This window comes from Melanotaenia boesemani, chromosome 10 (assembly GCF_017639745.1).
Source record: "Melanotaenia boesemani isolate fMelBoe1 chromosome 10, fMelBoe1.pri, whole genome shotgun sequence".
Taxonomy (NCBI): domain Eukaryota; kingdom Metazoa; phylum Chordata; class Actinopteri; order Atheriniformes; family Melanotaeniidae; genus Melanotaenia; species Melanotaenia boesemani.
In genome coordinates, this window is record NC_055691.1 from 36566935 (window position 1) to 36694215 (window position 127281).

General features: G+C 41.4%; 6 protein-coding genes across 6 annotated transcripts; 2 read left to right on the plus strand and 4 right to left on the minus strand.

Annotated features, from left to right (window-relative positions):
- The first annotated feature begins 5028 nt into the window (after positions 1–5028).
- Positions 5029–26202, plus strand: ccnd2a (cyclin D2, a). Its single transcript, XM_041997826.1, has 5 exons — positions 5029–5442; positions 6817–7032; positions 9558–9717; positions 16925–17073; positions 22050–26202. The coding sequence occupies exons 1-5, from the start codon at positions 5251–5253 to the stop codon at positions 22221–22223; spliced, it is 891 nt and encodes a 296-aa protein (XP_041853760.1). The 5' UTR covers positions 5029–5250; the 3' UTR covers positions 22224–26202.
- A 2104-nt stretch (positions 26203–28306) lies between these two features.
- tigara (TP53 induced glycolysis regulatory phosphatase a) lies at positions 28307–36602 on the plus strand. The gene is made up of 6 exons (XM_041997827.1): positions 28307–28559; positions 29393–29430; positions 29548–29669; positions 29914–29991; positions 30078–30188; positions 35701–36602. Exons 1-6 carry the CDS (start codon positions 28489–28491, stop codon positions 36088–36090), a joined length of 810 nt encoding a protein of 269 aa, XP_041853761.1. The 5' UTR covers positions 28307–28488; the 3' UTR covers positions 36091–36602.
- A 1248-nt stretch (positions 36603–37850) lies between these two features.
- LOC121647971 lies at positions 37851–40042 on the minus strand. The gene is made up of 3 exons (XM_041997829.1): positions 39468–40042; positions 39086–39177; positions 37851–39008 (listed from the first exon to the last, which is right to left on the minus strand). The coding sequence occupies exons 1-3, from the start codon at positions 39670–39672 to the stop codon at positions 38592–38594; spliced, it is 714 nt and encodes a 237-aa protein (XP_041853763.1). The 5' UTR covers positions 39673–40042; the 3' UTR covers positions 37851–38591.
- A 1786-nt stretch (positions 40043–41828) lies between these two features.
- Positions 41829–54368, minus strand: fgf6a (fibroblast growth factor 6a). Its single transcript, XM_041996806.1, has 3 exons — positions 52854–54368; positions 52181–52284; positions 41829–45512 (listed from the first exon to the last, which is right to left on the minus strand). The coding sequence occupies exons 1-3, from the start codon at positions 53197–53199 to the stop codon at positions 45336–45338; spliced, it is 627 nt and encodes a 208-aa protein (XP_041852740.1). The 5' UTR covers positions 53200–54368; the 3' UTR covers positions 41829–45335.
- Positions 54369–55131: 763 nt separating this feature from the next.
- On the minus strand, positions 55132–99188 carry slc45a3 (solute carrier family 45 member 3). The gene is made up of 6 exons (XM_041996803.1): positions 99111–99188; positions 75707–76063; positions 68926–69116; positions 66920–67583; positions 58038–58303; positions 55132–57948 (listed from the first exon to the last, which is right to left on the minus strand). The coding sequence occupies exons 2-6, from the start codon at positions 75852–75854 to the stop codon at positions 57502–57504; spliced, it is 1716 nt and encodes a 571-aa protein (XP_041852737.1). The 5' UTR covers positions 75855–76063; positions 99111–99188; the 3' UTR covers positions 55132–57501.
- A 3191-nt stretch (positions 99189–102379) lies between these two features.
- On the minus strand, positions 102380–121251 carry c10h12orf4 (chromosome 10 C12orf4 homolog). The gene is made up of 14 exons (XM_041996804.1): positions 121178–121251; positions 120583–120771; positions 119965–120110; positions 115505–115686; positions 115146–115245; positions 114925–115049; positions 113237–113343; positions 112919–113116; positions 111288–111416; positions 110648–110716; positions 110327–110529; positions 106327–106384; positions 105980–106047; positions 102380–103513 (listed from the first exon to the last, which is right to left on the minus strand). Exons 2-14 carry the CDS (start codon positions 120761–120763, stop codon positions 103421–103423), a joined length of 1659 nt encoding a protein of 552 aa, XP_041852738.1. The 5' UTR covers positions 120764–120771; positions 121178–121251; the 3' UTR covers positions 102380–103420.
- Positions 121252–127281: the final 6030 nt, after the last annotated feature.

Consider the following 127281-nt stretch of genomic DNA (forward strand, 5'->3'; position numbering starts at 1 on the left):
GGGAGTCTGCAGGGCTAGTAGTCATGGCCAAAGCTGCAGTATTGTAACATCATATGGAGGGAAAATCACTAAAAGGATGGAGCGTGGTATTAAACAGCATCAACATGGGGAATTAAATAGCTTTTAAGTGTTTTTGTTCATCGTGGAGGGCCATTACGCACAGCTGAAAAGTTTCTGTTTTGATCGGGATCGTGTGACTGTCTCTTTTGGTTGTTTCTGTTAATTTGTATTTTTTATCATTTAGATTTAGATTCAGAATATTCCTCAACCTTGCTATGTAACTATTTAAATTTCAAGCTACTAGAAACACCAACAGATCAGTTAGATGCAGCAGAAAGCAGTAAATTTTTATCAAAATATCTTAATATGTGATGTTTTAGACAGTCAGTTGGAGAAACGTTTTTCCAGTAAAGTTTTGCATGAAGTCTGGTGTTTTTTTATCGTGGATGAGTAATTCTTCTCTGTATTGTTGTTGTTTGGCTCACACATCTGCAGTTATTCAAGCACAGAAAAATAGATGAAAAAATGGGGAAATGTGGATAAACAAATGATTTGAAATGGTCTGTGAGTGATGTTTTATGAGAACTGAAATGTGATTCATCAGTACCGCTTTTAATTTCCTCCTGGGTGTATTTAGATGTTTCTTACATATATCTTGAATATTATTGGTTCCATGTTCTGACTTTATTTTTTACAGCTGCTGTGATTTGATCTGAAAATAAATTAGACTTGGCTGCTGCAGAGAGCAGGCTGCAAGAGGTGCAAGTCACAACTGTTGAAGGTGTCTCACCTGAGTTTTGATTGTTCAGATATATGAATATTTTTTGTTTATCTTTTTCTTTTACACCTTCAATACTTCTGTTTATAATTTGTATTTATATGTAAATATTTCAGCAATTTTCACATAAAAATTTGTTTTATCTCCTCTGATTTCCACCTTTTTTAAAGTTTATTTGCTTTTGATCTATTTTATTTCCATAGTTAACAGATTTTATAGGTTTATATAATCTAAATTAAACAGAAATCAAACAAATTTGTTCATGAAAAATTAAGAAATGATAAATTCTTAATTATAAGACTAAATTGATGCATTTGATTAATGTTTTAGTTTTGCAAACAATTAATTTTCTGAGCTAATTCCAGTTAATAAACTAGCTTTTCAACTATTTAACAATAATTTCTCATAGTTAGGATGTTAATGCATTTTTTTAAATATTTTTAAAAGCTCATCTCAGAGATTAGTTTTGGTAAAAATCATGATAATTCATATTAACAGTTTAAGCTCTGATATATACACAATTACAGCATAAGTCAGAGAGACAAAGGGTGGAATTCTGTAGATAATTTCTTTGAAAAAAACATTTTTTTCTGTTGATTTTAATTCTTTAAAGAAACATAATGACTAAGAGTGTGCCCATGTCTCATTTTAGAGCCAAACAAGTAATATTTTAATCTAATTTAATTTAACTTTATTTTATTCCTTCACTGCAGCGGCAGCTGCCAACCTGTTGATGCAGGTTTGTTGCTTTTGAATTAGCATTCTTTCACACACCTGAAGAGATCTTATCTGGTTAAACAAGTTTATCTATTGTTTTGCAGAGCCTGGCTTAAAAAGAAAGGAATAGATCATTTTAGTTGGCTTGAGATTCACTTTAAGGTCAGTGGGAATAAAAAAAAGAAAGAAAGTCAGCAAAACGAGTTGCATCTGGGTTGTTTTCGTCACATTAAAAAAATGGTTTTTTGTTGCAAAAAATGAACAAAAAAAAAGGTTTTCTTGTTCTTTAATGATGACTGAAAATAGATCAAAAGAATCCACACTTGTTTCTCATGACTTGTGCTGTGGAAGGTGTCAGAAAATGAGCTTAACAAGCATCATTTAAAACGTGGAGCTGCTAATTCTGTTTTCACTGTAAACGGTCAGACATGAGATGCAGTCATTTCACGACTGTTTCTGCCTCGGCAGCAGTCTGACAAATTCCCCTCCGACACTTCTTCTTGTCTTGTGGGACAGTTTTCTCGGCGGCGCATTCCATGTTGATGTCGGTAAAAAGATGCAGATAAAGCAGCTGTCTTTGCTGACTGGTCGCATCAGGCTGCTGGTCGCTTCAGCTGGAAAGGTGCGGTGATGATGAGTCACTGGTCGATCCTCGCTGCAAAAAGTGACCTGTTACTCTTTATAGATGCGACTTAAAGTTTCTCTTTTTCCCTGAAATACTCTGCGTGTAGGAGTTCGCCGTTCTCGAGTTGTCTTTTTTTTTTTTTTTTTTTTTTTTTCCAACTAGAATTTTGTAGAATTTTTTTCTTTCCTTTTTTTATCTTGCCGGAGGAAAAAGTTTAATAAATGTAGATTTCCTCCTGGATTCCAGATGTTAGTTTTATTTCTTAACCAGCAAACTGGAAACTTGTCCCGTGTTTTCGGGTTTTTTGTTTTGGGGTTTTTTTCTGTTGAGAAAACTGTTTTGAGAAAACACGTTTTTAAACCAAATATTTGGTCCCGACAGATATTTCTTGTAGTGTGCAGCACATGATTTGCACCAAACTATTCAGCCATTGTTTTTATTGACACTCTCTCTCAAAGCGCGTGCTTGGACCTGAGTCTTTGTGGTGCTTTTTATTTATTTATTTATTTTTATGTTTGTTTGTTTGTTTTTGTTTTGTTTTGTTTTGTTTTTTAAGAAAGGGTGAAGAAGACAGATTATATTTGGCTGTGCAAATTGAATGCTTCCGGGGAGAAAAATGCGCTGCTGCTGCTTCTGATCTCATCTGAGCGGCTGTCGTCACTGCTCTGTTGAAGGAGCGCCAGAAAAAAATAGAGAATAAAGACGGATGTTTTCAAACAGAACTTTTATGTTTGTTGTTATACTGTCCTGTCAGTGTGTGATGTGACTTGTTCAGTTAGGTATATTTGTCTTGGCAATGTCATCAGCCTTATTTAATTATATTATTCATTTAAAGAAACCTGTGAAAGTGCTGCTTGTATTCAGAATTCCTTTATCCTCTTAAAGCCAGCATTAAGTCTGGAAAGCTCTTGCGTGGATTTTAAAGCACATGTTTTGTTTCTTTCCATATATTGCTTCTTTATCTGTGACAAAAGAAAAGCAGTTGGTACCTGTGTATCAACCTGTGGCGCGTGCTGCAGATGACTGCTCGTGCGTAATGGCGCGTAATGGAGAGCTGCTGTAGGATGAGGATCTGGAATACCTGCCTCTGTTCCAGAACACACGTTTAGTTTACCCTTTCTTAAACTCAGTTAAGTCATTTTTAGTTAGAAAGTAAAATATTATTTTTTTCTATATTTTCATATCTTATTCTTCTCTATTTAGATGGAATATGGTCACTGAAAGTGAAAGACTTTTGAACTACCCCTGCAATATACCAGCTTAGCAAAATACTGGGGTGTAGAATATATATATATATATGTATATATATATATATATATATATATATATATATAAGGTTTTATTGATTTATTTTGTTTTATTATTTGTATGTATCGTAAATAAAGTTTTTTCCCCTTGATTTCCTCCCACAGTAAACTGACGGTCTTAATGACTAAATTGAAGAATCATTTTGTTGATCTTAGTGGAGTCATCTCATTCTTCCTCCTTCCTGCGACAAAGCTTGCACTGAACTAAAAAATTAGTCGAAGTAGACCCAGAATGAATAAAACTTGAACCTTTCATGGTTCCACTCCTGACGCACAAAGTGCGCGTCAAGTATAAATTGTTCACCAAATGGACGTAGACTTAGAAAATGACCACGAGTGTCTATGTAGGAGAGAGACAGAGAGGAAGGTAAAGATGAAGTCTGCCCAGTAACAGTCGCTGAGGAGCTATTGGCTATGCAAATAGACTCTCAGGGAGGAGGAAAGAACTTAGAGTGGGGAAAAAAACTTTAAAGAGACATTTCCCCCACTTTTCTCACATGCATCGCTATATTGACACCGAGCTTCGGATGGAAATTAACAGCTCTAAAGCTCGGAGGACTTTACAGTCCCCAGTCTTCCCCTTCATGCGCTGATGTCTCGTTTCATTCAAGACTCAGTCTTTGAAGTTGACTAAGAATGGGACGGGGATTAACATATTTACCCATGCAGATTCTCTTTGTGACTGTATGTGCAGCTAAATCATTTGGCAGTTATTTTTTAATTATCTGCCCAGTGACTGACATTCAGCTTCGTTTCCACCTGCTTGTTTTTCCATATAAATGCTACTTAAAAAGAAGAAGAAGAAGATAGTCATTTAAAGCTTGAATTAGTTGATATTATTTGATGGGACAGAAGCCAGCGTGTCTCAGCTTTATCTTATCTTTGACAGAAGATAATAAAAAAAATTCAACCCTACCTAAATTTCCTAGAAAGCTATCTCATAAACCACGAACAGCTTGCGGCTGCTATAAAAGAACAAAAAAAAAAAAAAAATGGTGTGTCCGTGCGTGTGTGTCAGTGTGGGTGGGTGGGTGGATGGGTTGTGTCCTATCCGCATGCATCTCGTTAACATGCACACAGCTTTTACATGCGCCAAGTTCCAGAAGCAGTTTAAAAAGTGTCAACAGATGCAAATTAAACAAGCTTTTGTTTTATTTTTATACAAACTAACGTAGAAAACATATTTTTAAAAGGTGGTAACTCGTCTACTTTAGCAGACTTCTCTGGTTTTTTATGTTATTAATTTTATGAGTTGTCTTCTATCTTTAGCAATAATCGAAAGTCAGTTAAGCACCAACGTCAATAAAAATTGCCCTCCTCTACATTATTAAGCAGTTATACTTTAATGACAGCAACAGAAAACATAATTATCCTAATATAATGGAAAAAAAGTCGGTAAATAAATAAAAGACGGTTAGATGCATTTTTCTGCACAGGTCTCTACATTTTTTCTGCATCTCTTTTAAAGCCTTTTAAAACACAACTCTGTGAGACCTGTGTGAAGACAAAAAAAAGGGATAGGGGGGTTCGGTGTTGCGTCTGGCCTATACAGAGGTAATGAAGTGAATTGCGTCAGTGGCTCTTGCGGGGCAGGCTAGAAATGCGCCAGGCAGATGAAAGTAAAGGCGCACTTTGGGGAGAGAGGAAAAAAAGTTCTCAGCAAGGAGAGGCAGGACTACTCACGCGGAGCTCCTGCAGTCTCACTTTTTTATGCCTCTAAAACATTTTCTCTGTCATCTTTTTTTGCATTTTTGCTCTGCGACACCGCTTTTACGTTTCCGAGGGACAAATCTTACTTTTTGACTTAAGCGAAAGCCGCAGCCATGGAGCTGCTCTGCTTCGAAATGGACACCAACATACGAGCTCGTCCCGACCCGAACCTCCTGGATGACAGAGTCCTGCAGAGATTGTTGACTATAGAGGAGAGGTTTCTACCTCAATATTCATATTTCAAAGGTGTCCAGAAAGATATTCAGCCGTTTATGAGGAGGATGGTAGCGACCTGGATGTTAGAGGTAAAAAAAAAACAAAACAGCGAATGACAAGTTATTTCCGTGCTCGACTTAAAGCCACCCGTTCTGTTGCTTCAACCTATTGATCATTCTTGTTAAGTTTTCAACAGTTTTCATGTTGTATTGATGTTTTTGTGGTTGCTAATTCCAAATATTTGCCAAATGTGTCGTTAACTGCGTTTTCTTTTCGTTTTTAAGTCCGATGAAAAGACTCCGTTTATGAATCTGAGAGCTGTTATATCAGTGACGCCGGATGATTTCTTTTGTGTTCCTCATACAGTGTGTGTACGAGTTGCCTGTTGACTTTTTTAATGTTATTATTTTAGATAGCCTGAATTTTTCCTTGCACACGTATGCACGCCCCAATGCGGTGCGGCGTCGCGCTGGAATCGCCATGTTGGCTTATACAGGAGCAGTTGTGCTTATAAGAGCAGATTTATTGTGTTATAAACGCAATAACAGCAGTTAAGACCTATCGGCATTGATAGAAGAGGGTCTCGGGTGTCCAACGAAAGTAAATTTGATCACAAGAAAGATTTCAAATGTTCTAGGTTTCTATTTGAAACGTCGGAAGGGAGAGGGCCTTAGCTGTGCTTATGTCTTCCTCCCGTCGCAGTGCCTCACTCCGGAATTATGTTCAGTTTTTGACACCTCGTAGGATATTTGTGCTCATCGTATGTCTGCAAACAAACCTGAGCCTCTCAGCTTTATTTTGATGTAAATATTGTCAGGGTCAGACACACTGGAGATTTTTTATTAATTTTTGAAATAATTATATCTCATCGGCGGTGGCGCACCTCAGACCAGCCGCTCTCCACTTGCCTCCAATTTTGGCATTTTATTCATATTTATTCTTTATAGTTTTGGACCAGAATTGTCGGATATCATGTGGAAGACACAAATAAACATTATGATCTAAAAAGAACCAGTGTAGGTAATTTATTCATATTTTTAATTATTTTATGAAAATATGACGAATGAAGAAAAAGCGTGTTTCCGTGTGCTGCGCTGTCGGGGTGTTTTTTTTTTTTGTTTTTTTTTTAGGCTCGGCTGATTGTGCTTGAATTCATTTCTTAGTGATTGAACTGGAGAAATGGGACTCTGTTGACACTATGCATATGAGACTTATTTAATTTTTGTCAAATAATCGATTATAAATGTTTGATGTCGCTAACGAATTTAGTTTTGCGCAAATTCTTGGCCGGGCCCCAAGTATGTGTGTCATTGAATTTATATGTGCTCTTTACGTAATTAGTCTTTTGTTTCGTTACATCATGAACGTTTAATATGTATTAAAAGTTCAGAAAATGAGTCATGTGACTGCAGCGCCCAGCAAATGACCATCGCTGTTGCTTTGTCTGCTGTCTCTTTATTCAGGTTTGTGAGGAGCAGAAGTGCGAGGAAGAAGTTTTTCCCCTGGCCATGAACTACTTAGACAGATTTTTAGCAGTGGTACCCACCAAAAAGTGTAACCTACAGCTGCTGGGAGCAGTCTGCATGTTTCTTGCATCCAAATTGAAAGAGACTCGTCCATTAACTGCAGAGAAGCTTTGCATCTACACAGATAACTCCATTAGACCGCAAGAGCTGCTGGTAAGCAACAGTTGGTTCAACTTGTTAGACATAATATGCTGTAGCACCTCTAAGGACTCATGCTTAAAGACAAATGAATCTTTTTATTTATTTTGTTTTTGTTTTGTTTGTTGTGTTTTTCTGCTTCTTGTGTGCTGTATAACATGTTAGGAAATCATTGGTCTTATCACATGTTTAAGTTTTGTATTTAAAAAAAAAATCAAAACATGACAAGTTAAACATGGAAGTTATTCTTATTTCACAAAATCTCTGCTTTGAAATGTATCGTCATTAAAGGTGCATAAAATCAAAATCCCTGCAGTGGATTGTTCCTCAAGGGCTCTCTCCACTGTACAAGACCCTCAAACTTTACAGTATCCTCCGAGGCTGTGTAATGGTCTCCATCGCCATCTAGTGGCAAATATTTGCACAGAGCAATGAGGTCAGCTGAACTCAAGCCATAGCTCTGGCTGTGTTCCTGTCAGCCAGACAGGGAGACAGAGAAATTCAAGTTTGCCTTTTACAGTTTAGCTTTCATCCTAAAATAACCCGATGCTCACATTTATGATAAGTGCTTCACTATTTCTGACTCTCACACATATCTGTAGAGCATGGTTGCAGATTATAAAAAAATACCCATATAGGTGTCAATGCTAGGATGACTTCGTCAGTTTGGAGTGAAAAATGTCGTTTTTTTGTGTTCAGCTTATTTGATAAGGTCTGTTTGGCCTGATAATACAACAGGGCAAACCAATTAATTAGTTCAGTTTCACATCAGAAAAGTATTTCCACATTGCTCTGTGGTGCTACATAAACATTCCTCAGTAAACAACAGCCAATCCCACCCATGTTGTGAAAGAGGCCACATATTATGATTCAGACATGGCTTATAGACCCGCTGTGCTGCCTGAGTGGCGGCTCTACCCACCCAGTTGGTTGCCACGGTATATTGGTTTTTGTTGGTTTCTGATCATTTTCTGGAATGTTTTTCTCTCCGTGAATATGTTGACAGTTTTAATTACCTTTTCTTCAAAGAAGATCATTGGTGAGATGCTCTGAAGAAGTTCTTTTTAAATACAATGTGCATGTCGAGGGTGTGAGAATGCAGGAGAGGCTGCAGACTCACACTAAACTGAGTCTGTTGGACCTTTACAGTATGTTCAGAGTGAAGACAAAGCCCTCAGTCCTTGAACCAGTTTTGTTGAGGCCTCTTCTCAGTGTTTCTGTATAAGGCAGGATTTTGGCCGAGATGCAGATACAGGAAACAGAGATCAGCTGCTCAAGACATGTGATCTTTTTTTCTTTTTTTTGTCCTCATCTTTGGTAACAATTTCTTGTAAAGAGAACCGCAATCTCTTGCAAAGAAGGTGTGACCAAAAGGAAGGCGGAAGCAGAAGGAAGTGGGTGCCTGCCTTCTTGCCACTCTGTCAGCACAGTGTCTGTGTTGCAAGGTTTGTCACAGCCTTTGGCTTCATCATAGATTCAGACCAGGAGTTAGCCAAGGTGCAAAGGAATAGTTAAGTCATCAACAACTCACTGCGGGGCATTAAGATTTGCATATGTCCTACATAACAGCTTTAATATTTAATTAAATATTTCCCCACTGGTTTAATGTTTCTGGTGACAAAAATTCCAACACTTTGACCAGAAAATTATAGGCTGCTGGGAGAGTCGGAGGCAGCCATGTTGAATTGTCTCATGACTTGAGTCCATGTGGTCTTTCTCTCTAAAAGGGAAAATGAGGAGCATCTGTAGTCTCAGTCACAAGGCTGCAGTGCGGAACCAACTCAATTTTTTTCTTTTTTTCCCAAATTAGTCACAAACTCTTCCATTAATCATCTCCTCCATTAGGAAGTGAAAGTAACAATATGTTCTAGGACGCCGCTCTTTATACACCTACACTATCCCACCCTCATTTTACAGTCCTTCATGAAGACTAGACTGAGTCAAACATGGCATGGATTAAGATGATTTGTGAAGTTGGGGGGAGCTTGATTCTGGTCGACATGTCGAGCAGCTGCGTGAGGTTTCTGTCTCTCTACATTAAGGAGAATAATCTGCCACAGTATGTGATGTTTAAAATGAGAGATTGGTCTTAGGGATTCAATACGTTTTAAGTTTTTTAGAGATTTACTGCTAATCCTCCTGCATGAAAGCAGGTTTTCACTCTACGCTCACACAGTGGAACCTCTGGTCAGTCGCTTTAGGAAAATCCCCAGACGCCAGACGGACAGACAGGAGGGAGACAGTGTTGTGAAGTCACCTGGGTTGGTGGCGCTGCTGGTGTTTGAGCTCTAGGCACATTTGCGCAGAGACTAACCTAACAGCAATAAAGCTTAACCTCCACATGTTCATCAGCGTGCAATGTCAGGGCCTTATCCACACATTTTAAGACAAAGTGCAAAAGTAAAGTGCAGTGTTGCAGCATTTTGTAATCGTCATTGTAAAAATGTAGTTGTGCTTTGCATTAGTGACTCTTTTTTGTTTTGTTTTGTTTTGTTTTGTTTTTTTTTTATTCACTTGCTGTCTTTTCTCTCCTTCTTCAGGAATGGGAACTTGTGGTTTTGGGAAAGTTGAAGTGGAACTTGGCAGCAGTAACACCGAACGATTTCATCGAACACATTGTTAGGAGGCTGCCGCTGCCCGAGGATAAGCTGGCACTTATACGGAAACACGTCCAGACCTTCATCGCCCTCTGTGCCACAGGTAGGACACAATGAGTTATATAGAGAAGTGCTGTAAAAGATGTCCATACAGGATGCAATGGACATTTTATTTATTTATTTTTTTTTCTTCATTTTTGATGTTGTGACACTGATCATGAATAAGCTGCCAAGTCAAACCATGTGATAATGGCTTGCATCAACATACTTTCTCGTGTTTCAGAATATCTTTATCTGCACATTCTTCTCTCTCAGCACCATATCAAAGCCCTCTCCTTTCAGAAACATGCGTCAACAACTCTGTGCAGAGGTGCGCTGCGGGCCAGTCATGGCTAGCCGTGATTTTAGTGAAATCCATTACTTCTGATGGGAAACTTTTCTTCGTTATAAAAACATGCATCATGAAAAACATTCTAGCATTAGACTCTTAGGCTCAATATCCATCATCTTGTCTTCTTTCAGGCTGGCATGTGGTCATACTTTAGAGACATATCAGTGGCTTTCAGAGCATCCAGTAACACTTCAAAGCAGATTTAGCCTCATTGAAGGGCATTCCCATGTTGCACACCGTCGACAAGAGGAATGGACAGGGGTGGAGGCAGACAGACCATTGTCTTTGTCTTATTGTCTTTCTGCTTTTGAGGTGAGCTGTTCTCTCAAGATCAAACATGCAGCTAGTAATGGGAGGGACTGGGAGCCTTTAACGTGAAATAAAGAGATTGTGAGGTGGAGAGGATGCAGGAGGGACCAAGGGAGTTTGGGAAAGCCAGAAGAGCATATTGTTTTTGAACTGCCAATTCTAAGGCATGTCATGTTTTCATATCTCTTTCCCCTGCCGCCCTTCTTCTCTCACCTCTCCCCTCCTAACTTCACACGCCTCCCCGCCCTACAGCTGGAAGACATGATAGCTTTCCCATGTTGAGATTCCTGGTAGGGCACATTGGCGTCACCTCCAGCTCCACGTTCAAAGTGGACAGGCGTGATAAGCAGGGAGTACCTGCACCAGTTTTACAAATCCGTTAGGATTTCATTTGACAGTTCTGTGTCTGAAGCAACATTTAATGCTTCCTCCTTTGCCTGTTCTCCACCTTTCCTGCAAGTTTCATAAAATTCACTCTTGTAATTTTTGCATTATCTCGCACAAAGATGAACAAAAAGGGCAGCTTTATTTTCTGAAGGGCAGGACTGCTGACTGACCCCCTTGGAAACAACTCTTCGTGCAGTCATCGTTTAGAAGAGTTTGCATAGTTACATGAAAAGATACGAGGGAGTTGACAAGTATTTCCACCATTAAGATGCTGATTGTGCAATGGATATGATAGTGAGAAAAGCTTGCAGTAGATGTTGGTGTTTGCAAAGTTAGAAAAGATGATATGCTTTTTTTTTTGCTCTTTGCTCTTTGTGTCTCAATTTCCTCTATTTTTCTCTTTCCGTCTCACCCCGAATCTCTCACCCCTTATTTTGTGCCAGCGGATTCATGTGTGGAATGACAGCATGTCAGTGATCAGACCTATTCCCAAAGCAACATTGTGAAAGACTCTGCTTGCACTTTGTCCTTAATTGCTTCAATGAGACGGTGGAAGTAAATTTACGAGCCTATCAGGAGAAGGAAACTCTGGAGATAGCTCTGGATCAGCAACATGTTGTTTATCTGTGTAGACTTGTATCCTGGCAAACAGAAAGTGAAGGCAAAATAGAGAAAGAGAGTGCATGAGTGAGTCAACAATTTGGTGCATCTGAAGATCTCTGGGAATTCAAAACTCCATCTGTGGGATGTTCCCAGCCATAAATCTCTGGGTTATCTTGGTGAGAATACTCCTTGAGGCATCCTCTAAGGTAAAGACAGAGCACTAAGAGATGTCTCAGGAGTATTTATTTTTCTGAGACAATTGATGACATCATCGCCTATGGCATCCCTATTTCATATATTCCCATTCAGCTCACCAGTTAAACCCACTGCTGCCATCTATTCCCTCAAAGAAAACATGCATATAAACCATCAGCTTTCTGTTTTCAAGGGAACCAGCAAGAGAAGTGGAGAATAAGGCCTCTCCTTCCTAATGGGTCCTCTCTTTTGATGAAATAGTTCCGTTCAGGACACTCGGTGGGATTTTGTCAGGTGGCGCTGGTTGGCTCTGTATTAATTAATAACATTGGTTGGCCCATTCAGGACTATGCAAATTGGCTCAGCTAGAGACTGGGAGAAAGGAGACAAAAGGCCTGGCCCTTACATTTCATATGCAGAACCATGTGAGGGTCAGCGCTGCAGGGCCACTTGATAGGAAACACCAGCATTTCCCCCAGGCATGCCGCCAGATAATAGGCCAGAAACAAGCTCATTAAGGGAGATTATGGACCTCCATTCCTGCACACAGACACCAAGCACTCAGAGCTTCCTCTTCTATTCTTATTCAATTGATTTAAAGTGGGAGAATGGATGGGGTGCATGGGGCAGACAGATGCACCCCAACCTGTCTGGTTGGGTTATTGAGCTCAGTCTTCTTGCCATATTGGCAGGGATTATAGTGTATTAAACTCAGGATCCAACAGCCCCCCAGTAATGGTATGCATGGAATGGTGACAATGGTCATAGAAGTTGATCAAAAGGAAACTCTGGATCATGGCCAACAGCGCTGACCAAAAAAAAAGAGTCAGTTGTGTTGAAGGACATAATGAAGATTTTGCTACAAGTTGGGATCTAAATAATGAGTAATTTCACAAACTGATTACTTATTCTTTTTTTTTCTCCAAATAGTATTTGATCACTCATTTCTGGTATGTGGACATGTCTTTGAACTACATGACAAATAACTTGATCATTAACTTGTTAGTTTCCCTTTGAGAAACTAATGATTCACCAGCTAACAAACATAAGAGAAGCCAATGCTTCATGGAAAGGCTCACTTCTTCCCTCTTGTCTTGAAATTTTGTCATTTTTTTCTGTAAATAAAATACTTCAAAATTGTAGCCAAGCTTTAAATGTATGGGGTCTATGAAGAATTAGCTATTGCAGTTTTCTGTTTAGCTTTTTATATGACTTTTAACCCATAAAAAAATATCCATGGCACCAAATCTATCCAGATTTAGACTGATTTTTTTTATTGTCCCACACAGGTCCTCAAGCTGTATGGCTCAAATTCTGGGGGTGAATACATCCATGTGTAGCTACATAACAGTGACCCCCCCAGATATTATCCTTCTTTAGTGTTTTTGATTCAGAGGCAGGAATGCACCTTGTAGCTTCCTCTCCAAGTGGCTGCTACATGGAGAATCCCCTCCAGGTTCAGCTCAGAATTCAAGAGAAGGATGATTCATCTCATATGTGGTCAATGAAAAAAAGGTCTTTACTGGTGTTTGTTTACATAAAACCCTCTTCATGTTTGATGAGTCAGAACCCCAACCAATTAGTCACCACCTCCAACAAATTATCATTTCTCCACACGCTTCACCGATTCGTGTCCGGCCTGGCTGCAGTGGCAGCAGATAAAGCCCAAAAATGTGGCGTGTAGGGTGAATCATCTAATGGCATGTCCTGTCCCCCTCCCCCTTCACCTCACTGGTAGATTCAGCACCACATTATAAATATTTTTGCCAACTGAGTCACACCAGGAATACAGATTTTTACAGTTAAACCAACCAAGAGCTTTAGAAATCGTGCTCTTTTTATGCACGTATGTTTACATTGGAGGTCAATTTAACCACAAAGACTAACATTTGTGATTTTAAGTAAATGTTAGTGTTTACTAGCTTGACCCGAACAATCGTTTCCTCAGTCTTTGTCTTTTTAAATGAAGTTGATTATGAGGAAATCTCACTGAGATTGGGAGGACTTTTCCAATAGAGTAGATTATAAAAGATTAATCAGATAATAGTGCCTCAAACCATTTTTTGCCATGTTTTATATGTGTTTAGTGATGCACTGTAAGTACAAGAGTTGTGTGAAAGTTTGAACTAAAATAAATATGAATATTGTCTGTCAGGAAGTCTATCAAGCAACATGTAATTAGTGATGAAGCGTAAAGCACTCCACTAAACAAGATTAATGAGGAAGTGGCATAACAGTACCTCAGCAATTAACTTAAGGCCTTAAATTAGACTGTATAAAAGATGTATGGATTTAAAAGGACAAATAGCCTTTAATTCTGCAGATAGACTGACGGGCATGTGGATGTTTAGCCGCTGCTTTCATCCAAAGCTGAACCATGACTGTGTCTCAGTCAGGCAAAAATGCAGTAACCAGTTTGGGTTTGTCTTCCAAACTGGAGTCAGAGTGTGAACTATTCTCCCTCCCACCCTCCAAATCTGTATGCTCCTCAATGACATTACCACCACCTCAAGGCTGCAGCTGTAGCTGAGATGATGGTGAATGGCAGACGAAAGCTGTTGCAGGACACTACAATTAAGTAGGAATTCTGCTTTCTGCAAAAGAGCTGAAATAACTGACTCTGACTTTGTTTTCTCCTTTGTGGAGCAAGAAGCAGTAGAATATAACATGTTTGCATTCTCAAGTTATTTTTTCTTAAATGAGTTAATCTTCCCTTCCCACATGTGGAAGACAAGGCCAGCCTCCCAAATCCAGTTGGGAGGTTGTTGTTGTTTGTTTGACTGAAGGAGCTTACAGCAGGCAGGTCGTCTGGACTGGAGCTCTCCACAGGACTTGTTTTGACTACCAGTCTGTGTTGCATTAGTGGTGAAGCATGCTGTCATGCCAATCCCAAAATTATGTTTGTTTTTAACCTTAATCAGTCAACGGCTCCTGGTTCCTCGTAATGCTACCCCTTTAATAAACAAGGTCAATACGTGCAGTATAGAATACAAGACCCTGATTTACAGCATTGGAAAGAGAAGGTGAAAAGGAGAGTATGGACTTCTTTTTCTTTCCTCTTTTGGCTGTTGTTCAACTTTCCAAGTTTAATTAATTTACAATTTTAATGTGTGCACTGTGCATCGTAGCCACCCAGAAGGAGTGGACCTTGCATGGCAGCAGACTGTATGACCAGAGCCCTGGGGATGAAGTTTCATGGGTAGAAACATGGAGAAATGGAGACAAGGGGGCAAAGGGAGGAGAAAGGACCATTGAAGGTGGTGTGAGGCGCTCGGGCCAGGCCAGCCAGTCAGTCGCTGCTCACAGGAGCTTTCCATCGCAGGCGTCCCCACTCAGCTACCTACACTGTTTATCCTCAGCATGAATATCAATGAGGGGCTCCTAAAATACAGCCATTCTTCCCCCCGCATGCAGCAGCCACCAGGCCGAAGTGTCAGCCCGCATCGGCTGCACGCGCATGTCCTTGTTCTGCCACAGACCTGTCTTGTCTTGACTGTGAAAAATCAGCTTGCTGCCCACTGCCCACCACTCAGCTTTCACACAAAACTGCATCTGTGCTCTGTGTGTGTGTGTGTGTAAACATGTGTGTGTGCTGGTTTTTTTCCATCTTAAAGCATGCAGACATTGTTGTATTGTTTCATGGGAGCATCTCTAAAGTGTCTAAAGTGGCCTTACCTATCAGCCTGAGCTCACTACGCACTTACAGTAAACCTGCGTATGCCTTTGTACTCTTACTCCTCCATAGAAAGTTGAGGTCTTAAAGCAGTGATGTAATGCAGGGGGATTTGTGTGCCCTTTCCTCTTGGCTCGAGGTAGCCTTTAATAAATCGCCACTTGGCAGAAGCCCAGCAGCTAACACAGGGGTGTATAATAAGTTCATTTATTTGTCAACACTGAGCTCACAAGATGCGAAAGCGCCTGGCTGTGCATGTTAAGAAGGCAGTGAGGGGCTGCCTTTGCAGTTATCAAAGGGCCTACCTCTTTGATTCCATAAATAAAAAAAAAAGCAGGAAGAAAAATCTCCAGAGCCATTGCACACGGTTTGCTTTGCAATTGAATATGGGAATATGTTAATGTGCAGGCTGTTTCAATGGCCCTGCTGCCCACTTCTCTAGCCCATAGGTGGCCCATGAACAGAGAAATGCTCGCAGGAAGAAGAGAGGGGGGTTTGATGGGAGGCAGGAGGTGAGGGTCACTGAAGGGCGACTCTTTTCTTCTTCCAAAACTTCACAAGGGTTTGGACATAGACTTGAGAGTGATGTGCAGCAGAGATGTCTACCCCGCACCCCCTCTCAGTACACCCACCACCTTTCCCTCCTTTTCCCCTGTTGCCTTGTCATCACACCGTCCATCCCTCATTCTTCATCTTCCTTCCCCCTGTTGACCCCCCGCACTCCGTGTCCAGCCGCTGTCTTTGTCCAACCTGTCTTGCTGAATTGGTATCAGCAGAGAGGGGATGGATGCTGTGTCTCTCAATTGGGTGAAATGAGGTGATGACTCTGGACAATGGAGTCACACTCTTCTGCCTTTCCTCTCGCGGGCCGGCCACTCTATTAATATGCTAAGAGATAGGGGGGCCGCCAATGCAAACCGCTGCCTGTTGTAGCAACAAAGACCGGGACATGTGTGCCATTCACTGGCCCTTCTAAACAGGCCATGTGTTATCCAAAAAGAAAGGTAGAAGTTGAGCAAGACATAAAGAGAGAATAGAGAAAGTAGTGTTTATGTGTGTGTGTTTGCAGCGAGAAAAAACCCTCCCTCCCTCGCTCTGTCTGTCTGTCTGTCTCACTGTATGCCAGTTGCCTTGCCTTTTCGGGCTTCTGGCCCGTTCACAAGCTGTCTCATTTGCATTATGAATGACAGTGAGGGGAGCTAACAAGGTTATTGGTCTTTGAGACGCACGCCTGTGACCACACGTGGAAAAAGGACCTACAGCAGTGCACATTGGCAAAGGCACTGAGCCTCTTTATTCCTCCTTTTCCAAGCGCTATGGGGCTTTTTTCAGCGAGCACACGATTTACTCAGGAGATGGAAGAAAAGAGGCCGGGCTGGGGAATGGGGGACTGGATTGGGGAGCGGGTGAGGGTGGTTGCTTTTCAGCTCCTTTACAAGCCAAGTGAACCCTCATTATCCAGGCCCCTGGTCATTAGTGAGCGCTGCGTTCAGACCCAGTGCAATAGAAGGGGTATTTATTAGCTGACTGCTAGATTACCAAATCATATTGTTTTGGTGCAAGAAGCACTATATATGCACTCTTTTTGTGAATTAAGTCAATTTTATAAACTGCACCAGGTGAATAAAGAATGCAGCAGTAAGTGGTTAACCATTTTATCTCCTCCTGGAAAGTAAGCACTTCTTAAGATTATTTAAAAACTAAAAACACGCAAGTTCTGTTTAACACAACTGATATTTAGTCTCTTATCAGATTTCAGATTTGCCATGTACCCTCCCTCCATGATTGCCACAGGAAGTGTGGGGGCAGCGATCTGCGGCCTACAGCTGAATTCAGCCGATCAGTCACAGTGGGGTGACAGTTTGACAGACCTGCTGGCCAAAATCACCAACACAGAAGTGGTGAGTTTCTGCTACACTTTTTTGTCACATTTAAAACACTTACACGCTTACAACATTTCTTCTTCTTCTTCTTCTGCAACGATAAGTCCATTAAGATTTTAAAAGCTGAATCAGAGTGTGGTCCTGTTTGTCAAGCAACAACAGGTTTAACAAAAAGGGAGGTACTTGTCATTTGGAATTGTAAGGAGGATTTCTGAGTAATATTTGGATTTAATGAGTAAATGTATCTCTGCAGACAACAGACAACATTTATTTATGAACAACTGTTGCAGTAAATATGGTATCAACCCGAATAAGCTACTGCTTTACAAACAGTTTAGATCGCCACTGAAATGCCACATAAATGCGATCTTATTACCACTGGAAATCATCAGCATGCTATTTACATTGGTTTCCATGCACTGGACTTAAAGGTACCAGAACAAGTTTCTTTTCACCATCAATCTTCTTTGGTTTTTGAGGGTCCAGTCATGTAAAGGATCTTATAAATCAAGCCAGGTTGAGAACAAATGCTGTATGCTTTGTCGCTGACAGGCTGTTGTGTGGCTGTCTGGGTAGAGTGAATGCTGCAGAGGTGGGTGAGTTGAGTCCAAACACGGGCAGGGCCCCTGCTGACTCTGAGATGCCTGGCTTTCATCATGCAGATGGTAAAGGGCTTCAGCTTGCTGTAGCACACTGCAAGGGGTGGGCAGTGCCGTTGAAGGCACAGAGAATGACACTGTGAGATGAGAAGTGAAGTTATTCTTTATTAGTCTTTGCTGGGAATTAGCTGTCTGAATTTGGCCCATGTAAACTCAGGAGCAGCGTGCAGCCACAGAGCAACACTCAGGGACCAGCTCCAGTTCTGAAGCCACTGGCTTGGCAGGAGTACTTGTAATACCAAACATGATGAAAAAGGCTTTTGGTTAGTAACAGCAGACTTAATACAAACATTTGAGTTAATGTGTACACAGTGCATAGGGAGCAGAACAGCAGGCACAACACTGATCCCAAGCATCCGCCCTGGTATGTTAAATACTGTCCCAAAAGGAGGCGAAGCGAGAGGAGGAGGTGGTGGAAGAAAGTTGTTGAAGTGTGAAAAGGACACTGAGGGGGTGTCATGCCTCCCTTGTGACAATCAACCCTCTCTCATCTCCTCCTATGGTCCATAATGCATCACTGCTGGAAAGCATGGCTCCCTCTGGTGCGAGCTGTGTGAAGTCTCGCTCAGCAGTTGAGGAAAAACAAATAGCCAGCCTCAGCTGCACAGGGCCTCAGTGTGTTTAGGTTGCAGGGTCTAAGACTTGGGGGGAATTGCGTTGCTCTGTGTCTGTGATCAACTTCCTTGCATTCCTGGATTCAGACAAGCCATAGCTTGCAGTAAACACTGCAGGCAAAGTGTAGGGCATCCTTCCTAATTCAACATATATGAATAACTTTACTGCTTAGAAGCCAAACAAAACTTAACACAGAGGCTTAAAAAGCACAGGCTGACAACAGATACTCAGTTAGCGGTGTCTTCTACACTTTTCTTACTATTTAGGCTTCTGTACAAACAAAAAAATGAAATAATAATACTGTGACACTTTTAACACTTAACCTGCCTTGTTTTCCAAAGCTCCACCACTTGATGAGTACATTTGATGCACTGTCGACCTCAGGATTGACTGCATTCGTTGCTGTGGGGGCATGAGTCCCAGTCTAAATGTGTACACCACATACTGTATTTGATTCTTGGCCTGCAGTGTAGAGAGTCGGCAAGATGGCAGAACAGCATCTCAGCCAAAGAGTCGGGCAAAATATGAAGGCATAGCAAGTCTCACCAACCTCTGCAGCTGCTGCTGCCAACAGCATCATGGCCAACGCCACCCCCCTGGCATCTGTGCTATCCAGAAGCTGTGGTTTTCCAGTGGAAATGTGATAGGGCCAAGTCACCATCTTGGGTCACTGGAAGAATGTGTTGCCTCACACACACACACACACACACACACACACACACACACACACACACACACACACACACACCTGGTGTGGCCATGAGGGGCACTGTGCTGGGGAGAACAGACAGGGCTTCATGTTACAATGTGCAGAGAAAACATGAAATATGTGTGAATGTGTTTACTTTAGTGATTAGTGATATTTGCAACTCTCACAGTTTATGACTAAAAGAGCTTGTTGACTGAAGTGTGATGTTTCTGTTTGTTCTCACTTGATTAAAACAGGATATAGAGGTTAAAGAAGAGCAAGGGTTTAAGACCGCCACTTCCTAGATTTTATTGCTTTGACACTTGTTTTCTTTCAGCCTCTTATTCATCTTTTTCTCCAGACAGGGGGTCAGACACTAAGACACCGGAAACACATGTACCCATTTTTCCCTTTGTTCCTTTTTCCCTCTCCTTCTCTCACCATGGCTCTTATTTAACAGTAATTAATTTCAGCCAAACAACAAAGATGAATTTATGTAGAAAGATGGTGGCTTAGCACGGCTTGTGGCATCCCCGCTTGTAGTGTTTCGGCAAGCAGGCCAAAGAAAGAGAAAGGTTGCATTTTCTCTTCTGACTTGTGGAAATTCTAGTTATGTGGTGACTTTTTATTTCCAGTGTCAGCCTTCTGATATTTAGTTTTAAGATTCCCTGTGCTCTATAGTTTGTGTCTGCCTGTGTGTTTGTTTCAGCTGTCTGACCACCAAGTCCTCCCAGAGTTCCTAACACTGTCTTGTGTGGTACAGTCAGCAGTTAGAACACATTCCATGGCTTCACACATTTCTTCCTTTTGGTTTTGTCTGTCTGCACAACTTCCCCCTGCTGCGAGTGTCGCAAAGGCCGCTCAGGGATAATGTGCATGCCTTGATTTGTCAGAAAGGCACGCTGGTGCAGTATGATGCATGTTTGAGCACTCAGATGGGCCTCTAATGATGAAGTAGGATTTGAGGTGGTCACGTGTGTTCTGGATGCAAACTGGGATGTATTAGCATGCCTCCCATCAGTGCTGTTGGCCCTCATATTGTCCTTACACCCTTCTGAAAACAGAACTGGTGTTTCCAGTAGTCACACATTGAAGTCATTAAAGGTTCTTGAATAAAACCCACGGGGCTTGGCATGGGATCCGAACGGAGACTGGGGGAGAATGTCTTTTAAGAAGTGAAGGCATGCATTCTTGTGGTGAGACACAGGCAGTTCCTTTACATGTTCTGTGCTTTACTTAACTTTCTCATAGGATTTGAGATTTTATGACCAATGGGGCTCATGTTGGTGGGAAGATTTCGTTTGTGTGTGTTAGAGTGCACCTCCTCGTGTTAGCAGCTAACTTCTTTAGACAATAACAGAGAGATGCTGGTCAGGTTTCCTCCACGCTGGGGAAAATGTTTTCCTTAAGTCATGGAGCCCAGATCTGTCCAACCTCTTCTACATGAGTTTTGTCCTTGTGAGCTTAAAAACAAAGCTGAGCTACTTCTAGAGTCAGGAAGGACAGATTTATTTTTACTCTAGCCATGTAATGTCATGGATTTCCTAACTTTTGTTGTTTCTCTCAGTAACTAAGTCCCAAGGCTGCCCATATGTGCAGAATCTCAACAATTAATTACTGTTTAAAGCTGGATTTAACTTAGCTTCTTTTTAACAGTACATGTCTCATCCTGTAATGTATCATGCCTGTTGCCCTTTAACACTGACCTCTGTCACTCTTCCCCGTTCATCTCCCAGAAGCTTTTCTTATGTGCATGAAGGGCTCAGTGCTCAGTTCATCGAGGCCCAGCAGCACCAGAGGCTATAACGCAGGCTCAAACTGTGGCCCATCAGGTTTAGATTAGCTGTAAATTTCTAAAGAATGTTTCTCTGCTCCACAAGTGCTACACTTTCACCCATCTCTCAAAGCCATGATCCCCACAGATGCTTGGTGCTTTAAGGCAGGGGTCATGCATGTGCATGCATGTCTAGAGCTGAGAGAAGGGCACCGAGCTTCACTTGTATTATTTTTTAGCATTTCACCACCAGAGAGCAGCATTTAGCCGAGTCCTGACAGGATCTTTCACATGTCTGCTCTGTTGCAGGGTCCTCTTACCACTGAAGCTCATTAATGACTATCATCACTGTTCCTCTCTTTAAAAAAGTTTGACCTTTCTCTGACACTCATGCTAACAAGCTTTTCAGGCCTCTTCTACCTTAACCCCCCCACCCACACACACACACTCTAGAGAGCCGTCTTCTTCTCCTGCTCTACCCTTCATCAGAGTACGGATATGAGGCCTCAGTGCTGTCGAGGGCCTCGTGTCCCAGGTGGATTCTCGGATTGCTACAGTGGCCTTTGATGGTGAAAGCCGAGGCGGCCAGGTCTCAGATGGATCCCCTGCAGGCAGGCAGGCACACAGACTGGCTCTCGTTAAAAAAGCACCACCTTTGTGTTCCCACAGGAGGTGGATGTAATTAACATAGCTTTAATACTACCTGTGTTTTCAGCTGCCGTTGTCAAGGGTACTTCTGTTTGGGTTTTGTGTGTGTTTGGGAATGGCTGAGCTGGAGAGATGGGGGAGGCAGAATCATGCATGCCCCGGGTGTGTGCACATGGGGACTATGGGGGTGGTATTCAGTGCACAACCCCGGTGGGCTGATGTAATGCTAAGGTCTGGCTCGTGTCTGTGCTCGGTTTTTGGTGTAAGTGGTCATCGTTGGCCGACGCTGCCAAGGGACCCCTCTCGTTCACTGAGAACCATCTTCAGACGTATTTGTTCTATTATTTTGCTGAGCAGATTTGTGGTTTATTAAAGGATGATATTCTCATAAATATTCACTTAGGCATTGTCCTTTGAAAGTGCAACCAAATTTCTCAACTGATATGAACATTTTAATGGAGGGAAAATCTTTCAAAACTTCTTTATATTCATTGTTTATCATACAGCAACTCATTTAGAATAAAAATACAAAATGTTTGTTCATGTTTTGAGGGAAAATGAGAGGTTAAATGGCTCTCCTAAACAAGTTGCTTCTCCTTTTGCATTACAGGATGTTCTCAAAGAGTGCCAGGAGCAGATCGAGCGCGTGTTGGAGAGCAGCCTACGCGAAGGACGGCAGCAGCAACAGCAACAGCAGCAGACTCAGAGAGGTCCCAGCGGAAAAGGCCTGGACGAGCTGGATCAGTCCTCCACCCCAACAGACGTCCGCGATGTTAACTTGTGAACCACCGGAGGGCATTTGCCCCGGATTTACAGAGAAAAAGAAAGAAAAGAAAAAACATCATGAAAAAACTTCAATCTTCTTAAAAGCAGAAAAAAAGAACAAAAGAACAAAAATGTTAAAAACACAAGAAACGTACAATGCTTGCTAGGTTTTGTAGATGATCTGATCTTAAAGTAAAAAAACAAAGAAAAAACAAAAGCACCTGCACATAAAATATATTTTCTATAATGTTCTGGTCTAAAAGCAACAAATTTAATAAGTTGAAGCTCTGTGGTGCCTTGGATAAACAGAAGGGAAGCCAATCACATTTGCATTCTGCCTTTGATTGTATAGTATGGTCTTTAAGTTATATTTTAACCAGAGCTTGATTATGTGGCTGTTATGGTTGAAGTTGTGGAAACCATTCAGAGACTGCATACACAGGGGCTTACATTTCTTCTTCTCTGTTTAGTTTTCTATGAGTATTATCACCTTACATTTGTTACTGGTGTAAGAAAGCGCATGTTCCAGCTCCCCGGCTGTCAGACATCCACATGTGTAATGAGGATGAGGCAGAGGAAGCCCACAGAACTTAGTGCTAAAGTTTTGTGGGTCCCATTTCCAGGCAACAGCTGGGATGATAATAATTATTAGTAGTAGGAGTAATTGCTATTATTATCATTGGACATATTTTGGAACTGAGTGGTAGATCAATAAGCTCCTTTTTGTCAGGCTGCTTGTATGTGTCAGTTTGTGGATGCAGCGTGCAAGCATGTATGTTTTGTGCATGGTTGCATTCATGTGCGTGTCTGTAGGAGGTGTGTGATAAATAGTCTGTGTGTGTGGTGTGAATGTTACATGTGGTCCTGTAGCTACATTAGCAGCGTGCATTCTGTGGTGTGAGGCACTTGAGTGAAGTCGTAGACTTATAATTCTATGTTAAATGACAGCAGGTTAAGTTGAGGCTGTGTTTGTCCATCCGTGTAACAGGGCATCTATGCTGTGTCACTGCCTTCATGCATTAATGGTGAATCGTGGTTCACTGCTGGCCAACAGTAAACAGTGTGGACTGTGAATGAGATGGAAGATATGGGCAAAGGGACTTTGCTTTAGAGCCTCATAAGGCTGTTTCATGTTAGAACCAGAGATGATATGAGGTATCTTACTGCCACTGTGATGATGAAATATCACAGATGGCTTTGTTCTACCTACATTCTTCATCTTGTAATGATGTGATCTTTCCTCATCTGTGAAAGGCTGCTTTGAGTCTGTGCAGAGGAATAAAGACTTCTCACATGTGCAGCAGGCATGGTGCATGTGAAAACATGCCAGGACAGTGTTTTGCAGAAAGTTTTTTGTTGTTATCTATGTTTCCAAGTTGGAACTCCACTGCGTTTTTTAGCAGGGAGGGAGGAGAGTGAGATGTGGAGAGATTTAGAAAGATGTCACTGTGGCAGGATGGAGAGGATTTCAGTGTTGCAGGAGCATGCTGCTGTTCAGGAGATGTGGATGATGTTCAGCCGTTGGCTGGAAAATGCTGAACAAAAAGACACCCAAAAGCCTCACAGTGAAACTTTGATGTCTGCATGTTGGGGTGGAATCATCTTTAATTTCTTCTGACGGATGTCTACTTTTGAAGAAATGTTCTGCGTTTCCATTTACATAGAAATGATATGAGGAACTAAGACTGTACGCTGCCAGATCGTGCAAGGATCAACTTATTGTGTTTGGGGTGGGGGTGGGTACATGGTTAGAGGATGAAAATATTACTGTCAATGCATCTGGAGTCCCACATAGGGTTGTTTTCAGCTTCCCTATATGATTTCAATGGCAAAGCACTTTGAGAACATGCTCCCCAGGAGATGAGTAAAATGAAATGCGTAGGGTGGGGATTGGAGGTGAATGGATATTTTATTCCTTTTTTTCCTCATTAGCCTTTTTCTTTGGTTTACTTTGTAGGGCTGGTTTCCCAAACATCAGACATACCATGGCCAAGCACAACTCAAGTTTAAAAGGCTTTCCACAACTTACAATAAAAGGACATTCCTATTAAAAATACATTCCTGCTCAAGCAAATTACAAGTCAGTGGAGGAGAATTTGAACAAATGACATAAAATCACTATGAATCAGAAAACGCCATGACAGAGTTTGGTCCACGTTTTCTTTTCCACCGCCAAGAAATGAAATATTTTTTACTTGAATTTTTTTTCCTCTTTTTATTTATCTGCATCACAGCCACAGAGAGCCACACGGCAGCAATGAGCTACGAGACAGGTGGTTGGAACATCCAGTATTTGCACATGTTCTTCAAAGGGCAATGATGTTAACAACGTTGAGACGACCGCACAGCCGTTATTAAAAACAGCGAATGGTCAGTTTGTCTGTGGTGCTGGCTCGCGTAGGTCTGATTCAGGCCGACTTGTCTGTCAGTGAACACATCTGTCCCCTGTGAGCATTGCTGCTTTAAATAAATGGCAAAGGGGCGCATCAGAAAAGGCAGACATGAGCACAAAAGGCAGGTTTTTTTCGTTTGTGTTATCTTTTGATCGGACACGTGGCTTTGCAACATCAAGGTGTCTTTGAATTAATGTTTCATGATAATATGTGACTTTGCTGATCGTGTGTTTATCAGTCTGAGGGGGGAATGTGGGGATCGGGTGTCTTTCAGTGAAACTGAAAAATTCAATGACGCATTTGCCAAAACATCCCCAGTCAGAATATCTGGAGTGACCCCGTCATTTTGCCTGTTTGCCTGACGTAAGCTCTCTCCCAAACTAAACGGTTGTGATTTTTCTTTCCTGCAATTTGTTGCATGTGTTTTATATTGACACACTTCAGTTTGTGTATGATATATGTTTTTTGGGGTGACCAGATCCGCAAAAGGGTTTTTCTAAGATTTAGAGATACTGTATTCCAAAGTGAAGAGAGGGCAGAGGAGGAGGTGTGAAGACATCAACAAAAAAGTGTCAATATTTTATTGTCTTTTTGCGCTGCTAAAAGCTATGAATTTGTTTCATTTATACAAAAAAATAACATTACCTAGTCGTGATGTGTCACTTGTGTGCTGCTATTTTATAAACATTTGTATTATAATATAATTATTTTACTGCTTAAGAGATACTTCCAGAAAACAAAGTAGATGGTGATAGAAGAACATGAAATGAGTATTCGACTGGAAATGTTCTTTGTACAGTTAGATAGCATGTTTCATTTCCTCTTTTTATGTTTTTTTTTTGTTTGTTTGTTTGTTTTTGTTTTTTTTTTATTTTGTTTTTTTTCTGTTGGTTTTTTTGTTTGTTTGTTTGTTTGTTTGTTTTTTTGCTGTCCTCCTTCTGTCACATTCTGCATCAGTGGTATTTCCCATACCTCAGGATTTACTGGACTTAAATAAAACACAGATTCATTGCCTTATACCTCTGCAGTGAGGAAACCTGGAACAGAGGAGGAAAAAGAGGGGAAACAACGACAGATTAGCATTTTTCTGGATGATTCCCACTGATTTACTTGCTCAGTGACATTGGAAAGAGGAACAATGCAAGGCTTCCACTTGGACCTCAGCTATAATGAAGGAGGAGGGAGGGCAGAATTAATTGTGTAATTGCAATGTTTTTCTTTGAGCAGATAGTTAAAGTATGTTCGTTTCTGTTTGTGCTGGTGCTACACCTGACTTGCTAAGTGTTCGAGAGGGAAAAACAACATTCCTGCGATGGCCAAAGGACAGTTCTTGCTTGTTACAGCCATGATCATGCTGAATGTCAGTAAATATGGATTCTGTATGTGAGAAAGATGTGTTTTAATCTAAAGCATTGTGTTTGTGCACCACTGGAACTGCCACACCTGTCACATCCAGTCATAAATATTCTGATATCTGGACGTTTGAATGGTGCAGATTTCCCTTTGGCTCCCTCCCTCCTTCCACTGTAACTCATATTGTGTACCTCAGATGTCTGTTGCACAACCTCTGTTCAATAAACTTCTGCTTTAAAGGGTGTGACACCACATCAGCCCAGTCTTTCCCACGACTTTCTTCCTTTTCAGCTGCCTGATCGTCTCATGATCAATAGATCAGATTGGATGCATGAAGTTAATTCAACTGTTCAGCCTGAATTTCTAACTCTTCCAAGCAGATGTGTACACACCAGAAAAAGTGGTATTAGGTACTGATTATTTTCTTCTTATGTTTATCTTTTTTAATCTAGAATATCTGCAACTTGTCCTCTGAGACATTAACTAAACTGTCCGCTTTAATGAGGACTTTCTCAAATTCCGTGTCTGTTAAAGGTTTTTTACAACTCAAAGACCAAATCTTGCATAGATCTTCCCGTGTTGTCCGTGTCTCCTTAGATATTGTGGATCCACAAAGCCTTCAGCTATCAGAAGATGGTGGAAAAGCCTTTTAGTTGTTTATAATTCTGCACTTTCCATCACCTTTAAACTTTACAGAAGTCTGGTTGCAAAAGTTTGAATACCCTTTTAAACCTGACGATGCATTCAGATGAAGGCAGTCAGAGCAGCGTCCTGCAGATTATTAGTTATTTGCTCCTGTTGTCGCTTCAAATGACTGGCTGACTCCTAACTGATCAACAGTTCCTGTGGGATTATTTCTTCAGCTACAAAAGCATCACCATGAGTTTTCAAATCTTAAGAATTCTCATGTTTGAAAGGAATTGTTCAGAGAATTGGTACAAATGAATAAGCAAGGTGTTGCAGTACAGCGAGGATCATTAACAGCAGGTGGAGAAAATATGATGCAGCAGTGATGCTACCAAGGGCTGGCCATTACTCCATGAGCGTGAAGAAAGGAAGCTGTCACCGAGGCTGCCAAGAGGCCATGACAACAGAAAAAGATAAGATGAAGAGTTCTCCTGTCAGTGTTGATTTCTGGCAAAATGCAACAATAACCCACTATATTCACTATGTCTGAACAGTGAGCTGTGGTAGCAGGACCAAACATTTTCCCACATATAAAACCATCTGATCTTGACTTAATTTAGCTCATTAGATACATCAAGTCTCCACAAATTAACAGAGCTTTGACTTTTAGGTCATAAATCCAAACATTTTGCTACCAAACATAGTTCCTTCCCAACCTTTCATCAACTAAGGGTGAGTATTTAGTTACACTAGAGAAAAAAAGCTTCAAACACCAGCTAACTGGTGTAAAACCCCCAGGGCTCTGCAAGGTGGACGACTCAATGCTAAAAAAAAAAAAAAAAAAAAAAATGACATGAACAAATAAAAAACCATTAGAAATGGACCAGGCCTCCGTTTTTTATTTTCACTCTTCTTCCCTTATATATATATATATATATATATATATATGTATATATACATATATATATATATATATATATATATATATATATGTATATATACATATATATATATATTGTAATTTCATGGTGGTGCACGTTAGTATGACAGCATGCTGGAGATGAACAAGAGTGAAAACTAGCCTGCTAGAAGAAGACATCAAATACCATCTTTTTGAAAATATTTATTTGCGGCGCTCTTTGGCTTTTCTGCGTGTTGGTTGGTTCTGGTGTAATTCAGAGTTTATTGGTATTTGTTGCCTTTTTCCCGTTTTTGTTTACGTTGGTATTTCCATCATCCCTGTTGTACTTGGATGCTTCCAGTTAAGTCTGGTTTAACTGTTGGAGTTTGGGTTTTGTGTCTGGATTTCTGTTTGTTTCTGCAGTTTTCTGCTCATGCTCTAGATGTCCTCAGTTACCCTGGTCTTGTATCCACCCCCAGCTCACCTGCGTCCAGCCTTCTTTCACATCCAAATAGTTCTATTTTTACTGTGTTTTCCAGCGCTTTGGTTGTCTGTAATAACGCCTTATCCGTCTGTCTCGTGCCTGCTTAACGCTTTAAAGACCTCATCTTCGTTTAAATGAGACTGTCACAAAAGAGAAAGAAAGAAAGAAAGAAAGAAAGAAAGAAAGAAAGAAAGAAAGAAAGAAAGAAAGAAAGAAAGCTCTGTATTTCTATATCTAGCTTCTTTAAATGTTAATATTTGGACTGACGTGGTCTAGGTTATGTAAAGTGGTCTCAGACGTCAGAGCACGTGCAAAAGACACGTGTTGGATATTTTCATTCAGATGTGGTGAAGCAAGCGGACGAGTGACGTCATTACAGCTGTGCGCTTCAGGCTTAATAGTATTCATATCGTTTTAATTCACAGGTCTGTACGTCACGTGCTCTCGTAACCGACTCATCTATGATACTGGACCTAAGTCAACACACCCGCCTCGTGCGGCTGTTTCAGCCACCCACCGGTTATTAATGCGGCTTTTCCCGGTCCTGAAGTACCGCACCATGAACACACTGGCGTTTGGGCTGACCCTCGTCAGGCAGTAAGTGGATTTGACCATCTGGTTTTTGTCCTTTTTTTTTAAATTCTCCGGTGTTTGGTTTCGCCCCGCGAGCCCAAGTCTTAGTATAAAGATTAAAACTACAAAGAAATAAATTCGCATGTAGAGAAATTGTTCAAAAATATGTGTTTAAATGAGTGAAATGTATAATGTTGGCTAACTTTAACCATCTCGAGACAACGCAACAGGTGTTCTAATGGCAGGTAAAAGACACAACGTTTATTTTAACTTGGTCGGACTAAGAACAACCCTCACACCGGGAGCTTCTGACTGTAAAGCAGAGCAGCTGACAACTAACACACCAGTAAATGTTTGTTTATAACCAATCCTGTTCCACTATTTGGTTTATAGAACTTAATCTACTTAAAGTGTGCTCATACTGCAGTATCTCATAATGACCGCAAGAGGGCAGCGTCTGTATTTATGAAAACAGAGTTTATCATTTCTAAAGCAGAAAACCCGAAAATCCTAGAATAAAAGCTAAACACTCAGAAAACATGAACATAAAACACAACAATGAAAAACCCAATAAAAACATTAAGTTAAAAACAGCAAGAAGTATATTATATCACATTTTAAATGTTCTTTTTGTCTTGTTGTAATAATTACTAATAAACGCAGTCGTTTTTTATCTGATGCAGCTGTAGTAAAGGGAAGAAAACATCACACACGTCTCAAGTGAAACAATCATAAGAGTAGATAATAAATACATAAACACAAATACAGCTAGTTGTTTTTTAAAATAATAATAATAATAATAATAATAAATAATGTGTTCTCCTGTACTTTGATCCTAACATATTTCTTTCCTTCAGTGGGGAGACCCAGTACAACAAAGAAGGACTTTTACAAGGTAGAGCATAATCCAAATTTCCTGGACAAGCAAACAAATATTTTGAGATAATATCCTCGTAATTTGAGCCGTTCATTCTGGTGTCTCTGCTGTCTTGTGGCCATCTCCTTCGCCCAGGCCAGGCCATAGATTCCTCCTTGTCTGAGACGGGGCTGCAGCAGGCAGACGCTGCAGGACGTTACCTGAAAGACGTTAAGTTCAGCAGCGTGTTTGTCAGCGACATGCTGCGGGCTCGACAGGTGAGATGCTTCAGCTGATTTGAGGGGGAAAACTTTGTGAAAGTATATTGAATAGGAACACGCTGCACTTTTCTGTTCCTACTAAAACCAAGCTTTGTTTTTCTCGTTTAAGCCTGACGTCACTTTTTGTCTGTTTGCAGCAACAACACACACAAATATTTGTTGGAGGATAATTTGGGATGATGAAGTAGAAATATTTATTTTAATAAAGGGAAAAAAATCCAGTTTTTTGTTTTCCCTCCAGACAGCTGAGAAGATAATGGAACATAATAGCAGCTGTTTGGGTCTACGGATGCTGTGTGACCCGTTACTGAAAGAGAAGGTGAGTTTTTCTTCACAGTGAAAACATTTTCTGTTGAAGTTGCACGTAAATCTGACGCCTGCAGTCTCTGACATGTTGTTTCTCAGAGCTTTGGGATCGCTGAGGGAGGACGGGTTCAGGATTTTAAAGACATGGCCAAGGCAGCGGGTGAGTCATTTCCAGACTTCACCCCTCCAGACGGGGAGACTCAAGAGCAGGTGAGGTTGGGTTGTTGCATTTTGGGTATTAGTACATTGTCTTTCAGACAGCTGAATGTAAAGTTTGTATTGTTATTATTATTATTGGATACTTATTTAGTTTCATTAATGTTAATATTACACATTGTGCATGTAACTATGATCTATAACCAATGCTTACGCTACATATTCATGCCGAGGAGCTGCCAGATATTTATATTTATATATTACAGAGCCAGGGTGAATATATTGTCACATTTCCAAGCCATTTGGTGTTAATCAGGCAGTGATTGATCATCACATCAGATCATTTTTAACCTAATTTGTAATAACTAATGAGGTCCTTTTAATGTAAAGACGTGACGGTGATTCTGGTGAACTGGAAAAAAACATCCTGAGATGTAATTAGCCCAAACATCAGCGACATGTTTGTGGCATTTTATGGCTTCATCTTTTACTTCTGTGACCCAAACACTACTCAAACAAGTAATAAATATAAAAAAATCAATAACTCACATTAAACATGTGGGGAGAGAGCAGCAGGGAAGCTGTGTCTGGTCCTCCCAGAGCTCAGAATCCGACACGTTATTAACCCAGACCTGGAAACTTCAGCGGTACAGATGACAGAGAGAGTAAAATTAAACTAAGATGCAAAAATACCATGTCCAGGACACACTTCACAGAGATCCAGGTCAAAAATAGGAAAGAGCTGCAAAAGAAAAAAAAATAAATTATAAAAAGTAGCTACAGTGGCGCACAGAGAAAAAGGAGTAAGAGAGAAAACCCTGTGCTCTCATCCTGGGAAACTGCCATTTGATAAGACTACATTTCACGTTTGTCCTAAATATCATGTATTTATAAAGTTTTAAGATGTGAGGTTTGGTTTTTTTTTGGGGGGTTGTGATATTTTTTGGGGGGGTGCACAGCCCTCCCCCACAGTTTCAAAAACTCCTGGTGGAAACCCTGAACTAAATGCTCAGATTAATAAGAGGCAGCAAAGTGGCTCAGAAGTCAGTCTGTCTGCTCTAATCTGAGAGTAAAACTGTGTTGTGGTGGTTTCTGTAACAGCAGTGCAGTCGTTTCCACTACATGCTGACCAAACACCGCAGGCTGCTCTCATGCCTGCAGGCATACGAGCTGCACACTTCTGCACCAGCTCCATTTCTTTACAGTGGCTGTTTCCAGATCCACGTGCACAGCTCTGAAAGCAATTCAAGGACCTGTTTGGTCTCTTTCCTCCGCTGACCCAAGGTGAGGGTTTTTAACACTTTTATTAAGCTTAAAGGGATGTTGGAAAGACGTTTCAGGTGTATCCAAACTGTACACATGTGGATTCGTGTCCCAACTCTCAAAAGCAGTTTCACGCATCCAGGTTAGGGAGGCACCTACAAGACAAAGTACATAAAAGTAGTACCAGGTACTAAATGTGAGAACAGTGGACTCCACCTTCCCTTTATTTACATAACACTTTATTTACATAGCACTTTTTTTTTATATAGCAGTTTTTTTACATAGCAATTTATTTACATAGCACTTTATTTACATAGCACTATATTTACATAGCACTGTCTTTATATAGCACTTCATTTACATAGCACTATATTTACATAGCAGTTTTTTTACATAGCAATTTATTTACATAGCACTTTATTTACATAGCACCTTTTTACATAGCACTTTATTTACATAGCACCTTTTTACACAGCACTTTATTTACATAGCACTTTATTTACATAGCACCTTTTTACATAGCACTTTATTTACATAGCACCTTTTTACACAGCACTTTATTTACATAGCACTTTATTTACATAGCACCTTTTTACATAGCACTTTATTTACATAGCACTATATTTATATAGCACTTTATTTACATAGCACCTTTTTACATAGCACTTTATTTACATAGCAATTTTTTACATAGCACTTTATTTACATAGCACTTTCTTTATATAGCACTTTATTTACATAGCACTATATTTACATAGCACTTTATTTACATAGCACTTTTTACATAGTACTTTATTTACATAGCACTTTATTTACATAGCACTTTTTACATAGCACTTTATTTACATAGCAATTTTTTACATAGCACTTTTTACATAGCACTTTATTTACATAGCACTTTTTACATAGCACTTTATTTACATAGCAATTTTTTACATAGCACTTTTTACATAGCACTTTATTTACATAGCACTTTTTACATAGCACTTTATTTACATAGCACTTTATTTACATAGCAATTTTTTACATAGCACTTTATTTACATAGCACTTTTTACATAGCACTTTATTTACATAGCAATTTATTTACATAGCACTTTATTTACATAGCACTATATTTACATAGCACTTTATTTACATAGCACTTTATTTACATAGCACTTTATTTACATAGCACTTTATTTATATAGCACTTTATTTACATAGCACTTTATTTACATAGCACTTTATTTATTTAGCACTTTTTTTACACAGCACTTTATTTACATAGCACTTTATTTACATAGCACTTTATTTACATAGCACTATATTTATATAGCAATTTTTTACATAGCACTTTTTACATAGCACTTTATTTACATAGCACTTTTTACATAGCACTTTATTTACATAGCAATTGTTTACATAGCACTTTTTACATAGCACTTTATTTACATAGCACTTTTTACATAGCACTTTATTTACATAGCAATTTTTTACATAGCACTTTTTACATAGCACTTTATTTACATAGCACTTTTTACATAGCACTTTATTTACATAGCACTTTATTTACATAGCAATTTTTTACATAGCACTTTATTTACATAGCACTTTTTACATAGCACTTTATTTACATAGCAATTTATTTACATAGCACTTTATTTACATAGCACTATATTTACATAGCACTTTATTTACATAGCACTTTATTTACATAGCACTTTATTTACATAGCACTTTATTTATATAGCACTTTATTTACATAGCACTTTATTTACATAGCACTTTATTTATTTAGCACTTTTTTTACACAGCACTTTATTTACATAGCACTTTATTTACATAGCACTTTATTTACATAGCACTTTATTTACATAGCACTATATTTATATAGCACTTTATTTATATAGCACTGTTTTTACATAGCACTTTATTTATATAGCACTTTTTTTACATAGCACTTTATTTACATAGCACTTTATTTACATAGCACTATATTTATATAGCACTTTATTTACATAGTACTTTATTTATATAGCACTTTATTTACATAGCACTTTATTTACATAGCACTTTATTTATATAGCACTATATTTATATAGCACTTTATTTACATAGCACTTTATTTACATAGCACTATATTTATATAGCACTTCATTTACATAGCACTTTATTTATATAGCACTATATTTACATAGCACTTTATTTAAATAGCACTTTATTTACATATCACTTTATTTATATAGCACTGTTTTTACATAGCACTTTATTTACATAGCACTTTATTTACATAGTACTTTATTTATATAGCACATTATTTACATAGCACTTTATTTACATATCACTTTATTTATATAGCACTTTTTTTACATAGCACTTTATTTACATAGCACTTTATTTACATAGCACTATATTTATATAGCACTTTATTTACATAGCACTTTATTTATATAGCACTTTATTTACATAGCACTTTATTTACATAGTACTTTATTTATATAGCACTATATTTATATAGCACTTTATTTACATAGCACTTTATTTACATAGCAATTTATTTATATAGCACTTTATTTATATAGCACTTTATTTACATAGCACTATATTTACAATAAAACAATATATTAAAATCAAATAAGATCAAATCACAATAAAAGCCAACATCTTAGACTGAATTAAAAGCCAAATAGGTCTAGATTTTATGAAATATTGAACTGATTATTACAGCTAAAGTGATCGTCCGATGTAAAAAGTGAATAAAACTAGTAAAACAAAGAGCTAATGAGCCATTTTTATCAACAAGTGTTTACTTTGGGTGATGCTGCTGTAGAAACTACTATCACAAGACTCACACTTAAACGATACAAAGAAAAATGTGTTGTTTGCCAGATCATTAGTTTTATCGCTTTCTTCTTCGACGTGAAGGAGTGTTGGGTTGAAGGAGGGCTGGTGCTGTGGGGGGAGACTGTAGAGTAACTTAAAAACAAATAAAAGATTTTTTAAAACCAACTCTAAAACAAATGAGGAGCCAGTGAAGTGAAACCAAGACCAGAGTCGTGCTCTGTTTTATTTGTGCCTGTTAAAAGTCGAGCAGCAGTGTTTTGGACCTGCTGTAGAGGTTCGAGGTGAGGGAGGTCCAGCCGAGCCCAGCATGAAGTGCACTGCTGTAATCTAAACCAGCTGATATAAAAGCATGAATTAAAATCTCAAGATGATGATGAAAAGCTTCACTTGGGTCAAGTCAGATAACAGCTGTGTAGACGTAAACAGGTCATGCGACGTGTTGCTGAGACATGAGGAAGCTGTAAAGGTTGTGGAACACTGTGGTAACGTGAGAAGTGGCTCTTTGCTTCTCCTGGGCTTTAGTCACCTTTTTCCTCTGTAACCGCTGCTCATATATGTCTGTCAAACTAGCTGCTTGCTAGTTTCCGTTCAAGCTGGTGTCTCCAGGACGTATTGTGCTGTGATGCAGACCGACTTAGAAAAGGAAACAACATGAGCCGTTCTGTTCCAGCTGGGGGAATCTTTAAAAAACAGCATAGACTGCATAACCTTTGGACTTAAAACCGGCTCTGGAAGACTTTCCCTGTTTCCACAAAGTGTTTCACACTGATTTAACCCAAGTTACTGAATGAAGATCTTCTAACCCTGATGATATTTGCAGGATGGCTATGCAGGATATTGATTCTCTTCATGACTTAAAACTAGCAGATTAACAGATTGTGGCAATTTAAGGCATTTTAAATAACCACAGGAGGTTTATTTTATTTATTTATTGAGTGATCGTATTTTGTGTAGTGTTTTTATTTTTTAGTGGTTTTATTTGTGGTATTTATAATTAGTGAAGGAGCATTTTGGGTATGTTTTCTTTTATTTAATTTTAGTAGTTTTTATTTTCTTAGTGGATTCTACTGGTGAGTTTATCGAATCGTTATGTTTGGTGCATGTGAGTGGAGTTATTGTTTGATGTTGTAATGTCTTGCGGACCTGTCTGTAGACAAAGTTTTGTTTAAGATTCTGCTATAGGGAGACTTTTTTCAGTCAGCAAAAGTCAACTTTGCGCTCCAGTTTTCACAAATGAAAACACCTCAGTGCGTAATGACAGAGTAATGTAATGCATACTTACTGCCACAAGGTGGCACACACACACTCTGGATGTTAACGGGTCTGACCAGCACATGACGTGATGTGAGGTCTGTGTCACAGTGCCGTGTGTTTTGGCTTTACTGTGTTTTTAAGCAGCATTTGACTTTTATTCTCACCGTATGAGATTAGTGGAACCGAACTGGGAGCATTTTCTAACAGGTTTGTGCTCTCTTCAGGTGAAGGAACGAGTCAAAAAGTTTGTGGAGAAAATGCTTCAGCACGTCGGGTCCGAACACTGGCACGACAGATGGCAGGATGACGCCACCATATCTGCGCCACCAGAAGCATCTCCTGTGGAGGGGAAGGCAGATGATGGGGTCAGGGGCATCCCGGTCCATGCTTTGGTGGTTACCCACGGAGCTTACATGTGTGTGGCAGTGCGCTACTTTGTGGAAGAGTTATATTGCTGCTTACCTCAGGGTTGTGACAAGGCATATATGTTCTCTTTAAGTCCTAACACGGGCTTGTGCCGGTTTATACTCCGCATGAAAAAAGAAGGGAACAAGTTCATGTTGTCAGGAATGAGCTGCGTGTTCATCCACAGGGGGGATCATGTTAAACAGTAAGACGAGGGGGTTGATGTGGCAGAGGACGATGGCGTTCTGCATTAGATCAGGGCTCTTTACCGTAGGTGCCCGGGGGGCCGCTGTCCTGCAGGTTTTAGCTGTTTCCTGCTTGCTTCCTTTGAATCAGGTGTGTTGAAGCAGGAAAGTGACTAAAACCAGCAGGGCAGAGCCCCCCAGGGGCCAGAGTTGAAGAGCCCTGACTTAAATGGTTGTTCCAGTAGTTACATGTATAATGTAGAGACAATGGGAAAGTTAGCCATGTTATTTTGCATGTTAAAGCATGTTGTGGTGTCCACTCTCTGACATGGTGCCTTCTGTTTTGTTTGGCTAAGAAGTTTTCCCAATTGGTGAAATCTGATGGAGAAGGGAAGCGATGGGGAGAGAAAAGAGGTCTTACCAAGAGAAAGTGAATCACAATCCCAAGAAGCAAGATTTAAAAAAAAAAAAAAACTAGATTATTGACCATGTTGCGCTGCTTGGAGGCCTTTGTTTGTTTCTATATTTATCCTCTGTGAGTTCACAGAAGAACTTGGGCTGCAAGTGTGTTTCCTCTTTGGAAAACAGTTTGTTTGTCCTGAGTCGACGGCAAACAAGAACCACAAGCTCGTTTGCTGCACCGAAGAATCCACAAACTGTCTTGTACTGAAATACACTCCTCTTTCTGTATAAAACGAAGTACAGTCGTGTGTCATGTACAGTCTGTGGTTCCACAGGTAAATGCACGGGGGGGGGGGGCAGTGAATCCTGTCAATGCTTTGAAGTACCTGTTGATACTTATAAAACTCTTAAACCACAATATTCTTATTTGTTCATTTTTGTAGGACATTTACTTTGATTTTACTTTTAGATTCAATCATCCTGTTTTCCTTCCAGGAAACATTTCTTTGATGCACATTGCATCATTTAGCTGTAATTTGAACTGGTCTAATATTTGCCTGTTACATAACAAAGATGAGACAAGATCAACTTTACTGTCACAGGTGACAGAAATTTCTCTTTGACAGACTCCAGAAAAAAACACAACATACTGTTACATACTTTTACTATTATTTTCTCACAAGTGCCCTTAAATGTGTTGATTCTATTTTCCTTCTTCCAGTATTTCATCGTGTTGTGCTGTGTATTTTGTGTACTATTCTGGAATGCTATGACAACTTGAGTTCCCCTTGGGGAGTAAAGTTACCTAAAAATAATTAATACAAAACCTTATTTTAAATGGTTCAGATAGCTGATGGTAGTGGAAATGAAAGATTTTTCTAATATTCCATGATGGCGGGACTTTTTAGTGTTGACCTGGGCCCGGCTGTTCAAAAGATTAAAAGCTATCTGGATTTGGGAATCCCATTTTTCCCGATGGAGGGTCACGTAATCCATCTCACTCTGCACCCACAGCACAGCTCCTTGGTTTTTTTGGAGCACAATGGAGCTTCCCTGATGCTAACTAGTGTGTTGACTGCAGTCGGACTGCTTGTGTGTGTGTGTGTGTGTGTGTGTGTGTGTGTGTGTGTGTGTGTGTGTGTGTGTGTGTGTGTGTGTGTGTGTGTGTGTGTATGAAACCATGTGACCTGTTTTACAAAATGAATGACTGAAGTAGCATCTTTAGTATTTTTTCTGCTTAGTAGGTTGTCAAGTTAGGATAAATGTGAGGATCATTAACAGGTTCATGCTAATCTTAATAAAATAAAAGCTTTATGATGCATGAGGTAATCACCATATTTTGTCTAATGTGAACATGATCAGACGAAAGTGGACAAGACAAATATTTTTAGGCACATTTTTATCTTTTTTTTCTTGCAGAATACAGATTAGATTAAAAATAGATGCTCCACAGAAGAGGTGCCTTTTTTACATCAGAAATAACAGCATGAAGCAAAATATATAAATAATATACTTCAGGCTAGAAAGAACCTCATTTAACACGTTTCAATAAATAAATACTTTTCATTGCTGCGACTGCTGGTGTCCTGCACCTGAACTTTGTTTTGGTTTTGTTTTTTGTATATCAGATGATTTTTTTACTCTTTTTCTTGCATAAACATTTCTGTGTAAATATTCAGACTTACATAAACACATTTTTACATATGCAAAATAAACATTGTCTTATCTGGTTTAAGGATTAAAATTTAACAGGCGAAAGAGGTTAAAGGACAGTAGGACACAGGGCCAAACTTATGTCAGACGCTGCCAAACGCATCATCTGCTGTTCAAACACAGAACCTGCACAGGTCACTGTGATGTAACCGGTTCGCTGGTGCCTATGAAGGTGGAATAATTTTCTATTCTGCTTTTAATCTGGGCTATTTTAGGTAAATGTTTTATCTATTTTCATAGAAGTCATGTCACCAGAAGAAGAATAAACCACCTGCTTGTTTTATTTTGACACTCTTCACATCTGTCCAGCTCCTGCTGAGACTACAGGCTAACTAGGATCATCTACTCCTTCCCCTTAGTCAGTTTTAATTGCAAACAAAGATTTTCAACCACGTTCCAAGTCCAGAGTCTTATTTGTGTTTTGACCTGTCTGCAATGTTAGTCTTGACAGGACTGCCGTGGCCGTTGGGCCGTAAGACCCACAGAGGGTCATCAACTGATGTGATAGTTTCTTTGGACACAGACCCTATTTGCTCTTGTTCGGGCTGGACACCGTCTGCATCCTTTGCAGAATGAGAGGGATTTGATTCAGATCTCAAAGGATCAGAGGGGTTTACTTCTCCACTCCTCCTCTGTCTCCTTACTAAAGGGAACCTCTCCAGCAGGGCTGAGGAGACCTCTGAAGGCTGCTGATGAACCACCTGCAGATCTCTTCCTCCCACTCTAAGCAGCCTGTTACCGCTTGTAGAAAGAAGCACATCATGGTGGTTCGCCATATCTGACCAAATGCGGTGGAAGACCAGGTCCAATCCAAAGTCTTTTTGCCTCTAAATAAAGAAAAAACTTTTAGAAACTTATTTGGATTCATACATTTTTTAAAGTGAAGTGGATGTAAGATACTCACAGACTTGTGGAGCAACTGCTTTCTTCTCCAATCAAATGTGGGCACAAAGTTGTTTGTAGCAGTTCTTACTGGTAAACTTGCTGTTAAAAAAGCTAATAACAAAGAAACAAGATATTAAAAGTGTAAAAATGTTTTACTTTAGTATATTTAGAACAGTTTTAGAAAAATATTTGGTAAATTTCTTCATGTCTTCCAGAATACTTGACATGACATCATATATTTACTATCTAATCCAGAAAGCTGTGCAGTGTTTCTCCAAGCATCCGTTATGTGCAAACATATTTTAAGGACTTTCATGTGTAGTGAAAATGATGCATTTTCAAATATTTAAAATAGTTATCTAATTTGTGAAAGAAAAATGTGTGAATACAAGCAGACTTGCCCAGAAAGCCTCTGTGCATGCCGTTTCTCACTGATCTGCTCGGCTCAGAGTGAAAACGTCCTGGACCAGCAGATAGATCTGCAGGTATTCCGCTGTTATCCGTCGGATGTTGCTGAAGCTGTTGCTGCTGCAGCCTCGACCTACAATCCACTGTAACAGAAACATGTGCAGTAATCAGGATGAGCGAGAAGACAGTCGGCTGCATGATCAGTGGGGATGAAGCGCTTTCCAAAAAGCTGAAACACTCCAGATGGTACGTGGCCAGCTACTAGCGGAGGAGAAAGTCCAACAGGGCTTTATAAACAGAGGGTCGATAAACTGGCTAACTCATTTACCAAAAAGCTCACCTGCTTCTCTGTGGTTAAGCGTTGCCTAAATGCAATTTGGGAAGTGTTTAACTTCAAAGATACACCTGACCCCTCTCATGTGCCGTCTTACAAAAACGTACGTTTTTCAGCTAGAAAGGGAAAGATTATAGATTATATTGTTCTATGTTAAAGTTTAAAGATTAAACTTGTAAATCCAGAGAGTGGTGACGTAGCAGAGGAAGAGAAAAGGTGATGGTGATTCACATTTACTCACCAGTATCTTTAAAGTTAGTTATTAATTACAGATTTTTCTTATGTGATCCTTACGTCAGCTGATTTAAACCTTTTCAGGGTTTTTTATTGTTGGTGTAGCAGCGTAGGGGCTCGGACTCATGCCGATGCCGGGGGTGTGCATGGAATCCTTTCAGTGTAATACTCAATTCTTTTCTTTTGAACTTTGATAAATATTAGAAATGGTATTTAATTAAGGTTTAATACCATGTGCCACAGTTTACCGAGTCACATTCACAAAGAATGATTTATGCATTGCTTATTAATTAACTGTACACACTTCCGCTCCTCTCCCTGTTTTTCACAAGAGTGCACACCAAGTATTTTCTTCTTTCAGACAGCTTGACCTTATTCAGAATTAGCCGTGTAATCATTTATCATCATGAAACAAGATAAACTTTAAGTTGTTCCATTAACTTTCAGAACAATTTGATTGTTTAGTGTTTGCTTCCAGATTATGACAGATTTCAGCATTTTAGACATTGAATTATCTTAAATTAGTTGTAAACCTCATATTAAAAAAGTCTCAGCATTTCAGTTCTAAACGGAGCAAAACAGGTTTGAGATCTTAGAGCTTCCACATTCTGCGCTGTTCTCTTATTCTTCCACGTCTCCCCTGCTGTTTAAAAGCCGTCTCCTGAGCTCTATTTATTTTTTTAATGTGTGTGACACCGGTCGGGAGTTGGGGTGACATTTCCCGTTGAGTCTGACACTCCAGGATTTGACTGGTGGTGTATGTTTGTATATGTGTGACATGTATGTATAATACTTATAGTAGTGGCGTGGTAGTGACGTTATATTAATACATGTTGTTATATTTATGCTTTTGGTTATGGAGCAGGAAGCAGCCTGGGCACGTTGGAAGGTAAATAGTGTCAATGTGGAAGGGGGGTGGGAATAAATAAGTTTAGACTCATTCCTTTTCCAACATGAAATGTCATGTTGTGGCTGTTTGTGTTTGCATGTGTTGGACTGTCCACCTGCTTCATTTCTGATGTGATGCATTTGTATTCACTCCAATTAATAAGTAAAAAAAAAATTAAACCAACAAATAATTTGACAGTTTAGCTTCTGAAACCTGAAACCACTTATAATGAACTATCGTCCTCATATCTTCTATTTCTAACACCTGTCACAGGTGGTTTACATGACTGTTTGCTTGCAAAGTTGTGGAAGACGTGGCTCGGTTTAGAAATCAATCCCAATCCGGATGTTTTTACTCCGTTTGGCAGAGGTGTGCTCACTGTTATCCCCTTTCTAAAGTATTTTCCGTTGTTTTATAAGATGAAATGCTCTACTTGTCAACCTAGAAATCGTGCAGTTGCTCAGAAGTGATGCAGTTTTGAATCATTTAGTATTCAAGTGATATTTCAGGGGTTGTACTCCTTTTGAACACTGTACAGGTTTTACTTGTTTAGCTTTTCAGTGAAGTAAATCAATTTAGACTGAATGAATTTGACTTTAAGTCCAATCCAACAATAGAAAAGACAAAAAAATAATGACACTGAAAAGGATCACATTTCAGGGATTAGGACATGGTGAAGAAGAACTAAAGATATGAGTTAAAATAAACTAAACGTTTCAGTCTGTTTTCACCTGTTAGAATGTCCCTTTTCTGCCTCCTCACCAGCAGGGGGCGCTCCATACCGACTTATAAGAACTTCGATGTCACAGACTGGACAGCGCTTCCCATAATAATTATCATTCAGGGTCAGAAAGAAAGAAGCTGATCTTAAAGGAATTCAGTCACAAAAGATTTTACAAAACATCTTTTATTGTCGTCTCAGAATTACAGTTGACTGCTGTGCACAGCACATACGTACAAAAATAAAAGGAAAACCATTTGCAATATAGTATTTTACTTACTCGTCATATTTTTTCAGAAACAAATGATTGGAGAAGTCTGTTGTTTCAAACTAATTTACAATCATTTCAATAATCGGAACTAAGGCAGAAGGTGAGGTATATGTTAAAAAAGAGGAGGGGGACTCGGAGGAAGCATTCTCCCCTCAGTGCAGGAATAGAAAACTGAGAGGGAAACACGGAGGCTGGCGGCACACAGGGACACACACACACGCACACACAAATCTGATCCCAGATCCACCCACAGACCTCCCATTCCCTGTTAACCAACACGTTTTAAAACCAGCACAATGGCAAAATCCAGACACTGGATCCTCAATCAAAGGGATAAGACATACCAAGTCCACTCAGAACCCTACATGCATAATGAGGAACTAAGGTAGTGAGGTTGAAAAGTGATATTTTCTCACCATTTACTACCTTTTTTCTTAGTTACTGCTATATTTTACAACCTTTCTGCTTCACAGCAGCATCATGCAAACGTTGTAGAATTGGCATCAGTAACATCCGACATCATGTGACCTTGCTTTTGGTATGAACACTGTCAACTTCATTCCACAATATCACCTTATCAACTGTCCCTTAGAGCTAACGTGACGTTACGGTTCCCCACTCTGCTACTGAACCCGCTGTTGTGCTGACGGTGTCCTCTGAAGCAAACCATGATAAGCCAGTAATAACATACAGTATTAACACAATGACACAAGCCGATTTGATCTTGCAAGTCAACTAGTTTTAAAGAAATCAAGAACAAACAGCATTTTCTCCATGAAAATAAAAAAATTTGCACCTTTAAATAGTTTGATAAATTAGAAATAAAATAAATTCCTCTGCCATGAAATCAGCCTGTTTTCTAATCAGAGTGATATGAGACAGGCTGATCAGTCACAATGAAAAGATGCTCAAGGCAAAATCCCCCCAAAGACATCATAATCAGTCTTGTCAACATTCAGTAACGTACATGACATCCTGGGAGTCACAAGTTGCTCTTTTGAATCACAGTTTTCAGTCCATCAGATAGTTAACTCAAGTGTCTCTTTCCTGGAAGCATTTGATTTATTTCATGTGGTATTTTGCTACAAAAACTACCAGCTGAAACCACATTTGGTGCTTTGATTCGACACATTTCCATTAGTGGATGTTGCGCTGGCTTTCTCCATCCCTCTCATCTCTGGCTAGCACAGTCAGACAATGCCCCGTTATTCCTGACTCAAGGTAAACTCATCAGATACCATCTATGTCTTCTGCTTTGGCAGAAACAGAACATTGTATGAGCGGACAAATGCACACATGCTTACACACACGTGCTCAACCTGACTAGTTACGGCACATTCGTTTTCTGCTACCACACATAAGCTTAAAGGGCATGTAAACCATCAGTTCATAAAAGAAAGGTCAGAGAGGGCATGAGAGAAGAAAACACACCTACAGGAGGAGTCTCGCTACTTTCTTAGAATCATATTTCACCCAGCTGATCTTGGCCTCGTCGGTTGCTAGTTCCAGTAAACCGCAGATCATGTTAAAAAATAAATAAATGACGCTGATTAATGCACCTCATCACAACAGTTTAAATTGCGCATATCTATGCTGAAGTCCAAGAAACAAAGTGGAACAGGTATGGAGCTTTGTAAAGCAAATGAACATGGAAAACGTAGAGGAGGCAGCCCCCATGACTGACCTTGGTACAAAAAATGGCTCAGATGCACAAGATTCCCTGCGCTGACCATCCGGTCTGACATCAGCCATGGAGGAGCCTGCAGGTCTCACTCTCAGGTATTTAACCCAGGCATTATACGCATCCTTGCCAAGTTAAACAAACAATCAGTGTCACATACAGAGCCCCACGTAAGTCCTCTGTCCATCTTTACTGTCTTCTGTTGGCTTTGACCTATGCCTCCGTTTGTTTCCACAATGGAAAATTACAGTATCAGAGAGGAGTGTGAGCCTTTATATGAATTCAAGTATGAAATGCTGCATACAGAAAGCCTGAACCCTTTGGTTGACTGTTGTTTTTCACAAGAAGCCCAACTATATACCTCAGTGACAAGTCTGAATAATCCATAAATAGCTTAAATATCTGGCATAAATAATCAACTTTATCAAAATGTCACTTTTGATAAACTGTTCCAATTCTCTCTGGGCCAAACTGGAACATTGGGTTTATATCAAATTTACGTAGAAGACCGTCATATTTACAGTAACCAGGGACGTACTCTGTAAACACGCTACTTTAAGTGCCAAATATCATCAGACCCATGTGAAAGGCAAACGGCTCCCACCGTCACGCTGAAGCTTCAGAAACAAGTTCAATGAACCGGCATGAGTCGTCAACAGCCAAGAGTTTAGTCCCGACACAGCTCAGAGGTCGGGTCTGTGATATTCTGCTACACAGGCTCAAATGATCACATCAATTTAAATAAAGCATCTCTAAAACAATTCTACATGCATACGTGAAAAAAATGCACCCTCATACATACAGCGAACAGTCACACACTTAGTCTGGCTTGAGGATCCGGCTACAAAACTAGTGAAAATCAAACCAGGGATTGTCAAAGCTCCCATGGACATGATGTGGGGTGGGGGATAGAGTTCTGAATCTAAATCTAGTTTTACACGTTAACTCAAGGCTCCACTGGTTCCTGTGCAGCATAGTTTCAATTACTTAATTGATCTAATTGTGGAAAGAGAATAAAGAGGAGAAACCTCAGACCCTCAAGGAATTAGGCTAAAGTCCCCCATGGTGTCTGAGGGAGTGATGACTTGCGTAATCATTCCTATTTCTGACTTGAGCAGCACATTTCTCGCATGCAAGGGTAAGGGGGCCGCAAGAAGGAATTCAAGGCACAGCCACCTCATGACGAAACAAGGAAAGACACTGACTTATTGGCGAGTGCTCGGGTTGCCCAGACAGTGACGGAGACAGTCAAACATAAACAAGAAATGTTGAGATTATTGATGGATGAAAATTAAAAACTTTGAAAGTAAACAGACATTCCTTTGTGTGTCAATTTCATGCACACATCTCTTTCTAATTCTCCTCAGGATATGCTTCTTTGAGGTAATATCTCCATTTCATTTCATTAAAGATGAGCTGTCATCCACTGGGAGGGCAAAAAATTCCAGCAAGCACCCATGAAAACTGGAGGGCCAAATGACGCCTCTCCATCCCCACAAACTAACAAAACTCATAACAGCAGCACAGAATGGCATTTCTATCATTTCTAATACAAAGTAAGCTACCCAAATATACATATAAAGTTTGAATAAATACTATCAGATATAAGTGTGTATCTTTCTTTTGCAGTTTCCGTTGTCTTCTGTGTTTGTACGTAGGTATGTGGTACTTGTGTTACCTGTGAAAAAATCCACATGTGCAAATTAGTTTGTTATTGCCAGTTTTTTCTCATTATATCCGGGGTAAGAAGTGCGTAACAGTCATGGCAGTTGTGGCCTTGTTGCCCCTCTTCACACGGCCATGCTTGCTCAGTGCTATGTAGGATCCTCTGTAAATCAGGGACTCGTAGGCGTTGTAGTTGTTTGGGAGCAAGCTCTCCTTGAACTTGCACTCGTTATGGAAGACTTTCTGGGGGAACAAAGACAGAGAGAACATGCGTTTCAATCAACGGCTCAAGAAACAAACTGTAAAGTGCTCTTTAAGAAGACTGCCACGTTCCAAACTGGGGTCCCCCAAAGAGCACAGGGGGTCCCAGAGGCTTGGACTCAGAGCCAGTGTGATTTAAATTGAGGCCATGTCCATATAGACGAGTTGCGGTGTGTTCATTTAAATGTTTTATCATCTCTGTGTCTCATTCACATGAAACCAGTGTTTTGGGAGCCTGAAAAGACTTTGCACTGTTTAATTAATGAAACGTGTCTGAGAAACAAAAGTGCAGATGATCCGTCCTTATTTTAAGAAGAAGAAAAAAAGTAAGGCTATAAGTTGGTGATTACCTTAACTTTGGTTTTATGAAAGAAAAGGAGTCAGCCAGAATGCATCATTTATAGTGAGAAGCAGGTAATGAAGCATAAAAAAGTATAATTTCATTTCATTTCACATGCGACTCCAACATGGTGGAGGAATGAGAAGGAAAACATGATTACTGATATATTACATATGTTTCTGTAGCTACATCTTAAATTCAAAGGAATATTTGAACATTTTCAGAAATATTCTTCATCCCCAAGAGCTCTTTTCTGAAATGAGTCAAACCCAATGTGTAGCATGTCAGTCAGAGGTGGTCGTGGATAGACACTAAATCCTTTTTCAGCTTATCCAACATTGGACAAAGATGTAAACAAGGGAAAATACTAAAGTGTTTAACCACTATTTTGCCCTAAAGATTGTGAAAATGTCAAATTAAGCTGTAAATATAACTGTAAATAAATGTGGTGGAGTGTCCAGATCACATGAGCTAACATGGGTGTCTCAGGGCTCGGTGCTTGGCCCTCTTCTCTTTTCACTATACACCTCCTCACTCGGTGCATCATTAGCTCTCATGGTTTCTCCTACCACTGCTATGCAGATGACACTCAGCTTTTCCTTTCTTTCCCACCTGATGACAAAACCGTCTCAATGTGAATATCAGCATGTTGCTGATATCTCTGCATGGATGAAGGATCGCCACCTTCAGCTAAATCTGTCCAAGACTGAGTTTATTGTCTTTCCAGCCAATCCTTCCTTACCGCCACAGATAAGCGTGCAGCTTGACTCCATCACGCTTGTACCTACGTCTTCTACCAGGAATCTTGGTGTCATGGTAGACAACCAGCTGACCTTTAAGGACCATGTTGCCTCGGTTGCTCGGTCTTGCCGATTTGCTCTCTACAGCATCAGGAGGATCAGACCCTACCTGACTGAACACACGACCCAGCTCCTGGTCCAGGCTCTGGTCATTTCCCGCATTGACTACTGCAACTCCTTACTGGCTGGCCTGCCTGCATGCTCAGTTAAACCTCTGCAGATGATCCAGAACGCAGCAGCACGTCTGGTCTTCAACCAGCCCAAAAGAGCTCATGTCACTCCGCTGCTAATCGCTCTCCACTGGATTCCAGTTGCAGCGCATCAGATTCAAAGCTCTGCTTCTGGTTTACAAAACAATAACCCAAACGGCTCCGGTCTACCTTCACTCCTTAATCCAGAGCTACACTCCCTCTCCACAGTTACGCTCTGCCAGTGAAAAACGCCTAGTGCTCCCACCACAAGGTGGCGCCACATCAGTAGCTAGACTCTTCTCCTCTGTTGTTCCCCGGTGGTGGAACGATCTACCAAACTCCGTCCGATCTGCAGAGTCCTTATCCACTTTTAAAAGCAAGCTAAAGACTCAGTTGTTTAAGGAGCATTTCCACACTTAGCTTAACTCTTCTACTCAGAATGAGGTAGAAAGATTTGTCCAGCTCTTTGGCTCAACCAGGTACTGAAGAAGCTGCTGCACTTATGCCCAAGATGATATTGTGTGATGAAATTGTGAGCTTGTATTTAAACAAAAGACTATTATAGAAAGGGAATAAAAAAGAAAAAAGCCCTGCCTCTAGCACTACACGTCAGCGCCTGGGTCCAACAGGCAATCTGACTACCACCTAATGATGACGTCCCTCCTGGTTGAATTCTTGCTTGTGTTTTACTCTCAGATGTAAGTCGCTTTGGAGAAAAGCATCTGCTAAATGACTGTAGAACAAATAAAGTTATGATTGAGTGATTTGCAGATGATTTCCACATGCATTTAATTAATGGTAGTATGAAAAAAATCTAATAATTTTTAATCTTGATTTCATGCAGGCAAAAGATTTTCCACAGGGGCAACAAAAGACATTTTACAACTAAATGAGTTATCTGGCAAACAAATCAGCACTCGCCAACACAGACTCCATCGTTGCCTTTAAACACTAAAATACAAAGGAAAAACCCTACAAACCACATCCAGGAACATTACCAGCTTCTCTGGGTCCAAGCTCATTTAGGATGGACTGAGATGAAGAGAAATACTGTTTTTGTTTTTTTGGTTTTGTTTTGCTTTTTTGGTCTGACTAATTAAAATCTAACATTTTATTTTTGGAACCGTGGAAGAGATGGTCCAACCGGCTTGTCATACGACATGCTAAGCCAACATACAGTATGTGATGGGACAGAGGTGCATCAGTTAATCCTGCACATCTGTGAAGGTCCCAACTCTAAGCTACACTTCAAGATGATGTAATTTTGAGGCATTAGTAAGATATTTCTACATGTACATTTTATACAGCATCCCAATTATAGTTTAAACAGCTTTCCAATTTAAAATATGTCAGGTTTAGGCTACAAAACACTTGGACGGTAGCTCTCATGTCTCTGTCACTCTTGCTCTCTAAGTATCTGTTACAATCACAGAACAATATGCCTCCGCTATGCTGAGCTGGCAGTGTTCAACACCAAAGCAAGTACTGCCCATGAGAGACCATGTGGCCTAATTCAATCTCTTATCAGATCAGCCTACTCACAAGCTAACGCTTCATCACTCATGACCAGATAACCGCCTCACATTCTGTCTGTCAAATATGTGTCACACACCAAGCAAACGAGCAGCCGTGTGTCAGCAGAGCTCTGCTTAACACGACGACCTCCAGCACCACCAGGGACACCCGCATTTCAATGACTGCCTTTGTTCTGCGTGGAAGCCCAGTCCCACCACTTATAATTAAAAATATGATCAAAGTATCTCATAATTATAAGATAAAAAGTCATAATTTTATCTCATACTTTAAAATCTCAAGACTTTATATCCTATAAAAATTGTGTTCTCATAATAATACCTTTAAATCTAATAATTATGAGATACTTTGTCAATATATTTTAATTCACAACTGGTGGGAATGTGTTTCCATCGTTCTAATAACACCCAAACCAGTCCTTTTTCTGGAAAGCATTTCTATTTCTACAAATACTTTAAATGTGTGTGATGAGGATAAAAACCTGGTGGCATTGCACAGCCAATACAAATTAATGAATTTCTTTTTAATGTGTCCAAGATGACCCTAAAGAAAAAATGGACTCGTCAACATTTTAGTTGACAAACTTTCAGTGGAGACACATTATAAATGACCTGAAACTGAATTTACATTTCTATGCTGCAAATAATTGTTACAAGCTTGTATACTAATATATCTGCACAAATCTGACAAAGGCTGATACTCACATAGTATTTAGAATTAGATTTTCTATTTTAACTGAAAATGTACAGCGTTCACTAACCAACCATCATAATGAAATAGCAAATAACCAACGTGAAGATATGTACAAAGCTCATAAAAAGCTAAACTCACACATTCAGTCCCTTATGCTCTTAAACTTTAAAAGAGGTGCTTGAAAACTATTTCTGGTCTGATAGATTCCAAAAGGTGGTCTGCCTGGAGGTCTTTGGATGTGGTGCATAATGCTTGAAAACAGCAGAAAGCGTGTGATGGTTGTACAGCCGATGAAAACGGATGAAGTGTGTGAGAAAGTTTAAGACGTCCTGACTGACAGGTGCCGTTGGAAATGCATTTTGTTAACCAATCTTTAATAACTGTGACATTAAAGTAGCACTAAGTAACTTTCTGACCTCAAGAATATGTGTTTCTGACTCATTTTGATGGAACGTGTCATTTATTATTCCTGGAGCCACCGTTGCCCAGCAGCATCCTGAGGCTGAGACGACTCAGTTTACAGCTGAGTCTAGCTTTCACACGCTAGCAACTGGATATCAACACACCGGCCACTTTGAACACGCACCTTGGCTGATTCATCAAAAGGTGTGTTTCCATTACCCCCTGAATGGTCCAAAACCTAAATATCACAGTAAAAAAAGGTAAAAAAAAAAAAAAAAGGGGCTGTAGCTCAGGAGGAAGAGCAGTCGTCTTTCAACCGGAAGGTAGGCGGATCGATTCCAGGCTTCCACTGACTACATACCGAAGTGTCCTTGGGCAAGACACTTAACCCCACGTTGCCTCCCGATGTGCCTATCGGGGTGTGAATGTGTGTGTGAATGGGTAAATGTGATAAGTAGTGTAAAGCACTTTGAGTGGTCAAGCTGACTGGAAAAGTGCTGTATAAGTACAAGTCCATTTACCATAATGGAAACACCTACATTAATAATAAAAAAAAAAAACTCTTAAATATGCTTGAAAAGTTTTTCCGCTCACGTGAGGTGGTTTTTCAGGCGTGTCGATATAAAAAATGCAGAGTTTTACGGAGAATTAGAAATCTCCCTCGTGCAAAAGTTTGGGCACCCCTTAGGAAATTGCTGCATCAGTTTGTTTCTTACTGAGCTTTAGAAGCAGCATTTTAACATATTTGATACCTTGTGGAAACAAACATTTCAGTAGTGGAATTATTTTTATTGCTCCAACAGAATTTTTTTCTGTGCATTTAAACAAAAATAGGTGTGTTCATAAATTTGGGCACCCCAAAGAAATGATTGCAATAACAGCCTGTAGATACCTCCTATAGCCACAGACAAGTCCCTGAAGTCTGGCAGGTGGTATTTTGGCCTGTTCCTCTACACAAAACACCTCCAATTCAGTCGGGTTTCTTGGCTTATACTTCTTCTTTGGCTACAGAGAGAGCTTGCTTCTGATCAGTCCATACATTTTTAGTGATGTTAAATTCTCGGAACTGGGATGGCCGTTCCAAGACACTGTACTGGTGCTTCTGCATGAATTCCTTGGTGGATTCTGAACCGTGCTTAGAATCATTGTCCAATTCAACCCCAGCGTAGCTTCACCTTTGTGACTCTTAAACATTGTTGTCATAAATCTGCTGATACTGAAAGGAATTCACGTGGTCCTCAGCTTTAACAAGGTTTCCAGTACCTGTGCTCACCACACAGCCTGATACCATAATGGGCTCTCCACAAATTTCACAGCAGGCAGTGAGTTCTTCTCATGGAATTCAGCTTATGTCGCTATGCATACCTCCTCTTGTTCTGACCAAACAATTCTGTCTTAGTCCCATCTGGCCACAGCATTTTTCCCAAAATGCTTCTGGCTTGTCCAGATGAGCTTTTACACCATCAGCGACCAGGTGTTCTTGTAGTTCTCTGGAGGTGGTTTGTGGCTTGACTGACTCTTATCATCCTTCACCTGTGCCTTTCCTGTATTTATTTATTTATTGTCTACCACATCTTTCCATCACAAGGACTGTTCCTGTGGCCTTTCATTTCTTGCATGGGGAGATAGATAGTCCAAGCCTTCCACATAATTTCTATTCCCCTTCTCCTAATTCATGGTAATTAATTATCTTCGTTTCCAGGTCAGTGGAGAGTTGTTTAGAGGTCCCCATGTTGCCACTCTCTGGGAAAGGACTAAGGGCAAGCACAGCCAGATAATGTTAAACAACCTTTTTTGATTAATTGGTTCCACCTGTCTTTGTAACTGAAGATCTAATGAGCTAATCAAAGCAATTATGTGCTACACTTGTCAGTTATTATTCCCAACAGGTCTTAAAATGAATGCACTTAAAAGGGTGCCCAAATTTATGCATTTTTGTTTAAATGTACAGAAAAAAATGTTTCTGTAGAAGCAAAAAAAAAAAAAAGATTCCATTACTGAAATGTTTGTTTCCATTGGGGTATCAAATGGGTTAAAATGAAGTTTGCCAACTGATGCAGAGATTTTCCCAAGGTACCCGAATCTTCGCATACCACTGTAGTTGTACTCTGTAGCCTTTTTCTCCCTTTTTAATGAAACATCACTTTCATCTACAGTTTAAGGGTTCCAACAGATATAAAGTCATGATCACAAGAGTCACATCAGTCATTATCAGTATTTTTAGGGTTAAGCATGTAGATAATGGGGTTGGTGCATTTGGAGCCCTTCTCTTCCCCAGGTTTGTGTATGTGCGCGCGACGTACCTGCAAGCTAAGCATTCTGCTGTTTAAATCGATTTTCAGTTCTGCTGACAGGTTTCAGGGCGTCAGGGGGTTTCCCACCTTCACACACAGGACCACATGACAGCGTGGGGGTCTAAACCCTGCATCTGTTAACCTCATCATTATTTACCCATAGGCCAACATTCCTTGCTTTAAATAGAGCTTTATAAATTCCTGGTGGAATTAAAATATATTGATTTCGCAACGGATAATATGAAGCTTTGGCAGAATCGGGCATGAAGCCCGTTCCGAGATATGACAGACAAAAAAATAAAGAAATAAGGCGGATCAAGCTGCAAGCGAGTCTTAATTTCCAGATGTAATTAACTAACATTGCTGGGGCAATAAATGAAATACTGTGCATACCTACCGTTCCGTATAACCTTCCACGGCTGTTCATTGCGACAAACAACTCGCTCTTCACTCCATATAGGCTCACCACTCCTCTTTCCACCGTAGAGATCTCTATTAGACCTGATTCAGACACAGAATGACGCATTAGAATGAAAATGGACATGAAAATACCAGCCGAGCATCCTGACAGCTTAGCGTTTTTCTCGTGGTGACGGCAGCATTGTGCTTTCTCTGCATCTGGGTGTAACCTTGCAGGTTGCTGCGCAGCATGCCGAGCCTTTGTTCTGCATCTTTCACTCCATCGAACATTTGCTTTCAGGCGCGTCAATTAAGCGCATTTAGTCATTGCAATAATTGCAGTAATTGCATTGACGTGCACGGCTACTGGTCTCTGGACCGTGCTCGCGGGGGGCTGCGTAAAAATAAGTTGTCTAAAAGCGTCCATACATTCATGAGATGGTTGAGCTGGGGGAGGAGGGGGAGAGAGGGGGGTGTTCAGTGCTGATGGATACTTGTTTTTAATAGATATGTCTTTGGCGTGGAAGAAATTCAATTCTCGTTCCGTGTCAGATAAGATATGGTCATGCAAATGAACAGAGGGGAAAGACTAGCCTGCGCATCGCAGATCCATGCTTACTGACAGTCTCTCTTTATGTCTGTTGCATTACATTGGTGGAGGTATAACTCACTGTACTGGTTTTCATTATGTACACCGTTTATCCTGCCGTCGGGGAGGATCTGAAGGTGAAACCCGATGCCCACGTTGCAGTAGAGCCTCCGCACTCTTTTGATTCCCAGCAGATAGTCATTCTCCCAGTTCTGCTCCGGTTTCTCCCCAGAGATCCCCAATACAGAGCGAGAGAAGAGGGTCTCCCATCGTTTCTCCAGCAAAGTTGTATTTGTCCTGCTGCTCGGTAAAGGGTACGCTGACACGATCCCCAGCAGAAAGCCCAGGAGAACCACCGCGGTCAGCGTCCAGTGCGGCGTGCCGGCCTCGCAGGACATACTGACGAGGAGCCTTTGCGCAACGGCCATCCGGTTTACCGTCGGGCCACGTGGTCGAAATTAATGACCCTAAAAATACCGCTCTTCTTGTTTTGCTTCCTTCGGCATGCTGGCTGAGGGTTATTTTTGGTAAGCAGATCAGGGCTGTGGGCATGAAACGCAAGCCCCGGTGCAGAGGATGAGAGGAGACGGGAGAGTGCGCGGCAGAGCTGGAGGTGATGGTGATGTTGTTGGTGATGATTACCATGTTTTGCAGCTCATCCGCGCCCCTCTCTCTCACACACACTCTTCCTTTCTCTCTCTCTTCCCCCTGACAGTCTCTCTCGGTAAGAGTTCAAAATAAATCTTCCAGGCTGCCACTCTCCAAAATCCCTGATTCAACCTTGCCAAGGCTATCGCATCCCTATGACATCATGCTGACTTCACCGCTGGGAAAATATAAGGGGTAGCCAAGAAAAATACCAAGTCGGTGAAGGGTTGAGGGGGCAACAGTCTACTGTCACTGCTGGACTGGAGGGGAAGAAAGCTTATTGGTGACGTTCAGCGGCCTGGGACGCAATGGGGCCCTCGGGCTGCTCCCAAATTGGGTCGGTGGTCATATGTCTGTCAGGCCGCTTCCTTATTTAGAAAGAAGGTGTAAAAACAGGCCCACTTGTCACCGGAGAGCAATGACAGGGCTCTTGTGGTTCCCACTTCTGCTTCTCCGTTCAAGAACTTTTCCCAGCAAATGTGTTTTTCTAGACCTGAATTGACATGTCAGCTGGAGCACCGCAACAGCGAGGCGCGCGCAAAGATCAGGGTTTAACCCATCAGTGTTATCAGCTTCCATGGCCTGTCCTTGAGCAAGACCCCTATAAATGCGCACCCCCGTGCGTTTCCCATGGTGCATTCGTGAGAACTATTGAGAAAAACTGAAGAGGCGCATCATAAAGTCGCACACATTTCCAGCATGCCATACCCTGCAGCATGACAGGCTTCCATGTAACAGATAATGTCACCAGCAGCAAGCTCGTGAGTCAGCGGGGCCAACGCAGTTGCGCACCAGCAGCTCCCCTCACATGCATATCAGTTCCTATGGAAACCAAAAGATGGCGCCAACTACATGTTGATACAACTGGTGGAGCAGTTATGTTTGGTGCCTGGAAAACTGCGCGAGTCCAATTCCTGTGTGTGTGTGTGTGTGTGTGTGTGTGTGTGTGGTTCCAATCTTAAGACTCCATATTAAACACTGATTTACGTCATATTTTGAGTGTAGTGACAAACTATTTAAATGTTTTACTGTTAGGAGGTGTTCCATAGAAAGACTCTTGGACATTTAATGACAATGCAGTAAATTTATTTGTATAAAATCTATTTGATAACTGCGTATTTATACACAATCTGACGGATTTGTAATGTAGATAAAATCTTTTTTTTTTTTGTCACAGTTAAATGCATTAGACATAAATATAAACAATGAACCTCTCCCCCCCCCAAAAAAAGTCACAAAAAAACCTCATAATAATAATAATAATAAAAGTCTTGTCTTTAAAGAGTCTGATCATTGGCACTTATGTTTCTAAAAGAGGGGCAGGACATTTGGTTTTGAGAATCAAAGTTTAAAACAGTTAAAGATATTTGTCATGTTTAAGTTAAATAAAACAGGTCTGTCCTAAGAACGAAGTGGTTATAAGATGCAGATAATCTGCACCAGAAAAAGGGGAAGCATAAAAAAAGCTCCTAAGTTGTGGGTTGTGTTGACAGGAAGTTTTCAGCTTATACACACTGCAGCAATAAGGACAATTTCAGTATTCTTATCTGTATCTGACTTGTTATCAGCTATGTGGTATTACCAAACGAGAGGCTAAAATGGGTGTTGTTGAAATAAATTATAGCTTTGAGAATGCTTCTACACCATATCTTTAAAAATAACTTCTCTCTTTCACAGAAACAGCCAACACCCTTCCACCCAGGAAAAGATGCTAAGGAGTTCAATAGTTTAATACAAATTATTTTGTAATGAAAACATAATAAATAAATACATATGTACAAAAGATGTTTAAAAATGTACAGGCACTTGTAAAGGACCTTTATCTTCCACTGCAGCTTCTGCCAGACAGTATTTTCCTTTTTATTTTAGAATTAAAGGATAAATTGAGTGCTTGAGAGCGCTACTCTGCAGTAACGTCCACATGACAAATCCTCGGCTCCTCCATGCTGAGCTCAGTAAGATCCGTCAGGACGGTTTGTTTTGGCTGAGCCTAATTCCTGGCACCATGTGTGGGATCACAACTAGCAGGGTAAAAAGAGTTCTGTATGAACCACCGTGCTGGTGTGTCGTGGTCAATTTTTCTACGAAAAGCTCAACTTCAGAGCCATTATAACATTGTTTGGGCTACAGTGGTACAGTGTGTGAATAATCTCAACACACTTGTCGTTAACTTCACACTTAAATATTACTCAAGCTTTCCTCACACACAGACACACAAGCTCAGCATGTCCACGAGCAAACAAGAGCCCACATTTTGATGAAACCAAACGCTGCTGGACCTGTTTGGTCCTTTCAGGAATGGTTGCTATGAAGTTGGTATCCATGACACATCACCCTACATATTTATTGTTTACCACCATTACACAAGCCCGTCTGGGTGCTCTAGATTGTCATTTGAATATACACTAAAGCAGAAGGGTTTAGGCAACAGGAGGAAAAGTAATTTCCCAGCAACATCTAATCAGTATTGGAAATTTAAAAACAAAGATTTACCTTGTGACAGCTGTCCAGGTTGGAGGCATTGGTGAATATAATAAGCAAATAAGCTAGATCAGATAACTCTTAATAATCTCAACAGGGGATATTTGATGCAGTATTCCAGTTTAATTAAAACAGCTGTTTTGTTCTCCTCCTCAGCAGATTGCATAACAAAACTCCCATAGGGATCAATACCAGTCAGAAAGTAAAAATATTCATAGTAAACGTGTTCAACAGAAATGGGGGAGGGGGGATAACTAAAGCTTAATTTAAGTTTCACACCTGTTTAACATATAAAGTCTGTTCACCCATCATGGAGAGCACTTGGGTAGCCAATGAAAACAGTTTTTTGACAACTTGCCCAAAACACTCCTGATGATTTCAGTGATGTCCTGCGCTGTAACTGGGCGCACTGAGACTGAAAGATGGAGACATTTCATCATAGGAGCAAATCAGCATACAACTGCATTGTGGGAAACATAGTACACATCACTTAGGTCTCCATGGACATATATACGCAGACGCCACATTGGTCAACGGCGCCGCCTTATCGGTCCTGGCAAGTCTTTCACCAGGAATTACTTCAGTTAGAATAAACAGCTGCTTGTTTTTATTTCAGGCACTTGTTTGTCATTAATGTCGTCACCCAGCCTACATGGTTGATTATAGGGAAGAGCCTTTAGTTCCACTCCAGGCATAATTTTAGCCATATCAGGATAAAATGGATCTGCTTATGGATGCATTCATCTAAGTCTAAGTGGGCTTTACTACTTTATATCAGGAGGCTTTTTAACCAGAGGATTATACTATAAATAAAATCTATTGTTTTATTTCCTAACATTTATTTCCTAAAGAAATGTTTTATACAGGAAATCTACCATATCTTGTCCTGACTAACACCTGGTTTTTACCTTCCCTTTCACAATTAACATTTTACAAAAGTTTAATATTTAGTCCGGTAACAAGTTGTCCTGCCCTGAGCAGCATGGATGGCGGTGACGTATCGCAGCAACGGGCTGAGGCGGTCGATGCTGCATGGATGTGTAGATGTCTATAATAGTTGCTACACTGCAAGTCATTTTGACCCTTTAATCAAGCCTCTGTTAATATCACTGGGGAGGAATTAAAAGAGGCCTGAGGTGATAAGGAGGTGATACACCGCGTGGGCTTCATTTTAAAATAAAATATGATGAACAATCCCCGTTCCAGCCTAAACAATCTGCGGCTAGCTCTGAATGACACGGTTAGAAAACATAAGTAGCTTTGTATGTGAGGTTGATAGGTTCTACAGTAAAACTGTTTGATGGTACCTGAGAAAAAAGGTGGACATAAATGATGTCACAACCAGAAGTTTTTAGAGTGGTTACTACCACACCTCATCAGTGCATGCTGTTGACTCTTCAGGTGGCAGCCAAGTCCTGCTGTAACATGCCAACTGCACCACTCAGCTCCTTTCATTAACCACTTTCTCAAAACCTACTGTGCATACACAGATAGTATAAGCACAAGGCATTCTGGGAAGAGTAGTGCACAGTTGAGTTCCATCTATGGAGCCTCTATGATTGTTCATGGTTCCATCATTCCCTCATCTGTTGCATCATTTCTTAGCTCCTGAGGTCCGTTTGGTCAAAGATGATATGACTGGCCAGGTAGATGGCGATGGCGCCGAAGATGGCAGAGAAGGCGATGTAGGCCGTGACAGACTGCGCAAACTGAACAATCATGCCCATGAAGAGGGTAGGGAAAACCTGAGAGAGGAGGAAGGTGCTGTCTAAGATGGCAAAGTCCAAGCCCACGCCACGCTTCTCGTATCCCATCTCGTTTTCGTCCGGCTCTGCTCTGCCATTGGAGCAGTGAGATGAGCCATTTTGGCTCTGGAGGATGGGATAGTATTCATAGCTGTCCTGGCTGAAGAAGGGATGTCTGTAAGGAGCCCCCGTTTTGTGGTTCAAGCTGTCGTCGTCCTCCTCCACTGGAGTCAGAAAAACGGAATCCCGCTTGGCTGCACCGTTTTTATGTATGCTTTTGGTTAACCTTTTTGGCATGTAAACCTGAAATGAGAAGAAGAACAATGAATGAATAAATCTATATTTTGTCCATACACTGTCCTCATGTTTAAAGGTATTACTTGTGTATTTACCTCTTTCTCTTTATGGTAATGGCAGGTAAGTGTGTAAGGCAAGGTCTGCAGTGTTGCATATGCATAGCCAGTGAGAGCTGCCATTGCCGTAACCAAGGCAACATTTTTGGACAGGCAGATGACCAAAGCTGAGGCTGTGAAGCTCACCATACTGCTCAGATAGACCCATCGTGACCCAAAATGATGAACCAAACGACTCATAACCAGGGAGAAGAAGGTTGAGGTAGCACACTGCAGGAACAGACCCAGACTGCCCATACGGATTCCTGAAAGAAGATTGAAATCAACCAGCTCAGCCTCTGAAGGATTTCTGCTGCTGTTAAAAAACTTTGTCTTCTGTTGTCGCCGTGGAAACCAACTCAGGTCATCCCTTCTATGGTTTCTACTGGTGAAAAATGCAGAGCATGCCTAACCATGTCTGAGCCAAAAAGCCTTTTGTTTGGTCAAGTCTGCAAACAGGCAGCTTGTGATGATGTTTGCAGAGCTCTACAGCAGGGAAACAGTTTGAGTTGACTGACTCAGATGATAACACACAGCATTAACCTTGGATGAATCCTTGAAAAGCCTGGGAGGGAAAAACACACAGGCCAGCTCTTGTTTACGGAGGCAGTCTGCCTCCTGGTCTAAGTCTGGCCCCGTTAGCAAGACTGATAACAAGCATCTGAACTGATGTCTGACCAAGTAACCAGGGTGGAATGTCAAATCTAACAAGAGGAAAATCCTTCCCAAATTAAATTAATATACAGTAAGATTGCTTTCCTTTTCCAGAGTTTCCAGCTCTAAAAGCATCATATTAATAGTCAGCAATGGGGTTGGAGAGATCTGAATCGGTGGTCTGAGACCGATGTTGGCAATGCGACCGCACCGGTAGCTTCAATGTGCAACCTCATCCTCCTCATCCTCATCACTGATCCCTCCTCATTCCGCATCCTCTGCATGCTGACAGTCACCGAGTTGTCCAGTGGGTTTATACACTAAGAGCTGTTTTTTTGTGCGTTTCTGGTACTTTGGTTGCTGTTGTGATACTTTTGTTTTCCTGTCTTGGTTATTTTTAGGAACTCCTGATGATTGTCTGCTTAGTTTACCTGTAACAGCTGTAGGAAATCCTCTGTTGTGTTTCTGTACAGGTGTAGCAGCTGCTTGTCTGCTGTTAGGTTGGATTGAAGCTCATTGCTTCTACCTGCTGGATCTTTGTCTCCTCTTCCTTTATTCTACTTTTCTTTTTACTTCTCTTCACTATTCTCCCTTTTTTTTCTGTCCAGCAAGATTACATAAACTCCATTTAAAAATTCCATAATCCAAATGTAAAAAAAAGAAAAAGAAAAATCAGATTAAGAGGAGCCTTATACCCATAAAGCTCCTCTTGGCAAAGCAAATTTGTTCGGCACAACACAGCAGCCAGACCATCATTCTGCCACCGCCATGCTGGACAGGACAAGGTAAAATAAAAAAAGCTTCATTGTGCATCGGATACGGCTACTAGCTAAAGCCCCACACTGGTAAAACCCATGATTGCATCAAATATTACATAGTTTATCTCCTCTGCACTTGTGTTTTCAAGGCGCCTTAAATGCATCATGACCACGTTTAAGGGAGGCGGGTGGCGCAGCAGCAGTTAGCTAACAGCAAACCTGAAGAGAGTGCATGTACATTTTATGAGTGCTTTCTTCAACATGGTAAAATTCCAGAGAACAGTATTTGTAAAAGGACCTGAGAAAAAAACCGTTTGTGAATGATCTGTTTTTTTTTTTTATTTATTTATTAAGAGACCAAAAAGAATCCTCCACGTTATTTAGAAACCAGATGTGGGCTTTTAAATTCTTTGTATTGAGTCGTTTTAAATCACATCATGAATCGTATCAAACTGAATTGCATTTTCTGAAGTCATTGTCCAATCATTGACCGTTAACAGGGGTGAATCAGATCGCATCATACCAGCAGGAAGCTTCACTGTATCATTAATGTATCGTATCGCTGGCAGCGTATCGAGATACGTATCGAATCCCCCTCCATAGACGCTAAGAGAAAGATTGTAATGTGGTTATGGATCATGTTTTCAATTTAAAACCATAAAAGCCCCAACAAGTTGCTAACAATAACCTTACAATGAGCATGAGTTTTATGCCACAATCAAATTACCACGTTTTACTTTTGAACTTGAATTTTTAATAAGATGAAAACAAATACATTCTTTAATTAGTTTGTTCCCATTTCTGGCTCATTAATTTTATCACCACATAAATTTAAGCCACCTCACGTTTCTTAAAGTGGAGTATTAATCTGTTGATGTAATTAAACCGCCGGCCTGTGTAGTTCGTTCTGATTTGAGCTGCTCTCTGTGAACACAGGGTCAGAAGTTCAGACTAACCTGTGTGGAGGGAATAAGTGACTCCATGAAAACAACGCTGCTAAGCCCACTTTACAAACACTACAGAATCTAACAAAGATCCAAAATTCAAGCCCAAATACAAGACCAAGCACAACGACCGGGAAGAGCGAACTTCACAGATGTGAAGATTACAAAAAGAAAGTGGTTACTGGGTCATGCAACTATAAACAAAGCCAATTACCCTCATGCAGAGCAACATCTGCAGCATGAATGATGGTTTAATAACATCCGCTGTGTCTGGAATTAAATGGAACTCAGACAAACCTAAAACTGGGTGCTTTGGCCGTCTACCTGACTTGAATGAACATGTTCTTTGTGTAATGATTCCTTGATCTTAATTCTCTGTGAGTGTGACATTCCTTGGGGTCCAGAAAGCACAGGCAGCAAAGAAAGGAAAAAGTAAAAAAAGAGAAAGATGTGGACAGAAAAGAATGTGGATGAATGTACATAACGTTCTACAATAAAAGCCTCAGAGTGGACCAGGTGAGAAACCAGACTGAGGGAGAAAAAAGAAAACAGTGGACAGTAGCTGGGATGGGTTCACATAATGAAAGAGACCATAAAGAAAAAAAGTCAAAGAATGGAATTAAATATGACATCAACCGGGTGGTCTGGCTGAACAGTAACTCTAAACTCCAGCACGGCACACAATGGTCATTAATCTTCACTTTAACGTGGGAAAAGATTTTCCTGACTTCACTTTTCTTCCTAACAAGAGCTGCTCTCTCTCTTTCCTGACTGGTAAAATACACCAAGGGTCCTCGTGCACTACTGACAGCGTGTCTCTTTAGGTTTATCTCCCTCTAAGACTTACACTTCGGTATAATCGCATAGCCAAGTATTTGCATAGCTGCAACATACTGCCAGTATAAGTCCAGCAAGATTAGTGACAGTAACAGTGATTTCCTGAGCAGGAACAGGAAGGATAAAGACTCTGTGCATTTGTTCAGTCACCCGAAAGTCCAGAGGTGGAAAGTAATACCTGGAATTCTGAGATAAAGTGGCTTGAAATTTGCTAAAGCACATCCCCAGTAATATTACAACACAAAGTGTTCACAAACTCAAGTGAAGTATCCAAGTTGCAGCTGATTTCTCCTACATAGGATCTCTACCTTTGGTAAGATGTGAATGATGAGTGTGTCCTGCCCAGCTGGCTGAGCCTGCAGCTGGCTGTTGACATGTTGCAGAAGAGGACATGTTCTGCGTGGGATTAGCATGGCACTAGTTGATATGCTATTAAAGATTTTGTAATATGTGAAACAAAGCTAGGGAAAAGCCGGCATGATCTACTGTTGGGATGACAGAAGGTTCCTGCTCATATCTACAAAGTTCACCACCATGGGCGTTACACTCGTGGGGAATGTAGGTGCTTTGACATCTACACTTCATGGTGAGAGGGTCCCACTCCCACACTTGTTTTGCTGTTTATTTATTTTCCTTTTTAACTTTAGTGTCGCTCTGTGTCTCTCCCTCTCCTCCTCCTCCTCCTCCTTCACCCGTTGCTCCTTGAATCATGTCAGGAGTGTCGGTGATCAGCTGATCGCAGCACCGTTTCTCTTGTCATGCTGAGGAGGAGGAGACTAGCAGGATGCGGAACAGTGGCCCGTTTTAATTAGATATCCGTTGGTTTGCCAATATTTTCTATTATTTTCATCACTAGCTGAAATTTGCTGGTGACACAGCTGTAAAATCTGCTGGTCATAACACAGCCAGATGGATCCGGTTCACATGGATCCGGTTCACATGGATGCGGTTCACATGGATCCGGTTCACATGGATCCGGTTCACATGGATGCGGTTCACATGGATCGGTTCACATGGATCCGGTTCACATGGATTGGTTCACATGGATCGGTTCACATGGATGCGGTTCACATGGATGCGGTTCACATGGATCGGTTCACATGGATCGGTTCACATGGATCCGGTTCACATGGATCGGTTCACATGGATCCGGTTCACATGGATCCGGTTCACATGGATCGGTTCACATGGATGCGGTTCACATGGATCCGGTTCACATGGATCGGTTCACATGGATCGGTTCACATGGATCCGGTTCACATGGATCCGGTTCACATGGATTGGTTCACATGGATGCGGTTCACATGGATCGGTTCACATGGATGCGGTTCACATGGATCGGTTCACATGGATCGGTTCACATGGATGCGGTTCACATGGATGCGGTTCACATGGATCGGTTCACATGGATCGGTTCACATGGATCCGGTTCACATGGATCGGTTCACATGGATCCGGTTCACATGGATCCGGTTCACATGGATCGGTTCACATGGATGCGGTTCACATGGATCCGGTTCACATGGATCGGTTCACATGGATCCGGTTCACATGGATCGGTTCACATGGATCCGGTTCACATGGATCGGTTCACATGGATCCGTTCACATGGATCCGGTTCACATGGATCCGTTCACATGGATCCGGTTCACATGGATCGGTTCACATGGATGCGGTTCACATGGATCCGGTTCACATGGATCCGTTCACATGGATGCGGTTCACATGGATCTGGTTCAGATGGATGCGGTTCACATGGATGCGGTTCACATGGATCCGGTTCACATGGATCCGGTTCACATGGATCCGGTTCACATGGATCGGATTCACATGGATCAAGTTCACATGGATACGGTTCAGATGGATGCGGTTCACATGGATGCGGTTCACATGGATCCGGTTCACATGGATCCGGTTCAGATGGATCCGGTTCACATGGATCGGATTCACATGGATCAAGTTCACATGGATCGGGTTCAGGTAGATCCGGTTCAGATGGATCCGGTTCACATGGATCGGTTCACATGGATCCGGTTCAGATGGATCCGGTTCACATGTATCCGGTTCACATGTATCCGGTTCACATGGATCCGGTTCAGATGGATCCGGTTCAGATGGATCCGGTTCACATGTATCCGGTTCACATGGATCCGGTTCAGATGGATCTGGTTCAGATGGATCCGGTTCACATGGATCCGGTTCAGATGGATCCAGTTCACATGGACCAGGTTCAGATATCTAGCCAGTGTCAAGGTTAAAGCAGAGGACATCTTCTCTGAATCATTGGTGCAGATGCTGGATAGACAGGTTCACCTTTCAGTATCCATGAATGCGGTGAAGGGAAATTAACAGGTTCAGAACAGGTTCAGAAATACAAATCAGACGAGGAACTCCTCTAACAGGTGGTGGACAGGTGATGGAAAGGATTTATATGCAGGGGTGGGTGTAGAAAAGTTTTGATGAGGGGGGGCAGGCAAGGTCAGTGACCAGGAAAAGGGATGCACAAATTAGATTTTTGTTTTTTTAAGGCCTAAATTTTAGTAAATAATTAGCAAATTATTAGTACTTAAGCGGTTCATCAGATGTTAAATATGTAAAAACAAACCGTCAATTATAATTTTCAGTGTTGATGTAGAGCAGTGGTTCCCAAACTTTTTCTGTAGGGCTCTTTTTTCCATCGACGACAACAATGTCAAGGCCCCCCGTCCCACTACCACATGCACCCCTGTACCCTGTCCTATCACAGAGGAGGAGTACTTTTAGCGACAGGTTGATATCGGTCCGATGTGCCACGGACAGACTGAGGAAGTCCTTTGCTCCCTCTGCTATTAGGCTGCATTACTCTCTGGAGGGGCGGGGTTAGGGAGGGGGGCAGAGGAGTAATGGACTTTTGAGGGTCGGTCAAAGGATTAGAGGAGATGGAGCCTCCCTGGCTGGAATACATTAGTGGGACTTGTGATTTTATGATTGTATTTTATGTTGCTTGGTTTTTTATTGATGGAGTGATTTTTAGGAAGTTGAACTCTTAACTTATTCATTTTGTAATATATGTACGCTTTGTATGGGGCATGAGCAACTGGTGTCTTAATTTCCTTCGGGATTAATAAAGTACATCTTATCTTATCTTATCTTATCTTACTAAGCAGTGTTGTTTTTGGCAGCATCTCAGTTTTAGTCTTAGTTTTAGTCGTCATGACAAAAATGCTTTTTAGTTTGTTACGTTTTAGTTGACGAAAACTTTAGTTTTTTTAGTCTAGTTTTCGTAAAAAAAAAAAAAGGTATTAGTTTTGAATAATTAATTTAGCTCAATAATACGTATTAAAAAGTGGAATCAAGGTTGACAGGTTATAAACAGTAATTCATAAAACAAGTTAACTTTAATACTTTTACATAAAAACCAGACCCTTTACCAGACCAACAGCTTTAGCCGAGACTTTCCCATCAACAGGGATGAAAAGCTGCCGTGTTTTACTTACCTGCTGCTGGACAGAAACTTTTATTTCTATATTTCACCTTTTTTCATGAACTGATGCCCGACTTCATACAAACACGTCACACAAGAAAATAGCAGATCTATAAATTCAGCATATAGCAACACATTGTGAGCTTGTTGTTTGGTTATTTTCATCAATAATAACTAAATTAAAAGAAATGTTTTTAGACTTAGAAGGTTTCCAACCAACAGCAGATACTGGAATCAGTTACTCCAAAAGAGCGAAGGGCAACAACATCTATACTTTGGTAACTGTGGCTTTATTTATGGAATCAACTGGGTGAGGAATTAAAACAATCCAGTTCTATTTATATTTTCAAAAGAAGATATAAAAAATATCTTCTTGACAAATATATATATCTGGAGCCCAATTAACTTAACTCATGAACCTCATCTTACAATACAACCCAATTGTTGTGTGTCTTTAGAATTACATACGGTCTATTGAAGTGTCTGATGTTTCTAGTCATCTTAAAAGATGTCTCTAACCTTTGCTGATACTTGAAAATACACATGTATCATACTATATTACCACTGCTGAAATGTGATGTTTTCTCTCATATATAAATGTTGCTGTAGTTCGATACCATTGCAGAAAAAAAAAAAAAAAAAAGAAGCCGCTACTTTTGGCAATAATACTGAATGTGCTGCTAGGGGTAGACATCTATAAGCATTCTGCTTCGGTCTACTCCATTTGGGCAAGTTTTGTGTTTATTATTATTTTTTCTTTTTTTTTTGGATTATAAAGCTGATGTACTTGTCAAAATTTGTTTTGCAAAACTCTGCTCAAATAAAGAAAGATATATATATAAAAAAATTTCTGAGAATTTTCTGAAGTGTAAAACTCCACCCTGAACACACACATGTCCAAAATATGGGCAAAGGATGAGGAACACATGCTCAACGTGACCTGGTCTGCCAGTAAATTATGATGGATTATAGTTAAAATATGTCCATATATCGTTTCATCGCTCCAACCAAACCCCTTCATCCACGCTGCCGCCATGATTCATCTATGAAAGAATGAACTGCTTGTCTGTGCGCGCTGCACGTCAGGTGGTGGGCGTGGCCAAGGTGCCGCAGCGTTGCTGACTGACAGATCGCGCTCACAACAGGCAGAAATGTTGTGTTTTTAATGTCGGACAATCAGCCCTTGAACATTTTCATTTCGTCTCGTCAACGAAATCTCACAAACATCTCGTCATGTTTTCAGAGAGACATTTTTAGCTCGTCACCGTCTCGTTATCGCCATGAAAAAAAGGTTCGTCAACGAAATAAATTCGTCATCGTTGACGAAAACAACATTGGTACTAAGAAATCTGCCATGAAATAGTCTTTATTATAGTTTAAACCATGTCTATGGCAGATAGAATACGTTCCTCTGCTACAGTGCTGAGCGTTTTAAACCAGGAAACTACTTCGGGTGCACTGAGCTTTCGATGAGACGGATGCTGCTTTAGTAACAACTCTGCTATATGTGACAAGTGAGTAGTTTATTTCTGAAGGCTTTTCTTTGTGTTCAGGGTGAGACCAAGCGGCAACCTCCAGCAGTGAAATGTGAAGCGTATGTGGAAGTGCAAAAAATTGCAGTTCCCCCCTCATCTGATAGGGGCTGCAAATCCCCATAGACGCCCATGTTAAAAGGACCAACTTCACAGCAGAAATAAACATGTTTAAAGCCTGGTACAAAACTCCATTTCAGGATTAATAGGTCAAGTTTACCTTCATGACAACTGTGAGGGGGGTGAATTTTTTTCTAACTCATCCGTTTGGATGTTATTTAATCTTGAAATTCGGCATAATTAGGGGTGTGTCCTTTTGATTGACAGGTATCCGATATCCGCGGAAAGAAAGGAGAGTACCGCGGTTTTTAGCCGGCTAACAGTGTGCCTTAGCTTTAGCCCGCCTACCTTCATTAGCCGGTTAGCTACTGTTAACTCCAAGATGGCTCAGTTATCTCTTAGATACAGGCAGCTCGGAGTTTGATAGACGTCAATCATCCACCCCCACGCTCACAGCCCCCCTCTCAGTACCACCACTTTGCCCATTTTTGTATTTTCCGGGAGCGACGGCAAGCGTCACACACACACACAACAAACCCCCCCACTTTTCAAAAGCTTGCTAAACCTCTGTACACCACAATGACAATCACATTTAGAAAAATCTTCAGAATACTGTATGAAGAGGAAATCTGACCTTCTTCGTATCGTTGCCTGGAGACACTTCCTGGTAATGCACTGGGCACACCTTCATACAGGCCTTCCCCCACAAAGTCTGTGTAGAAAAGCATGAAAGACATGACAGCCATCCAGCTGCAGAGCTGGGCCATGCACAGCTGCCTCATCACCCGTGGAACATGGCAGTAGCTCCTGAAGATGGCCGGGGTCATGGACCAGCATGTTCTTAGTAAGCAGAGCAGGGGTCCGGCCTTGAGGAGCCTCAGTTTGCACTTGAGTAGGTAGCAGCATGAGCGCAGCATGCTGCACCGGCCAGCCTCCATCGTGCCAGCTCCCGACTCCAGTAAAGATGCCGATCCTGCCAAACTGTTGCCGACACACGAAGGTTCCTCAGACACCTTCATGGTGATGAGCACACTGGACACGAAAATGAGGATTAGGAGAGAAAACAGGCACTCGGCCTGGCCTCCTAGGTAGACCGACAGCAGCCCGCGGCTCCAATCCAGTGCAGGAAGTAAATAACCTACGCAGCCTCCCAGGCTGACCATAAAAGAGAACATAGCAAAAGCTTGGCCACAGTCCTCCTCGTCCCGGTACAGGTCTGACAGGAGAGCCTCCAACGGCGTGAAACACACTTGTCCACAAAAGTCAAGGAGCCCCACACCAAGGATGAGGAAGCCCACCTGGGATAAATTATAGAAAAGAAAGTAATGGGTCATTATATCATCCATCTGTCTCCTCAGACACTGGATAGAAAAGATGGCTGAAGTGATGAGCACTGATGGCTGCTGGGTACTGATTAAACAACAACTGGCTCTAACAGATTCCCATCAATATACGTTTCCACCTGCCACTAAGGTGCCATCAGTTAGATGGACTTTATGCATGCTTTTTCCTTTTTCCTCCCTTCATCCATGTCCTGGTTTATTAAGAATAATTCAATAATTATCCTTTTTTTGGCTATTCCCACCCTCTTGTCTAAATATGGGCACCTCCAGTTGGTAGAGCACCCCTCTCCCATGCGGGAGACCAGATTCTAATCCCCCCAGGGGGTGAATATTAAGGCAAGACCCTTAACGCTACTGCGTGACCACAGCAAGTCGCTTTGGCTGCTTTGGAAAATGCCTGTAATGTAAGCTACGGTAATAACTGTCTACTAATGACTCTTTCTGATCTAAAACTGTTAATATACAAATTTTCAAGTTTTCTTTGTAGGTAGATTTCAATAATAATAATAATAACAATAATAATAATAATATACAATATAGATTATGGAAGCGATTCTGTACCTTATTTCAGCTCTGGCATAGATGTGGACATGATGGAGCTCTTCCCACTGTTTCTGACAGTCACAACACAACTTTCAAGCTCTACTCTTCTCTCATGTTCCAGCGTCAGACATGCACTCCGCCCTCTACCGTATTAGATGCGTAGCTCGGTCAGACTGGGACCGAAGAATTAGAAGAAGAAGAAGAGAAGCGGCCACTGACGTCACTGTCCTGCGCCGCCTGGGTTTGCCAATTCAAATTTAATTTTGTATTATGTTTTGCGGGGCAGACATGAAAACGAAGAAGAAATGTCTTTTACGTTTTCTTTTTAGTTGTGTCATAAAAAGAGCAGTTTTGAAGTTGAAAATAAAACGCAGTTTGGATGATCTATTCATTTTATTTGAGTCAAATAATGCACCTATGACCTTGAAATGAAAAAGCTTTTCTGCTAATGCATTTTAATTTTCAAACTTGACATTTCAAATTTAATTTTGGTTCCTGTTTGCTGGGGCATATTTGGAAAATTAAATCCTAAATGTCCTTTTCTTTATCATTTTAATTTACAGAATGAGCAGCAGAAGAGAAGAAAATGAAAATGCAGTTTGTATTATTTATTATTCATTTTATTTATGAGTAAAAAAATGCAGCTATATTCAGAAAATGAAAAACCATTTCTGTTAATCCATTTTTAAATTGAAATAAGGTACAGAATCGCTTCCATAATAGATACATTATAATGAATAAGATACATTCTCACCTGGAGGGTGCGCCCACCCCAGGCAAGGCGTGCTGCCAGAACATCAGCATGGGGAATGATGAAAAGTGCCAGAAGAACTCCCAGAGACAAGAGCCAGATGAAAGGCCGTCTTCTACCATAACTGCTGTTGCAGTGGTCACTGGCTGAGCCAATTAAAGGGATGAACAGGAGGCCAAGAACCGGACCGATACCTGTAGTGACAACCGGGATGTAGAGAAAATTACAAAGTTAAAAACAGAATATAGTAGCTTGAAAAGATGGCACAGAGGATGTGGACGAGGTAATAAAAATTCTGATTGTTTAGTCTTAAAAACATGAAGACTTTTAAAGAAAATCTTTTTTAGAAAGTACAGTTTCCAAAATATTCAGTATTTTTCCATGTGTTTATTATTATTATTTTTTTTTTTTAGAGGTTGAGGTGGACAGCTTGCCCACAGGCTTGGCATTAGCTGCTACTGTGAGAGCACACGTTCTTAGCGTTAGCTGCTAATATGAGAGCTCACGGTCTTAGCATTAGCTGCTAATGTGAAAGCCCACACTCTTAGCATTAGCTGCTAATGTGAAAGCCCATAGTCTTAGCGTTAGCTGCTAATGTGAGAGCCCATAGTCTTAGCATTAGCTGCTAATGTGAAAGCCCATAGTCTTAGTGTTAGCTGCTAATGTGAGAGCCCATAGTCTTAGCATTAGCTGCTAATGTGAGAGCCCATAGTCTTAGCGTTAGCTGCTAATGTGAAAGCCCATAGTCTTAGCATTAGCTGCTAATGTGAGAGCCCATAGTCTTAGTGTTAGCTGCTAATGTGGGAACCTGCGGCCTTAGCATAAGCTGTTATTGAAAGAGCCCAAAGTCTTAGCGTTAGCTGCTAATGTGCAAGGTAACAAGTTGCTAAATAGTTCACAGGTGAATGTGAAGATATGGTAAATGAAAACGTCTGAATGCGGCATCATATCGGAGAAAGAAGCTAATTTCTTTCAATCTTTCAGTTGTGTATATATGCTAAGATTTCACCAATACATCTGCTTTGGCTTTTCAAAATCTAATATATAAGGATTTTCTAGGCTTACCTCACAAGATTTATGAGATCAGAATCTTTCATGACAGGCTCTTGGGTTTATGTTTGTGACCAAAACACAAAGGTTCAGACCAGTCAGCTACTTAGACTGATGTGGGCAAGTCTCAGATGCAATGGCAGCTCTTCCTGCCTGAAATGTCCTCCTGCTGGATGCTTCTAGGAATCAACGGCTACAGACTTTTTCAAAGTTTTTGCCCTTTCCTACTTTAAATGGAGGGCCTGTCAGATGATTTGTAACTACATATAGGTAAAACGCAGGTTAAAAAGTAACCTGACTGCAGAAGATGTAAAATAAACCATCTGATGCCACATTATTTTTAACTGGCTTTTTACTAATCTAGTGGCTCATCAGCCACAGTCTGCTGACTTAGCCTGAGTCAGCAAGAGCAAATGCTGATGGTAAAGCCAGCAGATAATGGAAAACAGATATGTGGGGCCACATTTTCTTATTCTATTTGCCCTTCTTTATGTGAATGCAGATACTTTTTTTTTATTTTAAAGCAATAAGCGTGGTTCCAAGATTACATTCTGATCAATGACATCCATCTTATTTACTGCAACTAAAGCCAGCAATAACAAATCAGAAGTAAAAAGAACAGACCAAAAAGAAGCAATGCCTGTTAGTAGTTTAGCCTTCTACTAGTCCCCTCCCAGTTTATCTGTGCTGCGGGTGGTATGATAATTCTCAGCTGCATCATGGGCTCCGCTTAGAGATGGCCCGCTGCCTGAAGGTAGCAGCTTATCCTGCACACATGGCTGGGTATGACTAATTAGAGCGCACCATGGTGCAGCGGGTGTTCACATACTCACACTAAATCAAAACGATCTCATCTTGAGACTAGATCTTGACCTTTAAATTCAGCCCTGTGGAGTTTTTATTAGTCAAGAAAGACTTTGACAAGATGTGTTTCTCTCAAACAATAGAGATTTTGTTTAAGACACATCATCATTAGTTAATGCTTGTCCCTGTTCACGGGCTTGATTTGGAGACCGTCTGTCCATTCATCCATCCGTCCATCCATCCATCCATCCATCCATCGCTTATCCAGGGTCGGGTCATGGTGGCAGCTGCCTAAGCAGGAAAGCCCAGACTTTCCTCTCTCCGGCCACATGTGCCAGTTTATCCAGGGGGATCCTGAGGCGTGCCCAGGCCAGTCAAGAGATGTAGTCCGTCCAGCGTGTCCTGGGTCTTACTGGAGGGTCTCCTCCCGGTGGGACGTGCCTGGAACACCTCACCAGCGAGGTGTCCAGGAGGCATCCTGACCAGATACCTGATCCACCTCATCTGGCTCCTCTCGATCTGGAGGAGCAGCGGTTCTACTCTGATCTCCTTCCGGATCACCGAGCTCCTCATCCTTTCTCTAAGGGAGACCCCGGCCACCCCTCAGAGGAAACTCATTTCTGCCACTTGTATTCATGATCTGGTTCTTTCAGTCACTCCCACAGCTCGTGACCATAGGTGAGGGTAGGAACGTAGATCTACCGGTAAATCCAGAGCTTCTCTTTTCAGCTCAGCTCCTTCATCACTACGACAGAGCGATGCAGACTCCGCATCACTGCAGACGCCGCACCGATCCGCCTGTCCATCTCCCGCTCCATCCTTCCCTCACTCTTGAACAAGACCCTGACATACTAGAATTCCTCCAATTGGGGCAGGACCTCATTCCCGACCGGAGAAGGCACTCCAACCTTTTTCCGGCTGAGGACCATGGTCTCGGACTTGGAGGTGCTGATTCTCATTCCAGCTGCTTCACACTCGGCTGCGAATCGCTTCAGTGAGAGCTGAAGATCACGGCCCGATGAAGCCAACAGAACCACATCATCCGCAAAGAGCAGAGACCCAATCCTTAGGCCACCGAACCGGATCCCCTCAACACCTCGGCTGCGCCTAGAAATTCTGTCCATAAAAGTTATGAACAGAACTTTAGACCTGCTCATCAAATTATTATCTGATAAAACCACCTAAGACTTGATCCAGCGCAGCAGTGGAGCATGACAAGAAACTATCAAGCTCCTTTCCAGGACAGGCAGGTAAACAAAGTGTCCGATGTTCCAACACATCATTTCCTGCTGCAGCTGTGGAGAAGCTTCATAACAATCCTCCCCACATACAGCTGCATACTCTCACACTATCACCCAACTCAGTAGCTGTTTACTAACCCTAGACCACACTAAAACACACAAACACCCATCACTGGATATTATAATAACGGCCAGCTCGTTCTTACAAACATGCACATAGATAAATCAGTGTGGTGTCTAAGCTAACCCACAGCATGCATAAAATCCTAACCAATATAAAACAGAACATTCCACAATGGTTTCTATTTAAACACTTCAGTACATACACATCCCCATGAAGCAGCAAGTACCAGAAGAATGAAGCACTTACTAAATTTCTATTAGATAAAGCAGAAAAGCAGCAAAGTGAGAACCTGACACTTCTACTTGGGGAAATTAATTATAAGCCTCCCAAGATATATCTGTCTTCATTCAAATAACTATTATAATACAGGGACGGGAGAATTAGGCTGAATTCCATTGTGAGCTGAACATACAGTGCAGCAAGCCTAAGATTAACTCTACTCAAAAGTCTATTCATCCATCACTTGCAGTTAAGTATGTAATGTTGTGGCTTTATATTTAAAAAGCTATGTGTCATGCACGTGGAGCCTTCAACTGTCGCTCATCTCCACTGTGTGTGCTATTTGGGTATAATGCAACTATTCACATCGCAAGCAAACTCAGTTACAGAGCAGAATTGTAAATAACATTTGGCTTATGCTAACTTTGCATTAACACACATGCATGAACTAAGACAACTAACTTTTCTGAAAGAAAAAAGGAAATAAATATCTGTGTTGTTGTTTGTGTTGGGAAGAAGAGTTTTATGTTGCCTACATCCTCGCCCATGAACACTTTTACTCCCTCACATTGAGATGGCCTGGTTTTAGGGTTTTCTTTTTAGTTTTATGGCCAGGATGACAACGAGCCACAATGCTATTTTTTTTCTTATTTGTTTCTTAAATATGCATTATTTAGTCAATTAGACAAAAAAAATTAATCTTTATCAGACACAAATCTCTTGTTTAATACACTGCTTGAATAAAAATAGGTCCCCCACACTAAGTATCTGGTTGCACCTCCTTTATCTCTGATTCCAGCAGCTACTCTGTGCCATCGTCTCTAGAAGCTTCTAGCAACGTCACCAGATTTATTTTCATCCAGTGTTGAATTCATTTTTCACCACCAATCTTGTACTGATGATGGAGAGTCCAACCACTGAGCAAAGCCTTCTCCAGCACATCCCACAGATTCTCCATGGGGTTCAGGTCTGGACTCTGTGGTAATAATAATAATAGGACATTTTATTTGTATAGCACTTTATATTCCAGGGAATCTAAAAGTGCTTATAGAAAATAAGAATAAAAAAAAAAAAAGTGGCCGATCCATATGTGAACATGTCTCCTGTTCCCTGAACCACTCTTTTACAGTCTGAGCCCCATGAATCCTGCACTGAGCCATCAGGGAAGATGGAATAACCTGCTCATTCAGGATATTCAGGTATCAGCTGACCAAATTCTTTGGACACATAATGTTGCTGAACCTAGACCAGAACCTAGACCTGAACCGAGACCTGACCAACTGCAGCAACCCCAGATATAGACTGTCCCCACAGGCTTGTACAGCAGCACTAGGCATGATGCTGCATCCCTTCCTTCTCTTCTCTTCTTACCCTGATGCTCCATCACGCTGTACCAGATCTGGACTCATCAGACCACATGACCTTCTTCCATGGCTCCAGAGTCCAGTCTTTATGCTGCCTAGCAACCTGAAGCCTTTTTCTTTTTATAGGCAGAACCACATGAAGTATGTGCAAGCTAACATTCAACACAAATTCAGTGCATCTACAGATGGAGTGAAGATGTCTTTCTTTGGGACATGTTGTGCACCCCTTTATACGGCAAAGGCTGGTCTACTGAGACTTAAAGCAACTTAAAATGATGCCATGAGTTATTGTTGGAAAAACCGAGATGGTGCAATGCAGATTGCATGATTGTGGCTTCTGGGGTCGGTACTTTCCAGATTTTTTAAAAATGATTAATGTTTAAATTTATTTGTCATCTTTATTCTTCAGAGAATCAAATTATTATGGGATTAACTAAAGTATAATTAATACTAGGGCTGGGCGATATGGCCTAAAAATTCATTCTCAGATATTTTCAAACCAAATCTGAGTTCCAGTTTTAATATATATATATTTTCCTTTTCAAAAAGCATAGTAAACTTATTAAAAAGATTATTTATTTATATGAATGAATGACAGCAAAAACAGTGAGTAACATAATTAACTTTTTCACCGCAGGCACACATGCAACACAACTGTATCCGTGATCTCTTTCCATCTGGATCCTTATTTTACGGGATCCACTGCAGGAAAAAATGCCCAGATGTAGGTCGTTTCTTAACGACAGTTTGTGGGCTCAAGTTGTCTTGAACACCGTTCTGGGGAGGGAAGGCTGAGCCCACTGCTAATAACTAATAACCACTTTTACACCACGACGCTGAGACAGTAAAACGGAAGTTTTATTGCGTTCTGGTCTCTTGTTTACATGGTAACAGACTGGATAAAACATTTTGGGTGGATAAAACTGCAAAGATTTGACAACGGCCTCCAGGGTGAAATTTTCTGACAATGCAAGGCGAGTCCCATCTGTGTAAACTGGAAGTAGAATCTTTTGGCATCGATGACGTATTTCATGTCATCTTGCACTTGCGTACTCGGTGCGCTTAACCCACGAAAAGCACAACAACAACAACGACGTGTCATTGTTGTGAGGCTGCATCTTTTTCACTTACTTGGTCTGTTGAAGCAGAACCTGCTTCTGCTGGAGGATTTATGTCGTCAGCGAAGATGCAGAAGATATACGCGCCAGACAGCTAGAGGTGGACACATAACGCTTCTGTTGTTGTGTTTTGCGGTCTTATGAGGATGCTGTACATGGGTGTGTTGTTGCATAGTTTCTCTGCCCACTAGAAGCCTGGCATGCACACTCCTCTGTTTTCTCCTGGTTGGACATAGTTTTCATTCCGCTCTTGTGTTAATGCACCTTTGTTTTCATAAAAGCAAAGGAAAAATATTTCCATTTTGCGTGGAAACATTTGGCCAAAGTCTCCTGTTACCAGCTAGATTTTCTGAAGCCTAAAAACCAGCCAAGAGGAGGTGCAGAACTCATTTCCTCTCTGACCACACGAATTCCAATATACTGAAAGATTATCATGGGATGGAGCCAAAAAGAGAAAGAAAAACATCCTAATAGTTTAACTAAAGAAAATCAACAACACTGCATGGGCTGAACTCAAAGACCCCCACCTCTGGCAATTTGTCCCCCTGCTGCTTTTCTAATGCCTGATTACCATACAGACAAAATAGGTCATTTGGCCATTTATTTATGTGAAAACCTCAATTATGTGTAAATGACTTGAATAGGAAAGAAGATAAAAATCCTCAGACACAGTGACACCCCTGTGCAACACACCCCATTACCACAAAACTTTGGATTCCCCTGCACAAGGTGATGTTGTTTATGCATGCTAAGTAAAGTTTCATTTCTGGAGGATCCTTCCTCTGATGCTTTCATGAGGTTCACCGCTAATTATTTCATTTTCAATTCAAAGCCCTGGTAATTAGATCTTTACCGAGCCCTTACCTAGGACCATGGTCATGTAGCGCTCCTCTACACCAGCCTCCAGCAGCAGCGGGGGCACGTATGTGATCCCAGCTGCCACGCAGATCTCCAGGCCACAGGTCAGGGAGTTCAGCAGGATGAGACGCCACTGAGACCTCCATCCAGGCATATTTACGGGGGCTGGCTCGCCTTTCCTCCCCTCTGGGATGGCCGCTACTGGGGGAGAGGGGTCGATCCCAGGCAGGGATAAGGGAGGGAGCACAGGGAGGAAAATGGTGCCCCAGAGGGGACTAGGGACTGTTGAGGAGAGACAGCAGCAAAGACACGTGGATGTCTCAGGTGACCTGAAGAATTCATTCTCTTCTCTGCATACTGGACCTGAGGAACAAAGGAAATGGCAGGAAAATGAAAGAAATGCTAAAGAATGACACGTGTTGGTACAATCTGCAGATAAAAAATACATCTGGATGTCAGTGGCCCAACATTTCACTGGGAATGTCCCTTTGTTTTCCATAAACAATCAAGCTGCACCAATAGTCAGAAGGCAATTATATTTCTGCAGGAGATGAATCAGCTGGAGTTATGTGACAGAGTATTTACCAAAGTCTCTCCCCATTTTTTCTATTTTTAAGTGCCTGAAAATATTTAGGAAATAGTTTGAAAGAAATAATTGAGGAGTATGTAAGTCGCACTGGAGAAAAGCGTCTGCTAAAATGACTGGAGAAGGACTTCATCTCGGCCTGCATCGCTCTTTTACTTTTCCATAGTAACACCAGTATAGATGGGGGGATCTAAAATCCACCCTTAGCTGACTCTATCATTACGTGCTTTATTAAGCCCTGATTGCACCGCAAGTCGCATTCGAGAACCCCCGTCCCAGAAATTCTCAGCAGATTACAACTATCGTTGAATTAAGTGTACGTGAACAACAGTCTTAACAACAGAGAAGATGCTGACTGGAGAGAAAGTATATAGTAGGAGGGTAGATTAAATAGCACGTACAAGGAAAAAAACACTACTCTTTGCTAGAATAGAATACAAAAAAGTGGGCAAAAAGAGAGAGAGATCATCCAGCAGACTCAACTCCTCTTTGTGCTTTAAGAAAATATACAAAGGTGAGCTACAACAACAGGCTCTTTTTTCATTTGCTACGCACCATCCTACACTGATAGACAAGCTTACTGCTCCATGAAAGGGTCGTTTTTCCAACAATTACTGACATCCTCCATTACTCGGCTTATTGTGAGGAAAACAAGTTTCCCTGCAGACCTGCAACATATAGTCCTTCCCAGCTGGGTTATTATTAGTCTCTAGAATGGATTAGACTTTCATAAATAAGTGGATTCAGGTGAGACGCAGTTTGGGAGGCAAATTAGTGAAACAAGTCGTGTGTAAATTTATCACTGCATCAGAAGTGATCAGATCTCAGTACAGATCTCTCTGCTTCCTGAAGCATGAAAAAGAAAAAAAATTGCACAACCCCGCCATCCTCCAATTAGGTGTGTGTTCTTTTAAAGCAGAAAGAAGCAAGTGTTCAGAAAAGCTGCAAACACAAAAACAGAAATTTGCTGTGTGAGAGATGTGCCAATGCGCCCATCTGTTCTCTCCTAACACAAAAAATATCATGGTTAATTACAGAAATGTGCTCAGCCAGTGTTTCCTGGTAAGTTCAGACCAGAATTATTCCCAGAAATGGACAAACAACGGTGAGACAATGTCCTAGAATGTAAACGTTAAATAATTAGCTTCATTAGATTTAGAAAACAAGCATCACACGTTAACTGTTCTTGTAGTTTTTGAGCTCATTTGAAGCTGCATTCAAACTCATTTCAGAATTTATTGGAGTAGAAGAACTCCAAGTCAGCTCCTGATGTTACCAGGTGTGTGTTGGGATCAGCTGAGCACGATGTTTTGTTTATATTATTTTCACATGTGAGGGTATGATCTGGGGTCTCATTTATAACTGTGGCGTACACACAAAACGGGGCCTGAAAGTGGTGCACGCCACCCTCCACGCAAAAGTACTGATCTATAAAAACAAAGGTGAGGGGAAAGTGCACCTGTACGTCCACTCTGACCCATGCAGATGGACATTCTGGAGACAGACTGCATCATGCTTCTCACACTTTAAATTTCACTTCACACCAAACATCAGTTATAGCTCCACGTTATCATCTAGACCAGCGATGTCATCCGCACCCGCAGCTTGTAGTGAGCCAGAACCGTTCCAGGAACATCCTTCACTATAAAAACACATAAAACAAGTCAGATCTTAAACCCTGGAGCAAAGAAGAGGTCAAATAACGGGTAAATTATCATCATGGGTGGAGCCTAAACCACTGATTGACACCAAGGTGGGAAGCAACTACTCTCCCCCCTGGCCGCCCCCGCCCAGTATGAGGACCGACCCCCAGCCCCCCTCCCTGACAGGAAGCTTCGCGTGGGAGCAAGGATCTGTGAGGATGTAATGCAGCATTGGAGATGAGAACAAAGATCTTTTCATGTATTGACATGTCCACAGAACTGTCCCTGTGTTCCACATCACAGCTCTGATCTCTGGAAGCTCATCAGCCACGACATTAATGCTGCTGGACTTTGTGTTCAGAGTAAAGCTTCGCTCCAAACCCGACCACATCCACCGGACACACTAGAGGGGGGGAGGTCCGGAGCTCGGGACCACAGCTCCCTCGTTGGGTCAGGTCTCCCTCCTTCATGTTCTGGTCCAGTGTGTGAGCTCAGGTCTGATCTTCCTTCTCTGGTTGCAAAGACACTCTGACAGTGGGAGGCAAGTCTTTTTTTTTTTTTTTTTTGCCTCCACATTGAGGTGCAACCACATCTTTTTTTTTTTTTTCAGCCCCGCCTAGGTGGAGGTCATATAGGTATTCGGGGGTGTTAGTCAGTCTGTCTGTTAGCAACATAACTCAAAAAGTTATGGCCGGATTTTAATTACATCTTCAGAAAATGTCAGAAATTGGAAAAAAAAGGAACAAGTGATTAGATTTTTGGGGTGATCCGGATCACCGTCTGAATCCAGGAATTTTTTAAAGGATTCTTTGTTGTGGGATGGTAGGGATCATTTTGCCAGTACAGCTTCTAACTCTATAATACCCACAATCACTGGCAAAAAAATAAATAAATAAAAAATACAAAGTCTTTTTGGAGGTCTGCATCTCTGAGTGCTCCTAGTTTATTTCTGCTACAGTTCTGTCTGGTTCTGACGGGCTGCACCACGTCAACGCGTTGCACTCGCAGATTTTTCTTTTTTCAAACATTTCTTTTCTTGCCTCCAACTCACCAAAAGCACTTCAATTTCTGCATCAGAAAAGTTTCTTTTCTTTTTCCTTTGTCGCCATGGTTTCTTCTTTGCATGGACCACTCATAGCTGGTTGGGGCGTGTTCAGGGCGGGATATGAGGCCGATTCAGGTGCGCACATTTCCAAGAGCTCTTTGGTTTATAAAGGGAAAATAGCTTGCAGGTTTGCGTGCACATGGTTTAATAAGTTTGGATTTTTTGGGCGTATGCCATTTTCAGCTTGTGGGCATACATTCAATTTTAGTTTAGATCCTACGCAATGTTTAGTAACGCGATGATACCGTACTGCAGCATCTTTACTTATAGAGCCCTTTCAAACAACAAGGCTGACCAATGTGCTGTACAGTTAAAACCAGCTTGGTAAAAACAGACACAAGCACAACTATGAAAGCAGGTATAACCAAATAAAAACTAAAACCAGATTAAAGAAATACCAGACGACTAAATAATAAAAGTGCATCTTTAAACCCGATTTAAATAGAGCAACTGAGGATGAGGATGTCTGATGTGCTGAGGAGTTCATTCCACAGTTCAGGACCAAGAACAGAAAAAAGCAGGATCGCCTCGGCTTTCCTTTGTTGCCAAGGAAACACTTACGTCTGATCAGTTATGGAACCAGAAGGGGTTGCAGGTCTTTTATGGCTCAGACAGATAATAAGCGTGGGCATTAGAAGATTTAAAACGAATTTTGAAATTGATGTGCAAATAAACAGGAAGCCAGTGAAGTGAAGGTGGAACTGGGCTGATGTGCTCTCGCTTCGTTGTACCTGTCATGGGCTCGACTCAGGGGGCCACCAACGATGGGCGAAACTCATCGCCACCCGGGTGAAATCGAACACACAGGACGCGACAAACAGCAGAAATTTGATTGGTTGTGATATTAGAGGGAGTTTTCACATTTTCCAAGCAGTCTGTGACAGACGAGGATGAAGGATGAAGAGTCAGAAGATTTAGCTGGAACTGACAGAAATCTTGCTGCTGACTCTACTGAACAAAGAAAAAGACAAGCCTGGGTTCATCCTGACTTACAAACAAGGAAACATGGTGAATATCATCATGTGATGGTGGACCTCAAGGCTGATCCAGATAAATCCAGACCCTACGTTCGGACATATTCGCCACGCAGCTGCCTTTTATTTACATCTATATAATCTTTGTGTGAAGTACGGTAAAGTCTGGGAAAGTCAGACACAGCTAGAATCCTGATCCTGATCCTGACCTGATCCTCCATGTTGGAGGTGTTTGCAGATGGCGCCGTCCAGCCTGCTCTCAGCTCATTGGTCAGTCAGTGAAGCCCTCGCTGGTTGGTTGTAGTGCAATGCGACAGCGACAAAAACTGAACAGTTTACTATTTTCTTGTGTTGCGTTGCAAACCCCCGTGTGCACGTCTACGTGAACGAGCGCAACATTTCACATGCATGATTGTCGGCCATCGCTTGGCTGGGGGAGGGCAGCCATTTTCACCTCATCGTGCAGGTTCCTCAGGATATGATGAAGGAGCGAGGTCGCCTCCTGTGTGTCCAGCCCATTAAAAAGCGGTCTGTTTGAAGGCTTGTTATGCGGGTCTGGCTAAAGTAAGTTGCAATAATCCAAACGGGATATAATGAAAGCATGATTTACAGTTTTAAAGCTCACGTTTGGATAGAACAGGTTTTTTTTTGACAGGCGTCCACCAAGGAAATTATTTAGGCCAAACATGAGCCAATAACAGCTGGTACCTGATTAGATGTTCATCACATTGGCACTTTTATCATCTTGAAGTCAGAAGAAACATACAGAAACAAACATTATGAGACATACACGAGCTTATAAAATCTAATATAAACAAACTAGCTTGAGGAAATAAGACTCGATAGAAAACATCAACTAAGTGTTTCATACATCTCCATCTTAGTCAGTGGGAAACCTTTGATGGAGGCTCACCTCTGAGAATATGACGGACAAAGCACCAGTGTTAGAGGGCTGGATCTGTCAGGGGCCGAGGTCACAGAACGAGGGGGCCATTTCACACCCGTCAGATCTCATTCCCTCCCAGCCCGGGCACACTGAAAGACACCCATCAGGGGACCAGTCTTTACCCCCCCAGCCTGTCTGGCCACAACAACCCCCCAACACACATTCTTCATCCTCTTCTGTATTTCTCCCTCATACTTCCTCAGCCCCTGAGAACAGTTTCATGTCTGACCTGCATTCCTAAAGGACCCTTTTGACATATCGGCCCACAGCTGGTTATGGCTTCATGCTTTCTATAGCAGCCCAGCTGACTCTCTGACAGACTTTCTCACTGAAAACAGAGGGGTCGCGTCTCCGGTGGCCGAAACAGACAAATCTCTGGTCCAGGCTTGTCAGAACACTTCCAGGGTTTTGTAAACTGAGTGGTTGCTTAATTCTGCACCTCACTGATGGGAATCAGAGGAAACAGGAAGGACAGTGGCAATGAACAAGGAGGAGGGGTCAACCTTAGCACATTTTGCCACCTCAAAGTCAAATATTAAAAATGAAACTGATTCAGCTTTTTGCACTCTGGCCGAGACCGAAGGACGGAGCTTTTAAGCTTTTACCTTTCGACTTTTTTTACAGACTAAAGGAAAAAAAATGCTTGTGCTCCAGAAACCCTACAGTTCAACGTCTGACTTCACAATATAAACTCTGTTCAGGTGCTTCATCTTCCCGTAGCTTTGGAGACACACACATGCGCACTCACATTGCTCCAGTAAATCCATGCACAGTGTGTCTGCTAGAACTCAAGGCAGGTGTGATGGAGATTTCATCATCTGCACCAGTTTCTGAGGGTCTGCCAGGTCCTTTTGCCCAAAAATCAATCACTATGCAGACTGACAGCACCCACCACCTCTACAATGATGACGCTCACGCTTCGCCACAGGTAACCTAAATGTAGTAAGAACACAGCTGAGTGCCAGTCGGCAGTGAGGAAGTGGCAACCACACCATCACCACTCCTGCTCACCTCATGGTTTTAGCACTAGACTCTGAGCTGGACTGAGATGGTGGTGGGGGGGTTTCTTTTGTTAGATCTCCCACTGCTGCATTACCATGTCCTATTCAGCCACATGCTCCCCACAAAAGTCTCTCCCAATGACACTGAGTGGTTTTCTAACACAAAACAAGCATTGTATACGTAGTCATGCTGCAGGGGAGTAATGTTATATAGTGAGGAGGTTTAAAATTAAACATCTTTTATGAATGCAAGGTTCATGCAGACAGTGTGTGTTCAGAGTCTGCCTGCAGGTTTGGAAGAGAAGGGGAGGAATTGCTCTGAGATGACATCAGAGCCTCAAACAGAGCAGAGGCTGTGACTGCAGAAACCTCAGCAGGAGGGTCTGGTTGTCTGTTTGGCCTAAGCTGAATGACTGCAGCACTGTGGCCTTTCTCCCATTCACTTTCTGCACATTAATGGACCCGACTGGTTGCACAGAAGGACAGCAGGACCAGCCTTTATGCCAACTGCTTGCCTGGCTTACTTTTTGCTGATGTAATACCTCATTCTCTGAGTAATAACAGTTGAAGAGGAGTGACTCTGCATGAACAAGTGTACTTAAAACAAACATCTCAACCTTTGCAGTATTTCATAAACAGCTAGTCCTGATCAGAGCTGGTCATGTCAGGTTTCTCCTTGGAACATCTTTAGAGACATTTATGTCAATCAAAGCCACTGCCTGCATCATTAAAAAAGAAAAAGGAAAAAGCTTTAGTTAGCTAGGGACTACAAAGACTGGACTCTGGAGCCATGGAAAAGGGTCAGATGGTCTGATCTGGGGCTGCCAAGATTAGTCGATTAGTCATGATATTGTTGACTATCAAAATGGTTGGCGTCTAATTTAATTATTGACATTTTTTTTAGCTTTTTTTTTTTCCTTTCAAAACTGCCGCTGTGCCTTCTGCTGAATCTGTCCTTGACACACATGTGCAGTAGTGGCAATCGGGTTCAGCTGTGACGTCACCAGAAAAGTTGTGGCCAAACAACAGTATCGTGGCGAGCTGGCAACGGAGCTCGAGAGTTGGGGAAGATTTCTTAAAAATTCAAGAGAACCACGTGCAATGCAGAATCTGCCTTCAACGGCAGTATGACAGTGATGCACAAGCATCTTAAAAGCAAGCACGTTGTGGCTGATTCAATTTCTGACAAAGAGCTCGTCTTGCTAAGCTAATTGGCTAGTTAGCTGCTAACATTTACGTCAACAGTGAGCCACTTGTATTGAAAGCTGTAACGTTAACAGGTACCAACCTGCCTCATTTGATTTTGTAGCACTATTCAATACCTGAAAATGTAGCTGTGTTTGATGCCACAGACAAATGAAGTGAATAAAAACCTATGTAAGTATTTATCGTTGTTTTCTTAATCCCAGTCCCTTGTTTTCCTTATTTTACTACAAGCTTTAAAGTTCATTAAAAAGTTGTTGAATGAGCTACCATCTTAGGTTTCTTTAGTTTTAGATAGCACATAATACTGAAAGATAACACTTCAAGCTGGAAGCTAATGGTGTTTAGCATGCAGCTGGTGCGATAAGCTACATATTACATATGATCCGATTAGACGACTAATTGCCAAAATAATTGGTGACTAGTTGATTATCAAAATAATCTTTTGTGGCAGCCCTAGTTTGATCGTTTCAGAATGACATTCTGATGTTTTTATATACTAAATAACTACAATCTAAAGCCTAGTTTAAAGTTTTAGAAATTTAGATTTCTGATCATCACACAACTGGGCGAACGTAAACCATTCCTCTCTCCTGGTTTAGTACCTCTCTCCAGTCTTTTCTCCATTGTCCATCACTAGCAGGTGTTGCTAATCACTCAGTGGCCTGTCATCCAGACGAGCATGCAGTAAGACCCCCAGCACCGTTTTCCTTCTGACAACCGGAAGATAACACGGCACCTCTGTAAAATGCTTCCAAAAAAAGCTTTAGTGTTTGATTTGTGTTTTGCCTCTGCTCACTTGAAAGGCAGCCATGACCAAGTTGATGCTATGCTTTGGCCCACAATCTCAAGCCCACATCCGTCACACGACCCCTGACCTTTCCCTTTCCACAAATCATGTGACCAACCTAGCATTTCAAAGACAACGGCAGCAGCAGGCTGACTGCTTGCTAATATTTTCCCTCTGAGCTGTACAGCTTGTTTAATGAAACATTAAACCAGTTAGAAGTTGCTACAGAGGAACATCTTTTATTCTGGAGCAGGAAAAATGCTTCTTTTTTATCATATATGGTATAATGACACTCCTTGCTGTGCCAAAATGCAAAGAGGTACTTCCATCCTTCAGTACATAATGTAATTAGGACAAAAGCTCAAGAGAACTCTCTTAGGTTTTATAGAACAAAAAGGACGACAAAAAACTAATAGTGCATGGCTCCTGAGAGGGCATGATTTATTTTAGTAACAGAATGAGTGAGTGGAGAATATAAGTCTGCATCCCTGTTTAGATGTGCAGGAAGGATTCACATGGATGGGCTTGCATAGGCAGTTGCCGGGCGAACATGACAGGAATGCAGGTTAGGCTGGCTAAGGCTCCATATGAGTAAAAGTAAGCGAAACCTGCCCTCTGCTCAGTTACAAGAAGATAACCAGCTCTGACTCGGGGAGTTTGCATAAAATACTAGCCCATGCAAACAGCAGAATCATGGAGCAGAATTGAGCCGTGGATACTCGTTAGATAACGTTCCTCCTCAAACGGTAGCTTTCCAGTCACTAAAGGCCTATTGTGTCAAGATGAAAGAGGTAGTGCAGAGCAATGTAGGTGCACATGAGCCTCTATTCATCCTCATAAGATCTGTTTACATTCAGTAAAAACAAATTCTTAATTTGGTTAAATACTTCGGCATGTTGGAAACTATTATTATCAGTAGATGTTTGATACCTTGTGGAAGAACATTTTCTTATATGATGATTTAAATAACTGTTTGGACAATGATAGAATTAAATGGGAAAACTAAATATTTAAAAACACTTCTAGAACCTTTAAAAATCACATGAGCATTTTCCAACATGTTGGCTTGGATTAGACTTTTTTTAAATTAAACTGAATGACCTGACCTCTTTATCTTTTGTTTTTTTTACCTGTCCTGTCCAGCATCGTAGCCGAGTGATGGTCTGGCTGCTGTGTTGTGCCAAATAAATTTGCTTTACCATGGGGAGGTTTGTGGGTATAAGGCTCCTCTTCATAATCTGATTAATTTATTTATGTATTTATTTACCCTGAATCATGGAATCTATGGAATCTTGCTGGACCTGACCGGAGGGGACAGAAAAAGAAGGACGACAGCAAAAAGAAGCAAAAAGGAAAAGCAGAAAGAAGAAAGAGGAGACAAAAACACTACAAACAGAAGCAACGACCTTCAATCCAAACTACCACCAGACAACACACTGCTACGCTTAAACATAAACACACCAGAAAGTTTCCCATGGCTTTTACTAAAAAACAGAGCTGCTAGTCATTAAAAGTTCCTAAATAACAATCAAATCAAGAAATATATCACAAACGTATCGCAACAACAACCGAAGAACCAGAAACACACACACCTGAACCAAAGCATCTCTTAGTGTATAAATCCACTGGACACCTCAGTGACTGTCAGCATGCAGAGGATGAGGAATGAGGAGGCATCAAAGATGAGTGTGATTCTGCAAATATGACCACACCTCTACAGAGACTAGGGCAGCCTAGGGCAGCCTAGAGACCCGGGCCCTCAGCAGCAATCCTAAAGCACAAACCCAAGCACCCCCCCCCCCCCCACCACAGAGACCGCCCCGGACTCACCCAGAGGGTGGCAGGGGAAGGTCCCAGCCAGAGCCCCCCGCAGTCACGGGGCACAGGTTGAACGGGCCAGGATCGCCAGCCGCCAACCCCGCCAGGCACCAGCCATTCAGGGTGGCCAGAGCGAAGGGCCCTGGGCCCCAAGAGCCCAGAGGCAACTACCTGGCACGCCCCCCAGAAGTTGTCTGTGTGTTATGTTTCTTGTGTTTTGATGTCTAAGTGTAATTAAAACTGAGAGGCGACTCGCCATAGGGTGCAGCCAAGGAGGCCACTTGGATGGCCCCCTCCGCTCCACCCCACATGATGTGCACGCCCAAATCCCTAATGCGTGTGTGTGTGTGTGTGTGTGAGTGTGTGTGAGAGAGAAAGCGGGGAAGAAGAGGGGTTCGGGGATGTAAGTCCAGAAGGAAGCAAACTTCCCTCTAGAACACATATGTCAAACTGGTCCAGCAAAGGGCCGTGTGGCTGCAGGTTTTTGTTCCAACCAAGCAGCAGCACACCAGATTTGACTGATTCAATCAACTGATCTCAGTCTTCAGACAGCTGATTGGTCAAACTGTGTGCTCTTGGCTGGCTGGAACAAAAACCTGCAGCCACACGGCCCTTTGCTGGACCAGTTTGACATGCCTGCTCTAGAAGGTGGCTGCTGGCGGCACTAGGCACCCCCATTCCCCGGGATGCCCCCCAGGGCAAGACAGGCCACCTAACACACCGTTGTTAGGATGATGAGGGTCTCCGTGATCCTGTTCCTCTGGCTGCTGTTCTCCTCATGAAGATGTCCTGGAGGGGGGAGGGTGGTACCATGGTACGCTCTGCTGACCTCAGCACCCTCTGCAGGGCCCGCTTATCCCAACCAGTCCTGGTCCCGTGCCACTGGGTGGTGTTACCAGAACTCTCTCCACCACTCCAGTGTAGAAGATCCTCATGATCCTCAGAGAGACTCTGAACTTCTTCAGGTGTCGCTGCCTCGTCTTCTTCACCCGGCTGTCTATGTGCACAGTCCAGGATAGATCCTCGGTGACGTGCACACCCAGGTACTGGAACCTGCACCCCCTTTCCACCAGAGTCCCAGTAATCCTCAGAGGGGTGTAGTTCCTCTGCTGGCTCCTCCCATAGTCGGTAATCATCTCCTTAGTTGTGTCTACATTTAGCAGGAGGGTGTTAGCATGGCACCACTCTGCCAGGTTCTCCACCTCCCCTGTCTCCGCCTGCTCATCATCGTTGTTGATGCAACCAGCCGCCACAGTGTCGTTCACGAGCTTCACTCTGGTGCTGGAGCTGTCCATGGCTACATGGTCATGGCAAACAGGGAGAAGAGCAGAGGGCTGAGGACGCAGCCCTGTAGAGATCCGATGGTGAGGGTTCAGGGGCTGGAGGTGTCCCTGCCCACCTGCACCACCTGAGTTCTGTGTGACAGGAAGTCCAGGATCCAAGCCCACAGGGTGGAGTTCAGCCCCAGGCTGAGCAGCTTGGAGTGGAGCGTGGTGGGACTGTAGTGATGAAAGCTGAACTAAAGTCAGTGAACAGCATCCTGCTTGTCCAAGTGGGTGAGAGTGGTGTGCAGTACCTGGGAGACGCCGTTGTCCGTGGATCTGTTTGGCCGGTAAGCGAATTGAAGTGGGTCCAGAGACTCAGGGAGAGAGGCACAGATGTGCCCCCTGACCAGTCTCTCAGAGCACTTCATGAGCTCAGAGGTGAGGTAGTCATTAAGGCTGGTTGGAGAGTCGTTCTTTGGCACCTGGATGATGATGATGATGATGATGATGATGATGATGATGGCTCTTTAAAGCAGCAGGGACCACAGACCGGCTCAGAGAAAGGCTGAACACCGTGGTGGAGACAGGAGCTAGCAGGTCAGCACAGGAATTAAGCACCCGACCAGGAATGCTGTTGCCTTCCTGCAGCTCCCTCTCCTCAGTGTTCTCCTCAGGAGACTCATATTACTGTAACGCCATTACTCTTTAAATAAACTAACTCAGTTACCGTTATCCTATGGTGCGTTGCTCCGTTACTAGCTAAATTGCTACATTTTGGCCAGCAGCTGTGAGCTGTTTACAGCGGTGATGCAGCACGACATGGACAGTGTTGAAAAGTCCGCTTGTTGGTCTCTGCAGTCGCTTGGAAAAATCATGACTCGCTGGTTGAGGCTTCCTCTGCTCTGTTTGAGAAGCCCTCCTGATTCTCACAGCTGTCCATAAAGCTACAACCCCTGGATGCAGAATGGAAAGGTGAGCGCATCAGTCCGTTTTTCAGGAACTAGTGTCCACAGCTCCGTTTCCTTGGTTACTGCGGGCGTCCCTACCCACAGTGATCAAAGAGTGAAGAGACAGTGATCAACATGCAGCATAGATTTTATTTTTGAGCTGCTGTTATTTTACTTTTTATTTCTATTTATTTAATAATCTTCTGGTCTGACTTAAATTATTGTAAAAAATGACTTTGTGTTTGAGTTTTTTATATTTCATACTAAACTAATTAAGTTATTAGGATTTTAATGGGAGAATTTTAAGCTCGCACACCCTCTCATTACTCAACTTCTTCCATCCTCATCTCAGTAAAGCTCATACCCCTGCATGACGTCTTGTCTGTGGACTGATTTAACCCTTTTCCTGGTTTACCAGCTCAGCCAGAAAAAAGCCTATTTGAGTAGACACACATACACACACACACACACACACACACACACACACTCCGTCTTCCGGCCGGCCGGCTGCCTGGTCTGTATCCAGTGCCTGCAGGCCAAGTTCAACCCTCGATAGAAAAGCTTTTAATTTGATAACTGTGAGGAAGAGGAGAAGTGGAGCACAGGGACATCTAAAATGGAAAGGGTGGTTAGTTGGGGGAGGGTGGGTTGGTGTATTGGGTAATGTCATTAAAGTACGAGTGGCTTTAAGGAATCTCCATTTCTGAAGCCCAGGGGCGGATCAATGCGGAGAAAAGCTGCTGGCAGCATTTACCCTCTGCAACACAAGTGGCCTGTCTGGAATTAAGACGATGCTTAAAGTCCCAGTTTGGAAAAAGGCCGGACCAACTCGGCTTTAATGTCCAAGTCCTAACAGACTATATATATTTCCCCCTCTTAAATCTTTTGCTTGGACATATTTTGAACTCATTAAAGTCAATTCAAAACAGTCCCTCTTTTACTGTTGTTGGCTAGTGTCTAATAGGCATGCATTATTTACTGTCCATGATCCTGCGAGCTTGCAAATATGTCTTGAATGCAGAACTTTACAGTTACAGTATATGATTAAAAAAAGGCTAGAAAAGGCTTTTTCCTTGTGTCTGTTTCAGTGAACCTTATGGACGTAGGTGCATGCTAAAACAACCAAGGTTCAGACCAAGACATCCAAAGCATCAAGTTCCACACATACCAGACACAGCTCTGTCTACCGGCGGCTCCGTTACTCCACGAGCAGATAACTGCAACAACACTTTGCTTATCTACGACTTCTGGTGTGCTGTAGTGATGTTTCTATTGTTAACATAGCGTGTGCTTGCTTGAACACAGCTTTTGTCTAAGATGTTAGCATTCTGGCCAGGTCAAGACTACTAGCTAATTCCATGGTAGCTTTCCCACAAACTGCACCAGCCAAACCCAACATGCCCATAATAAGCTACAACACACAGCCTCTGCTATGATAAACCATGCAAACCAAAACAGTGCAGCAAAAATAGAACTCAAAGGCCACTACACTTGGTGTAACAGCAGAGACCCAACAAAGCCTAAATGTCATCAGCGTTATACATAAAGCCTGGAAAAGGGAAGATCAATCACTCGTGTGCCTCCACAGCAAATTAACCTTTAAGTAAATACGTGATGCTGATGCTCAAACACAACGCTTCTGTACATAGCCAGTAGCTTTCAACATGTAGCAGTTATCTATACAAGGAATGAACACGTCTGGTCCGACATTCTTCTATAATCCCCCGAAATGCCCAAGAAACCCATCAGCGCTACATTTCATTAAAGATCACTTAAATTATAAAAAACAGTAGCTGCTGGTGGTAGACAGGGTTTATACTTCAGCTATGCAGGGCTGGGTCTAGAAAAGTTCTGATGGGGGGCCAGGAGCACTGACCAGGAAAGGGGGGGCACAAATGAGACCTTTTTTAGGTCTAGATTTTATGAAATATTGAACTGATTATTACAACTAAAGTGATCATCTGATGTAAAAAGTGAATAAAAACTAGTAAAACAAGCAGCCAATGATGTATTTTATTAGCAGGTGTTTGGGTGAAGCTCCTGGAGGACTTTTATCACTGCTGCACAAACACACTTCAATGTTAAAAGGAAAAAGCTGTTTTTATCCAGATCATCTGTTTTATCAGTTTCTTCATCGATGTCGGCTGTTTAACTTCAGTCGTCACATCTGCTGCTTTTAGGACAGAAATTATCACCATGGAGACGGTTGGTGAGATGATGATGTATGAATTCTGAATTATGATCTAGAACATGGTAGAGATTATGTGGAACAACATATAGAAATTCATGCTGCATTTACTGACCCTGGGACATCTGAGGTTTATCCAAGAGAAGGCCAGTTAACAGTAAATATTTGTAGCATCGGCTCGTTCTGGTGATACGATGCAGTAAAAACGGGCAGATTTCAGGCAATTAATCATGATTAATTTGTAAGCTGTGACTAATCTGAATAAAAATGTTAATCATTTGACAGCCCTAGTCAAAACACAAGTTAACTGTGGTTCATCACACCTGAGTTCAGTTTCTCTAGCCACACCCAGGCCTGATTACTGCCACACCTGTTCTCAATCCAGAAATAACTTAAATAGGTGCTGCCTGACAAAGCGAAGTAGACCAAAAGAGCCACAAAAGCCAGACATCCTGTTGAAATCCAAAGAAATTCAAAAACAAGTGAGAAAGAAAGTGATTGCAATCAGTCTGGAAAAGATTATAAAGCCGTTTCTAAAGCTTTGGGACTCCAGCAAACCACAGCGAGATCCATTATCCACAAAAGGCGAAACCATGAAACAGTGGTAAACCTTCCCAGGAGTCGCCGGCCAACCCAAGAGCACAGCGACGACTCATCCAAGAGGTCACAAAAGAACCACAACATCCAAAGAACTGACTGGCCTCAGTTAAAGTCAGTGTTCATGACTCCACCTGAGAAAGAAACGGGGCCTTTGGATTGGCTCAGTCACAGTCCTGGCCTGAATCCTAGTGAAATGCTGTGGCATGACCATAAAAGCTGGTTCACGCTCGAAAACCCTCCAATGTGGCTCAATTTAACAATTCTGCAAAGAGACTCATTGCAAGTTATGGCAAATGCGAGATTGCAGTTGTTGCTGCTACGGCCCAACCCGTTACTAGGTTTAGGGGTAAACACTTTTTCACGCTGGGCTGTGCAGGTTTGGATCTTTTGAGTTTACTTGTGTTGTCTTTGAAACATTTTAGTGTGATAAACATGCAAAAAACATTTTTGGTGATGTGATTTTATTTTATTTATTTATTTTCCATTTTCAAAAAAGACAGAAGGCTCAGAAAAACCATCAGCACATGATTGTCTGGTAGTTACTGAAATGATCCTTGATGGAGCTGAACTGGATATGGTTGTTCTTAAATTATTCAGTCAGGCTGAGAATAGGTTCAGAGGGAGAGACGTGGCAGAAACCACAAGTTGAATAAAGCTAAAGCATGCACAGAAAGGCTGCAGCTTTAAGATGTCCTCATTTCTAAGGAGTCAAAATTCAAGGGAAGAGTTCCAACGAGGCAGCAATCAGAGCAAAATAAAACACGGATAGAAACAGGCCGTTTTCCTTAGAGTCACACAAAACGACTATTCCAGTCATAGAAGTGCATCTCTCTGCTGGATAATCCACCTGTTAAATTAAATTTAAATCTTTTCCCCTAAATCCCCGAAAACACCTTTAGGAGATCACAGAAAAAAAACTTGTGGTGAACTGTGGCTCCAGTATGGATGAACTCAAAGCTGCGCTTGCTGAGACCCGAAGGAAAGTTTGTCCAGAGCTATCTCACAACCTCAGTATCATCCTCAACAATAACCAAATGACCAGAACAGCATCCTTCCACTGGAAGAGCATCACCCGCCTCCGTCCATCTCTTCCCCTTCCTGCAGCTGAAACCCTCATCTATGTTTGTGTCACGTCCAGACTCGACCACGGCAGCAGCATCCTGAACAGCTCAACATGAAACAGGCTTCAGTACATTCAAAACTCTGCTGCTCATCTCCTCACTCACACCTCTATCCGTGACATCACCCCCATCCTCCAGAGACTCCACCAGCTTCCTGTTTCACAGCAAATTCAATTAAAATCCTTCTCACATTCAAAGCTCTCAGTAACCTGGTTCTCTCCTGTTTGACTGACGTCCTTCATCACCATAAACCACCTTGTGATCTCCGCTCCTCTGATGCCAACCCTCTTTCTGTTCCCCTCATGAACAAGTACAGAACCTGGAGGGACGGAGCGTCTCTCACTCCCCGAACACATCCGTGATTCCTCTGAGCTGACATTGTTAAAAAAAACTCACCAAAACGTTTTTCAGAGCCACCTTGAATGATTTTAATTATCTAAAATTATTTTATGTGAGGAAGTATCTTTAGTATCTGTAGTTTTTGATTTTTTATTGTGAATGCATTTCATTTTTATTCTTGTTCTCTATCTGTAAAGTTTCTTTTAGTGTCCTGAAAACCGCTCTTTAAATAAAATTTATTAATATTATTATTACAGAAACTGCCGGTGCAAAGACATCAAACTCAGCACTGCACGCGCTTCAGTGAGGCCATGCTACGATGTCTAAATACTTGTCTTTTTAAAGGGTCCACCAAGATCGTTGCAACATCCAAACCTTTGCAAACGTGTTCATATCTAGCAATAAATTATCTCATTCACTCAAATCTAAATGTTGAGGGAGACCTGAATGTCCTCTGCTCAGCTACGATGGTGCAACAAGCACCGACTGATTGCATAATTATTATCACAGTTCAGCAATAAACTGTCATTAACCTTAAATGAAACTGTCATCACTTGCTGGAAATATTAGCATCACAGATTGTCCGTTCCAGCTGTTCTTCAATTAACTTTTCTCTCCCCAGTGATCACCGAGGTCATGAACCCCACAGCTGCATGGATAAAGTTAATATGAGTGCATATGAAACCAAAAGATAGTTGGACACAGACGGGTCCATGTCCCTGGTCCAGCTGTTGTCAGAGCAGTGGTGGCCCCGAGGCGTAATGATTAACGGCCGAGTCAAATACTACACAAACCAGATGGTTAGGATACAAGAGAAGGGCAAAGTCCTGCCTGTCCCTGTTAGAAGACATCCCCCCAACACACACACTCGTACACCCACTTGCCCACTATGTTTACTACTGTGTGCACACACAATGTTTGACTTATTTATTTGATGAACTTCCTGCCAGCTGATAGAATGAGTTCCACACTGGAGTTGCAATCACAAAAAAAACCCAGTGTTCAACCACAGTTACAGAATAGGAGGGGGTTAACAACATCACTGTCTACGTGCACAAACGCCGACTAAAAGGCACAAAGCCACTCTGGGCCTTCTGGGGAAAAAAAGACATGTCAATCATCAGCATCACTAAACAAAAGAAACATGTAATCAGGATAAATCTTTCCTTCCTTCATTTAATCATGCCCTCTGAGTGGGAATCTCATCACTCTGCCAAAACAAGTTCACAAACATGACATTGTTTAACAGCAAAAAGGGTGAGAAACAACTCCAGCAGCTGGAACATGCACGCATGCGTTTGCATGTACGTGCACAAGTCTTACTGCTGATCCCAGAAGCTTGTTGCAGAAACTGTTAGACAAAAAAAACAGCCATAAACACGCAGACGAATCACAAGTTTGGTCATTTCACAAGCGCAAAGAGCATCTCACATATCAAAGGTCTCCCTTGAACGCTCAGTAGCATTCTGTTCAGCTCGCTACATGAAAGAGAACGCTGTGGAGTTTTATAATACGCTGTTTCCCATTCACAGAGCCAAACTTCAAAGACGACCAAATCAAGTCTGATGCCTTTCACTGTTCCCTTGGACTGGCGATAGTCCCAGTAAGAAATGATCAGGAGGTGGCAGGTCGTCCATAAATGTCCCAACAGATTTGCTCTTTCCAGGTCGCCTTTCTCACACAGTCTCCTGGCTTTCTGTCACTGGCAGGGAGGTGAAAGAGAGGGTGTGAATATGTGTGTTGAACATCTGGCTGGGAAAATGTCTGTTTCCTCCCTGCTCCAGGGCCGGAGCTCGTCATCTACCATTCTACTGTGCTTTAGCATCTATGCTAAACCCTCAAAGCTGTGCCCTTCATCAATGCAGAATTACTGAAAAAGTGATGAGCTGTGTGTACAACTCCTTTCATAAGAGCTGGACCAGGATGTTTGGTCTTCACGGTCACACACACTTTCCTCCACAGTTATCCCATGTAAACACAACCAAGTAAAGTCAGTACAAGAATTAGGCTAACAGAGTTGAAAATTAAACAGCAGAGAAACTCAAATTGTTGCATCTGTTTTCAGCAGCATGAAGATAGCTAGACTTTGTCAGATGGGACAGGAGCTAAGCCTAACTCTAGAGAGGAGATGATATGACAACAGGATCCACTCATTTCAAAAACTCTCACTTTGTTCTTTTTCTTTCTCTAAACAGGTTCATTATAGACAGACATTAGAAAACTGCTCCACCAGTTTAGCATTGCACCCCAGCATACTGCAACACCAAAGCGTTTAACTCATCACAGACTAAAGATGAATATCAGGACATGAGTACTCAACAAAAACTTCATGTTCGGAGACAAAAAATCTGCAAGCACAGAGACAATTTCACTAAAAGATAGCCTGTAGCTGTGTCCCAGTTCAGGGACTACGGAGGCTACGGCGTGTCCTCCGAAGTCTGCTTAACGTTCGTGAAATGGGACAGTCTACCTACCTACCTACCTCCTCTGAGATGAGACATTATGAAACATGTCAATTATACCTTTAAAAGAACAGCTTTCTATCATTCAGATGCAGGAGAATTTATACTAACACCCGACAGAAAAACTCGCTGTTATGTGGAGGGTAGGGCTGCAATGATTAGTCGGAGTTGTCGACAATAAAAACAGTCGACAACGAATTTAGCCGTTGACTATTGTCGGCAAAAAAAAACAAAACTACAGAGTGAGACATCATCTTCTGATCAAATCTCTGCTGAGAGTTGCACATGCGCAATAAAGTCTGCCAGGGGAAAAATATGGTGGCGGACCAGGGAGGAAAACCACGGCGGAGAATGTTAAAAGTCTGGGATAACTTCACCTTAAACTTACAAAATAAATTAAATACATGTGAGGTTTGTAAAGCGGGCCTTGTGTACCACGGAAGTACGTCTGCAATGCTCGAACATTTAAAGAGGAGGAACGTCGGACTTAACAACCTCATGCAAGATTTCAAAGCTGAAAGGAAAATAAGATCCATTTATAATAATCATGAGATACATAATCCGATTGGTCGACTAGTCGTTTTAATAGTCGGTGACTAATCGACCATCAGAATAGTCATTAGTTGCTGCCCTAGTGGGGTGTTAGATGCATTGAGATGCAGACGATTCTGAATCGATCTTCCACTTATTGAAAAATCGAGTGCTTAACTGTAAATGACACCATATTGAGGAACTCGAAAGGCAGAACTAGAAATTACGGAAGTGCAGTGCCCGGACCGTCTGTGGCGTGCACATAACAAACATGATGGCTGAGCGAGAATCCGACCGGTACCCTCTCTTTAAAAGCAAGCATGTGGAAGACCTTCGGCTTCTGTGGGAAGGCTTCGTTTGCTGGGAAAGTCCGGTTCGTTTGAGGAGGTCTGAATGCACAGATGAACCCTGACACATTTCAAAGACGCGAAATCTGGTCCGCCCACAAACGTAGCTCTCAGTTCGCTTCAAGTCAACCAAATACAGGAAGTTGACTAAAGCACAAATGAACAGAAGCGTCTAGAACGCCACGTCATTTCCTGAAAATTTGCAAACAGGACGCCTATTTACCGCACTTCATGCAGCTGTGCCATGTGTATATCACGCAGGGTAACGCTGCCATGACGGTAGATTTTCCATATACTGTGCAGCCCTCATCTGACCTTATAAGACGGAAACATTGGCTACTGGATATGTGACCAGAGGGATATTTAGAGATGAGACCAACTTGTTAAAATGTAAGAAAGAGGAGCTGGACAAAAGCAGACAGACTGGATGAAAACCATCTAGAATTCCTGGTGAGTTGTAATATAACTCACCAGCAGCAGTTTGTGGTGAAGAAAAAAAAATCCAAAATAAATGTACCAGCTGTCAAATCCACGTGACTAAACCTAGACATAAAATCACTTAGCATTCTGTCTGAAGACACGCTCAGACTTCCAAACCAAAATGAAGTGATTCCTACATGAAAACATGCAATAATCAGTATGACTAACCCTGGTTATGATGGAATTATCTCCATGTACAACAAGTATCCTATCACTTTCATCCGCTGTGTCAGTGCATTTAAGTTTGAATGGCAGAAATGCAGCACATCAGAATTAAAGAGAAAAACAGTTGGCCAAAAAGCCGCCGAGGCAGTGCCAGTGCACCCACACACTCTGGCATGGAGCGAAGACGTGGAATATTCAAGCCTTTACTCACACACACAATATTAAAGAACAGATAACCTAAATGCTAAAATATGTCTCCACATTCTTGTTTTTAGTTTTTTATGATCCTAAGAGCTCAAACATCATCACCCCCAAAGACCTCAATCCGAGTCCAACTTCCATTAGTGCCACATGAAGAGAGAGGTGTTCACATGCTGCTCCGTACTGAAGGAGCTCAGTGGATCCAAGCATTGTCTGTTTTTTTTAAGTACCTAGCTGGTAAAATTCCCATCTTAAAATAAAAAATGGTGATTAAGAACAATGTCAAAGCAGACATTCTTATGTGGTCGGGTAGCTGTCATCTTTCCTTTTAGCCTTGGCTCGTTAGAGGAGCCGGCTAGTGGTCCGTCCCTCTGGCCCAGCTGCCTGTGGATCACATTTACAGAGAAGCTGTTTGGGCTTTGACCCCCACAGCCTGCAGAGAGCGGGGAAAACTTTAAACATCTTCTGCCTCCTCTCATTGAGAGATACAGGAATATTCACCCATTTCTGCTGCTCTTAGTGAGTTATGGTCTAATAATGTGCATTTCAGCGTCTGCAGGATTCTCCCACTCAAGCAGCAGGTGTTATGTTGCTTTTGATTTGAGGCTGATGTACTCAGGGAGGAAAAAAAGAGAGAAATATAACACTTCTTTATCATTTTTTCTACCATAACCATTTCCTTCTCCTCTATGCCAACAAATGAGTGATTAGCACATAAAGGACACACTGACTTCAGCAGCTAATGTTGGGTCTTTGTGGCTGGAATATTTAAGATATGAGCAAAATACCCCAAATAGATGTGAGAAATCAGCTTGTACTAAATCTGAGCTCAGACAGGGACAAAGGGAACAAGAGGCAGCCAGGATGGTTGTGTCAGTATAAAGGCAACAGCTCAAATTACACAAAACCCCAAAGCAACAGATCCACCTTAACTGCAGACTGGGTTACATCCGACTTCCCACAGATAGAAAATCTATACATTTTCCTTTTTTATTTGTTTATTTTTGGTAATGCAGAAAACTGAGGCCCAGCAAAAGCTAGGACATACACAATAAAAGATAACGGTACAACACGGATTCCAAAGAGTTTATCATGTGAACGAACTAAATCCAGGATGTACAACTCTTCAAAACTATAATAAGCCAGGTACACATGAAAACAAAGAAAGCCCTCTGGAGATAAACAGGCCAGGAGTGATTAAAACAGCAAAGCCGTCAGTCTGCATAAGCAGCTCGGCGTCCCCGTCGGCGGCTGATTATCCTCCACTTGGCCCGAGGGAATATTAGGCTGTCAGAGAGAAGAGCCAGCTGGTGGAGCAACAACATCCTGGCTGAAGAAGCATTTCTAGCACCGTGGAGAAGCACAGAGCTCTGCAAACCCGTCCTGAGGCAACAACAACGTGCCGCTTCAAGATCAGATCGTCATCAGGAGTGGTCCAACTTCTACACGAGTGTTATACCTTCACATCATGTAAACAGCACCACCAGAGGATTGACTTCGGTCAGCCGTGGTGTTTTTAAAGTTAGCTATAAATAACGTTGCATTTTTTAAAAAATAAGGTTTGTGTTTGTTTTTTAACAACAAACTGGACAAAGTGAGCTCAGGAGAAGAGTATTTTCCAGAGTCAAGAACACACTTAAGTGGTCCATGACAGTCACAGTCACGATAAAGTCCCTCTGTCATGAGTAAGAGCTGTTTAACCTCCTCATCCTTCATCACAAGAGTTTTGAGCCTCAGAGGTTCTGGTGTTTGCCAAAGAAACCAGATTTACGGGGGAGGAAATGGAAACTTTGAGTGCCTTGAAAAGTTTACTTGGTAGAAAATCTAGTTTACATTCCAGACATGGCGTTCTCCAGATAAAGAACATTTAAAAAATAAACATTTTTAAAAAGTGGAAGGCTTTACAAAATGGGATGAATAAAACCCAAAATCTTCAGTAACATTTTAACTGAGAACAAAAACGCCACAGCAGCAGTTACATTTACATAACACGTTTAATAAAGACAGATCAGGACTGATCATTCTTATTCATTTAAAAAGCTTCTCCTGAAGCGCTCTTGTGCAAATAATCTCAATAATCTCTTATACACACACACACACTAATATCTCTCTCTCTCTCTCTCTCTCTCTCTCTATATATATATATATATATATATATATATATACATTATATATATATATATATATATATATATATATATATATATATATATATATATATATATATATATATATAATGAAATGTATAATGTATGTATGTAGTTAGTATAGTTAGTCATCGCCAAAGGTTCCCCTCGAGCGTGCACAGAAAAGGTTGCATCGGTCGGTACTTGGCAGCCCATCGGTTGCCTGGCGGTGCTGCTCTGCTGCAGTCACAGAACTTCCAGAAAGGACCACGCTGCTGCAACCTGGGCAACCGCACACCTTCCCACCGCAGGCTCGAGCGCCAGCGCACAGCTCCATGACACAGGTGAGCTGAAACACCGTCTTTGGTAAAAGAAAAAACAACCTGAGGACGCAGGACGACGTCTGGGTCAACGGCTTCGACGTGTTGCCGCAGACGATGAATAAGTTTCAGCAGCGAGCTGTAAGTTAGAAATGATCGCCTCAGCCTCGCAAAGAGAAGCGGAATGAAAAGCGGAAGACGTGAAACACGGGAACGTTTCAGATTAAAGACTTTTTAAAATGTCATTTTCACCTTTAGTGAAGCGGAGCTCCGAGAAATCCACGCAGCTTCTTGCTCGCTCGCGACGTACCGCTGTTGCTCAACTTCCAGAGCCAACTACCCAGCTGTGACAACAGTCTGTCAGTTACCCGCAGGCACAGACACACTTCCGGTTTTCAAAATAAACTAGAAAACAGCCCGTGTTTTTCTAACTTTTTTACGACACAAACTTCACAGGAAACTGTTTCATTGTTTTACAGAGTTTTTAATGAACTAATGTAACGTCCAAAGGTTAATGTTGTGTAACGCTTTCTAAACATCTTTAAGATGAAGCTCGAGCTTTTATTTTTAATAAAAATGCATGTCAGGAAGTGACCACAAAACTGCGAAGTAACACGTGTTTAAATCCGTTTTCATGTCTGATCGTGGTTTAATAATGAAAACGTGGAATATTGTTGCTTGAGATGCCATTTTAACCATTTCGACTTTAATTTAATTCTTTCTCATGTGACCTGATTTTCTTTACATCTTTTTTTTTCCTCTTTTTTTTCTTCCCCAGAACCTTTATCCCCAGCTTCTTGCTCAAGCTCCGAAATAACATGCTGCACACAGAATCTAATACCTAAACCTAATAAATCAACGAGGTGTGTTCGGTCAGAGGTTTCTTCTAGTCATGAACTCATTCTTGCCCACAGCAGTAACCTACTCTTATTCCTCATTAATGCGGAATAATTATGGACGATGTCTATTTTATACTGGAACAATATCATTTCCCTTCAGACAAATCTAAAATGGCTTTCAGATAAACTAAAATTAAACTAATTTCATTGGTGAGGAAGATGAAGAGGATTTGGCCCTCTCTGGAAACTGTGTGAGTTGTTTCTCAATAGAAATGGAGAAGAAAAGGATATCTCATTATTAATGATACATTAATTAAGAGTCAGAATCAGGATAAAATAATTTTGGAAATAATGGCTGATGTATCCTCTGAGTTAAAAAGAAGAGGCCACATCTGGCATGTTGTTAACACAGGGTTTAATTTTCTGAATCCCTGATAGAGCACATGTTGCTCTCCAGGAATTTTCTTTCAAGGATGACCTTGCCCTTTTCTGCAAAACAATGCCAAGCCTGGTTCTGTTATGCAACACCATGTCTGTCTTGGTTACCTTTCACCTGTTAAGAGTTTTTGATGAATGAAAAACAAAAAATACAATGAAAAAAGCCAAAAACAATTAAAAAACAAGCAGCAGTGGTGACATGTATGTAATATATTTTCTACTACCCAATATATGTTTAGCTTCTTATCTATATTTTGGTTGATTCATGGGTAAAGCCAGACTGTAGTCCAGCAGCCACTCATTTTTCTATCATATAATTTCCTGGGAAGTTTAAAGAGCTTTGAAAAGGATAAAGTTTAATGAGAACCCCTGCAGACAACTGGGGGGCCTAATGACAACTACTAATAACTATAACAAAATCTAATTATGCATTCTGTGATGTTTGGGGTTAATTTTTGAGAAAACATCTTTTACTATTCACTAAAATCATGCATTTGCATACATTTTTTTTAGATAAAAAAATTGAATTCTAATATTTGTAAAGAGAATTTCTTAGAAAAAGTTGTGCAATATGCACTAACACAGCCTAAATAAATAAACGTGGACAAAACTGTCCACAATGATGCACGTTTAAGCTTCTTCCAGATGTGGAAACAAGACCAGCATCACAGAGAGCTGGAAGATGAGAAGATAAAACCTAAATAAATGAACAAAGCTATTTTCACAATAACAATCAAAACATCATATAAATAAACATAAAAGTACCAGAACCATAATGATAAAAAGATTAAAAAAAAAGCAGTCTGAGCAGTTTTGTCTGTCAAACTCGAGTTTGAAGCAAAATGGAAGAGACCAGCAGAAGGTTGGTGGGTGGGGTTCGCTCTGATCGCCTCATTCATAATCATACATTCTGTGTTGTTTCTGTGTCAGCATTTCATATTGTAACGGACTGGGACATATTACATGTAGCTGTCATGTTAATATTGTTACCATGGTTACAGAACCAGTGGTTCTTTTGTTTTGCAGGGTCCTCTTTGCATCGACAGTAATGTCTTCCTGTTAATGAACCGGATCACGCGTCGTTCAGAAAGCTGTAGTTTGTAACTTTAGACATGCCGTGACGGTGATTAATCATGAGCCTGATTGTTTTGGTGGAACTTGGTGCTCTTGGCTCAGTGCATGATGCGCTGCTTGAATATTTATTACAAATAAGATAATGGATAAATAGCTCCAAAGTCATCATGTAGAAAGAGAATATCTGGAGTGTTTCCAGGATAACAGGACAGGTGGTGGTGCAACACAGGTGGTTTTCTGTTTACTGAAGTAACTTTTCATGCTGCAGAGTTGTGTAGGGGATGTCTTCCTTTACTCCTCAACGATAACTGACGTCCATGAGATGAACTGCGTCGCTTCGTCTTTTTGACCTTTGACAAGCTGCAGGTTACTGTTTGCTGTTTATAATCATGTATGTTATATATACATATATAACTGTACATATATGTACTGGTGTGATAAATGGTCCGTATTTATAAAGCGCTTTACATCATACTTCACACACTGATAGCAGAACCTGCCAAGGCTCTCAACCACGACCCATCAGGAACAATTAGGGGTTCAGTGTCTTGCCCAAGGGCACCTCGAGATGAACCCAACTTGACCAAGGATCGAACCGGCAACCCTTGGGTTACAAGACGACCGCTCTACCTTGCTGAGCCACGCCGCCCCCCATGTGGGTTGATGTGCTCAGCCCTGAGAAAAGTGGGACAGATAGATTCTCATGCTAAATCAGCCCTCAGCTCTCTACTCACAGAGCCACTGAGACAATCCTGAGAATGCCAAACGCTCGGCCATACATATTCTTTTCATTTCCCTCGTTCCAAGCCTGGCAGTGTAATATAGAATAGAAATACTTTATCTCATATATGCAAATGCAGGTTTCAACATGAAGCTGAAAGAAAATCCGAGCTGGCCATCGTGTTTATTGCTGCACTCTGATTACTACACTGCCATCTTTTTTAGAAGCACCAACACCAGAAACAAATATAGCTGCAGAAAACTTTCTGACAAGCTGAAATGATGGTTGGCCTGAATGAACATGTAGGAATTTAATTCCATCATAACATGTCCTTTAAATAAAACCTTCAATCAAGTGCCAGAGGAAGGGCGTCAGTGACGGAAAAATATATCAGACAATATGAAAAAGCTTTGAGCTGATGATGACTTAATGAATCAAATACATCCTAGTGGTGTGGTCATGTTTTTATTAAAACAAAAATGTAAAAGTGCAAAAGGGAAATCCAAGTGTTAAACACATCCGATGGTTATGTACAAGTCACAAAACAACAGTGATGGATGCAGATTTGAATGGCTTGAAATGATTCTCAGTGCTCAGAAAGCGTGTGGAGCTTGTCATCTCTTTGTCTTTAGGAACTGCGCCACCTGCTGTTACGCAGGTAGAGAGTAGGGTCCATTACTGGCCCACACTGAGTGCAGTTTTTTAAAAAATCCCTCCAAAAAACCCTCATTTGAGGATTCATGGAATTTATCTTGAGGAAAAGAGGAATCGAGTTCATGTCACGTGTTTCTAGAAGAGCCAACCCCAACATGAAGCCAGTTATGTATGAGATTAAAGAGCTAAATCTCTACTACGGCAGCGCAGTCATCCATCAGAAGTCATTACAGGATGTTTTGACATCAAAACTAAATTTTCTCTGTGATGTTTGTTGTAGTGAACATCCTGAGATCAAATCCATCTGGAAATTCATCTTTTAGCAGAGCTGCAAACTGCCCACGTTTGTTGGGTCAGACTTTAAGTAAACAGTCATGTATTTTCATGCCTTCCAACTTCAAACACTCGACTTTAAATGCTCTGCCGTGCTGCAGCCTGAGCACGCGCAGAGTGACACATTACAACTTTAAAGGAAAAGTGGAATATCTGAAGCTGATGTAATAAAAGTCTGTCATCAGAGCCGCACCCCAGAGACTCCAAACGATAATTACAGCAGCTGCTTTGGCGAAGCAGAGACTCCAGTCCTCTTTCAGCAGGACATGTTTCTCTGCAGCTTCGGAAGGTGCGAAAATAACGAGGCTAAAAATGACTCCGCCGGTCCACGGCCGCCTTGCTCCTCATTTTTAAATGCTGCCATGACACAACTGGTTTTTTAAGCAAGAAAATCAAGTCATTTGTTACTTAATAGAAACACTTTTCTAATAATCTTATTTTCCAGAAAGTAACATGAAATTTTCCACACAGGTTGAGGATGCAACGTGGTGCCTGCCAGGCCATCAGCGCTTTGAAGTGAGAGTTAATGTAGAAGAGACACGGAAGATCTGAGGCAGCATGTTGCTCAGCTGGTAGAACATCTCCTCCGAGATACTCTGGGAATTAAAAAAAGACAAGATTAGAGAGCAAGGAGGGGACATTCATGCAGCAACGATGTTTTAAGAAAAATAAAGAAAAGATCTACGACATATTTTAAGGTTCTTTTGGTAGTTTAGAAACGTCTTAATGGTCTTGGGCCTTCTCATCTATCTGACTATGAGCCCTCGCGGCCTTTTAGTTGTTCCTGGAGTCAGAACTAACACTCATGGTGGGACCTTGTTCCATCGTTACGCTCCTCGTCTGTGGCTGCAGAGACTGTCCATGTTCTTAGCTTTAAACTAAATTTTTAATTTTTTCTATTTTTATCACCATTTTATAGATTTATTTTTCTTATACCTTTATTATATACTTATTTTAAATGCCACCTATTTATGTGGCTCTCTGTTTTTATAGTTTTACTATTTTATTGAACTTCTTTATTTAAATTTAAATTTAAGTCCAGTGTTTTCTTTATGGGGATGCTTCATTCCTGGTGCTTCGCCATCTGGGTCGTTGCCATGGTGATCATCCTTGTCTGGGTGGCTGGGGTCCTGCACCGCAGCCCCTCTGCCTGCCCTGATCTGGGTGGATATCAGTGGTGGGGGCTTTTGGTTCTGAGTGGGCTGGCTGCTGGTGTGAACGGATCCCCAAGATACCACTTCCCTCACAGCAGAATCAAGCCAGATGTTTATTTTCATAATAAGATTCAGGTAAAGAGAGAGAAGCGGGGGGTATGACGCGTGGGGGGCGTTAGCTAGGCTAAATAACAGCAAAATATGGACAACTTTGTGAAAGTAGTAATGGTCAAATGATAATAAATTAACACGCATTTCAGCATTAACAAAAAGTTACGATGAGGCATATCTCGTCCTCAGTTTGACCAGGTAAAGGTCAAGTAACCGTTACAGTGTGTTGTTTGTCTCAAAATATCAGCATCTGACAGTATGAAGCCAAACACGAAGAAAAGCCTGTTGATTACTTTAGAAACAAACTACTCAACTATCACATATAACAGAGTTTTACTAAAGCAGCATCCGTCTCGTTGAAAGGTCAATGAACCTGAAGTAGTTTGCAGTTTCCTGCAGTGGAATTCATAATTCCTTCCGTCACTGACATGGTTTAACTATGACTGATGAAGTAGCAGCCAGCAAACTAAAGACTATTTTCTTCGTTCGTTTCTTTGTAAGCATCAGGCTGCATGTGGTAGTGGGATGGGTGGGGCTTGACATTATTTTTGTCTATGAAAAGGGGCCCTGCAGAAAAGGTTTGGGAACTGCTGATTTAAACTAAGCTGAAACTGTCAACACATCTGGACTGTCTGTGTACAGCTGATAGTTAACAGCCTCTGCAGCGTCCTGTGGTCCACAGGGTCATTTCTCCTCGGGGCGAGGAGTCATAATGCTGAAATAACGTGAGCTCTGGCAGCTGTGACTTTAACAGGGTTCATCACTGTGAGCACTGCCACCCATCAAACAAGAATGTTAAGTAATCTTAAAGCAAAAAACAGCCGCACAAACCCTGAGTGTATATTTAGACGCAGTATATCTGAGGTGTAGACAACAATGCCATTTCAGTAGTTGCTATTTCGACTTGTGCCTGAGCATGTAGCTGACAGGAAGCCGATATAGTCGAGGTCCTTTGATGCAGCTCATTTTTTCACCTCGTCCTGTCAACGTCACATCAGACTGCAGCCTCTCCTACCACAAAAGCTGTGGGTAGGTATGCAGCATCCAGCTGAGCTGAGTTATCCAGCAAAGGTAAACCAGGATATTTTCATCTTTAGATGCAAAGAATTAACTTATTTACATTATAAGGACAGCTGTTAGCCTTGGATTTTCAGGAAAGAATAAATGGTTCTTCTCAGTGTCGGCCAGCTACGCTTTAATCTCCTGCTTACCACACATCCATGTGATTAAGTCCGAGTTTTCCTTGTATCACAACAGAGTAAATACAAATGCAAAGGAGTCTAAAGAGCTATAATCTATGATTTACGGTGAGCTTTTCAAACATTCAACTCTTCTCTGTCTGCTTTCAAAGCCATGCACTGCAAGGCCAGGTGTGCCTTTTGTGATGCTGTGTACATGCAAGGCCTTAGGTACACATTTCTTTTTAAATCACTTAAAGCATTACTGGAAGGCAATCAATCAAAGAACAATTATACATCCTAAGCTCTGAGCTGTGAAACCTAAAATACGGCTTGTACATGTGGAGGAATTCTTGCTTTCACTTCTCTGAATAGTAGGTCACAGGTCAAATGTGTAAATAGGGAGGCAGCCTGACCCCCCTCTCATGCACCAGATATGTTGTCAGAGGTGTGTTTCTCATGGCCGAACACAGATCAGATAAAAATAAACAGCAGCTCCTCTTCTGCCACAGAGTGGTGGAGATACGAGCCTTTCAGCTCCTGGTGTATGTGATAAGCTTCATGGACATGTTTCTGGTCAGCTCATAATAACTTCCACCACTGAACACTTTAATCTCACCTTTGGCACTAGAAACTGGACTGTGCGTGATATACCTCCGTCCCACGAGGCCATTTCCATCATGAAACCTGCAAATAAAACACAATGGAAGCAGCACATGTGGAGATGGACACCAACTTACATTTTATTAGATTTTAAACCTTTTCTCTTAACCTAGCATGTTTTTAACTAGTTTCCTGCTTACAGATATTTTTTTAATATTTTGTTAAAATTCAAGGTACAAAATGTAAAATGTCTGCAGTATAATGTGCATTTAAAATGTCAGGTTTTCTAGCATGTGTGTATGTTGTGGTGAACGAGGATCTATAAAGACATTAGTTTAATGTAACTGGACAGCATCACATTACCTTTGACACATTTAAATACCAGCTCAGCCCTCTTCAGACACCACGGTATGGTCATCTCCTGCAGAGCGACAACAAGGATCAATAAAAATTACACGTGGACAAAAAGAACAAAACTCACACACCTCGGAAATCTGCTTATTAAAATGGTGGTTTGATCATCAACAAATTATCATTGTATACACACAATGAGAAAACTAAAAGCTAAAATTTTGATCAGCTTGGAAACAACAGCTTTAAACTTTAGGTGATATTTTCTGGAGATATTTGAACGCAGTAAACTGAGTCAAAGCTCAGGCTTGTCGTAAGGCACCAGATCCAAACTAAACATGTCACTTCATGTTATTAAACTTGGTGCTTTTTAAAGTGAAGAAAATATTTAAATTGCCCTTTAACCCTTTGTAAGCATGTAGATCTCCTTTTCTTTTAGTTTGAGTGTGTTTGGCTGCAGGCTGCAAACTGGCCTCAGAGACTCGTCATCTCTCCAATCTGCCTTCGATCACAGCGAAGTGTCACATCAGCAGCCACACATTGCCTTCACCCTCTCTGGGAAATTCCTTGCTCCCTTTCCAAGCCATCAACCTATACGCAGGTAGTACCGTAGTACTGGAGGCGTGGGCGTGAACGACATTCGCGTTTATCCCACGTTGGGCCAGTATATGAAACGCCCCCGAGATAAACTACACAGGGTTGAGCAACGGGTCTCTGAGTGACGCACAGGGTAGAAACTTTCTGGTGTTTCTGATTACGTCTAAAGCAGAGCCTTCACAGAGGCCTTTACCAAACACCAAACGGCATCTAAGCTTCGGCTTCTAGGTTTCCATCCACAAACATTCAAACATGCATGATAGTCTCTTTAAGAAAATCTGTTTTCCTAAAACTCAAAATGCCTCTAAGAAAAAACAGAAGCCTGAAAATAAAAGTAAGAGCAGCAGCTCTGTCATTGCGTTAGTTTTAAACACAGGAATCGGCTTTAACTGACAGGAAAAGAGCAGAAACGCCTCAAAAAGAAGCTGGCAGATGGAAAAGTTTGCATGTGAGACCAGAAGCTATCAAATAAAAACCTCTGGCTCCCAAAGCTTCAGAATCATAACAGAGGTTGTATAAACAATCTGGATGAGATACGAGAGGAAAACTTGCAGCGGGCATGCTGTGGCAGGTTGGTGAGAACAGGCTGCCGTGAGATTCTAGTTTATCTTTATTATCTGTGACCGTAATGATGAGAACGGGTGATTTCTCTGTGCTGTTCTTGTATCAGTACATTGTGTTTTTGCATTTTCAGCCATGATGAAAGTGTGGAAGATACGATGTGTCAGAGCTGTTCTCACATTCTGTCCTTTTCTTATCCTCGTTTATTTTTCATGCTCCGTAGAACAAGTCTGACTTTCTGAGTGGCAGATGGACCTCTTGGTCAGGAATAAAACTCATACAATGCACCTATCATTTGTGATCAACAAGCCCGATTACAGCTGAAGCTGCGAAGGTGCAACAAGCAGAGTCAGAAAAGGCAGAAAACCCTGCAACAGTCATCACTTTCACACCAAAGAAAACTTACAAGATCAGTAAGTTCAGGAAAGAGCTGTAAAATTTTTATTGACTTTTTACTTTTTACTTTTACTGAATACCTTCCAGCTACAAATGTTCTCACTTTGGCTTCCCGTTAACGCTAATCCTGCATCGTCTTCGTCCCGTCTCTTCTCTGAGTTTTATCCACAGGTAGTTTCCAGGTGTTAGCAACGGCTCTCTTCACTGTACATCTGTTAGTGTTTTCAGACAAATAGTGTTTAGATGCGGCGGGAGGGTTGAACCCGCTGCTAACTAGCGTTTGAGAGCGGAGTGTTCTCCTGGGACACTATGGGGATAGGAGTTTTTTAAGGTATGATGGAGCAAGGTGGTTTAGAACTTTATATTATATATATATATATATATATATATATATATATATATATATATATATATATATATATATATATATATATATATTTAAAATTTTGATCTTGGTATTGAGTGAGATGGTTTTGGTTTTCCAGACCCTGTTTAACATGTTAAAAGTTCCTCTTGCTTTTTCTCTTGTCTTTACATCCTCTTCTGTTCCACCATCTACTTCCCAGGTATGTGAATTTTTTTAACCTCTTCCAATGACTGGTCCCTGATGATCATGTGGTGCATGATTATAGATTTTGATCTATTTATTTTGAGTCAAAGCCCAGCTGCAGTTGTTTCTAGTAGCTGAGATTTGTCCTGCATCTGTTGGTGGTTGTGTGAGAGTTCTGCAATGTCATCTGCAAAGTTGAAGTCTTCATGTTGTTCTGTCATACTGCACTGGATGCCAGTCTTTTTATTGTGGGTTATTTGTTTCATGATGGATGCATAGAAGGAAGAAGAGAGGGGAGAGCAGGCAGCATTGTTTTCCTCCAATAAGCACTGATTAAATAAATCGGTTGTTCTTCCATCTTTAGTATAAACAGCCTTTAAATGAATTCTTTCTTTAAATGAAGTTCGAGGATGCAGAAAACCGAACCAGCTCCTAATAACCGATAAGACTGGACATGTTTAGGAATGAAACCCTCCTGCTAGCTGTTGTGCTTACCTTTGCTTTACTGTGTGTGCTTGGTGGGGAGGACCCTCCTCTCATGTGACTTACTGAGGCTCGTTTCCTCCGTCTAATCAGCTTCTCTTGCCGAGATGATGTCAAGCTCAGATGTTTTCATTCACCAGTGTGGATTACATCCACCTATAAAGTCTTCTGCAACGTATTACCGCTCATATTAGCAGCTAATGCTAACGGGTGCCATCACGTTCAACAACAGGAAGTGATGTCACCAAGCATGTATTTTAAAATTAATCTGATATGCTCATTTAACGCCACATTTCCTCTAGAGCAGGTTTCCACTTCATCCTTTTATCAAACAGGAAACAGTCTGATGCTTTTTATCTGGTTACCATGGCGACATGTCATAGCTGCTCTCTGTGTCCACGGCAGTCAGCACACACACGTACGCGCACACAGGTTTCTGTCAGAGGACAGAGTGCACGTGTCGGAAAACCCGTCAATCAGACAGAAACGTGAGTTTTCTAGATTCTCTCAGCAGGTGGAGATGGAAGCATGTTACTACAGGGTGGAGCAGATGGAGGATTTCTCCTGCTCCGTGTTACGTCGACAGCATCGCGGTTGTCATGGTAACATGCACAGCTGAACAAGCTGAATCTATGTCACTGTAGGAGTTTGAGTCGTATTACGGCTTTAAATGGATTTTATTATTAGGTTTTATTAACATCAGCATCCGAGATGCGGACTTTAAGGATATTTAGAGCGACTCTGCCGAATGAAACGCTTCATCAGGACATTTAAAACGTTTCACTTTTTCTGTCCTGTGGGTTTTTATTTTTTTTTTTTTCCCCCATCACAGCATTTCTGGCTCTGAATCTGGGGAAATACTGTACATGCAGATGTGTCAGATCATAATATTACAGTAATCTGATTACTCCCAGATAACTGATTTCAAAAATGAACTCAGTGTTTTATTTAAAAAAAAGTTATCTGAGAACATCTTTAATATTCAAGAAAAATAGGTGATGTTATATAATTAGCTGTAAATGAATCAATATCAAATCGGATTTAATTGAATCGAAATAAGCTGTTATGAATCGAATCGATTTAGGAAATTAGTGACGATTCCCAGCCCTGTGGTGTCATAGCCACCCAAATCAAATTCAGGTAAAAACTTCTTGCCTTTGCAGAAAACTGTGACTGCGTCCTGGTTTTTAAATTCAGTATCCTCCTTCCGGCTCCTTCTCCACCACTCTGCTCCTCTCGGCAACGTGGTGCACCACAGACCATCAGAGCAGACATCCCTCTCCTACTTTCAAGAAACTCTTGAAAACTCATCTCTTCCATTAACACCTCCTTACACTACACGGAACATTCACACAGCAGCCGGGCGAAGAGTCTGCAACTTCATTCACACCTCCAACCGTTCACAGCAATCTCAGCTATTCTTACCTCCGACATGTCATGGACCAGCAGGAGAGGTACGGTAATCGTGGTGATGTCATGTGTGCAGCAGACCTTCAGGATGTTTCTCAAACCCATGATGGCAGGGTCCCGGGCCGTGATGTTACCCAAACGGACGTTGTCATCCACACAGAGATGGAAGACAACATGAACCTCTGAGAGGTTGGAGTGTCGTGAGATATAAAATTCACCTTGGAGAAGAAACCGAATGATTTACTGCATGGATTAGTGTGTAAGGCAGAGAAAGAAAGAAGAATCAGGGAGTGTTGCATTCTCAAGATGAGCTGGTGCTCTGCATGTACGTGTTACCTGGTAAGATGTTAGAAGGATTTCTTTCAACTGTTTTGCTCTTATCATCACCTCCGTTCTTCTGGATCTCTAAAATAGATAAATAAATAACATACAGAGGTGCATTAAAAAGGCATGCAAAGTATGCAGAAATATTTCCAGCTCCCGGAATATCCATCAAAGACTTTCTAACTAGCAGGCTTGTATCTATGGACAGAATCATTCCACTTAACTCATGATGTGACGCGGAGCTGGATGAAGTTTTCCCTCATTAGGATCTAAAGTGTGTTTCTTTTTACTGACTGTTTAATCCCCCTCTCTGGCTGCTTGCATGACACTGACATTCTCCAGGTCTTTGAGGCTCCGCAGGTTAAACTCTTAGTGATGCTCCAGTAAATCATGAGGAAATATTTAAAAAAGGAACTTGAACTTTACTCTCTCTGATGTCAAAACAAAATAAAGATTTTATTTCTTGAAATTAGTTAAAGATAAACTTCAACATGAGGAGATGCTGTATGATGAGAGGAATGATGGTACAGCTCATTCTAGCTTGTAGAACCATCTTTCTAGAACTGATACACAAGACCAGCAAGAAATATTAGCTTTATATTACATAATAATATATATAGTAATAATATTGTGTAAAATAAGTTTGGCTCACCGGGTTGCTCTTTCTGCTTGCTGCTCCGCTGGGCCCTGGCATACAGCACCACCTGCTGCACCTCCTCCAGCTGCTCCTCCAGACAGGAAAAATGGAAGTCTGTGCACTCTTTAGCCACAGTTGCAAAGTCTGAGGGTCAACACACAGCAGGCCGTTGATAAAAGAACGAACGAAAGCTGCCTCAATACAACGAAATGCCTGGATATACAGAGGTTCTTTTAGATTTTAAACTTATACCATAAACACACTGCTTGTACTGAAATATGACTGCACTTCTTAGTCACTGAACATCATCCTAAAAAAGGTGAGGAAAATAATGTGAGTGAGTCATGACGTGAACCAGAATACACTACTCAGAAATATAAAGGGAACACATGATTGTTAGCATGTAGCTGAAAGCTAATCCCACCTCTGGGACGTCCATCTGTCCAGTTAGGAAGTAACACTAATTGTTGTTCAATTTCAGGTGGAAATGAGGCAATTAGCAAGACAACCCCTATAAAGGCCTGGTCCTGCAGGTGGAGGCCACAGACCATTTCCCTGTCTTCATCCTTTCTGGCCCATTTTTGCTCACATTAGCACATAGCAGGTGTCCTCACCACTAGAGGTAACATGAGGCGAGTCTGCAACAACCACAAGTTGCTCAGGTAGTGCAGCTCATCCAGGATGGAACATCAATGCTGCTGCGGTAAGAAGGTTTGCTGTGTCTCTCAGCACAGGGTGGAGAGCATGGAGGAGGTCCCAGAAGACAGACCAGTATACCAGTAGATGTGGAGGGGGCCATAGCAGGACAACAACCCAGCAGCAGGACCGTGAGTTACTCCTTTCTGCAGGAAAACAGCAGGAGCCCTGCCAGAGCCCTGCAAAACGCCCTCTAGCAGCCACTAATCTGCTTGTTTCTGCTCAAACTGTCAGAAACAGACGCCATGTGGGAGGAATGAGGACCCCACAAGTGGGGCCTGTGCTCACAGCCCAACACCGTGCTGTCCGATAGGCATTTATTTATAACACCAGGATTGGCAGATTGGCTCCCTGAGAACATCATGAATGAGAGCAGGTTCACATGGAGACCATGTGGCAGACCTGAGAGTCTGGAGACACCGTGGAGAACGCTCTGCTGCCTGCAACATCCTCCAGCAGGACCAGTTTGGAAGTGGGCCGGTGATGGTCTGGGGAGGCAGAACATCTCACAGACCTGCATGTGCAGAGGTACCCTGACTGCAGTTAGGTAGATCTTAGACCTGTTGTCAGGCCATATGCTGCTGCAGTGGGACCTGGTTCCTTCTGATGCAGGACCACGCTCGGCTTGATGTGGCTGGAAAGTGTTAGCTGTTCCTGCATGATGAAGGCATCGATGTTGTGGACTGGCCTGCCCGTTCACCAGACCTGAATCCCGTCCAGCTCCTCTGATGGGTTAATTAATTTTTACTTCCATTGATCATTATGTTACTTTGCTCTCAGCACATTAAACCATGTAATGAACGAAGATTTTCAGATGGAATATTTCATTCATCAATCTCTAAGATGTGGAGTTTACATCTTCCCTGTGTATTAATCTCATAATGAGACCATCGTTCCCATTCAGGTTTCCTACGTCTATGAAGATCAGTAAAGTTCAAATCATATTCAACCTCTTTTGATGCCGCTGTAGGAGTTGACGCGGTTGTCCACCAGCAGCACCAGTCCGCAGAGTGAGGAGGAGTACAGCGAAAGGGCCGTCTGCAGCCGCCGCAGTTTGGCCCCGCTGCTGCCATGTCGCCTGTGTTTGCAGAAGTCCAGCACGTCTGCACGGACCAGCCGCAGGTTGTGCATCGTCTTTAGTTGTGCTCCTGGAGAACATTCATAAAGAGGCTTTTTAAGAAACCACAAAACAAAATGAGCTCTTTATGGTTGTGCTAGTTGGCACAAAACTGCATGAAAGTCAGGATGGCACATCTGAACTCAAGCACCTAAGTGTATGGTGAAGCTCTCCTCCAGCTGGGGCTGCTCCTCAAACAGCCTCGTCCCTGAATCTGAAGCCTCAGACAGCTGGCTAGGCTGCACCTTAATCTCCTCACTGGAAATCAAACATGAGCAGAAAGAAATCCGTAAGATGTCTATCAAACACAGCACGCTGAGCCATCATCTATTAGCTCATGCCTGCTAATAACTCAGAGGATGCAGTGCAGGGGAAGTAATGTCCATAAAATCTCATGGAAATACAGTCTGTCAACACAGGGCATGATGCTTCAAAGAAAAACTAGAATTCTAGTATAAAGTCATAAAAGAAATGATAAAAGTTTAATTCCAGTGCAATAAAAAAAACGTTAATTATTTTATTGATTAAAAATAATATAAATAAATCGGGATCTCAGAATTTGGATGAACTGATTTTGGTTTAAAAAGGTAAAAAAAAAGTCTTCAGTGCTTTCTGAAATCTTGACCCTCAGTAATCTGAATTCATCTCTGAAGTTACAGCAGTGTCAGCGAAGCAGGTTATTTTTGTAGCTTCCCTTCTGTTAAAGCTTTAACTAAAAGTTAAATCGTGGAATTCAGGTTTTCTGAGAAGCTCTTAGCAAACAGGTCCTGCTGGTATCAGTTTTTCGGAATTTCATTATTCAGTGAATTTAAACCAGAACCTTATGGATCCATGTTACTTTAAACTAGGGCTGCATCAATACCACAGTTTTTCAAACCGAGTACAAGTACTCACATTTCAGTACTTGCAGATACCGAGTACCAATATGAGTACTAATAAATCCTATTAGAGTTGACGAGTACGGAGCGACAGAATGTCAGATGTGAGACTGAGTGTGTGATATATGCCACGGGTCATCCTGCAGCATCCTCTACATCAGGGGTAGCCAACGTTGGTCCTCGAGGGCACCAATCCGGCAGGTTTTCCAGATTTCCCTGCTCCAGCACACCTGACTCAAATTAAATGGATCCAACAGCCTATAAGGATCTCCACAATGACTCGTTAGTTTAAGTCAGGTGGAAAACCTGCCGGATTGGTGCCCTCGAGGACCAACGTTGGCTACCCCTGCTCTACATGGAAAACTGTCCGAATCCTCAGAAATAAGGAGGATAAAGTGTTTTTTGTGGCAAAGCACCTACATGCCCAGAATCAGCTCCTCTCACTGAGTTAATGCCAAACGCCGGTTTTTTTAATGTGAGTAATAACTTGCTTTTTATGTGCTGATAAAATGAACACGCTAATTCCACAGCTTCCCAGAGAGCAGACATGTTCGGGCTGAATCCGGGCTACTTCTGGCACATATGGCTCAGTCACGGCAAGTGTTGTGTGGGCCAGAGGTGGACCACATGCTAGTTGCCAGCCTGGCTTGGATTATAGCAAGTCTCCTGTTCCTAATTCTTCTTATATATCAGTAGTTGACCCTTTAAAAAAATATGCGCAAAATATTTCAGCTACACCTGCTAATTAGTATTTGTTTTTGGTAGTATTTGTATTTTATGAACTTCTTCTTTTACAAGTTTGAGGCAAGCGTCTCCTTCCAGAGGTGTAGACAGGAAGTCAAGATATGAGTCGTCCACCTTTTTAGTTTTGGGTCCCACCATTCAATCAAATCAGTAATGAAACGTCTAAACATATTCCACAAAACTGGCTCACTTTTAGTGCATATACAGACAAACTCACTTAATTATGCTGCTGTTGTTGGATTTCTGCAGATCCTGATGCAGCTTTATGACCCACTCTTGATACTCATGCTTCTGAATTTCAGTCACTTGCTTTAACTCACTGGTCCACTTGTTCTCCAAGACCTGGCCAGAGGGTAAAGTGTCAAACATTTCAATACCTTCCCTGGCTGAACCCCCAGAACTACACAATCACTCAGCTTTTTTTTAACTTTTCTGTACCTGCTGTGCATCAAAATGTTGGGATGCCACTGCATTTACATCGTGGTCACTCAGTGTATTGCCCAACTCGTGCATCACCTGGTCCATTTCGGTAGTTTGCCTTTCAGACGGAGAAACGTTTATTATTTTAATAAGAAAGATGGGAAAAACAATTATCTACCCAATTTGAAAATGACAGAAATGAGAAGACATGAGACTTAGTTAGAGACTGAGTTTTTCAGTGAAAGCAGAACAAGTTATTTCTAATGATTTCTGGGTCATTTGATAAGAAAAGGTGGGAGATATTTACATTTTAACATTAGATAGAGCACCAAAGAAAATCCAGACATCCTGATTCACAGCAAAAGGGCAACACCTACCTTTCCTGTAGCTTCTTGATCTCCATGTCTCTCTCACTGATGAGCTCAGATATGCTGACGAAGTAGTTGTGCTCCAGGTTTAGAAGCGTATCTGAGGCAGGGGAGTGGATCAGCTCATGGTAAACATCAGCAAAGTCCTCGTCCCGGCTGGGTTCTTCAGGCAGGGCATGCTCCAGCGTAGTCTGAATGAGGACATAAAAAGAGCAGTGTGTAGGATTTAGTGACATCTAGTGGGGAAGTTGGATACTGCAAACAACTGAAACCAGGGATTGTTTTTTTCTGTTCTGGGTGTCTGAATGGCTCTGAGGAAGAAGACCATTGCCTTCTGTGGACATGAGCTATGAGCAATAAGCCGTTCACATTGGAGGTTAAACCCAGTCCTGGACTGACTCAATCAGCCGATCACACTCCTGATGTGGAAAGATATTTTTCTTCTTCTTCTTTCTGTTTGTTACTCAGTTCAGTTCGGGGCTAGGATAGTCCGCTAGACTCAGTACGATTGGGGAGTTGGTTCAGTTGGGAAACAGGATAGTCCGCTAGACATGGTAAGATTTGGGGGTGCTGAATTTATCGTTTCTACGACACATCGTGATGCGGACGTGGACGATTCTGCATCCATGCAGCAACAGAACATCATCGATTATAATAATGTAACGTATATATTCTGCCGTGATGCAGCTGATGCAACAGCTCGGCAGATCCGAGGCTGAATCCATTTTGAAACCTTCACTTAGGAAAACTGTAAAACTAAACAAACACTACTGGCAAGCTGGCGGTTAGCACAGGCGAAGGACTAAATGGACTTAAACAACCTTGTCAATCAACAAATGTTTACCTAAACAAAATCCTCTGTGTTTAATTACAATATGACTAGAATACTTGCAGGCAAGTGTTTTTCGGCCATAGACGGCCATTCACGTAGACGTGCACAAAATACAACAGCTTGAAATTCAGAGTAACATAAGCTAGTGGTTACAGATTTGTGTTGTTTTTAAGAACAAAAGTGGAGCGGGATTTGTATTTGTAGGCCAACGAGTCACAATTCCCCAAACAAAGCGGACTTTCCGAGCAAACGGGCTGGGATTTGAACCAAAAAGGCTGGTGTGAACGCACGCCAATTTAAAATAATTCTACAGTAAAGAAATAACAGATTTATGTAAATAAACAAGCTGATGTCATAGTGTTAAATGAAATTCAGCATATTTTGGTCATTATTGAACTGTATGAGTCATCTAAAACCAGTCCTGCTGCTAAATTATCTGAAATCAGTCAAAAAGCCCAGAAAACTGTTGATAAAAACCAATTTAAAAGATTAGAAGAACGTTGGGATCATTATAGGCTAAATTTGAAATCAGTCAAATAATTAATTAATTTTAAAAAAGTGAGATGTACCATAAGTTGACCAAACATTAAATTCTGCCTTGATGCCTAACAAGCACCGCCTCATGTGACAGGAGAGTTTGGACTCCTGAACATTGAAGTTTCCCGTGACCATCATCACACATGAAATAAGAGACACACCTGCTTCCAAAGAAATGTGCTCCGACTTCATTAGAAAAACCACAAACTCTGCTTCACACTAACTGGTTTGTCCCATGCTGATCCAGAAAATTAAACTGATGACTCAGTTCTCAAATATATGAAACTGCCACCAGATACTGGATCTGTGTTGCATCAAAGTGAAGTAAAATGAGGAGGCCAGACATTAAACGCAGCATGTGTGCTCATTTACAGACACACAGCTTTATGTCTGTTTGAATTACTTTAATGATCCGTGAGGGAGCATACTGGGACACTTCCAACACTACAGCGACTACAGAAACATGCAGCAGATGTACAATCAGGGTGTGTAAAGCAGCAACTCTGTTGTCCATCTACCAGGCATTAAACACATCATCTACACTTCTAATATGTATAATATATCTTCCACACAATTATCATGCATAGACCAGTGTAATGTTTTGCTGCTGTAACAAAAAATACAACGTAATTCTTTTTAAATCATCCCACTAAAAAAGTAAAACGATCAACTGGAGCTGGTATTATAGAAAAAGGAGTTTTATACATTTCTAATGGTAGTCATGCTTATAAGGGCCGATATATGTATATACTCTTTGTTATTTTAATATATATATATGAACTATCAAGTTCAACAACTGAAGTAAGAGTCGAGCTGGGTATCACCAATGTCCTGAATCGATCTGATATAGATTTATTTCCAGAATTCTTTCTTGAATATTAAAGACATTCTCAGTAACTATTTTTATAAAACACCAAACACCTTTACATGACCATTGAAATCAGATATCTCAGAGTAATCAGATTACTGTAATCTGCTCTGACACGTCTGCATGCACTTCCTGAGTACAATATTGGAAAGATGGTTGTCTATGTTTTACCAGTCCATTTTTAGATTTATTCTGGAGTACATACGTGTATAGTGATGTCACTTCCTGTGATTTTCAAAACATGCTGTGATTGTTGAACATGGACCATGGTCTTAGCTGCTAATATGAGAGCCCATGATCTTAGCATTAGCTGCTAATATGAGAGCCCATGAACTTAGCATTAGCTGCTAATGTGAGAGCCCATGATCTTAGCATTAGCTGCTAATGTGAGAGCCCATGAACTTAGCATTAGCTGCTAATGTGAGAGCCCATGATCTTAGCATTAGCTGCTAATGTGAGAGCCCATGAACTTAGCATTAGCTGCTAATGTGAGAGCCCATGAACTTAGCATTAGCTGCTAATATGAGAGCCCATGATCTTAGCATTAGCTGCTAATATGAGAGCCCATGAACTTAGCATTAGCTGCTAATATGAGAGCCCATGAACTTAGCATTAGCTGCTAATATGAGAGCCCATGATCTTAGCATTAGCTGCTAATGTGAGAGCCCATGAACTTAGCATTAGCTGCTAATGTGAGAGCCCATGAACTTAGCATTAGCTGCTAATATGAGAGCCCATGATCTTAGCATTAGCTGCTAATATGAGAGCCCATGAACTTAGCATTAGCTGCTAATATGAGAGCCCATGATCTTAGCATTAGCTGCTAATGTGAGAGCCCATGATCTTAGCATTAGCTGCTAATATGAGAGCCCATGAACTTAGCATTAGCTGCTAATTTGAGAGCCCATGAACTTAGCATTAGCTGCTAATATGAGAGCCCATGATCTTAGCATTAGCTGCTAATGTGAGAGCCCATGAACTTAGCATTAGCTGCTAATATGAGAGCCCATGAACTTAGCATTAGCTGCTAATATGAGAGCCCATGATCTTAGCATTAGCTGCTAATATGAGAGCCCATGATCTTAGCATTAGCTGCTAATGTGAGAGCCCATGAACTTAGCATTAGCTGCTAATGTGAGAGCCCATGATCTTAGCATTAGCTGCTAATGTAAGAGCCCATGATCTTAGCATTAGCTGCTAATGTGAGAGCCCATGATCTTAGCATTAGCTGCTAATGTAAGAGCCCATGATCTTAGCATTAGCTGTTAATGTGAGAGCCCATGAACTTAGCATTAGCTGCTAATATGAGAGCCCATGATCTTAGCATTAGCTGCTAACGTGAGAGCCCACATTCTTAGTATTAGCTTCTAATGCTAGAGGTAATAAGCTGCTAAATAGTTTACAGGTGAATGTAATCCAGTGGTGAAAGAAAACGTTTGGATTTGGCATCATCTCAGAGAGAGAAGCTGATTCTGGACGGAAGCAACATGAAACCTTTTAGTTTTGCTAAATATGCTGTGTGCTGAACCTCTCCTGTTCACAAAAAAAAGCTCAGCGAAACATTTGAACTGACATGACCTAAAGGAAAGAACCTGATTTGCTTTTTTTCCAACTGTCACAAGCAGAAAAAAAACAAACAAACAGCATGTTTAAGTTGAAAATCCGAAAACCAGCGTTACTGCCAGATTAGTTTACCTAATGCAGGGATGTCCCCACAGTCGGTCGTCGAGGGCTGCTGTCCTGCAGGTTTTGGATGTTTCCTGCTGCAGCACCTGAATCAGATTAATGTGTCAACATGATTGGGCAGCACTTCCCAACAAGCTGTTAAGTTGAGCCTTTTACTTTGAATCAAAGGTGTTGGAGCAGGGAAACGCCTAAAACCTGCAGAACTGTGGCCCAAGAGGTCTGAAGCTGGACAAACTTGACCTAATGTGTCTTTTCTTGACTTGCAACGCTTTAAAAACACAAGCTTCTAGTTTCATGCACACCTGAAAGGTCATGTAACACACCTCTTCAAAAAGTACACGAGTAAATGTGGGCGAGGCATTGTGCACTTTAATAAATATTCACCCAGAGTGCAACCAGTACAAAGGCAAATTTCTACATATAAATTTAAGTACTGAAAATAAATCCTCACCATTTGTTCTAAAAACACACCATCAGACCAAATCTGCTCCAGTCTGCATGATTCTAGATACTGAATTGTGGAAATGATGTGTGGAATGTTTTCACCTCGGCATAAGACCTGGCCCAGGCACTGGTGAGGTGGTTTACATCCACGTCCCCTGTCGTAAGTCTCTGCAGGGCCAGCTCTGCCTCTCTGTCATAATCCTGAGAAGTCTCCTTTTCAATGAAGCTGGCAAGTGATGCTTTTAACTCTGCAAGAGGACATGTGCACAGCCGACGAGTGATTTAAAAACATTTCATTTCAGATATAAGACTGAAACAGTGCTAAATGAAATGACTGGATCTGTTTCATCAATTTGGCTGCATGACAGAAACTAGCATGCTTAAAAATGCTGCCGCTTCCCAGGGAAATGTGTAGAGAGAAATGATCTCTATTGGCCAAAACTATATGTGGATAGTCAAGAGAAAATACAAAAACAATCAAATGCAGTATGCTTTGTTTGTTTGAGGAGGGGTGGAGCTTTTCTTCGAGACATTATGTAGATAAAATTGAAAAGATTATGTGCAGGTTATAAAAACTTACTATAAGGGTTTTAGTCATATGGAAAGCAACGTAACACAAGGGCAAAGGCTAAAAAGTGAGCAGAATTATGCACCTACGGTGTAGTTATAAACCATAGCTAAGCCTATAACTGATTTCCTTGCTATGAACAGAAATCTCACCATTTTCTATGTAGCAGGGTATCTTATGTAGCAGCATCAGACGTCCATGCAGGTCACTTATGTTCACGTGCACAGGAAACTGAAGCGGCACTTTGAGGACACAGTTGTGTTTCCCTGCCCTGAATTCAAATGCAAACTCCTTCTCAGCAATACTGTTCGCCTTCCCTTTGTTCTTCTTCATTCTTGAAGCTGGAAGACAGAAAACAGTCAAATGCTTCTTATTAGGGCTAAATCTCTTTCCCCCTCTCCATCTAAACTTGTGTTAAACAAGCGTAAAGTCCAAAGGTGCACAAACACCTTAAAACCTGCATAGTGCACAAGCAATGAAGAAAGGATAACACGTTTTCAACATTAAATCTGCATTTTTAGCGTTTTTCTAAAGCTGAAATCATCATACGATGTTTAATAGCAAACTGAGAGTTGGTTGTTGATCAGTGTCATGTCCTTTGATGGGAAATGTAGTTAGCTAGTGGCAAGCTAATGTTGAAGCAGATAAAATAAATCCAGGAAAAACAAAGACCATCTGTCCTGAGCACGCTTCGGTGATCACGCATTTTTTATGTGAAAAAATGTGGACCCCCGCTTTTATGTTTACCTGGATGGATAAACGCAGTAACGTTATTTCCGCTGCTGAACAGACAGCACTCCGGTAGGTCAGTCAGCTGACCGCTTCGCAGGGATATGTGACGACAAACGCACTTTCGCAACAGACGAGGTTTGGTAGTTTCAGCTTATTTTAATTGCTGTATTTTTATTATATTAATATGTATCGTGAATGTTAAGAAAAATGTCTAAAATGGTCATAAATGTACTATATTTTAATTAGTTTGACAGTGTCACGAATCTGTTGAACGTGAAGAAAACATTTACCACATCGATTTCTTTTCTTGGTACGCTACTGCCCCCTGTTGGAGAAAACTGGTTTTGTAGCTAGAGGTTTGTGAACAACAGCTTAATGTTAAAAACAAGTTATCAAAACTTTATTAAAGCTGTTGGTAAAAAGCATAACCTTCGTGAACATTTATCTAAAATGCAAACAATGATTATTACTATTTTAAAAATACAATTATCAATCCAAATTGAATAAAAAAATTAACAAGAATAAGAATAATTCTGTGGTTTCATAACTATGTTTTTATCTATTAACTCCATTTATAATCTATATCTAAAATAAATACACTACAATATTTAAAAAAAAATAAATAAATCATGAGCAGTTCAACTGGATTCTCCCTTCAACTGGGTGGTCTCCAAAGGATAACAAAATATTTCAAATTCTTACTTTGAAAATTAGTTCGTTTTGTTTGAAGAAAGCTTTGGTAATTAAATAAATTTAAATCACCTAGTCATTTCCTAATTACCTAAATTATCTGTTGCATTGCTGTAAGTGTAAAGCAATTTAAATACTTTCATTTTACTCTAACATCCACAACCCAGAGGAGGAGCTGCATCTGCCCCCACTCTGCCTTGAAAAACAGAGTCATCAGCGGAGGCAAGAGGATGGATCTTTATTTGCCTCCAATCCCCTCAACAGCACCAAAAACCAGGACAATGATCCTTCACCCCACCAAACCCCAAACAGGTCATTGTCGCCCATGACCCCCCCCCATCTGAAATTCACTAAAGAGGTGATGGACCGGGTCCATGCCAGACTCAGATCTACCCCTCAGGCCAATATGTTTTTGTCCCCCATAAACTCCCCACTAGAGCAGCTAAAGGGAAGGCGCCCAGCCCCTCCTGTACCACCATGCCAGCTTCATGTTTCGAATGTATGATGTGTGGAGGGTCCAGGCTGCGTGGATAATGGCAGTCAAAATTTTTCCCAGGACAAGAAGGTTCAAAAATATCCGCAGTGTTTGGCAACAGAAGGAGAAATGCAGCTCGGTCAGAACACAGAGAGCTGCTTTCTAAAAGGTTTCTAAGTAGAGTTAACACACCCTGTGAGCCACAGCGTGCCCCCAAACATAGGGTAAACTATTCCAAACCCATTAAGTTAGCTTCATTAAATGTTAGGTCATTAGCAGGGAAAACATTTTTAATTAATGATCTTATCACTGAACACAACCTTGATTTTATGTTTTTAACAGAAACTTGGTTAAACCAAGATAACAACGCAGCCGCTCTGATAGAGTCAAGCCCTCCTAACTTTAGTTTTATCAGTGAGGACAGACTGAACAGGAGAGGAGGAGGAGCAGTTCTACTCAATGAATCATTTCAATGTAAGCAGTTATCTTTTGGAAATTTTACTTATTTTGAATATGTGGCTCTTCAGCTAAAAGCTAAAAATAGATTAATGTTTCTGAACATATACCGCCCACCAGGGTACTGCGCAGGATTTCATGATGAGTTTAGTGAACGGTTTATAGCTGAAAACACGACTGGAATGTTTAACCAGGTTTTCTCTTCAACACCTGCCCTATCAGGCGGTTCAGCCAATGAGCTTGTTGCTAGTTTTAATGCTAAAATGTTAAGTATTATGGATGCTGTTGCTCCTATTAAGGTGAAAGTTGTCTCTGGGAGGAAAAGGTCTCCATGGAGAAATTCCACACTGGTGAAAAATGGAAAAAGAGAGTGTCGGAAAGCCGAGCGTAGATGGAGAAAAACAAATCTACAGGTTCATTATGACATGTATAAAGAGAAACTTCACTCTTATAATCTATAACTGAGGAATGCAAGAAAGTCCTATTTCTCTGATGTTATTAGCAAAAACTATCATAAAGCTCGGGTCTTATTCGCTGTTGTCGACAGATTAACAAATCCTCCTGTGTCAGTAGCACCTGAACTCTGTTCCACCAAGGCTGCAATGAGTTCGCCAAATTCTTCACAGAAAAAATCCAGAATATCAGACAAACAGTTGGTTCATCAGCAGCAACAGGTTCAAGAAATATACTGTGTCCATTGAAAACCAGCTTAAACACCATGACACAGTTTAGTCCCATTAGCAGCAAAGATCTAGGCGATATCATAAGCGAGTTGAACTCCTCCTCTTGCTGCTTGGACATCCTGACTACAGGCCTTTTCAAAAAGGTCTCAAGAACTCTGGAACCAGATCTGTTACAGATTGTTAACTTATCTTTAATTTCAGGTGTCTTCCCAGAACTTCTAAAAACAGCTGTAATCAAACCTCTGCTAAAAAGGGACAATCTAGACAAGACACAAATGAGCAACTACAGGCCGATCTCAAATCTTCCTTTTCTAAGTAAGATAATTGAAAAAGCCGTTTTTCATCAACTAAACGACTTTTTAATACAAAACAACTGCTATGATGTCTTCCAGTCAGGTTTTAGACAGCACCACAGCACTGAGATGCTCTGACCAAAGTCATTAATGACATATGTTTGAACACAGACGATGGAAAAATGTCAGTCTTAGTCTTACTGGACCTCAGTGCTGCATTTGATACAGTTGACCACAATATATTACTTAAAAGACTGGAGACCTGGGTGGGCCTCTCTGGCCCTGCACTACTCTGGTTTAAATCTTATTTAGATAATAGAAAATACTTTGTGTCAATAGGTAACTTTACATCTGAGCAGACAAGAATTACATGTGGAGTTCCCCAAGGTTCCATCCTGGGGCCTCTTCTGTTTAACATCTGGCACAGATTATAAAGAAAAACAAAATAAGTTACCATAGCTGCGCAGATGACACACAGGTATATATTACAATGTCACCAGGAGATTGAGGCCCTGTACAGGCTCCTGGGAAATGCACTGAAGAGATTAATGACTGGATGTGTCTGAACTTTCTCCAGTTAAACAAAAACAAAACTGAGGTGATGGTTTTTGGAGCCAAAGAAAAACGATTAAGTGTCACCACAGAGCTTCATTCTATACAACTAAAAACCACCAATCAGGCCAGAAATCTGGGTGTAGTGAAGGACTCAGACCTTAACTTTGAGAAACACATTAAGGGAATTACAAAGTCAGCCTACTATCACCTTAAGAACATATCAAGGGTAAAAGATGTGATATCTCAGCAGGACCTGGAAAAACTAGTCCATGCATTCATCTTTAGTCGGCTTGATTATTGTAACAGAGTTTTACAGGTTCTACCTAAAACATCAATAAGACACCTGCAGCTTATTCAGAACTCTGCTGCTCCAGTCCTCACTAAGACTAAGAAAGTGGACCACATCAGTCCAGCTCTGAGGTCTTTACACTGGCTGCCTGTTCGTCAGAGAATAGATTTTAAAGTTCTGCTGCTGGTCTTTAAAGCGCTGAATGGTTTAGGACCAAAATACATCAGAGACCTCTTGACCCAGTATGAACCTACCAGAACCCTCAGGTCATCTGGATCCAGTTTTTTATCAGTTCCAGAGTCAGAACCAGACATGGAGAAGCTGTGTTCAGCTTCTATGCTCCACATGTCTGGAACAAACTCCCAGAAAGCCTCAGATCAGCTGAAACACTCAGTTTATTTAGATCAAGGTTGAAGACCCACCTGTTCTCTGCTGCTTGGAACTAATTTTTATTTAGAAATCCAGATCTGCATTTGGTTCTTTTACTCTGAAATCTTAACTTTATTTCGTTATCTGAGCTTTTTCCTGCTGTTTTTATGTAGTCATTTTTATCTTTTTTAATCTTTGTTTTTCTTTCTTTTTTTTCTTTTTGTTTTTTTCTTCCCTGCACCTTGCTGTAATGTTTTTATGTTTTGTGTAAAGCACTTTGAATTGTCCTGTACTTGAAATGTGCTATACAAATAAATTTGCCTTGCCTTGCCTTGTTACACAAAATTTCCTCATAATGTTTAGTTCCAATTTATTTATTTATCAGATTTTCAGCAAAAAATCTATTCTATTCTATTCTATTCTATTCTATTCTATTCTATTCTACAGACTCACCCTGCATGGCTGACCAAGGGATGGACAGTCTTGATACTGAAAGATCCCCAGAAGGGAACAGTCCCATCCAACTATCAGTCGATAACCTGTCTCCTGTTTCCACAACATGGAAGCTCCTGTCGGGCATCATAACGGCTAAGGTAAGTGAGCACATGATCAATACATGACAGAGACACAGAAAACATTGGTAAAGGTACCAGAGGAGCCAAACACCAGCTGCTGGTTGATAGAACTGTCACCCAAGACAGGCCAACCTGTTACTGCCTGGATTGATTACCAGAAAACATCAGACTCAACGCCATACATGGATCCTGGAATGACTGAAGCTGTACAAGATTAATACACTCTGCCACAGGCTATGGCAGACCACCCTGGAGGCCAACCAGGAAGAAGCCACAAGGAAAGCTGCCACAGCTACATATCTGCATCGAGTTACTCCTGAGAAGTCAGCTCAATGGCTAGGACGAGATCCGGGTAACTAACAGCGATGCCCTGCCAGTTATCAGATACCCTGCTGGGATAATAAGCTGGCCAAAGGAGGATGTTCAGACCACAGATGTTACAACATGGAAGCTGTTTACCATGCATGGAGGGTTCCACCACAAATCCAGTCTTCAGAGGCTACATACTAAGCACAAAGAGGGTCTAGTGAGCATCAGAGCCACTGTCCAAGATGAAACATCCAAGCTCCATGAACACATCAGGAAGATGGTCACAAGGGATGAAGCACTGAGTGAATGCCTCAGGCAATGGAACCTGGAGGAGAATGAAATGGAGGAACAATCATGGAGGACAAGCCCTGCATGGGATGTACCACCAACAGAGAGCTGAAGTGGTGGATATGAACAAGTCCTACCAGTGGCTAGAGAGGGCTGGACTGAAGGACAGCACAGAGACGGTAACTATGGCAGCACAGGAGGAAGCCTTGAGAACCAGGGCAATGGAGGTCCCGATCTACCGCACAAAGCAGGACCCCAGATTTACCGCACCGGGCAAGATACTGGTAGACAAAGAATACATGGAACTCCATAACCAAGTAGCCAGCATTGTGTCCAGAAACATCTGTGCAGAATATGGACTGGAGACCCCTAGGTCACAATGGAAACACCTCCCAAGGTGGTGGAGAATGAGAGTACCCCCACACTGGAGAAGTGGCTCCAACAGAAACCTGGAGAACCATCAGACATCTCCATCCAGAAGTGAGCAGTCCCAGGAACAGCTAAGAAACTGGAGGACCCTCAAGCTCCCAGAGCTCTGGTAGAGGACCCGAGCTGGAGATGAACCCAGCCTACCCAGGAGAGATGGGAGGGTGGGTGAGGGAAGAGTCTTTATATATTTATGTATGAATGAAATTGTAGTAAAGGATAGGTAGGTATATATGACATGTATATAAAGAATTATGGTTGAAATATATTCAAGTTAATTCAAGATCTTTATGGTCATTATGCAAGCACAACAACATTTTGAGGGGTCTCAGCTTACGCCCACAATAAGAAAATAGAAATATGACAGGCACACATAAATGAGTAAAAAATAAAGATATAGAATATTAAAAAGATATAAGAACACCTTTAGATTTACAGAAAATGTGTATATATAAAGAATACACAATATAATAATGTAAGGATAATTCACAGGGTTATATGATAGTGTCTCATAACGTGAATTTCAAGATGTGAGGAAGCATAAAACTCACGTGGCTATATGTGAAAGCTTTATTTACATGGCTTTTCTTTTGCTTTTTTGTTGTTGTTTTTTGTTTTTTTGTTGTTGTTTTTTCCCTCCTGCTTTCTTATTGTATATATAATTCTACTGGACCCCAGGAAGAACAGTTGTGGCTTTGCTACAGCTAATGG

Excerpts from the sequence above, each read along its gene's own strand:
- c10h12orf4 (XM_041996804.1), bottom strand. The coding sequence starts at position 120,763 with ATGAAGAAGAACAAAGGGAAGGCGAACAGTATTGCTGAGAAGGAGTTT. Across the intron at positions 110,717-111,287 it reads CAAGCAGAAAGAGCAACCCG|AGATCCAGAAGAACGGAGGT; the intron begins GTGAGCCAAACT and ends TATCTATTTTAG. Across the intron at positions 110,530-110,647 it reads TCCTTCTAACATCTTACCAG|GTGAATTTTATATCTCACGA; the intron begins GTAACACGTACA and ends TTCTTCTCCAAG.
- ccnd2a (XM_041997826.1), top strand. The coding sequence starts at position 5,251 with ATGGAGCTGCTCTGCTTCGAAATGGACACCAACATACGAGCTCGTCCC. Across the intron at positions 5,443-6,816 it reads TAGCGACCTGGATGTTAGAG|GTTTGTGAGGAGCAGAAGTG; the intron begins GTAAAAAAAAAA and ends CTCTTTATTCAG. Across the intron at positions 9,718-16,924 it reads CATCGCCCTCTGTGCCACAG|ATTTCAGATTTGCCATGTAC; the intron begins GTAGGACACAAT and ends GTCTCTTATCAG.
- tigara (XM_041997827.1), top strand. The coding sequence starts at position 28,489 with ATGCGGCTTTTCCCGGTCCTGAAGTACCGCACCATGAACACACTGGCG. Across the intron at positions 29,431-29,547 it reads CAAAGAAGGACTTTTACAAG|GCCAGGCCATAGATTCCTCC; the intron begins GTAGAGCATAAT and ends TCCTTCGCCCAG. Across the intron at positions 29,992-30,077 it reads ACCCGTTACTGAAAGAGAAG|AGCTTTGGGATCGCTGAGGG; the intron begins GTGAGTTTTTCT and ends GTTGTTTCTCAG.
- slc45a3 (XM_041996803.1), bottom strand. The coding sequence starts at position 75,854 with ATGCCTGGATGGAGGTCTCAGTGGCGTCTCATCCTGCTGAACTCCCTG. Across the intron at positions 69,117-75,706 it reads CTACATGACCATGGTCCTAG|GTATCGGTCCGGTTCTTGGC; the intron begins GTAAGGGCTCGG and ends TTGTCACTACAG. Across the intron at positions 58,304-66,919 it reads CAGGCAACGATACGAAGAAG|GAATCCGTATGGGCAGTCTG; the intron begins GTCAGATTTCCT and ends ATCTTCTTTCAG.
- fgf6a (XM_041996806.1), bottom strand. The coding sequence starts at position 53,199 with ATGGCCGTTGCGCAAAGGCTCCTCGTCAGTATGTCCTGCGAGGCCGGC. Across the intron at positions 52,285-52,853 it reads ACATAATGAAAACCAGTACA|GTCTAATAGAGATCTCTACG; the intron begins GTGAGTTATACC and ends TGTCTGAATCAG. Across the intron at positions 45,513-52,180 it reads GTGGAAGGTTATACGGAACG|AAAGTCTTCCATAACGAGTG; the intron begins GTAGGTATGCAC and ends TTGTTCCCCCAG.
- LOC121647971 (XM_041997829.1), bottom strand. The coding sequence starts at position 39,672 with ATGCAGCCGACTGTCTTCTCGCTCATCCTGATTACTGCACATGTTTCT. Across the intron at positions 39,178-39,467 it reads CATGCACAGAGGCTTTCTGG|CTTTTTTAACAGCAAGTTTA; the intron begins GCAAGTCTGCTT and ends CTTTGTTATTAG. Across the intron at positions 39,009-39,085 it reads AGCAGTTGCTCCACAAGTCT|AGGCAAAAAGACTTTGGATT; the intron begins GTGAGTATCTTA and ends TTCTTTATTTAG.